The following is a 144,179-nucleotide window of genomic DNA, read 5'->3' as shown; positions in this document are numbered from 1 at the left end:
GCCTGATGCTGCTCTGTGGGAAGACTCTTAAGAAATGGACTCACTTTCACAGAAAAGTGAAAGGCGTTCGTTGTGGCACGGCTGGAGAACCACAGATGGAAAGCCCCGAGAGAACACATGTTGCTAGTTAGTGGTTTGAATCCATCCTTCCTGTAGTCAAATTCACTATTTAAATCTTTTCACCTGTGAGAGCTGAAATTTCTCTTTCACCCAAAAACACTTTCCCTTTTCTCACTTCAACCACCCACTCCAAATACTGTGTATTTCTCTGTAGCTGCTTGTACTACATGAAGAACTTTATTAGAAGCTCCTTTCCCAAATTACAAAGTTGATCCTTTCCACGTTTGGGGAAGGGGAAGAGAACTTATACACAAAAGTTCACATTACCCTCATGGGGCAATCTCTGTAGCCCCCCTTCACTTTTTCATGGAAAGAGAAACTGCTCTAAAGATTAATTCAGTTCAGCCCAGCTTCAGAGGGACTTTAAAGAGAGGCACCTTCCTGTTACAGAAGTCAGGACTTTGGGAATCTTCCTCTCAAAGTTTGAACTGACATTAGGACCTTCACCACATACTCTTTAGGTGGTACAGGATACAATCATTATAAACTAGTTCCCACCTGAGGATTATGAAAGAAAGACAGCTACAGTGCCGAAAATCCCAGCAGTTTGCATAGCAAAGTGCCTGTGTTCCTTGAGGTTATCTCCTCTACACCTGGTGACCCAGGGAATTAAAGACCAAAGCCTCTTCCTCTGCATCTTTCCGGTGATACTTACATCACAAAATATTCATCTGTATCATCCAACACAACAAAAATGCTCTGAACACCTTAGGCATTGCCAGTACCACTAAATAAGTATTAGCAGCATATCAGAACCAATGCTCCATGTCACAAAATGCAAGTCCATGCGAACTACTCATGATCTTACTGTTAATCAAATACTTAGGTATTTGGTTAGGAAAGAGTATAGTCTCCCGCTGTAGCCTGGCTTGAGCAGTTGCTATGCAGATATGCACACTCTTTTATCAACAGCTTACCCTGACCTTTCAGCTCACACAAATTCCCAACTGTTTAGTAACAAAGCACTACTTTGTTTTCCTGTGATTTGAAGTGCCATTTGGGACATCTTATAATTGGAAAAAAGGGGACACAAAAGCCATCTGCCCAGTGTCGAGCAAGCCTATAGCTGACTCAGAGCTTGAACTCACACCACCCGCAGAGCCACTCTTCTCTCCTGCTTTCACTGGCTGAACTGGAAAGTCTACTTCTCTGCAACATTCACCCGCCTTGTGAAGTGCTAACATTTCTTTCTTAATTTCTTCTGCCAGGAAGTCTACACCATCACAGACAGCATACATGTGATAACTTTTAAGAGGCTGAGTTCTCAATCTCAGAACAAAATCTGGTTTGCTTACAAAAACTTCTTTCCCATACCATCATGCTGGACTAGAGGTAATTCTCTTCCTCTTGATTCATCTCTTTACCAAACTTATCCTTGTTATTTTATCTAACTTCCAAAATACATCACTACTTCAATCACAGAGACAAAAAGGCAGTCAAGGGGTAAAAGTGTAGTGTCTGAACTATTGTCAAAGCACTATAGGTCCCTTTGTAACACAAAGCAAACACAAAGCACCTTTATCATCTTATTAGACGGATAGCTTAGATCAGTTTGACAAAACGCCAACAACATTAAAGCTCGGTGTCAGGAAAGTATCATAAGCACAGTCTTTTAAAACAATTTCTTTAGTTGTCTATATTTATATTGATATCTCTATATCTATTTGGCAACATCTGCACCATGGAAAGATTGCTCCCTTACTTGTAATACCTTATTGAATTCTTGTATCGGGATCATGAGAAAAATCCAGCTCTGTGTTGGTTCCTGATCTCCTGAACCCCTCAGATAGGGCTGGCCCGAAAATGACATTCCCTTTTCCTGGGAAAATTATCGACTAGTTGGATGGAAAAGCGTAAGCATAGTTCAGTACACAAAAAGATAAAGACTGTAGTTACTGTGAGGCAGAGACAATTCAGAAAAACACAATTCCAGCTGCTGAGCTGCATACGCACCGGGCAGGCTGTTTTACCTGCAAATAAGCTGCAGCTTTCTGCATAGAGGTAGGCAGGGAGCCGGCCAGCCGCAGCACCCGGCAGAGCCCGCCAGACACCAAGCCAGCTGCCCCAGAGAGCTCTGCCAGCCTCCCCGGCACCCGCACTGCAAACGGCGCCCAGCAGCTGAGGGATCGGCGAGGCGAGAGCCGGGATCACAGCAGTGAGCCAGGGTGGCTGCGAAGGGGCCGCGGTGCCAGGCCCCAGCTCAGCGCAGGGGCACCCCCACTGGTACCGGGGCAGCTCTAGCACGCCCAGGGCACGCCAGCTCAGCTCTGAAGAGTAAGTGCCTTTGAGCAGGAAAAAAGGAAATAACAAATGAAAAAAAAAAAAAAACCCAAACCTCACACATCTGTTATCTGTCCTGGGTTTGGGGGATTTTTTTGTTTTGTTTTTTTTTTATGTTTTTGCCTTTGGGGATCAAGTTCTTCAGGCCCACCATGAGGGAGACAGCTGCCTGTCGAGGTGTTGCTCTTAGAAAGGTTTTATCCACCTGAGATTAAGGAAGGAGAGAGAAAAGGAAAAATCTTTGTCTCTGCTGCAGCCCAGTGACACTTCACCAGCCCTCAGTGTGGGAATTTATTTTTATTTTTTTAAGCAGCCCTTGAGGAGGGCTCTCATTAACAAGCATATGCTCTGGCTGGCTGGAATCATCAACCACAAAAACCACCGGGCATGCACACAGAGAGCCAGTGTCTTTTGTTAGCGTTTTTGGCAATGTGGCGACTGTTGACAGACTGCATACACCATTGTTGCAGCTTCGCTTTTGAGCAACTCCTGTTGCGTCACAAGATATCTGGATGGGAAAAAAAATCGAAACAAACAACCAACAACAACAATCAAGCAGTTCCTCAGAAACAGAAAACTTGGCAAAAGGAACAGTTGTCATCCACCGGTTTCTGTCGCTGCATTTACCATGTTGCCGGTGGACCTACCAGCTTTGGGAAAAGATGGCAGATGTTCCACGTGTCAGATGCCTTCTCTGCTAAGAACCAGTTTTTGCTTTAAAAACAGCATGCCTCCAGGTCACGTGCTTGCAGTGCAACAAAGCTTGGCACTATGCCTTGAGCACACCGTGGCCACGTGGGATCCCGGGCACAGACATATGCTCCTATCTGTACACATTTTGGAAGCCTTTGGGGTAGGGCTAATAGGGAAAAAAAGGGAAAGATTTTTATTTTATTTCAGTCCCTAGGCAATGCTGCTCCACTCAGCAAGGAGACCACCGAGGTTAGGCACCTAGCCAGGAGCCAAGCAGGCATTTGCATGAAGCGGGAAACAAAATCTGATCCCTGCTTGTAAAGGCCTGGCTTCACAGCCCAGCCCTCCTACATATCACTCACTACATATTTTATGAGGCATACTATAATCTTAGTCATTGCACACCCAGATGCCGGGATGGAATACAGCACTTGGTTTGCAGACAAATAAGCCTACGACATCCCTATTGCCTGGAAATTCCACGCAAGCAGTCAGTGTAAGTGCAGCGGAGTAGAGCACCAAACACAGGTCAGCTTTTGCAAAGGGATGAGTGAGAAAATACATGGCTTAAGAAAGTCATCCTGCAATGATCGCCTCTGCTTGTTTGAACGGCACAACTGCTGTAGACTGAATACAAACTGAGTCCAGATGCCACCACTGTGTTTAGGCTTTGTACTTTTTAGGGAGGAAAGATTTGTTTTCCGTCCACTGACACACACACACGCGCACGCACAAACTCACACGGACAGGGGACATGTTGACGCCAGTGTTGCTGTTTATCACCAAGACAACACATAACTTGCTCTGCCCTCTGGAGACACTTCTCTGAGTGGGTTGACAGAATGCCAGAAACTTAGTTAATTTTATTAGAGTTTTCAGGGTAATAGATACTATGCTTCCTCTGGCAAAAGTGAACAAAAATTGATGCTTTGTTTCTAGGTGAAGGCCAGGGTGGGTTCTGGAGAGTTATGACTTTATCCTTCCACTGGTCACAAATTCTTCCCTGCTCTCTGTGTGGGTCACAGTCAGAGACAGGATTTTAAGCTGGGAGAGCATTTGGACCCTCACAGCATAGCAGCTGTTGCCTCAAATGAACCATTTTCCCATTACTGGACGGATTTCTGATAGGTCAAAGCTAGAGGACTGCACATAACACCTGCAAAATGGGGACTTTAAGTGACACTAATATTTACAGAATATTGCGCCTCCCTAGCAACAACAACAACAAAAAGAGAGAGCGAGAGAGAGAAAAACACCCAACAACCCATTACCAACAAAGAGCGAGAGTTGCCAGAGTTGTGCGTGCGCCTCAGAAATGTTACATTCAGCAAAGCCCAAATTTCATTGGGACCAGAAGCCAGGGTCCCTTTGCCCTTGGGGCTGGAGCGGCTGTGCGGTGGGAGTCGCTCGTGCCCCAGCCTGCTCCATTGCGACGGGAGCAGCCGTTCCGAGTAAGGAGCAGGGTCTGAACATTTTATCTCAGCACGTACTAACGGTTCAGTTAACCCCGGAGGGTGTTTCCCCTTTACAGAAGGCGTGAACCAAACCATCAAAGGGATCAGAGGAAAAAAGGTTTGATGTGCCTTAAGAAAACCATTATGATTCACTTAGCACTGCCTTGCACAAGAGGAAGCAAGGCTCAGGGACACTCAAGCCGCTGTGACAGTCAGCAGCTGCATAAGACAAGGATGGCATGCAGGTCTCAAAGTTGGTGTACCGAGACAGACTACCAGGTACAGTGAAAAAAACAAATGAAAAAATCCCACAGGTTTAGAATAAAGCAGAGGTGACAGTCTTCCTGGAAAGCAGACTAAGAGCTGAACCATAAGGATGCCACAGGCAGCTCCTCTTCAATAGCAGTGGCAAAATGAACATGTGCACATTAGAGGCCTGAAAAGGAAGGAGCATCACTCATGGAGGCTTACGTCTGTGGGTACAATTTCGTTGCTTAGGCTTAGAAGCGTGTGTATTTGATTCAGCAAAACTTGCGCGAGATACCGCACGGCATACTTAATCCTGCATAAACCAACTTTAAAGTTTTTTGCTGTTGGATTTCATGGTTTCCCAGCCACGTCTAAATGAAAGAACCATTCCTCCGGTTAGCAATAATCTGACCAGTTACATCTCTGAAGGATTGTAGGTGGCATTACTGTGACTATGTTGTACTTCAAAAGTACGTACTTCTCTCCCCTAATGGAGAGGACAGGGCAGACATTCAGTGCTTGTTTTATACAGCTAACAGGGCCACAGAGAAATTCATTTACATTCCCAAATATTTCATTATAGAAGTAAATGAGCTGGCTGAAGTATGTGACAGAAGATGGGGTGTGGGTGTGCTTCCCATGCATGTGCAGACAGAGCAGAGTCCCCTCCTCACCAAGCCAGCACGACACACAGCACCAGACCCTCCCACACCACCAGTCCTGCTCTCAACCACAATTAGACTTGACACTCCTATTTTGGCCAGATCGCCCCAGTCATACCCCTCGCCCAGGCAACTGGCCTTCCTCTCAGCAGGTTATACTTTAATTCTTAGTGCCTGGTGCCAGGTACAAAAATTTCCACCTTGCGCAGGACCACTCCAAATCCTCTATGATGGGAGCAGACGGAAGAAATGCGTCAGGCTACCCCGCCAGAGAGGGGGATCTCCCAGATTACAGCTGACCCATAGGAGCAACCAGACTGCAAGGATCTATATTTTCCAGAGAAGACAGCCTCTGGGAGTAGCTGTCCCACCAGCCTCCCTCATGCCCAAGTGCTCCCCTTCCCATCTCGTCTGTTCACATCCCTTCCTCTCCTCCATCCATCCCACCCTGGTGTATCCTCCTACTCCCATCGCAGCACCAAGCCCCACTCCTCCTCCTCTCCACTGTAGCTTGCAGAGAAGACCAGAAACTGATCAAGTCTTCTGCTTCATTCAGAAGACAACAAGTGACAGGTCATGCAGTACGTACCATGCTAACACAAGTTGCGCAGCATGACTGGCATCTTAAGACCCCTCTATTTAAGTAGAGGGCCCTGGACCACTCTGGGCAGTGTCTCCGCTTCTGGCCACAGGCAGATTTTAAGGAGCAGATTAGCCACCCCACACACCAGCCAACCCACTGCCATGTGGCAGGGACAATCAGCCATTTCCCCACCAATATCCCCCCAAAAGATGCTTCTAGGCATCCTTAAGGAGATACATGTATGCCGCCCTAATGGCAGCAGGTTCTCTTCTTTCTTGCAGTAGTGATGAAAAAGAACCAAAAAGTTAAGGTGAATGGCTGAGATAATTTTGGATACGTGGTTTAAGTGCAAGCCAAAGCTCATTTAGCTTTATGAAGATGAAGACTACAGCCAAAGGTCTAGTTATTTTTGGTGCAATCTGTGTTTTACTAGGACATTATCATGCCAAGAGATTTTCTTGTTGACTTCTCTTACTACTATCCAGAATTACATCAGCTGTAACAAACTGGCAAGAAGTATGCCTGCTTCAAGGCAGTGCTGTATGAAAATGCTGTGAGCAGCAGTGACAGGTATTAGACTAGACAAGGTACTAGACACAGGGGAGGAGGATAATTCAAAGCACAGCACAAGGTAGGACAGAACAGCAGTCACTGCAATACGCTATATAGGTATGTGTATACACACACACACACACACACACACATAAAATAAATAAAAGAGGCTGAGAAAGAGATACAGCATCAGAGTTGCATGCTCTGAACTGTGCCAGAGTCCAGTGAAGAGAGATGAAATGCAACAAAACACTACTCCACTGAATCACTCAGAGGGCTGGAGAGATGGGGGAGGAAGCTCAGCAGCAGCAAAGCTAGAAAGGCAAACATACAGCTAGGGGATAAGTCAAGTCCATGACAACAGTTTGCTCACCACAAGGCTTTGCCAAGCACCACTCTGGCTCCCTGTGCTCCAGCATTAGCAGGTATCGCCCCGGCGCACTCGGCCTCTGCCCTGCCCAGCTAGCGAGGCAGGTGAGGCTGCATCTTCGCTTGTACCAGGAGGAAAGCAGAGATGTCCGGAACAAAGTACACTTTAAACGCCTCCCAGCACTCACTGCTGTTCCCTAGGAAAGCCCAGAAGCCTGCTGGCAAATACAATCGTCAACACGTTTGCAGAAAAAGGATGAATTCCCACTGCTGAGTGTCTGAGATCCTGAATGCTCAGGCTGCCACCCAATTCAGAGTTTTCCAAAAGAAGAGGAAAAAGTTACCTAAGAGAGAAACCCACAGCTAATCAATCAGCCTGCAAGCCTTGTCGCTTAAGGAATTGGACTGACAAAAGTAGCAAAGACTCAACTTCATTCTCCTTCCTTTCTCACAGTGAAGCTGAATTTTTGTTCCCATTTCTCCTTGCACATTCCAGTCAATAGGCCTCAGTCACATATGCATAATTCTTGCCAAGTATCTCTTATTGTCAGGTTTTTAAAGAGAGCTTTTCTGTCTAGGACTATAACAGTACTGACTGCTGCCTCTAGATTTGCAAGTGAACAATCTTCTACAGTTTTTGCTACTCCAGTTGCACAAGGAGAGGACTTGAGCAGTTGCTCAAGGGATTTGAAAGCCAACATGAGCACACTCTATTTCTTCTATACCTCCGTCTTCTCTCGCTCTGGGGTAAGAGCTCTAGCTATGTAACACCTGGAGGCAGGATGCAAAGAGGATGGGGCCAGACTCTTTTCAGTGGTGCCCAGCAACAGGACAAGAGGCAATGGGCACAAACTGAAACATAGAAAGCTCTGCCTGAACATGAGGAAAAACACCTTTACTGTGAGAGTAATGGAGCACTGGCACAGGCTGCCCAGAGAGATGGTGGAGTCTCCATCTTTGGAGATATTCAAAAACCATCTGGACAGGGTCCTGGGCAACATGCTCTAGGTGACTCTGTTTGAGCAGAGGGGTTGGATTAGATGATTTCCAGAGGTCGCTTCCAACCTCAACCATTCTGTGAGCAAGAACAGCCCATTACCGCAAACAAACTGTAAACAAGAGAAATCAGTCACAACTAGAAACACTGCTCACATGCTGGAGAGCTTCAGTCTACGGCCAAACCCAGAATGGCAGTTAAAATACACAGATCTTGAGTGCTCTCTACCCTAATGTAAACAGCCTTTGTGTTTCTACTCAGACTGAAAAGTGAATAAGGTTTAGCAAAACAAAGTCACAGAAGATGACAAGCAAGGCAAGCTTGTGACAACAGCCATGGCAAGCATGGCAAGCAGGGCAAAATATTGTTGGTCTGTACTTCCCTTCCCCCCCAAAATAACTCACTCTCCCCCTCAGAATGACAAATTAAGTGGGGTTTACACTTTCCCACTGCAGCAAGCCAGATTAAGACTGTTTTGTTGTTCATCTGAGAGAAAAAAGGGGAAGGAGGGCAAAAACTCCATTTCTTTGATAACACCAGATAAAAGTATCATTACTAGTGCTTACAGTGCTGCATAGTAGTCAGTGATATGTGACTCACTTTTCTGGAGTAGTCTGCCAGCAGGATCACAAGCCATTCTGACTATGAACACAGGAGGAGGAAAAAAGACAACTAGAAGACGAACATCGCAAGGTCACCACATGTTAACATAGCACAGAAGGAGTGCTTCACAGGCACTCAGGTAGTTACACAGGATCCTTGTCCAGTCTAAACAGGAGTGCCTAGCTGAATCCAAGTTTATATTCCAAATACAGCAGGATTTTTGGAGATTAAACTATAGAGTTTCTCCCTTCTTCCATCCATTCACCTGCATGTGGTGAAAATAGTCCTGCTCTGACTTTGAAAAGCATTTGATTCACAGTGTTTGAATTAGCCACACATGTGGTCAACTGTGTTTTGTGACAAACCTAAGACAACTTCTAAAGCTGATTTCTCTATTCTGCATCAGAGACCATATTTTGCTTCTGTTGGGAGCCTTTTAGCAGATATGGAGGATACACTATGGGGGTAGGGGGAGAGTTATACAATGTAAAAGCAGCATCAAAAAGCCACTAATCTGTTGGGTATCTCCCAGCACTGGACTGAGCAGGCCCAGAGATTGAAAAACCAACAAGGCATTAGGCAATGGTCATTACTGCATGAATCAGCTTAAAGATTTTGTAGCAGCTTGATGGCCTTTCTTGACACTACTTGTGTTCCACAGAAAATTACAGTCAGGTTTTGGTAGAACATTTAGCAAATTGTGTAACTATGATAACAGCAATCTCTTTTAGTTGACTCAACCCACGCTAAGTTCAACAGAGCTACATTGAAGAAACATGGAGGAAAAAAAAGTCATCTCACCCTATTATAATTTATTATCTTCACAGGAAAAAAAAAACCCACTGAATAAAACAGTATCACACTTTTGCCAGCTTTTCATTCTATTTCACACTTAATTACACTCAGTGTAGTGCAGTGGAACACCAAACAATCACAGTTGCTCATTTTGTCCACATGACCCATTAGCAACCTTGAAAAAACCTGCATCTGGTTTAACCTAGCGAGTGCTCACCATAGAAGAGCCTATTTTGTCTTAAACACTGAAAATGGAATTGAATAATAACTATGTGGCCATGCCCTCCAGCCGTAACACCTTTGTTCCAAACCATTAGAAGACATATGTCTATGACTCCTGTATTTTCAGACACTGAGCAGTTTTGGAAGAAAGTATTAGTAAGCCAAATCTGCTACCTCTTTCTGCAAGATAAGAGAACAGCATTGAAGTGAGATAAGGATGGAACAGAAAATGCTGACGGGATGTCTATCTAGACGCAAAGCTTTTGGTTCTCGTGATTTTTTGCTTAACCACAATGCCAGTACACTTCTTCAAAGACCAACGCCAAACAAAACCCAATGTAGTGTCATAGGATTTTAAAGGATGTGTACTGAAAAAGGCTATTCAAGTCACTGAAGACACTGAAGAATTACCTCAGCATTATATACATTATATTACCTCAGTGCATTATATACAAATTATGATCTATATTTATACGTACACACATGCAACCTTAATGTGCAAACACTTCTTAAAACAGACAAAAGGATATGTCAGAAGGACTAAAGTAGTAAGAGGGACTACCCAGAAACCAGTAGTTTAGAGAAGACAATTGAACAGGCTCCACCTAATATTACTCTATTTCTGGCCTGTGTAAGTGCTGAAATGTGCAATTATGAAACTATGCTCAATGAAACCTCAGTGAAGTGATGGTCATGCTAGCAAATGCACTAAGAAAACTAAGTTCATTATGAAATAACATAGCAGAGTGTACCAGGCACCTACACCCAAGCCGACAGTCAGCTCAGTAAGATGTGAGCCAGAGCGCTCTCGGGGAGGATTAGAAAGTTTTCTACCACAGCTAGCTGAAAACACAAGGGCTAAACATTGCTTGTACTCATCCATCAAAAGCAGAAAGCTAGTGAGACAGGAGGGCTTGACTGCAAGGCAAGTAAAAGAGCTTTTTTGACAATGCAGAATCTGGAAAGGCGTATTTGGAAACGGCAAGTAGTAGCTTGTGTTCAGATATACAGAACTCAGCTTACGTGAGCATCAGTTAAACTAATTGTAAAAAGGGACTTTGTTTTTTGAAAATTACTTTCTTTTCTTAATGGGAAGAACCAATGCAAAGAAGTTGCAAGTGCATATTTGATCTGAGGAGGCAACAGCTCTTTCCAAAGCACTAGCAAAACCTTTTTCTAAACATCTTCAAGTGGCATAATCATGCAAAGAAATGCTTCTTAGCAGGGACATATGTTTTATACAACAAGAGGTAGATATTCCATGGTTAGGAAGGACTGCAATACCAGGGCACTGCACTATCACAGGCAGCTAAGGTTTGGGGGGCGGAAGGGGGTAATTAAAAAAAAAGGCAGCACAAATACCATCAAACACAACACACTTAGTGTTTTTTTCTATCATGCACATCTTCCTCCTGCATTGAAAAAACACACCATACCACTAAAAAGCTGCAGACAGGCCTTCACAAGATAAGTTACTACATTTGAGATCTACTTCATGTTTTCATGAGTCCTCTACCTCTGCATGTAGCACCTCAAGCTTTCTGATCCTCAGCAAAACTTTCGTCCCCTGGGCAGCGTAAGGCTTGGGGTGTATCAAGGAAGAGATGAAAGGTGAAATATCGAATGTTCCTGAGCTTTTACTCTTGGTAGAGCGGTAGCTAGCAAGTCTTGCGTCAGCTGAGCATGCTGCAGCGAGTGGCGTCAGTAATTCCCTCTATTCCTCAGCTAGTCAAGAGAGGCAGCCCTAGATGCCTGAGTCATTGCTTCACACATCCTGCCTTGCTTCAGCACTTCCTCATTCAAAGCAGGGGCTCGTCGGAGAAGCACCTTTGACTCTCAGCAGTCGCATGCAGGATATCAAGAGAAGTTCCTCACAGGTAAGTAAAAAAGATCATGTTTTCTGTCCTGTACCAGAAAGTGCTAAAACTGCAGGATTCGGATGTGACCATTTGGCTTAGCTCTTTCCCAGTTCCTTCAGAAGCTGTCAGTGTGGGGGGAGGAAAAAAGCAAACAAGACAACATTTTTTTTCCTTGTTGTAAGTGGCAGACTGCTGGAGAGGAAAAATGCAGACATGCAAGGCTCCTAATTACAGCACTTCTGCTCTGCAGGTCCACTCCACTCCCTCGAGCTGATTGTCAGAAGGGGTTCCACTTGTGCGTGCGAACAGTTTGCAGAGGGAAAGCAGGTCTAAGCCTACTGGTTCACCTAACACCCCAAAAGGCATCTCAGGCTAAATTTACTCACAGTTACTTACTTACAGTTTTGCCTTCATTTCTGCTCTTTGTTTTCTACTGTTCTTTTGTCATTAAACTGATATAGAGGCAGAAACACTGAAGTGTGAATTTCAGTTTAGCGAAGTTCAGAGAATGAATACCCAGTTGAAAACAAATACTTGCACATACCTCCTCAAAACGTGAGCTGAGTAAGGGGAAAGACTCGGACAACACATTCAGCACAGCAGTCCCACCAGAAATGAAACCCCACTGAACTTCTCAGGTTCTGAGTAGTCACTGTTTACCAACTGACAGCTCACAGTAGCACCTAGAAACCTCCATACAAGGCACACAAGTGAGTCCCATTACACTGAGCAACACACGCACAGATCAGTGCCACTGAAAACATGCAGTCTCAGTTTGCAACTGGTGGGGAAATCAAGCGCAAGAACAAAAGGACAAGAAAGAGGGCAAGCAACTGTCAGGCCAGGAGGATTTGCTCAAGTCATTAGTCACTCTGGTTTCTGTCCTAAGTGTTTATTAGTGTAGAAAAATAAGGTAACAACAATTTATGGATACTGAGGCAAAGGTAGGTCTCACAAGTAGAACTTCTTGCCTTTCAGTTTCAAAGGAGATTTTATAGTAATCGAAAATATTTCCACCAAAAACAAATCCCACATGTACATACCAGTCATACATACATCAGGGCATTTAAAACAAGTTTTCCCATTTAAAATAGCTTACTGAGTCAATTTTGTCCTAAATGGGGGGGTTCTTGATACCTCATCTCTTCAGAAGAAACTGTACTCAGAGTAATACAGGGAGAGAGAAAGGCAGAAGAGAAATACAGTCCAAAAATACAACACAAGATGCTGCCAAGCACAGTTTCTCACATGTTCATGTGTACTTGGCTACTTAAAAGGCACCTCATGCTAGACAATTTTGCCTCTTTTTTTGGGGGGTGGGTGGGGACTAAAACTGAGTCTTGAGCACACAGTGAAACCACACAACTATAGATTTCAATCTTCATGAAATCAGAAATATTGCTATTCTTTTGAATTTACCTTTATAATACAAGCACAACTAATGTGAAAGCAGAGTTCATTGCAGATTTTTCCTTCTACAGAAACTAATTATTTCTAGAAAGGCAGGTTGCTGGCAGTAGGAATTTTTCACCTCTAAGCTCTCTTCCCATAATGCAGACCAGGCCACTAAAATATTTACAAAGATGAGTGATATAAGAAAAAGAAGTCCCCAGTATGCTGGCTCCAGTTATAAAGAACCTAAAATAAGATTGCATGAATGTATAATACCTTCAAGAAACAGATCTTTTGGCAGAACAATGTCACCTGTTTTTGACAATTTCCCTGCAGAGAAGTTGCAGAGAAGCAGCTCCAGAAAAATGAGAGACCATTTTACTTGAAGAGAAAACTACGGATTATTAAAAACAAAACAAAAAAAACCCCACAGTGTAGTCAGTTCTTTAGGGGGTTGCTGGCTGTTTCTTGTTTTGTTTTAAAACCCGAGAGCACAAGCTGTAAGAACTAAGCTGCCCAGATGTTAGTACTTCAGCTGCCCGTGGTACCTTCTAGTCCCTTTCACCTTATTGCTGTAGAGGATGTCTATGTCTTATGGCTATTCCATTGCCCTGAATTCATCTTAATTAGAATAATGTGTTTTTATTTGCTCTCCCACTAATTCCCGTTCCCCTGCAACAGGTTTTCTCTTTTAACTCCTGTCTACTCTCTGCTCCCCACCTCATTTGATTTCCAAACCCTCACTTGCTTGAGGCAACCAGGAAGCAGAATAAGCTTTTTACTTTCTCCAGTTCACCATGATTGTAATGATGTCCACTACTTAAGGTCCGTCAAAATCCAAGCTCAGATTTTTCACTGAAGAAGAGTTAGAAAAAACTCCCCTAAATGTCAGCAGTTCAAAAAAGAAAAAAGAAGAAGAAGAAGAAGAAGAATCATCCCAGGCCCATTAGTACTTAACGATCCTTTGAAGGTGTGGCTGCTGGTTTCCATCTTGCACACAGCCAATTACATTCTTCTGAAGCGTTTTACAAACCTTCCTTCCAGGCCGCACGAGGAGCCTACGGAGCCACCTCGCCCCCACGGGAGTTAAGCACTCCTGCGCGTACGCAGTCCAATTCAGGCAGCTGGATGCCGCACGCACACATCAACGGATAGAGCTTTGTTTCAACAGGTAAGAGAATTGGGGGAAAAGAGGTGGGGGGGGAAGGGAGAAAAATCCTCTGAACAATGAGGCACTTTGCTTCTGTGATGCACAGACGAACAATGAATACCTACGCAGCGAAACATCGCACTGAACATCAATAGTTTCGGAGGCATGCAGGGACCAGAGGCGCAGACATGCTCGCAGTCAGATTTTTCAGCATGATCTGAGCCTCAGAGATTTCATTCATTCATTAGACTTCACATCTGCCTTTAAAAACATGAGCAGCTCGGCCCCTTAGGGCGCACCTTCACCGCACGGCAGGGTGTGGAGGCGTGGAGGTGCCTGTGCTAACAGGGCCTGGAAGAAACGCCGCTCCTGAATGAGTTCACTGTGCTGACAGAGAAGTTATTAATTTGCAGCTGCGTGCCATGCTACCGAGGCTCTGCTGCTCCTGGGCCTGCGCTGGGAACCTGGCTCGGCACAGGGCCCCGTGGGCGTCCTCGGCTGCTGAGCCCCGGTCCAAGACATCTGCGCTACAACACGTTGCGTAACAGAGGCATATGTGCAGTCATACTGGCTTGGGTTTTTAATTGGGTTTATGGGCAATTTTTTTTTTTTTTTTTAGTTTTCCTCCCTGCTCATATAGTTATATTTGTTCAGTATTTATAGCTGCGTTCAGTATCACTAAAAGGAATGCCCGTTTTGTGACTATAGCTAATGCTAGATTTGGTTATTCTCTCAGCTTCCTTTCACTTTATCTTCTCTGCATTTTCTTCTTCATAAACTCTCCTGATTCCAATGACCATGTAGACTTTTCTGCCAGTTCTTCCTCACACTAGTTGCTAAAGTCATCTGTAATTAAAACATTAACAGACATACGCACACACACGTACTAGGACAGAGTCTTCAAGTTGGTGCCCTAAAGACTGAAGAAAGGAAGGGGGTTTGTACCCCTCAGTTTCAGGATGCCTGCTGAGTCAGGGAGGAGGGAGAAAAGAAGACACCACAAAACGGAGCAACTGTAATCTATTGTTGAAGGACTATAATATATATTTATGTCTCAAACTGCTAAAGCCTCAGCGCGCCTGTTATCCTCTAGGAGTGCAAGCACTGCTCAGAACAACTCTGCTTCACCCCAACGCAGACAGTTTAAAAACCTAGCAATATGTAGCTAGCCAGGGGACTCCAAATGAGACCAATTCTGGGCATGGGAGACTTGCTTTTGGCTTTGTGCATTTTACATTATGCAACTTCTTATAAGGAATATTAACTTCATTAACCACATTAACTTCAGAGAAGATTTCCTAACATCCCAGAGCCAACTACCTTAAAGCCATAGGGGTTTTTTCCAATTTCTGTTGGTGGTGGTTGTTGGGGTTTTTTTTGTCTGTGGGTTACCACTTTTTGTTTTTGCTTTCAAAGCAACCACAGAAAAAAAAATTCCGCACACACACCAGAAGAACTCATCCAACCACAGCTTTTCTAGTTAGAAGATAATGGCACCTTTGGCAACAAATATTACTTCAGCTCAGCCACTGTTGCAGAATGTCCATCTCTGGCAGGTTTGGTGGGGAAGGTCTCAATCCCATGAAGTCAGCTTTCTGCCTTCTTAAGCTTTGTGCGTAAATTCCAGCATAGGTTGCCCATATATGATGGGCTTTACTGCATCGTCTTGACCCTTTACTCTTGGTGAAACAGCAGAGTGAAACCACCTGCACTTTGCACCGAGAAACTTGTTCTGTTAGGAGATAGGACAATGCGTAAGATTTCAACAGCAGTAAAACGCCGTTTGTACAAATCTACAAGGTATTAAAAGCAAGTAAGCTGCTAACAGCAAAATTTATGACTACAGGATCCATACAGCAATATACTCCCTGAAAGCAGAATTGATTAACACAGCCCATCTACTGAGCAGCAGACATTAATGCAGCATCGCATTAACAGTGCTCAATATCATTCTGAAAGAGAGCACCTGTGGTGGATGAGACCACAGGACTTAGTGTCATTTGCAAGGCTTCATTTCAAGTATTTTGTTTTGACCACTGCAGTTTACCAGTTCCACTCCAAATTCACTTTTGCATTGTCAATAAAGAGTACAGGTCACTGGCACAATTCAACTTTTGCTTGGTGTAGTTCAAGAATACAACTTTAACGATTGGGGGGGAGGGGAAGGGATTTGAGAAAGCAGGCAAAATATTCAAATTAAACCTAGAGGATACTAGTTTTGCATTTTTAAATTATTTCTACAACTTGGTTTTGCATGCAGGTATTTTCCCCCCATGCCTCCTGTGCATATATTAAGTTTCAGGGGGGGTTGTATTATTTTATTTCACTTTCAATTTCCCTGCAAGGCAGCTGGAAAGACTCAACACAGTGAGGTAAGGGACTCAGCTACTTGCTTGATTTTTCCTCAGTTTATGAATTAAGTTGTTTAGTTGTAGAGTCCAAATCTATTTCTCAACTAAGTACAGTTAAAGGAGGAATACAATTTCTTCACCTTTGGCTTCCCAGAGTCATTTCCCAACATCTGAGTCTCCCACATCATACAGTGCCATGTGCTTAATTTCTGAACAAACCCTTTTTTGTAAAGGCAAACTAGCTTTTAGCTCCTTTCTCAGCAGCCTTGCCAGAACGAGGTCAGTCGTCACCACAGTTACAGTGTTTTTTGAGCTACAGCCAACAGATTCTTGGTATAACATCTTAGAAGAGAGGGTTATTTTATTATTACTTCAAGAACAATACAAACATCCAGAACTCTCTACACTTCTCTTGCTGAAACAGCCCAATTCACATGTGTTTTGTTCTTTAAAAAGAGCAAGTTCTTTCAAGTTCTACAGGGAGTTGCTGCATTTTGTGCTATGCATCCTTGGGTGTATGTAAACTGACTGCAGTTTACATCTGCAGAACCAGCTTGTTTCAACTGTCCAGCTTTGAAGGAGCTGGAATTGTCTTTTTATTTCCCATTACAACAGATAAACAACATACAAACAACATGGACATGAACCCAAACCACACTTACTATCTCGAAAACCTCTATTTCATGCACATACCCGCTAAGGGCTGTGCCATGGTTAACTCACTCCTACGTGCTCATTGCCCCCTCACTCACGCTCATGCTTCCATCTACTCAGGCCACAAGTGAAGTTTTCCTTGCAGCTGGCACAATCACAATTAGTGGAGCTGCAGCCAGCTGTCTGGGGCAGCTCTGAGTTTGGCACTGGCTAGCCACATGTGCACTAACTGCTGCCTACCCCAAGTTCTGCGCTGCCAGGAAACACACATGCTACTGATGCTGTGCTGCATCTCCTGTATGTTGCCAGTCCTCTGCTGGGAATAAAACAAGACCAAGTCACTTTGATGCTAACAAGTCTCCCTGAAAAGGTACCTCTGCAAGACGGTCTGGGAAATAGCTGTGCCAAGCCAAGGAAGAGGCCAATATTTCACCTGTGATTAAAACTTATGCAAGTCCCCATACTACAACACTCATACTACTACCTACTCTCCCATTTCTTTCCTCCTTCCGTAGAGAGGAAGCAGAGGAGAGTGGTTTTGTTTGCACTAAAACATTGTTGTCCCAGTGGTAAGTATACTCTGGGGAACCCAACTCCACAAAAAGCTCTTAGGCCCGCAGTCAGAGTCTACTAAGGCCAAGGATGGAGGCAGTGTCTTGCTGAGCACAGACTGACTTTACTCCACCTGGATCTGGCTTCCCCGCAGTCTGGATGAAGCCTCAATATTCTCAAACCAAAAGCAAAACAGTCTAATTGAACAATTGACAGAGTTATTTAGCAGGTGTGGCCAAAAGACTCTTGAAGCTCTTCATGGGAAACAGACTTCTGTCCTCAAAGGTGACCCTTCACTCAGCTTCCACACAATTCTGAGTACCTTAGTACAGCTGGAAGTTTCATGGCAGTCATGGTGTGAAACCACCATGCTAATTTACGTACATCTTCTGAATACTGCTTTTGCAGCTGTAGTTGAACATCTTGATTTAGATATAACACAACATGCAAAAGCTGGCATAAGTCTGTGTGACCTTGCTGGCTTGAAAGGATTGGCAGCATATCTTTACCTCACCCCAAATATAGATTTGTTCCATGCTCCAGAAGAAGGAAGAGACTGAGTTAAGATGGGATAGCCTTGATTAAAATGCAGTTCTGCTGTCTTGGTTCCCATTTTCTCTTACTTCTCTTCCGTGTTGAGAGAGGCCTAAGTCAGTTTCTACCCAGAAATCCCTTGTGTCAAAAGTCATCCCCAGTGGGCATAAAAGCGCTCTTTTGGCTCCAACCCTCCTTGCATTTTCAGCCTGTGTTATAGGAGATTTTGGCAGAGGGAAGCAGCTGTAAGAAATAGGGCACAGCTGGGGTAATGCAACTCACGGCTGATACCACCAACAACTCGCTAGCAGCAGAGTGCAGATCAGAGACACACCCCTTGACTCACCCTTTTTAGACCAGGGAAAACGTTCCATCTCAGGTAGATCCAGAGTCTGGGTGGCTGCAAGGCTTTGCAAAGCTAACTCTCAGACATTTTGCCTGGCCTAACCTATAGCTCAGGAACAGGGTTACTTCAGGTCCTAAAAGCTCTGGCTCCCACTTTAGAGCTGCTCTAAACAGTTCACTGCCCTCCTCCAGCTGCCACCTTGACTTCTTCTCCCAGATGACTGTTTACAGCTTGAATGAAGGATTATGAAAGACCAATATGTAGTGCTATTAGTTCAGTCTAAGTAAACAGTCACAGAAGTGGTGAGGTCAGCTTTGAGGTCATCAAAATCTGGGTCACTGTAAGATATGTAAATAATGAGGCTCTTCAAATCCCATTTGGAAGTAGGACAGAGGCATGAGGGCTTTGAACCGCAGACTTCAGATTGGCACGTTAACGTCTAGAGAAGATTTCTATGAGTATTCAGTGGAAGTGCTTCAAAAATAGCTCATTTGAAGTTTACAGGATTTAATTGCTTCCTATGAATTATTCCCCCCCCCCCCATACTTCATTGTGTTAAACTCATTAACTGACAACTGTTAAACAAAGTGCAAGGTAAAGCACAGGGCACAATAACAATTGCACTTAATAATTGCTAGTTAAACCTTTACAAACACATCAGCAAGGAGGAAAGAGTTTGTTCCATAACATAATCCCACAGACAATAGACATCTGTGTTTACAAGAAGGGCAGCCATAGCTTTTAACACATTTTAGAAGTGCGCTAAAAATCTGAACAATGTATTTCATTTGCTAGCAACATAATCTGTCCCCAAGACGAATGGCAGCAGCAAGTGAACCCAGTCCAATGCCATAGCTAATCAATCAGCACTTTGTACTTTCATATCATCTGAGGATGTCACATCCCTGCTTCTGTGAAAGTGAGGGTTGCAGTAGGTTGCACAGTAAGTCCCTTTAAATACTTCCGCCTCTCCTCACCTGCTTGCTCAGCTGAAATAACAAGATGCAGTTTGGGTAAGCAGAAGGTAATGTCTCCATTCCTATCACTAAAGACTGGTCAACTTAAGTTCTTGTTGCACGTGTCAACTCTTTCTGTTAGCAAGCAAATCAAAGTGGGAGAAGGATCCCATCCTTCCAAATAAGTATTTCTGTAAAATTTTGACTTTGAGTTCAGCCACCTACATTTGTCCCCAAGTTTTCTCTTTCATGACCACAAATGCTCAGAACCTAAGTTTTGGCTCCATCCAAAAGGTTTTCACAGAGTGTGTCTGGCAGGAGAGAACGTGGATTGCAGCAGTCAAGCTGTGGGAAACAGGGATGGCTTAGGGAACCCAACATCTCTTGCTAGGAGCAGTATGAATACTTACTTAGCTATCGCATCTGTCAAGACTAAAACTGAGAGGTATTTCACAATGAACAAAAATTCTCCTGGCTACAGCTTTGTTAGCCTTTCCCTAGAAGTATGCACTTCCCTAAATCTGATGACAAAACAAAAAACCATTTGTTCACTCCAGCAGTAACGGCTGTACTTTGAATAGCATTGTCTTTTAGGAAGATTTGACCATATCACAAAAGAAATCTTAAGTACTTCCAGATGTGGAAGACTGGACAGCCTTTCAATCCTATCAAAGTACCCACAGCATGCTACATGGTACCAAAGACACTAGTGAAATATGGTCCTGCCTCTGTAATCCATCCTCAGCACTTGTATGAACACTACTTCAAAGGATTTGGCTCATGATTTTAAATGAAATTTCTGCAAGGACTGAATAAGGAAACTTATTTTTTTTTTACAGGACTGTCAGGATTTTCTAGTAAGAGAAATCTGAAGACAAACTCAGAGCTCTCTCACATATGCACAAATATGTATAAAACATTCACCTCAAGACATCACTAAAGCAGAGAGTGCCAGAAGGGTCTGACAGTGCACAGCTTTTAAAAGTATTGCAACTAGGATTCCCCAAATTTTTTTTTAACTCATGGCTCTAGGATATATGGACAGAGAAAAGTTTGAGAAGACTGGGCCTGGAACTACAGAATTATAACTGGCCACTCAGTTTTGCGTGGACTCCCAAATTATATTGGTTGGTTAGCTGACATTCTTGGAGAAGATACCTGAGGATGCAGAGTCGTGAGGTGATATAACCAGAGGATATTTCCAGTCATGCACATCTTGTTTTTTGATATTGCTGCACACTATGGCACATCTTTGTGCCCTTTATATTCTAAGCTACATCATGTGCCCAGCTAGTAGTGTGCTGTCAGACAATACACCTCCTGAATATTGTTTCCAAAGTCACTGTCACAGACCTTACAATTACTGTAATGCTCCAACCTAGAGATTCCTAGATTTCCAAAGAAAAGTTATTATCGAAGTGATGCAAAGGATTCATCACTTTGTGCACGACTCCAGCCAAGAGTCTGAAGGGCACCAAAATAGATGTGCCACTGGAGGCTGCTACTACGCAGAACAACTGGCGACTTTGTTACATTGCTGGAGGCACTAAGCCTGCTGCTTTGACTGCCAGAGCTACTAGATCACTACCAGTGGAGCTACAGCCTGTTTAGCCATTACAAAACGAGCTACTGGCCCTGGATCACACAAGGGAAAAAACCCTGCTGTGAGAGCTGCCATCAGAAGGTACTTCACAGGGTGGTAGCCAAGGGAAGGGGAAGAGTTAAGTGTTCAAGGGAGATTAAGCGGGGGCTCCCCACAGACAAGGGCTGCTCCAGCCAGAGGACAGCTGAGACTTCTCAAGAACATAAGTAAAACCAAATGTTGCTGCTCCAGAAGGGAAATGGCTGAGTTACCCCTACCACAAGGCAGCAAGGGGGAAGAGGAAGGACTGGGAAGGGGTAAGACAAAGATTGCAGAGAAGCTGCCTCTTTCTTTCCTTATCCTCTCCCTGAAGAGTAGCTACCAACCCTTCCACCTTGACGGCTACTGCTTCCTAGGACTCCTGCTGCTCCTTGCAGACTAGTGCCCGCTTCCGCTGAAGGTGACTCTTCTGTTTGCAAAACTGGGGGCTCAATACAGAGTCCCATCGTGCAGGACTAAATCCTTGAAAGATTTGAGATGCTTTTGCTTTAGATCAATTCAGTAATTTCAAGATGTAGGACCATACCTATCATTCCTATCTACTGAGCCTGAAAATCTGACCGGATCACAAAGCTTGCTTTCTCCCATGGGAAGATGAGGCTTAGAGTCCAAGTTGTAGGTCAGTGCCATGCACTGCCAAAATTGCAAGCCGTGTTTGGGCTGTGCATTTCACACTCTCAACTTCCAGTTTGGGGCTGGTTGGAAATATACTGTAAAACTAAGTTTACCTAAATTTTTGCAGGGGGTTTCCTATAATCAAAGTGTAGAACTGCACAGAGGTCAGGCTGATCTTTCACAGCATGAAAGCTCGTGGTTTTGCACAAGATGCTCCTCTTTCTCAAGTCCCTACTCACCATCACGCTTAAAACAGCATAAACACATTAATGTTCTGTTCAGCATCTCTGACACTAAGAAGGGTTAAATTTGGTGAACTATTGATTATAAAAAGAGATGGCAGCAGCTACCCATTCACTGCTTTACTAACATAGGTTGAGCCTGGCTACCTAGCCAGCAAGCTGGTTTCATAGCAAAATTGTACAAAGTCAATCCAGTTGCTAAGGCGCTTTGTGCTGAGGGTCAGATCTAAAGTGTCCTCCACCACAACACCCAAGATGACCCTATTTTCCACTCTTAAGTGACCATCAGATACAACACAAGACATCTGGGTAGGATTCATCAACTTGACACCATCTAGTTGCTTTCAGATATTATATCTCTAGCTTGCTTTCAGCTGTAACCTTCTTTCAGATGACAAGTGTTATAGCATGTTTAACACCACAGAGCAATTGGTGAACGGGTTATATCACCACAACTAAAGTAAGCACCCTTTCAGGAAATGAGACAGTTTGCTAACAGAGCTCCACAGTCACTGAACTATATCACCTTAGAAGAGCAAACTAAAGACCATTTGAAAACCTCTCTGCCTCTTACAGCAACTTTTAGGACTTATATCCCCCACATAGTTCTTCTGAACTATAATCTATTTGTATATAGGGTTGTTGCCTTCTATTTATCAAGTTCAAAGACTGGCTTATCTTTACCTTTCTGTTTTTTCACAACCTAGAAAGTATTAGCCAGTCTTTTGATGATGCAATTAACAGGTTACAACCTGGTTTCTTAAGAGAAATGAGGCTTATGTGATCAAGCAAAGCACCTGTCCAGCTCCTCCCTCTTCTCCCCAACATCCTTCATAGCCATTAGACAGGTCTTTCAAATATTAAGTGAAAAAGCAGATGAGATTCCATTAGTACCTTCTTTGGGGCCAAAGGAAAACCAAAACATCCCCATCAAGTTAGCTCTTTTAAGAGTCCAGAGAATTTCTGTTGGAGAGAGATATTGCAAAAGCTTTAACAGCAGAATGAGACATCAGAGAATCCATATGAGAATTTGGTCTTCTGTCCCATGCACTTCTGTAGAGTTTTCCTCCAGCAGGTATAGGATAACAATTTGTCTTCTCTCACCACAGTCATTCTGTTTGGGAAGACAACATCCAATGCAAAGTATTTCCAACATGACTGCTAGTAATTCTCTGTTCTTAGGGTATGCTTTGCAATATAACCTATGCTGCCATTCTAGTAACATCCTTTAAACTTCCTCATCTCTCTGTCATAGTTGTCTCCTACCTTGTCTTTAAGATGAAGATGAGAGCTACAGCTCTTGCCCAAATAAGAAGTGCCCTGCTGGATTAGACAAGTCTAGCCCAGTGCTTCATCTCTGGCAGTAACAATAGGAAATGTTATTTAGGGATAGCATGGATATCGAATTACCCTTCCCTTGTACTCCCCCAGCATCCACAATTCATGTAATCCTGCACAAAGTAATTAGCACCTGTATGCATAAAACATTAAGAGCAAAGTCATAACAGGGGCATAAACACTGCCCAAAGGGAAAAAAAAATGCAAAAATGCAATTGTTAACTTAAAGGGCCAGAAGTGCGAGGGGTACGTAGGGTAAATGTGCCTGTACCTCAGAATCGTCCCCTATAGCTCCACCTCAGACCTTTCCTGGCACTGGGCTACCCCTATAGACTAGCCCAATCATCCCTCTAGCTTTCTCAGCAACACCTTATCTGCTCCTGGAGCACTTCGACCCACGGAACTGTCTTGACTCCATCAGCTCATCACATGGCTAAATCACACCACCATCTCTGGCACTTCAGTTACCCCATGCCACTGGGGAGAGGAGGAGCAGCAAGGTCAAGTCCAGCAGTTTAGTAGTTTCTCCAGAGTTTCATAGACACGGGACTCTGACTCCTGCTGGGCTATGCCTCTAATGGCTCCAAACTTGCCCAAAACAACATTACTGCTCCAAAGCAGACCATGAGCTCTTATTTCGAAAATGAAATTGGATCTGACAGAGAAGCTAGGCTCAAAACCTTAAGTTTGCTTTCTCACTGCCTCAGCTGTGATAGGGCTGTTAGTTACTGTTGAGAAGTACCTGAAATGTAACCCATTATTGGTTCAAAACATGTTAGTATAGCAGTCAGTAGCCAGATGTCCCAAGGAGCAGGATCCAAAAGAGAAAAAAGTGACCAACTGTGCCCTGTGAAAATCAGGACTTGTGAGGTTGCCAGTGCCATTCTGTAATGGGAAAATGAAGTCACAGAAGGATGTCACAGTAGGAAATGCGACAGCACAGGAAATTGTGGCTTCCATGTCGCCCCATTCCTCTGCTTTCTCCAGAGGAAGACATCCTCCTATTGCAAACTAGTCCACTGACTGTTCTCCCCCCACCCCCTGATATCCCCAAAAGCAGCTAGGACTGAGGATCATCATCTATTTTAGAAGAGCAGCACTCCAGCCAAGTACAGCCCCCACCTAAAATCATTCACAAGGACTTCTGTTCAAGTCCTACACGGGCTCCAACAGGAAAGTCAAGACAATGAACTAAAACAGAAAAATGAAAACAAACACACAATTCTTTCAAACACCACTTTCAGGTTTCCCACGTCCTCCTACAGAAGAAGGCAGGCAGTGGGTGAAAATTAGTTGTGCCCACACATGGGTGTAGTAACTGTACAGTACCCTGTTCTTTCTATGAAAGCGAAAGTGCGAGGATGCCACCTCTGTCTCATTCCATGTCTCCAAATAGAAACACACCTATAGGAAGCAAACATAAGTAGTCTGTCAGAGCGCTTTAAAAGAAGTTCCTCTCTGCTTCCAAAACCTGAGCTTGCTGCTTTGAGAAGAAGCTAGCACCTCCTTGTGTATTCATGATTACAGGTGGGGAAAAATGCAATGCTATTGCATTGGTAAAAGACAAAAGCACTTTTGCTGGTGGAAAGGAGACAATATCTGACCAGACTTATAATACTCAAGATATTGTTCAAGATATTTCCTTCACCTTCATCCTCACTGAAATAGCATACATCTATCTCATCTCTCAAGCTGGTTGTCCAGGTTTCTCTGCTTCACACATCTGGGCAAAATAACTTTGGCATCTCAACACAGTTCTCTACTGTGTGTCATATGTACATCCCATTAACTCATTGTGTGGCTGTTCTCCACTTGGAACAGTTATTTACACCTTAGTATAAAAAAAAAAAAAAAAAAAAAAAAAAAAAGCATTAAGTGCTGAGAGGCTATTTTCGGGGCCTATTTCTGTCCATTTCTGATGGACAGAAATAAACCGGACGTCCATATTCTTGTTCCTATAACAACCAAATAGATACATTCAGCTCCCTTACCAGCCCAACTAGGATTAAAAGACTGTGCAGGCTTCAGCTTTGTCTGTAAATATCTTTAAAAGGCAGGGGTTGAGTAGGAAGTTTGGGGTTTTTTTGAAACTTGTAACATTTGAACCAATGACAGAAATGAGGCTGACAGTTGCCAAGAGTCCTTGAACCACTAAGACCTAATATTTCTACTAGCGCAAAGTTTACACTCAGCAAGTGCTTTGTGCATTTCGAGGGGTAGCTATGAAGAAGGTTAACACAGGCCTCTGGAGAACAGAATGACGTTTCCCTTTCTTAGTTACTTGCATTTGTTGCACTTACTTGGGTTTTTTTTGCTCAAGAAGCACAGCCACCAGAACACAGAGGAATATCCAAGATACTTTGTTCAGGCACAGGCATACAGGATACATGCTATGAATTACTCATATGATCTCCAATAGAAAGTTGTTCTATAAACAGTTTCTCACTCCCCAAAAAGGAAGTTCTCATATAAACTGCAGCTGCAAGTCTGTTTGTGATCATTAAAAATAAAGAGAAAACACCTTTGCTTTTGCTTTAACAGAGCAATGCTCTGGGACAGGTCAGCTTAGGCAGAGAATAACTCCTTTGGGTTCAGTGGCTGTGACATCAATGAGCTTAATACCTTTGCTCAATCCCAGGGCTATAAAATGTTTATGACAAACAGTTGGTTACGAGCATGTCTAATAAGATGCATTTTATAGCTTAGGAAAAACCCAGGATGCAAGTCAGGTGGCTTATCTCGCTTAGATCCAGCCGTTGCCATAGAGGTCTGCCCTCCAGGTACGCACACCCTCCACATGGTGACCGACACAGAGCTCGGCCAGTTCATCCGCAAGTTAACAGTGGCCTTCACGTGCCCTGGGGAAAGAGCCAAGGCAAGTTACACCAACCTTAGTCAACCTGAGTTTCTTTTTTGCCTTTCACCCAGGCATTCCAGGCTTCCATTTTCAGACCCACTTTTCCCAGTACTTCCCTGTCCAGCCCTGCAAAGGCCACAGCATGGCTACTAGCCTCATTTACCTCTTCAGCTCACCAGTCCTGTTGAATATTCTTGATGAATACTCAACACTTTTCTAGAGGGCACTAATAATTACTCTCTAAACTTTGTCTGCCCCATAACTTTCTTCCTGCTCTCACCTGTCAAGAAGTACGGAGCCAACCAACTGTTACGAGTCAGGAAGAAAGTGTATTCTCTAACAATAGGCGTGATGAAGAAAAAAATAAACTGGTCTGATAAAGAAAAAAAATAAACTAAGTGATCATTGTATCTAAGCTGAATTGTGTATATGCATCACTAGCATCATCATCTCCTTTTGATGAGAGGGTTTTTTTTATTAAACAATATACAAATTAATACAAGATAAGAGAGGAAGGGATTACTCGTGACCTGCTATCTAAAAGAGAACCAGCAGGATTTAAAGCCCTCAAACCTGTTGCTGGCAACATTTGCCAGCACAAATAAGCATCTGAAGGCCAGGATTTTTCTTGCTTTCATAGTATGAAACTGGAAACCAATTTTGGAGAATGGAAATTCTCTGGAGTTAGTAAGTCACATTTCCTCCTAGATACGACATCAAACAAAAGTAATAAAGACATTTTATTGACTAGGCAATCAGCTGAAAGCAGTCTTTCAAGCCCAAAATAGTTTCCCTTCTGCTTCCTAGGAAAGTCCCCAAGAATTTCCCTTTCTCCCTCCCCCCTCGTTAGCAGGCTTCATCCATTATATGAATTTGAAAGTTCAAAAGGAGAGAGTTTTCCTCTTTTTTTCTTTGGACCGATGACATTTACTGTGGGGGGTTTTATAACCCTGGCTTGGTGTGAAAGATAGCTGCTGACTGAAAAAAAACAAAAAACAAAAAACAAAAAACCCACAACTTTTTAAATAGATAATGTATTGACTAAGAGACAGCTGACGTCATCACCACAAATACTTATGAAATTATTACACTAAATACTGACAGTTTTTTCAGAAAAGATGTTATTGTTGGCAGCTTTATGGTATAGATAGCACAATATCGTTCTTACTTTTGGTTCAGTTCTTTTCATGCGCACTCACATAAATCCAGAGTTGTTCAATTAATCACAGGGCCATTATGGAGACCTATTATAATGGCTTTTATGACAATATTTCACCCTTGCATGAATAGTACATTTATAGAGCAAAATGCATAGAACAAGGTAAAATTTTAGCAACAGTCAGGACATTCCATTCAGAGATGACAAGTTCTTTTTGTTGTTGCTTGTCTTCAAAAAACCCACAAAACCTCATTTGATGTGTATTAATCCTATGGAAAAGAAAATGAATTTTCAGGAGCGGAATACTCATGGATTCTGAATGAAATTCATGCATTGTTTTAGGCCAGATGAGGTGTTTTAAACTAACCCAAAATGTATTTTTCCATTTTGCTGAAGTCCCCTATAAATTAAGCTTCAGTTTAATTCAGTGCAAGTCTGCCACTCTCCCCTACCCCCAACCCCCACTTTTTCTCCCCTCCTCTTCCAGTATACTTTGTCCTAAGGCTGTGCACAGGTCATTTGTGAAGCTCTGAGAGCCTGCAGCTTGCACTGGGCAGGAACCGCTAGCACCTCAATTATTGTCAAATTATAACCCCTCTCCTTCAGCCAGGAAGAGCTTTATGGTCCCTCAGCTGCACTCTGTCAATACCCTGTATGCATGGGATGGAGAAAACAAAAAAAGGAATCTGTTTCACGGGCTTTAGGAGACTTATCAGCTGTGAGCAGCAGAGGACATTGAAGGCTGAGATAACCTAGATGCTCAGCCAGGAGCTGAGGTCAGGTGCGTGCCTGCTCCAGTGTGCACAAGGCAGCAGGCCCAGCTCGAGGAACAGGTGAAGCAGCATGCTCCAGCGTAAATCACCCACAGCCCGGCTAAGTTAGAGGTCTGGAGAAGTCAAGTAGCTGCTGCTCCAGCGACACCAGATCCTTGGTAGCAGGGGGCAGCACCCTGCTTCTCCCCTCCCTTTGCCAGCTGTAAGCCTGGCTCTGTCCCTTCCCTTGTCTCTGGCAGCAATCCTCTGCTCTGCCTGCTCTTCCAGGAAGCCTGGATGAGCTCTCCACATGCACAGCTGTGCACATATGGAGGAGTCCTGGCCCCTCTGAAGAGGCTTAGTAGAGAAGCACAAGTTCAAAGCCTTCCAAGACTTGTGAGCTAGATGCGAAAGGCAAGTTTAGCCGATCGTACTGACAGAGCCACGAGCTCTTTGCTGAAGTTTGATCTAGGTGGAGATTTTCTGGTGTGGTGTTTCTACAGGCAACAGATCGACAGCAGCATTAGAAGACCCAGTCTTTCAAAGAGAAGGAATCATTTCATGTGGGGAGCCTCTAATACAGAGTGTACAAAACCCCTTAAAACAAATAACTACTATAGCGGGAGGGAAAAGACTAGCTGCCCAAGAGGGAGGCATAAAGGACTAAGGAGAAATATCTATCAACCCCACCCACAGGGTGCAAGAACCTCCCACGTATTTCAGTCCATTTTGGTTATTTTTGCCTGTCTGTTTTATAAGAGGCTATATACAGGGCTTCGCATCCTTTGGCACACTGGCTAAAGAAAAAAAAGTTCAAATACTGGAGCGGGCCAGAGGAAGGCAATGAGATAACTTGATTCCACCCTTCTGTCCTACCCCTATACAGCCCACAAGTGTTTCTTCTCAACTTATGGCCAGCAAGAACTTGAACCCTCACACATACTCACAGGCAGTGAGAGGGCTGACCAAACTTGTCAAAGATTATGGCAATAACTAGGCACACATTACATGCCACTGAGAGAGGCTGAACTCTCAACTCCAAAGCAGTACTAGTAATCCAGTCTGCATCATATCTCTCTTCAAAACCAGGTCCCATTTTCACAGCTAGTTTCAGATCATTCAATTTGGAAATATTAGTATCAGTGTTGTATTAATCCAGCAAATACAGTTTTACTGACTTCAATAGTCCTATTCATCTCTACAGGACTCTTTACATAGTGAATCTAGGCATGGGCTTAGCTATTTGTTTTTTGAATAGTGTATTCCAGAATACGGTAATGCCACTGATTTTTAAGGGTCAGTTTGAGCACATGCCAGAGAAAGAAAACCCAGAGTGAAGAATTAAGGTCCTTATTTGCATGTTAACATTTTTCTCTGCAATACCTCTATCTTCAGAAGTTGTATAGAACAGTAAAACAAGATGTCAGTCAGATTGCTAGAACCAGATATTTGGACAGGAGTTACCTTCAAAGCCAGAGGGGAGGGAGAAATATATATATAATATATAATTTTTAATTCAACTGAAGGAACCCTCACCTCTTTACGTTAGCACTTGTGATCTAGTCGTTAAGGCTTTCTGAAAGAAAAAACCACCACACATATATACACCTTTTTCATGCAACTGCAGTCTCTTAAAAGACCAGCTCTTTATTCTTCTTAAAAATAAATTATTCAGCAAAAGAGAAAAAAGCATTTTGCTGGAACTGACAGATAAAGAGCAGCGGAAACTCTCAGAGGAACAAAAAGGAATAGAGAGAAAGAGGAACTTTCTTTGGGGCTGTCAGAAAGACATTGCAAAAAGGAACAATGACTTTTTGGTTTCCCTTCAGAAGTTTCATACAAGGGCATGAGACCACCCCACATCACCAGCTACAAGGAATAAGCCTCACCCGTAAGGTCAAGACGAGGCAGAGGATGGGATACAGCATACACTGCTTAGGTCATGCTCCCTGAGCTTCCACCCAGGCAGCAGCAAACCTTCAGAAACCCAGGAGGACAGAACACATTAGGGTTTAAGAGGGCAGATACTGCTCCCTAAGTCAAGAGTCTTTGCCCGCAGGAGGAGGGAGGGAGGAGGGAGTAAAAGGCATTGCCTTGCCATTTTGCTTTCTGAGGGTCAGTGGACAGTTTTGAAAACCTAATTGATAAACCTAGTACTAGAGTTATCTTACTTAGAGGACAAAGCATATTTTAGGAGAGCAGGATGCAAACCCACTACTGAAAGTTCCAGGACTGGTGGCAATGGAGCAGTGTGCCTATAACACAGACCCCACAGGCAGCAGTGGCATGAGATGCCTTAGGGATCTGTATACAGATATGCTTCCCCTAATCCCTGGATTGACCTTCACCCAAGGGGAGCAAGTAAATGACAGATGCCAGAATTCTTCAGACATGACAGTTATATGGATTTTATGGATATTGGTTCTCTGGGAATTCAGTCAGACCAAATATAACATGAAAGCACCGCATACCACAAGACTGGAGCATCATTTGATCACTGTTAAATTGTCCTCACTTGTGTACCAAGAACATGCTTCCTTCCTTCTGAAACTTGAAATGAGATGTGCCACATTTAGCTCTGGTCCCCCGAGCCACTCAAACCCTTCCCATTTTTCAAAGCCAGAAACAGGTTTAGTCTGAGAGCTATTAGAAAGGTTATTCTGAAATCAACAGTAAAATCTAGAAGTTGGAACAAGCAGGTAACTAGATTGTGCTAACCTATACACACTCCCTTTTTGGTCAGCTACATCCAAAGTTCTGCTATTTTTCCCCTCAAATCTTTGGGAAAGTGTTTGCGAGTTTGAATCCTGCATACTCAAGCCACATATAATTTTTAACTCCTGTTCCCACACCCATATTATTTCTGTGCATGTGGATAATTCTCCTTACCAAAACCATTTATTCAAAGCCAGGGGAAGGGGTGTGTGTATAAGGCCCTGATGCAGCACCTAGGACTCAGTTTGCAGTACAGCTTTCCCCTGGGAATGAATCATGTACCACCATTCATTTGCTCTGTATCCCTGCAATGGAATAACTTTTAAGAGCAGATACGCATTTGATAACAATCTTTTGGCCCCAGAGCCTGACCATGGCCCATGATAAGAAGTCAGTGGAGGCAGTGGGAAAAGGAGGTAGTGGGAAACTTCAGCGGCATGGGGAAAAACACAGGCAAGCACAGAGTCAGCACTCCACCCACCACCTCCGCAGCATGGGAGGTGTGGCTGGAGCACAGCAAGGGGAAAAGAAAGTAAGTGTGAACAGAGTCCACGATACCCCAGTGCGTAGCAGGCATGGACAAGGTGTGGGGGGGGTAGCTTTAAACAGCTACAGACTATGCTAAAAAACAAACAACAAAAACACAGACCAGCCTTCACTTGCCCTCCCAAGAGTGGCACATGCTGTCTTTGCCAACCTCTCCATCCACAGGGTCCACAGACACATCAAGTTTGTTATAGTGCACCTAAAAATCAATATCCCAACACAGGACTTGGCTGCTCTCACAGCACACTTTGTAGCCTGAAGCTCCAGACACTCCCCTTGGAAGCAAAGGGCACTTCTTCCAGCTGCCCGAAGCTGCGAGGGTGAATTACACAACACTTCAGCTGCATGAGTACTGCCTGCCGTCTCTCACAATCCTCAGAAAGCTACTTTCAGATTGGAATAATTAGGAGGGTTTACCTCCAAAGCTAAAACCCTAAAAGGGGAAAGCTATTATCATTTTGGACACCTGCCAGCATGTGCCTCACTGAAGTCTCTGAGGTATCTTTCCTTCAACTAATTATAGGATGGCTCTCTGAATGATGCCTCATTTTGTTTACAATTTTCTCTCAGATAAGATCAGATCAGAAGCAATCACCGAGTTTCGGTACAGACAATTGCATCATAAGAACTTTCTCCAACAAACCAAACTGTAATTTCCGCTTGCAAGCTCACTCATTAGCTTTCTACTACAAAGGGTAACAGGACTGGCTGATTATATGAGTAGAAAGCATTTAAAGAACAGAAACAACAGCAGACGGCCGTAAGGTGGATGAGGAATAGTAGGGCGGTATTTCTTTGCTCTAGGTGCTGCCAGGATTTCATCAACTCAGGGAGAAAGTCGCCCAACACACACCCTCCCACAAACATCAGTAACAGCAACCAGTTAGCATAATATCTGGTCTTGAAAGCCAGAAGTACACAAGGAGAGGGAAGAAATATGTCAGCATTTCAGTGACTAAGTCACGAAGTGACTAAGTCACGAAGTGCTGCCACGTGTGTAATGAGCAGTTTTCTTGGCAACTGTCTTCATTCATCTCTGATGAGCTTTTGGCCAAGCCTTTCAGGATTACTGGTGCCTGTTCCAGCCTGTATCACCGTTCATTCAGTGCCTTACCTATGTTATTCAGCCAGTACTGGAGGCTGGCAAAAAAAGTGGAAAGGCTCACAACCAAATCAGTCCCTTCAATACAACATCCAAATTGTTAAATCCACTTAGTCTGCAACAGCTTTTAAATTGGGGCATCGTACTGGATGAGCGCCACACAAAGATATCTCCACTGTGCTGAAAGGCTTCAGGCTGCAGCCCTTCCCTCCCCACCCTCGCCAGCACCTTACTTCAACCCGTTGTCCCATAACAGCCTCTCACGATCCCTCTCTAGACCTTCAGTTCCCAGGTCAGCTGTCCTTTCTGGTCTAGATCTCAAACTGATCATTCTTGGCACATCTGTATAATTTGTATACTGCAATGGCTACAAGCCATCGCTGGACTGGTTACGCAAAACATCTGGTTTTCCTGTATCAGAGCCTGACTGCTCAGTTACCAGAATTGCTGCCCCACCGTATGATCACAGGAGGGTCATGCTCCAGCTGCATGGTCACTGCTGGCCTCTGATATAAGAGTTGCCAGAAAGATCTAAGGCAGTAGAAAAAAGAAAAGCCACCAGCCCACAGCACAGGCCCCTGACTTGGGCAGAACTTTTCTACAGTTTTCCACCCATTTTCCCTTCCTGTGATCCCAGTGGTCCTAACCAGCTGAGCTGTTCACAGAGGAACATCCTCCATGCTTTAACTGTAGCAACACTATTTGCAGGGTCAATATGGCACCTGCAGACAATACCATTTTCTTAACCTCCCTTCAAGGGAGATAAGCCTTCACCAGGAGCATTTATGTCCTTCTCCCACCCCCCTAAAGGAACAAAACAATAGGAATTAATTTGCTTTGAGACAGAGAGCCCTGCTGCTTGACAGGCACTTGGAACATCTATTTATTTGCCTACTTGGTTGATTTCATTTTATGGCAAGGCTGAGCTAGCTCATTCACTAAATGGACTCACACCCATGATGCAAACACTAGATGACACGGATGTTGCCACAAAGTTCCGAGTTTCACAATTTAGTCATTAGTCATTTAGTACTTTAATTGCCTTGCATGCTGCCTTAGTCTATCTTAAATAGGTTAGTGTGTTAAGAGATATTACTTAGTATTTTAATTCTTCAGGGAATGATTCTTCACTGCAAAGTCTTACTCAGTTAACTGTTTTAGCCTCTGAAAAATGAGTCTAAACTCCTTTGTCAGAATAAAATGAATAGTAAATTGAATTTTAAATTTCAAAATAGACACATACACACACACACACAAAGATGCATTAGTTTCCTAAACTTCCTTCTCTTAAGAATGGAAAGATGTGAAGGAGCAAATAGAAACTATTCATTTTAAACTATCATCCGTATAGTGACTGAAACATCTTGCACCAGCTGAAGTGCAGAGACTGGAACAGGTCTCCAGTTTAGCAATCCTTGTGTAGGTTGGGTGTGAACATTTGCATTTCAAGCAGTGTCAGTTCAACCCAGAAAGAAATGTTATTTCAACTAAACAATAGATTGAGCTAAAGTAAGGGCCAGGTGCTCAAGCTAAAATAGTCTGAAACACACCTGCAGTTAAGTACTACTTCACAAAACAAGACCTTCCTTACTCCACCTTTATATACAGGCTTAAACTTCAATAGGGAACTAACAGAAACACGTGGATGGCAAAAGTGAGAAACATTCACATGCACTTTGGATGTCATTTGATATTGCAGGTCTGATCCCACTTCCCCCCTCCCTACCCCACAAGACTTTGGCACTGACATTTGTGAGAACCAGAAGCCCCAAAGGGACTCTGTGGGAGTAAACTAGCCAAAGCAAGACATGCAAACAACAGGCTCGGCTGGAGCAACAACCTTCAATCAGTTCTTAAGTCAGAATTAAAACTGTTAGAAAACGGACGGCCCTACAGGAGAAGGGCATTGCTTCTACAAGACCTGGCTTTTGACTCATTCCTGTCTGCTACTTTACATGGATCTGTTAGTTGGTCACATCTATCAGATTTTGAGTTCCTTCTGCATAGGGAGGTATCATAAAGACCAACTTTACCTACAGGAAGAAGAGACCGTGGCTACAGCAGCTCTGCAGAGCACTGCTGCAGAGCACTGGCAGCCAGGCCTGGAGCAGGACTTTGCCCAGCATAAGCGCAAGCTAGTGTGGAGCCACGGCCCCTCCAGCTTCACCTTGTTCTTGACTCAGTGCCAGGCCAGAGCACAGGACAAGAGGTTTTCTGACAGTATTTTTGTACAAAGCTGGGGGGGGGAAGGGGGAAAGGGTGTGTGTGCAGAAGGCTAAATTCTGTGAAGCACCATAGAGAACTAGTCAGGTAGATAAAACTGGCTGTCAGTACCTCAGTTTCATTTACTAAAGGAAGGCAAGAAGGAAACACATATGGGATAACCTCACTTAGCATAAATGCATACCCATGCCTGAAAAAGTAACTATTACAACTGGGAGGGAGATAACCACAGGAGAAGTCCATCAAAAACATGCAGGACACATTGGTTTTAATCCATATGACAGCTCAAACAGGTGAAGGTTTCATGGTACTTACATCACAGAACAAAATCTTTCCCTATGCAAGTTATGCCAGCCACTACGCATCATCTGTTTGCCCTTCTCAAAACCGAGCGAAGAACACCAATAGCCTTCCACAAGCTCTCAAAAATAAGTCACTCATGCTGAACAGAGTATTTTAAGGCTAAGCTAACCTCTGCTACAACAAGAGTAGAGGAACTGACCTCCCAAGGAGATGCCTCGAGCTTTCCAACACAGAAGACATCTATCATGTCACAGCCCAAGCTCAACCCTTTGCAGTGCAGCTCAGCCAGAGGGGCGTAGTGGGGAGGACATGCATCTAGGGCCAGGGCAGGGATCCTGGCGGACGCTTGCCTCCTGCTTGCTATAAGAAGCCAAAGAAGCCAGATAGTTTGTGCTAGGTATCGGGAAGGAGCTGATAAATGAGGTGTAACCAAGGCTTGGCCACAAAGGGAGAGAGGGAAGCACAGCAATTCAGCTCTTGTCACTGGATTTTAGAGCATGAGCACACAAGTACCAGCCCTCAGAGGCTGAGTGGGTTCCCCAGGGGGTTGCACTTGGGGCCTCACTTACTCTAGGAAACTTGGTTTCAGCTGAAGCAATAGGCAGCAGAATGGCACCATCAGCTTCTCCATGTCCTCCCACAGTTGGCCCGGGGGGAAGAGAAGATGCCCTTGGCTAAACCAACGTTCCACTGTCAGTACCCTCTCTGCAGCATGCTGGGGAGGAATGATCACTCACATACTTGTACTCCATAAGCTACAAGGTGCTGAGAGGAGGTGGGAACAGGACAGGGAAGGGGGGAAGCCCAAAATCTACATCTTTTTTCCTCACTCTGGTTGCTGTCTCCTTGAGAAAGAATCGGATTTAACAGCTTCCTCGGAGAGCTTACTAAAAAGATGTTTTAATCAGTATTTTCCTTACAGGCTTATTAGTTTTGACTGAATTTTGCTGGTGGATGTGCTGCTTGGATGGTATTTGGTAGAGTTGTAGGGATAGCATTTACAGGTCTTGACAAATATGGTTTTACTAGACACCCGTTAGGTTTCACCGTCTTTTTTGATCGCAGCTGGCTAAAAAGAATCCCCTACAAAGGTCTGAAAGCTCACAGCTGGTCACTGACTGCATGGCTTGTGACTCACATCCACCCTACATGTGAAAATAAATTCCTGGTATTGTATATAGTGAAAGAAGAAAAACTGTACCTCAGCAAACCGAGCACTAGGTACAGTAAACATCCTATTCCCTTCTAGAGAACTTCTTGTGGAGAGAGGGAAAAAAAAGTGCTTTTCACTCTTTTGTTTTTGTAGAGGCAAAAGTCACAGCTGAAGTGCCTGGTGAATTTAGTGACGTGGGACAATTCCTAGCAACTGGGAAGCCACAAAAATGAAAAGGTAAGCTAGTTTTTCTTCTATTGCAGAGCAGTTGGAGCTTGGGGGCAGAGGGAATTTGCTTTCATTACCAAAGAAAAATAATTTCAAGAGCAAACTATATATACAGTTAACTTCACCCACCTGAGAACAGAAGGAGGAATTATGGACCTGGTGTTTGTGACTGAAGCCTCATCCCCTTAGGACCATTGAGAAAGCTCAGATATAGAATAAAGACCAAAGACTAGAAGACGAAACAAGACAGGGGTTCTAATCCATGCAGATTTCTATCCAAATTTTCTTCACAGATGAGGAAGTTGTGAAAGAGGGCAAATTACGCCAGAGAAAAAGCCTTTGATCGCTGCTGTAGCATTCCAACAAAGCATTCAGCATTTCTCTATTTCTCTCACTTCATTAGGGAGACTGCTTTCTGGATGGTTGCCTGTTTACTGTTCACATCTCTACCCAGAGGTAAATATACCATAATACACATCTAGGAATTTGTGGAAATATTTACACATGAACACACAAACTGCAATTATGATAACGATCCAGTGAGAATCTCTGAGCTGAGCAAAACCAAGACATGCTTTGCTTTGAAGGCATTCCGTCACATCCCAAGACAAGGTACAGGTAATAGCTTTCTGGTAAACTATAATTGAAAGAGTGATTTCAAGGTTTAGGCATTTCAGGCCCACAGACCTCTACCTATAAAGTTTATCCTGCCCATGTCCTTAGAGTACCCCCCGCTTCCTCCATAATATTGCAGAATCAGATTCCAAGTCATCTTTATAGCCCCAACTGTCTTGCATCTTATTTTGTATTTAAATCTACGGGGTTGCTGGGCTCTCTGCAGGGGTGACCAGATAAGTGAAAGAACTGAAGCCCAACCACATGAGCAGCCTGAGCTGTGCAGCCTGCTCTTGCACATGCACTCTCCCTCTCTCTCACCCTGAATCTTTATACACGCACTACCAAGTTTTAGCAGAGCTGGCTTTCTGGCATTGTATATGTTCAATGTCATGATCTTTCATATGAAAAACATATGTTAGTATGTACTGCTAAGGGAGCCTTCTACAAGCTACAAATCCCTGTAATTTCTTTGTTTTAAGCTTAAATTCAGCAATACTGAGATCTCTGTCTGTGGTCAAGACTATTCCATTTGTTCAGGAGTGCTTTGCTTTCAGAAAGTGCTGCAGTAGCTCAGAAAGGTATACTTTGCGTTGAACTAGTCGCTCTCTATTTTCCGGAAGTATGATTGTCATTTTTGAAGAGAACTTTTGTACGACTCCATGGAGCAATGTGAAGAGTCTGTTGCCATTCAAGATGTACTCTTTCAGTGGAGCAGTACGCCTGGCAAGCACCCTGAGACATTTATGTAGTTACCCTTTGGCTTATTTTTCCCCTTAAAATAAGAAACCGCAAGTTCAGTGTTTCTGAGCGAGGAAGTGGGATTGCAGACAGCCCAATCCTTTACAGACACTTCTGCATATAGGTGAGACATGCTTGTAAGGAATCAAGAGGTTGCCTTGTCAGGATAACACATTTTAGCTCAAGCTCACAGATACTCAAAAACACAAGAGAATAAATCCCCCGTTGCCTTGTTTCTATCATTGGAGCATTTTTTTCCATGTATTCCATTACTCCTGGATCATTCTTTGCTTTTTTTGTCAGAACTGGAATAGCATTCTCATAGCCCACTCAACATGACAGACTCAACAGTTTCCACTTCCAGACCCTTCTCCTCAGGGCATAAACTCCAGATCTCCTACTAGCATCTCAGATTCCCCCAGTATAGGCAGTACATAATTAATACACAGATCTGGTTACCCTACAAGATATCATCAGTGGCCTAGAAGTCAGGCTTTATGAGCTTCCCTGCATCACCCTCTGCATGCTACCCAGCACACCAGTGAGTAATTTCCATGTAGCAACAGAAGGGAGTAAGTTCTTAACAGAAATCTGACCACAAGCATAGAAAAAGTCCAAAGGATACCCAGCTATTAGTTTTGTCAGACTGGGGGAAGGCAGATCTAGGGGCTGGCAGAGTGACCAAGGAGCTGCAAGTTACCCCAGATTGCAGTCCTATGGTAATTGCAGTCCCTGTTTTTTACATGCTTTGCTAATTAACTACCCCATCTCTTGCTGAAAAGCCAGGCTGCAGCACAGCTATCTCTGGCTTCTTGTAGGTACTTTTTTTCACCTGTTGAAGGTTCTGTACAGAAATTCAGTGTAACAATAGTGGAGCTTTCAGCAAACAATCATTTTTGGCAGCAACAATGGATCATAGCTTACAACAATACACTGAAGAAGAAGTGTTTATTCCGTGTAGAAATCCTAGTTTATCCCTATAAAAAGTTTAAATTTGCACACTCAGTGTCACCTTGATAATCACTTAAAAAACAGCACTTAAAAGCCAGCACTTAAAGAGCAATCTCTTTTTTAAAGTCTAACTTAACATTTGAGTCTTATGTCTGCAAGTGAAAGCCACATGCCAACACGTATTTTTTTCCAGCATAGAGATCTGCACAAGACCACATCCTACACACAGAGCTTGCAAGGCCAGACGAGCGCTACTCACCTCACTTCATGCACGCCAACAGCAGGCTGCTACCATCCCTGGTGCTCCCTGCATGAGTGCTTCAGTCTTCTGGCCAGGAAACTCCCCATTCCAATCCTTCAGGTGTGTCAAGGTCCTCAGTGAGAAACCTTGTGTAATACCACCTAGTCAGACTTCAGCATAGCCTGAGCCTTCTTCTCAGGGCTAGCTTTCATAAGGACATCTATTCAATCTGTATCCAGAAGCCTGCTCATGCCATCTACAAGAGACCTCACCTTCCTGTCAGCTCTATTAGATAAATCATTGCAGCCAGATTTTGGTCGCTTGTTCCTTGTCCCAACCAACTCCAACAGAGCTTTCTATTTTGCCCCTGGCTACCCTTGCTTTACCAGCTGTAAGCAGAATAGGGCAGGCTGCATTGGAGCCCTCAGGTGTTTATTTATTCCCTCAGAAGCAGTATGAGGTTCATTCATCATATTATGCAGGCAAAGAATAGTTATGCTGGGCCCAAATTATTGCACTGCTGTCCCCTAGAGCCAAAAAGAAGGTAGATGAGACTGATGCATCACAATTCCAAAACCAATATCAAATTTAAAAGTGAAGAGAATCAAGAGGTAGGATGAGCATTCTTTTTTCCTCTTTTGCTCTTCAAGTGTTTATTGCCTGTTTTTTGATAGAGCAACACATTTTGTGGATTTCAGGATTATCTTTTCTTCATCCATGTGCAACAGAGTATGTTGTGAGCATTCTCCATACTAACAGCCTCCTGTGGACACAAGTCTTCTCACTAGAAAGTTCTTCTGAAGGCTCACCTCTTCCTGGGTTTTCAAAACAGCTGCAGCCAGCTCAGAAACATTTGTCTCTGCCCCATACCTAGCTAACTATGGTCAGCAAAACCCAGGGTATGGTCCTGCCTCAGAGAGGCTCTGCTAAGGACAGCCTTGCTCAGCTCTCCAGACCCACACAGCTCAGGGACAGCTCTTGGGCTGCTGCCCTCCCTTCACTGTCTTTTCTCAGCTGTGGTGCCTCTTCCAGCTATGCTGGGTATAGCTAACGGCACTCACATGGGAAGAATTATTAGCAATCACTATTGCAGGGCTGAGGCACTTTCCTTAGTAAGTCTAAGAGTGTGTGTGCTCTGGCAGTCAGCTCACAGTACAATAGAGGCTAGAACTTCATTATAAATAAAATAAGAAGACAGTTATTTGGATACTGTTGTGATTCAAGCTCCTCCTGAGAGAGGTAAAACCTCATGAGTGACTGATGCAATCTTTAAGTGGTTGAGTTCTCAAGACAGTAAGGGTAGGGGGGGATCTCCTTTCACTGACAAATGGGAATTGCATTGGAGATGGGTAGATCTTCAGCTGAAGGTTTAAATCATTTGGCAAAAGGGGGATTGGGATTTTCAGCTGAAAATTTTGAAAACCTAAGGAAAGCATATGTTTGGTGAAAAGGTTCTAGTAGGAGACACTTCCTCAGCTCTGTGATTTAGTTCACTGAGTGATCATTTTTCTCCCACTTTTATCTCTGTCTGGCCATATACAATGTGAGAACAAATAAACCTAAAAACAGACACTAATAAATATGGCAACAGAGGCCTGAGCATGTAAGAAGCTGAGCCCTGGTTTCCTGGCTGACATCAGTGACCTCAAGAGTGAACTCAGACTCTTTTTGGTCTTTGGCACAGTGAATGGAGAGAGCTGCTGCATGTACAGACCTAAAGCATGGGAATGACCACACTGAGATCAAGTGCATTTATTTTTATATTTAGTCTGATTACTTACCTCTCACGCTTTACATAACATTGACAATGAAAACAGACTGAGTTATTCCACAGTGAATTTTGGCTTTTCTTCCTGGTGAAATCACAAGCTCATGCTGCTTTTGTTCTGCTCCCTGCTGGGGAGGAAAGTTTCCCATCCAAATAAATTCATCTGCATTTTAATTTTAATTTATAAAAATATTTTATGAAATGGATTTGGTCAAATCTTTAACTTAAATCCATATTCTGTGCTGAAAATACCTGGTTGTCTATGCTTTAAAAACTCTTGCTTTTATTCTCTAAATGAAGCATAGCTAGCTAGGCATAGAGACCTTCTCCCATGCCCCAGTCTTCCCCTGGAAAATGTTACAGCAAAATCTAGTAGGAGTTGTCCTACCTGGTCATAGCAGATCCCTCCATTTATGGAAGTTATAGTATATTTTCGACTGACTTGGAAGAATTTATGAAAATAATTAGCACCAAAGTTATTAAATGAACAGTGTACATTTTGCAATTTATTTGTTTTCTTGCCATACCTGCCTGCCTTCTTGTTCACCAGTATGCTACACTCACTAATACACAATGATTCTTGCATTTGTTGGAATCAGATGGTACCATCACCATCAAATGTTCCAGGCCACAGATACAAACTACGCCCTGAGGCCTTGGAAAAGTCATTTAGCCTTCCTGTGCTTCAGTTCTCCAACTTTAAAATGGGAATGACAGTGCTCCTTTTTGGGGTGCTGGAAGAATAACTGTATCAAATACTATGAGAGACCCAGAGACTACAGTTAGCAAGATCCTTGAGTGCATCCAAACAAACTTGCAGAAGATTACCCCGTTCTGTCAGACCATCTCCAAGATGTTGCAGAGGACGGGATGTTAGCATGTTATTTACACAACTGGAGCTATGATCTGACAGGAGAGCAATGAGAGTTGAGGGAGATTAAACTTTTCCAGGATTCTTCTCTTGACAATATAAAACCCTTTTCACACTTCCCCTTTTTTTAGCCAGACTTCCTACAAAACCAAAACTTGTTTAGTCATGTTGTCTGACAGTCTTGACTTCCCTGCATGCTTTTCTCCCCTTGCAAACTGACTACTTTCAATTGAATTTGACACCTGATCTCAAAGACTAAGATTCTCAGAAACTGGAGAAAAATCCCTAGCTGAGGAAACTCAAATCAGTGCCAGCACTGAAGAAGTGGATGCAGCTCGCATGCAGCAACATCTGCCCTGCTGCACAGCTGGCTGGGCAATCAGCACACATGGGCCTCAGGTCATGCCACAGCATGTGCTGCCTCCTCCATGGCTGGGAGCAGGAGGCTGGGAAGAGAGGCAATAAAGTTGTAAGGAAGCCAACTCATAGGAAACCTGGTGTCCTTAGCTCTGCTGCCCACTGAGCAAGTTGTCTGTTTTTTATTCCAGGTCAGCCAGACACAACGTGCCATGCATTTGTGGGAGAAACTGTCATTTTGCCTTGTACCATCACCTCTCCTGGAGAGCTAGATGTTTCCGATTCAAAGCTCTACTGGCAGATAGAGTCTACTATAGTGCATTTTTTTCACAATGGGGAAGATTCACTGAGGTACCAGGATATAAATTACCGTGGCAGAACCAGTCTTTTTTTGGATGAGGTGAAGCATGGCAACTTTTCTCTACAGCTCTCCAACATCCGATTAGAGGATGCAGCTGAATATACTTGCATCTATAAACAGGCTAGGACTCTCTCCAACAAAACACAGAAATCTAAAATTAAACTCAATGTATCAGGTAAGACTTCTTTTTAGTTCAGAGGGAGGGAGTTGAGGGGAGCATTTCTTGCTGGCACAACCCAAATGCAGCCATTGACTGGAGTGAGTCCAAAATTTAAAGTGAATCTCCACTCAGTTTCCCTCTGTTCATTGCTTTTGTTGGAATAAGATGGGAGAAGGAAAAAAGTAGGCATCTTTGTCAAGCTTCAGCACTGCATATCCACAGAAGCAGCAGGACTGCTGAAGGCAACCCCCGGCGCCTTCCCCCTCCCTTTACAGGGTTCATTGCTGGGTAATGAGGTCTCCTAGCTTTTTCAGCATTTGTTTATTTATGTTTCTGTATTTTCCTGCATCCACATTGTCCCCAGAGGAATGGGAGAGTTTCTTTCACTGTTTGGACTTGGATCTGTGAATCAAAATTGGCTTCAACTCTGGCAACTGGATCCAAAGTCCAGGCCATACACCCTTTCAGATCAAAGACAGACAGGTGCTAATTACCCTTTCACTTGTAGCTGGAAGATCTAGATCTGGTGGCAAGGCTGGACTCCTGCAACGAGAAAATTATTTTTCTCCCCTAATAAAATGAATGATACAGTAAGACGTGCTTGAATAACGCCAAATACGAAGCTTACATGTTCGAGTTACCTAGAAGCATAGCCAGTAGAATGAGGGGTTGTTCAGTTTGACCAACTGACCAGCTGAAAAAGCAAATTAAAAGGGGGGATATAGGTCAAAACAAAATATGAGTTTTTAAGATTTTGTTTTGCTTGAGCAAATTAGCTGGAAACTTTCATTTTGGTCAACCACACACACTTCATTCAGCTTAAAGAAATGTTTTATTTTGTTTTCAAGTAATTCAAACCCTTTAGAAGTCTTTTTTAAAATGCACATCATCCTTTAGAGAAAAATGTTTTTGAAATGTCAAGTGAAATACTTTTTTTCAGAAAATTTAAAAGTGAAATGTTTTGCAGTTTTCAAAGTGAAAAAAATCATTTTGAAAATGCAGAAGCAAAATGTTTTCATCATCTCATTTTTGGGAGAAGTAAAGTGTCCTTTGCTCTGATTTAATTTTGTGATCACATTTAAACTTTCAATTTGTTTGACAAATGTATTCTTCCTCAGAAAGAAAACCCTAACCCTTAGATCAATTACTGGTACCCTTTTCCTGTTCTAAGCTTAAACAAATCACTTTGAGTCCAAGAGACTTTTGGTACTTGTTCTTTCTTACTGATTCTAGCAAAACACAAACTTAAGCACAGCTATCCAAGATAGGAAAAGGATATCTTCACCACTAACACAGACCTAGAACACGGTGAGAATTAGTGAAATGCCAGTGATCCCTAAGCCATAAAGCTATTTACCATTATAATCACCATAAAAGTCAATAAAAAGCAAATAATGTGGAAGCCATTCAGTTCCTAGAGTTATGAAAAGGCCTTTGTAAATTAGGTTGGTATGAACGAACTACCAGATTTGAGTTATCCTCTTGCAGAAAAATTGAAGTGGATCTCATCCAAAGGCAATTCAGAAGTATAATGTAGATGCTGAAGTCCAAATTTAGTCAGAACACAGAACTACATTAGGGTCATTTGTAAACACTTCTTGAGTGAATATAATACGTAAGGGCTGCCCAGCGCTGACACGTCATCCTCAGGAAATTCTCCCATAAAATTCCTGCTTGTACCACAAATTATTCATATTACCTCCACAAAATCTTAAATTGCTATTATCAAACCTGTAACATTTTGTTATATAAAAATCAATGGCTGTAATTTTTATTTTACTTAGTGTAGATAGAAGGATATAATACTGCAGTTAATGTAGCAAGTTTGGCCACAACAAGATATTAGAGCCACATCAAGATATGATGCAGCAATGAACTCAAACAGAAACCAAGGAAGAGAAACATTGCAATGTTTCATCTCATTATCACATAGAAGATTTCAGGTCTATACTGCATGAACAATAAACAACTTCAAAAATTACCAGAAATATCCTCTTTGGACCTAGGATAGCTCCTTTCAGTGGCTTAGAGGTCTTCAAACAATATGAGGTTAAATTTCAGATGGTATCTTCTGCCTTAACAGCACTAAGTTATAACATTACAAAAGCCAAAAAAAAAACCCAACCCAAAACAAACAAAAAAGTAGAGCTAGAATATCTCTAGCTGTTACCTTCCACAGGAAATATGAAACTATCAAACTTTTCAATGCATTAACAATGGAGGTTTCTCAAAAACAGGGTGAGTGTAAAATGTCTGTATTTAAAGGAGATATTTGTATATTTAATTGAGTTGAAAAACTCTCTGACAACTTTTTCTCTACAGGAACTATTTCTTATCATGAAAAGATTTTTTTTTGGAAAAAAAAAAGATTGGGAAAAGGGGGAGCATTTGAATTTTGCTATAAGAGAACAAACTGAATTACACACTTGCAAGCACCTGAAGGTTTCTGGGTTTGGGGGCCTTGGAGATGGATGAAATAAGAGAAACTTGACTTTTGCAACATAATTCTTTTCATAAAAAGAAAAAAAAGTTTCCTATTGTCAACATTATTTTAAGAAAAACATAGCCTCAGCTCCCAATTTTTGTATTTCCAGCAATTTCTTTAGAAAGAGAGAGGAAGTGAATCTGTTTTGTATTAATCTTTAGTCTGGGAGGCACATGGAACTTTGGACGTTAAAGGACCTGCTGAGAACAGAGAGACTATGTGCACAAATAACTCCCACACTTTGCCTTCACTATAAACAGATCAGTAGGTAGGTCATATTTTACATAAAACAGAAAAAGTCTTGTTTGGTTTCACTTCAGTTTCTGCTTGTTTGTCTGCTAGGCTGACTTTTTTCATTAACTATATTAAAAAGCCTAATTTTCCTGTTACTTTGGGTTTCTTGGAAGACTCTTGGGTTAATAGAAATGTGTTCTAAGTTAGTTTTGAGGTAAAAATGATAGCCTATTGGCCTGGAAGAGCTCTCAAGAAGAGAGGAGACTTGTTATAATTTTACATTCACCTCAGAGTGTTCCTGAGGACTACCAGATAATAACTGGTTCCTTACATATCATTACATCATACTCCTCCTAGAAAGCGGGGAGGAAGAACCCATACTAGCAACAAGTTAACTGTAGTGACACATTGAAAGGCATTACCTGAAAGGGCTGAGATACTACAGCAATAGGAACAGCCCAAGAAGTGGCACAGAATTACAAGAATATACAACCTCCTCTCCCCAGAGAAGGCATTTGACCTGAACAGTGATGGGAGAAGCGTCTCTGCTGCTTAAGTCAGGGGTTCAAAATCTTTTTTCATCTGCATACATCCTCAGCACTGGTTGCAGATAGCATGGAAAGGGCAAAGTTTTTGCTCTGTGTCAGGCTATGCAGTGGCTTCTGTACCAGCAGTGGTGTAAGTACTACCATCTGAGAGCCTGTGGCCTAGTTATTTCAATACTTACCACCATTATTTAAGGACACTTACTAGAAATGCCTGCCTCAAGCCCTGACTAGTCGGAATGATGACGTACAGTACACTCTTCTAGCTGTTGTCCTATCAGGACTTTGAACAAAAATTCCTAAGTCACCCCAGAAATGAACACTGTATTTATTGTTGCTGAGTATTTGTGCCTCTTCCGTGAAGGAAAAAAAAGTATTTCTCACCGTCCCTTAAGGCTTGCTTTTTCTGGATGGTACGTGCACACACACAAAGCAGAATTTTGCAAAAGAGTCAAAATCCACATGATGTTTAAAACAATTTTCCCTCAATGCACTCATGTAAAATATACCAATAAAATGCCAAACAAATTTCAAATGCACTTCTTGTCAAGCTACTAGCTACATGAAAGCTTTTTCTTTTTTAATTTTTCAGATCACAGTCAGGCTTCCCCAAGAAGTCCTGGTGATGCACAGGGACTAGATATACTTGCTCTCTCTTTTCATCTCCTGGTAACACTGGTGGTTTGGCATTTGTGACTGGGAAAGCTAAACTTTGGTTTGGGAAGTCCTCCTCATCAGAGGATCTTGCTGTACAGAAGAGCTCTGTAAGGATAAGACTGCTCTGGAGCCACATAACATAGGCACCAATATTTGAAAACACCTAGCAGTAGGTGTTTATGTTCTGTATTTTGGTGCACAAAAGAAACCAAAGGCAGTAAAACTCAGAGGTGGCAAGCCTGTTTTTTCATTTGTTTCTTGAAGCCCAATTTTAGTGCTGTCAGTGTGAGCATTTTAGTATTTGATGGTTTTGCTTTGATGACAGCTTCAGTTTAGATAAAGACCTACAAAGCCACAGCATGATGTTATAACTCACCCTAGGGAGATCTTCTGCTTAAGATCCCATCGGCAGTCCTTCAAGCAAATTGAAAGGAGAAGGAGTAATTACCCTCTGCGTCAGATAAAAACTGGAAGTAGGAAGAGGCTCTCTTTGTGAAACATAAGGATGGAAACCTTGTGAAATTTGAGCCTGAGGAACTTCAGCTTCTATTTTTACTCTTAAACATCATGGCTATCAGTAGTGATTTTTTTTTCCAAAAGAAATGAACTATTCAGCAGAAGGGTAAAGCTGACAGATGAAGATGATGGAGGTTAGAAAACTTCAGTGCAGAGGAAGAAGGTGCTGTGTTATTACAAAACCCACTTCTAGTAAGTCAAAGGCTTTAGAAGGCTGAATTTAGTATTTTCTCGCCATGAAAGGTGGAGAAGTAAATGCCATCATCAGGCAAAGGCTGTATTCTTAAGCTAGAACTGCGTGATAAAAGATTGATATTGTGACACTGTTTCTTGTTTAAAAATGACACCTTCAGATGAGAAAAGGAATTAAAAATTGGTCAAGGAATGATAACTGTTATCCATGCAGATAAAATGTTCAGTGCAAGTAGTGTAAGATGTCTAGCTTAGTAAAGCTAAGGTTGAAAGGATCCTGTCTACCAGCAATATCAAGAAAAGCACAGAAGCTTTGTGTCAGGCCAGAGCTGTTGCAACTGCGCTACTACAGAACTGAGAAGTGTCTGGAGAACTGCTCACCTGGGTCGGTGTGAAGAGTGGCGATTGCAATGCAGTCATTTTGCATGCACCCTCAAGCAGAGGAAAGTGACTCATAAGGATGCATATAGAGTCATTTTGATTTGAAACAGTTCCACCCTCTTTCCAGAGGACAAGGGTTGTTTTTGCAAGGAAAGGACCTGAACAAAACAGTGCTTAAAATAGTATCCATTGAGGTAAAGACTGTTAACTTTGACTTTCATTGGCAAATGGCCCTTTCCCCACAGTGGGGAAAATGGACAAAATGACACACACAGTGTGCAATGCTGCAGCACTGATGCTCATGGGCACTCAGGCTGCCCTTGCTACAGAGCAGCTTAGTGCAGCAACTGGGGACCAATTTAACAGACAGATTTGAGTATTAAAGCACATACATACTGTGATTGTCTCCTTTGTCCCACCCTCCAAACATTGTTTGTCTCAGATTATATATATTTTTCAAAACAGAAGAGTTAATTAAAAATAAAGCCTTAAATTCTGAAAAAAAACTGTTAAGAGCAATCACTTGGTATGCCACCTAAGAGTTCTTTATTTGTATTCCAATTGTTCCTAGAGTTTGATAGGCTCTTTGTGCAATCAAAAAATTCAGACGTAGGATCTGTACAGGTCTGTCTGCCCCAACCCTGAAAGTCTGAGCTGCCCACTTTCATCTCAAGAACAATATGACTCCTCATATCTCCTTATAATGACTTTAAGGCCATCCACTTTCCAAAATGTGCTGAGGCATGTAAACAAAGCAAGCACCTCTGATCACAGGTGCAAGCTGTGTCACTACACATGCGCAAAAGTTTCTTGGGTAAGAAAATGAATACCTACTTAAATACCTTTATGGGGGCATGCAGGGCTGGAACACAGCCTCACTGCTGTGGAGAGGGACAGCCACAAAAGGTCATGTTAGTCACACGCACAAGAGCAGGCACTGCGTTGGCTGGGGCTTATGAGGAAGGGCCAGTTCCCTCAGTCCTCAGCCTCTCCCACCCCTAGAAATGATTCTTCCTGCCTTTGCAAACTGATGTGAATCACAGTAAGCATATGAGCAGATGGAGACGAGAGGGTAACAGGCGGAGGAAAACAGACCGGGTGACCTCTAGATTTTCCTTAGAACATTCATTTTTTATGACTCAGATTTGCAACAGCATTTGGGATGTTTATATGTCCCCGTTCATTATATTTTCACAAGTTGTAGTTAATGTCATTCCCAGTGATAACATACAACCACCATTCATCCTTCCTGTGAGACTGCAGGGGAAGGTTTGAATGACTTGTACTTTCTTTGCCTGGCTGATGACCCGCTAAGCGAATGTCTCAAAGTACACTTAATGTGCAGAACGTGAGCAGCACACGCTTCTTGTGGTCTCCAGAGTTTCAACATGATCTAGGGTTAGCTTTAAAAACTAAGGAGCACCAAAACAATTCACACATTTAAGAAGGCAGACTCTCTATTTCTCTCGCTTGTAGTTCTTTGGTGGCCTGCGCCTACAGATTTCATACGGCAAGAGCACAGGCTGATCATCTGCCACATTATGGAAATTCTTAAGAGATCCTTGTTCATTACTCTTGAAAAAGGATGGCAGCAAAAGCAAGTTTGTTTTTTTCATGCTTGACAGTGACGCTAGTAAGACAGAAGCAAAATGGTGTTTGTTTGCTCATCTTGTATTTGTCTAATTTTACAGCAAGGCCAGTTTTACTGGTTAATGGTTTTCATTGAACTCCTTTCAGCTCTACATGCTTTGGGAGAAGTGGCCCAGATAGACGTGCATGCAATAAGCTTTGGTGCAGAATTGGCACCATTATTTCAGCTAAGGCTGAAGTCAGTCATTCACGTAGCATGCCACTCAGCAATTTAATCAAGAAAACTGAAAAATATTGAAAATACGCATGGAAGATGATTATTTTTCAAACAAGCAGCAGGAAATTATGTTACTATGGGTAATGCAATCCTTGTTGCAACTTCTGTTTCAACTTTTGAAATTGTCCAAGTTTAGTCCCTTTTCTTCCCCTATCTCTCTGTCTATTGCCTGAGAGATTCTGACTACCACTGAAATCATCTTGGAAAAGATGGCCAAATACTAGTTCCTTCATATTTCTGAGGGCTAAAGCTGACTCATATAACAAATAAGCTCTCTCTCAGCCATCGCAAGCCATGGAAGAGAAGAAGAAAGACAGTCTAAGCCAAAGACTCAAGCCTTGGAATGCAGCTCTCAATTATTTGCAGGTGAAAGATTATTTAAACTGCCATTCTTAAAGAATAAAAATTAAAAATTACATACACACACACACACACATATATACACACACAAACACATACACAGGTAAATTGCTAGCTTGCAGACACATAAATCCTAGAAGAAACCATTCATTTTCTTCCAGGAGTATTAGTTGGCCTGGTAAAAGTCTCTGTCTACAAAGCTTGTATTGAGGTCATCTCAACTATGAAGCACTACTGTCAAAAAAGAAAAAAAAAAAAAAGCATTGTATACTTTTATGGCTGTATACTACATATTTCCTCATTTTTCAGTGATAATTATATCACAGGAAGGTTTTATAGCTTCATATAAGTCTGCTTTATACTGTCCTTTCATGGGGATAAAAAGGACTTCAGAGTGTTGAAGAAATGAGTCTTTGCAAGACAGCTGAACAAACGCATTAAGATGGCAATGAACTTCTATTTATTTTTGCTAAACCAGTGGGAAGCAATACCTCCTTGATTTTCCTCTGTGTGTCCACAATGCCAACACAAAAATGTCATATATAAAACAACAGCTGGAATACTGTGTCTAAACAGTAAGTGAAAACCTGCACAAACATTGTTCACAAAGTGCCCCCTGCCGGCAATTTTTTCATTAAAAAGATCATCTCTTCTAGCCACAAACCACAAGGAAAACACTAAAAGTGCATCACAATCCCTACTCTCATTTCTGCTTTTACAGGAAAAAAAGGACCCTTATTTAATTTTCGATGAAACAAGTCATTGCAACATTCTGCAGAGAACCATTTCGTAAAACAGTTCTTGCCCGTATCATCAGTGAGGGCAAAATGGATCAGGCAGAAACACAATTGATAAGAGCTAACAACTCCTCCCTGCCAAAATTAACCCCATCACATCACTAAAAAACCAACGGAAGCAGGAGAAGCAGTTATTACCACTCCATTTCAGTAAGATAAAGCTCTTAAATGCTTTCTGCACATCAAAAATGATAGGATCCAAAAGACAAATATAACATGCCTCCTCATGGAGGCTCAAAGAATATACATATTCTTTCACTTCTTATTTCTGATGGCATTTAACAAAACACATTAATCATACACTTCTGTCCACTTGGTTGAAACTAACAAACCCCTTAGCAACTCCAAACAGCCATAGAAAAGGAAGGGAAAAACCAAGCTTGGCAGAAAAATATTTCTATTAATCTCCACACACACATGGAATTTCCCTTCAAATTTACACCGGCTGAAAGCCAAGATGATGGTCTTAGACCTTCCACCAAAGTTAGATGATCTTCTATTAATATAAAACCTTAAAAAAAATCTGTGTATGAAGGTTTGTGTTCAGAATATCACTGTGAAAGTAGAACATCTCACAAATAAAAAAAAATGAAAGGTTAATTCTGGTGCATCAGAATTCTTTCTCCTTTAAAAAGCATTATCTCTTGATGACAAAAAAAAGAAGGGTAGAAAGATGCTCTAAAATGTGATTATTACTGAAAATAATACTTTGTCTATGGTTTCCCCACTACACAGCAGTCTGTCCTGTCCCCAACAAATGCCTATGCTCCCAACATTGACATTCTTCGGGTGGCTCATTTTTTGTATGAACCACCTTGAAAAGTTTCAGGCACTGAGCAGGAGCTGGTTCCTTAGGTACTCCAGTTACAACCCACAATCCTACCCTCAAAAGACTACCATTTTAGAGCAAAGTATGCTCTCGTATGATTTAGATGTTAACTCTTGTTATTTAGCTCTCATGACAAACTAGGTGAGCTTTTTAACTTGTATACTTGATCCTAAGCATAAGACAGTGCGATATTCCAACTTGTAAGTCACCAGGACAGGGATCATCATGACCAACGTTGCATCTGCTGAGAAAGGGACTCATTGGACTGTTAGTGGCCTCCATTATTTGGGTATCCAGATTCAAGAATCTCAGAGGACTGTAAAAAGAGGCAACATCTGGATGATCTTCCTGCCAACTTGCAACAACTGGTCATGGCATGATAGTAGCAACTTTTTTAAAAAAATCTTTTCTTTTTCTCAGGACACCTTAATCTAAACAAGAAAAAAGGAAAACCTTAAGCCACCACAGCGGCCCTTACTAGGAACTGCAGACATGAGAAACCCTGCCTTACACACACAGCCTTGCAGCAGTGAGGCGAGCCAATGGAAAGACTGAACTCTCAGCACCTGTGGGGCAGGGACAGAAAGGGGTACACGAGTTCGGCTCAGTTTAGATCACTCTTGTAGTATATAAAGTTACTGTTAACACTGGCACCAGCTGTTCTTCTGCTCCAGGGATTTCAATTCCATCTCTGTTTGTGGAAACTCCTGATGTTACCATGTTTCTTTTAAAAGTCCTGCAGATGTAGGAAAGATATGCATTTAAAAATGTCATTACATTTTATGCACACAACACTGAAGTTTCTCTGCTTGATTCAAACAAGACCTGAATATTTTCTATGGTATTCAGACTTCTCCCACACCCTGTCGGGACTCCATATATAAAACTGGTACCACAAATATCCATTATTGTACAAATAAATCCCATAAAACAAAGTCTTCATTTGCACTTACTTAGACACTGACAGTGCTTTATTTCTTACTATTTATTTCTTGCTATTTATTACCCACTTGACACTGAAAATTTCCAATCAAATTTGATAGACACACACACATAACACTGTTCCAGAGTATGTCCAACATCTGTTTTATGAACCATGTCTGCCACCATTACTTTTTTTACGTGTAGGATTTGTTCATAACAACACTCGAGTTCGTGATCTGCACAAGACAGGATGCTAGCCAGGATCTCTATGAAGTCCTCAAAGGAAACAGTGTCCACCCTTGACTTTAACTTCAGATCTTCCAAATCCCAACAGGTAATTTTTTTAGTGATAAAAATAAATCATTTGCTAAGAGGCTCCACAAGCAAACACATTTCTTCCATGAACACAGACTGAGCAAGCTGAGAATTCCCACCATTCATATTTAAGTTTCATTCCTCCTCTCTGCTCCCCCTAATAAAAACATTCCAAACACCTAGTGAGCCTCCAGCTACAGACAGCATTTACAGTATTTCAGGCCAATCTGAGGCTTGTATGTTTAATTTTTGAAACATGCAACTGTCCCTTAAAAATATGGGCTCCCTTTAGCATCTGCCATGTAACAAGAACTTAAATATAGCACTTTGTATAATAATTAGAGAGTAGTTCAGTGGCCACATCCAAAGTAGTTTAGCTTTATTATCAGCGTGATGAGAAAATAACCATAATATTTTTAATGCATCTGTATTTCACATAGTAACCAAAGTACGAGAGCATATATTGGCAAGAAGAAAACGAAATTCTCCCAGTCCATATTATAACCTTCCAAGGAATGCCTGAACAACAGAAGATTTGAGATTCTTGAAAACTGTCTTTATGCATAGGGTTTGAACTGTGGTGGTTTAGGCAACTCAGGGTAAGATATTTGGCTTATGACACCAGCTGCTGAAAAGATGTACAAGGAGTACCAATTTAATTATTTTTAATTTCAGAAATGTTGCTTGCAGCTGAATAGAAAGGTAACAAATAGCTTGGAGGAGGAAGGAAACTCAGCTGTATCCTATACAGGAAAAATTCTTCAAAGATGGTGAGAACTGAAAAGCAGCAGGAAAAAAAAAAGATGAACTGTAAAGAGAAAGAGTCCTAAAAAACTGCTAGAATATACCAACCAGCATGAGTTATCAGAGGCAGTTATCAAACAAAAATGAAGCAACAAGGATGAGATAAAGGCAGAAATTAATTTATTTATACATCATTTTTCCAGACATTCAATATTTCTTTGGAGAAAGCTCTATGACCCTAAAGTGAGGAAAGTGAGTATAACTTGAGATTTGTTTTTTGTCCACTGCTAATCATGCAACTACTTTAAAAAGGACATTATCCTAAAAACTGTGCGTCACATCAGTGGATTATTTTCTCTTTCATGACAAGACCATTTTTAGCTATAATGGGCCAATGGATTTTTCAAAGTGCTAGTATTGTGATAGATAAGATGCATCCCGCTGATGATATTCAGAATGGCTCCTCTGGGGAAAGGGGTTCTTTAAAACAGAAAAATAGAACACGGATGTTTTAAATAATGTTGAGGTAACATTAGGATGTGGAAGATGTCTGTTCCCTTGGCTATACCACAGTTGATTCTGGCTTTTAGTTCACAGATATGGGCCCAATTGCCTAAACCATAAACCACGCACTATTGCCTCTGTATTCCCATTCTTAGCCCACTAGATATACTGCCACTCCATCTGCTATGCCCCTACAACACATCTGCCCCCATCTTTGGAAAGGCCTTTAGTCTTTTTTTGCCCTCATGGAAATGATTTGACATTGGTGCCAGGTGATCACCAGTTTCTGAACACATCCACGCAGCTCTCTCCATTTGAAAAAGCTCAAGGAAATGCTCTGTGTCTCAGGCCAGACTGCTCATACTCTTGTGAGCCATTCTGCAGGCCTCTCCCTTGGAAAGCATTTGGAAATCCCCACAGCTGGGAATCAATCAGTTTCGTATCAGCACTTATTAGAGCGTGAACAGCAAAAGCAGGTGAAAATGCTTCCATTGGTCCATTTTTTTGGATACTATACCCTAAATTTAAACTTTTCTATAATCTTACTTTTAGAAATAGCCACTTTACTTGCCAGTTAACTTTAGCACATTCTTCACCATGGCCCCAATGCCATCAAAGATATTATGTAATTCTGTTTCACACATGAATGCTGGGGTAGTTACCACCTTGTTCTTTGTATCCACGTGAGCTTCGTAGACGGGAGTTAAGGAAAACACAGCCTATGCCTCACTTCCAGATGCTATCTGCAAAATAAACTGTCACTGACAAAACCTTACAACTCTACTACCCCTTAAATAAGCACCTCCAAATATATTACTGTCCAGCTGTAAAGACAACTGCAGCCTATAATCTGAAATATTAGAAGTTATTTTGCCAGAAATACAAACACTGCAAGAGCAATCTGTGGGAATAACATCATTCAGAAACACAAGGAAACTTGGGAAACTTACTGCCTGTAAGCAAATGCCTCTGGGGACTGTTTGATCATAGCTTTAGCCTTCAGGAAAAGAAAAACAAATCTCGAAGAAAACTAACCACTTGTGACTCATGCCAATCATATGTGCAAATTCACCCAGCATTTCCAGCCTGCCTATATTACCAGGCGTCCAAGGGAGTTCTACCAAAACAGTAGAGCACTACTTTAACTATGCAGCTGTGTAAGGGAAACAACGTTACCTCATCATGCACCATATCACATGCTATATACACTATACATTCCCACTAAACACTAAGTAGAAAAGCACAGATCCTATATGTATTTACTACTGCAATAACACACTACTAAACTGTCTCTCAACATGGAAGTTAACAGGAAAGGATATAGTTACTTCTTTGACACAGTGCTTTCCTCCCAGTTCTTTAATGGCTCCTGCAGTTCCAGCATAAGGCCACTTGCCACCTTCCTCTTCTTCATGCCCCACAGTTACTTCAGCACCAGGGAGAACCTTTGCTGCCAGCACTGGTGAAATGCAGCAAAGACTGCAAGAAAAGGAATTATAAGAGATTTCATGATGGCACTCTTTCAAAACTTAGTCATAACTGAAAGGACTCAAATATGCATGTGTGACAAATCTGAAAGACATCAAAAGGCAACTTCTGCTCAACATGTTCTTAGCTTCTTCTTTCACAAACATCTACACACACACACATCTTGAAAAACACATTAAAAAATAAGCTAAAGGTGATACAAAACTTAATGTATCTTTTCTAGCTCCAACACTAACAGCTGTACATTTCCACATAACATACTTTTGTCTCCACACTCACACTATCACACTCTACAACTAACATACGTACCCAATAGGTTTGCCTGCTTTGTGGAAGTCTTTCAAGACACGTTCAACTTCTCTATTCACCTTGCAATCTTTCCCATCAACAGCAAAGGTAGATCTGCCACAAGAAGAAACTTTATACATACTCAGTATAAACGTAAAAAAAGACATGCCTACCAGCCCCGCAATTGGCTCTCAGGGATCATCGCAAATGCTGCAGCTTCTAAGAGGTGGCTGGAAAATGCTGTAGGAGACCAACACTACTTAAGCCAAAGTGACTTTCTTCTAATGCTCTGGTATGTCAGAAAGCTCCTTACTTAAGATAAACAGCTAGAAATAAGCATTATCAAATCAGCTTTCTAAGATTACTGAAAAGCAGAACAGCAATTTTATGAGGGAACAAAAATACATAAATAGAAAAGGAAAGGCTTTTCAAAGCCAACAAAATGACGGGTCAGTAACAAGATAATCAGAAGGTTAACACATGATTTCCACTTGGCTAACACATGGGTTTTTTGAGCCAGTCATTGTTTTACTGTTATTAAAGCAAGACAGGACTTTTTGGTAGCCAGGCACTTTGGACATGAAGAAACAGAAGGAAAATATAGGAACATCCAAAACTTATGAAGTTTTACCTTTCCTCAGCAAGACCCAAAAAACACTACAACACCAGGATAGGGGGAAAATTACTTTTTATGCATTATCTAAACTCCAGAACTCTGACCAACGTTATTGGGAAAATATAAAATGCAACAGTTGCCGATAAGAAACAGAACTGGAAACCATTATGAACGGCACTGAACACTTAATTCCAACACTTTGAAAGGAGCTTAGGTAGGGTTACATATGTACTAGAGAAGACCATTCACTGCTTGCTGTTTTTATTGTGTGAGTCATAAAGGAGTCTAATATTTACTTGCACTCACAAGTTTTTAGCAGCTCCAAATCCACCAGGAAATATCACAGCATCATGGTCTGTTGTTGTAAGTTTAGCCAGGCTTGTGATTTTACCTCGAGCAATCCTTGCAGATTCCACTAACACATTCCTTGAAGAACCAGAAATTAAACAATGAGACAAATGAAGCATTTGTGCACAACGGAGCAAAAAAAATGATTTGGCAGAGAAGATTTGGCAATGGAACAAGCAAGCCTGCTTGTTGATGAACAATGGCATCAAATAACTGAAGCTCTAGCTGCTTCTAAAATACTACTACTTCTAAAACACTACTATTGGAAAACCTTAGGATATAGTAATAGCATATAGTAACCTCCAGAAAATGCCTTAAAGCTTTTCTCTTCAACAAAATGCCAGCCTGCATAAAGCTATTAAAATCAGTCAGTAAGTGCTAGAAGTTCAGGTACAGGATGCTGTGTCTGAAGATCGTCTAGCTTGTATCAAACCAAGACCCAGGAGTCACAGAACAGATTAAGCACAGCTCTTACCTCGACTCAGCTTCAGCTGGCTGCCCTTTACTGTGATCAATGACATGCATCTGAGGAACATCTGGAGCATACATCTGAACCTCAGCTCCCCCACGACTAAGGTGTACCAGTATGCTACAAAACCAGAGATAAAATGTGCTGAGAACCTTAGAAGAGAGGCTTTATCTGGCCTCTAAGTCTTGCTAGAAATATTCCACCAAATTTTGAAAGAGGAAAAAAACACCACTCCTACCAAAGCATACTGAGCATGTAGCAGCAAAATCACTCTATATAACACCAGAGTTCACAACAACAAAAACAACAACAACAGTCAATCTGGAGGTAGGGACAGACAAGCTAGTGACAACAACTTTTTTCATTCAGTGCTCTTATACAGGGAACAATAAAAATTTTCTTTCCAATTGCAAGACCTCAGGCTTACAGAAGAGTCCCACAATTAGCATAGCTAGGTAAATATTTAACCTGGATCTAGGTCAAATATTTTTTAGAAATGAATACTAAGAACTGAACTGAATTAATAATTCAGCTTGAATGTTAACAATTCTGGCATTCGATTTAGGCCCAGGAATGAAAGCTCAAGGTGATTAAGTCTCTATTTATCTCACTTGAGCTTGTTTCTAGAAAACTGAATTGCTGTTCCTGAAGGAAAAACTCTAACTTATTGTTCTGGCATTACATAGGAAGTGCATACGGTCTTTGGACAGTCACTCTGTATTGCAAGGAAGCAGCCAGATTTCTCATTATGCTGTAAGAAAACTGTGAAGCTTCATGGGCCACTAAAGAAAAACTATCACAAATCTTTCAGGGCAATTTTGATGGCCCATAGGAAGCGGAATTGAATTCAGAGCATTCTAATGCAAAGCAGGTATTTTTGGAGGTTACAGTTACATAAAGCAACTTACGCTGAAGCCTCATGAATTTCTGTGCCATCATAGACACCACAACCAGACAAGACCTGCAGTAAGAAAATCAAGAAATTATTTCAGCTGATACACAAATTCCTAGATAATCCTTCACCAACCCTGTGAGATTAAAAGAAAAAAAATTCCACAGCCTTAGGAACAAGGTCTTTATCACATCAGTAAATATCAAGCTATTAGCCCTGGTGTTGCTGTTTGACATACTGCACAACCAGTATACTCTATTTATAGTTACCTGTCACACACAGGTCTCAGATATTTGTTCCTCAGATTTGATAAATTGACAAGATAGCCTTAGGTGCACTTTTATTATGCATGCAGTGGGTTATTTTGAGTATCATACGTCTATTTATGAGATGTCCTTATCCTTGCAAAATACCTTCTCATCTGGATGCACAACAAAGGGAAGTGGAATAAAAATGCACTTGGAGCTTGCATTTATGAGATGCTGTTTTATCTGCTGCTGACTTTCTGTCTGAGGCTCCACATCAGAGATCAATAGCTAGATCATATTTCATAATCCAGGTATGCTATATTAGCCATACTTTTCCTTATTACCACGGTAATAATGCTTTCAAATTTTCAACATCAGTTTGCTTATATAAACAGGAGCATAAAACACACAAAGCAATCAGCTATCCTTGTATGTGTGGAGGGAGTCTTCCATAAAGTAGTAGAAAAGAGATAAAAAATAGAAAAAAAACAGAAAAAAGTGCTTGTAAGAACAAAACTAAACCAAAAAATCCAAAGAATTTCTTCTTTGTTCCTGAAATGATATGTAAAAGCTTGTGGTGCTTAAAAAAAAACAAAAAACAAAAAAACAAAAACCCAACTCCCATTGAAGAGTCTCCTTTTATTAACATTACTCTCTCTCCTCTAGGGTCTGTCTGTTTTTAGAAGCTTAACAAGTTTTTAATTGCAGGCACATACAGACACAACTGAAACTGTCTCATTTAGAAATGTGGGACTGCAAGGGGCTTTCAGACCACAACATCCAGTCCTCAGTTATCGCTGGCCTGACATCCTGTAGTCACCTTTACCAAATGAGTAAGATCTAATTTAAAGCTAGTTCTTTTGTCCCTGCTAATCCTACCTAGAATCTTACTGCTCTGATATTCAGGAACCTCCTCCTACTCTCCAACCTAAACTTAGCCATTTAATTACTCATGAATATGGCCAGTTCATACTCATTTGTTCTTGTGTACTCATTGTCCTTTAGATTAAATTGCCACTCACTTTTACTAATGGACTTCTAGAGGGAAACTACAGCTTGTCTCAACCTCCCTTTCACTAGGTTAAACAAACTCCTTGCTCTTTTAATCTTCCTTCCATACCACAGACGTCCACCTCCTCACCCACACAGCTTTTTTCATTTTTCTTTCTGTAACACAAGCAACTTGTAATCTACGAGAGGTCTCACCACTGCCTTCAAAAGTGACATTATTTTCTTTCTCTTGGACATGCACTGCCTAGAATTATGCTGGTCTACCCTGCTATCACACCACTTCGGTGGCAAACAGCTATCTTATTACTGATGAATGAACCCAGCTCTCTCTCCTCCTCCTCATTTCCAAATTTTAAGTGCCCATTTCACAGAAAAAGCTAATCCCTAACTGCATGACCTTGCCTTGAGTGATTAACCTTTGTCGTGTTCAGCAGTCCTCACAGTTCCCTGTCTACCGTATTTCAATCCTTTTGCAAACTTACGTCATCTTCCAGCCTTACATCACCGGTACCTTTCAATGCAACAATCTTGCTTTTTTGTCCTAAGATTTTGTTTTGTTTCCAAAACATGTTCTCAAGGCTGGCATGATACAGAGATTCAACTGATAGGACTAGCTCCTCGAGCGCTTTTCCAGTCCTTTGTAAATACATTTGTTCTTCTCTTCCATCATAAATGCACTCGCTCTTCTCCAATCAGGAAGTCATTCTTAGCAGATTTGTTTCCAGTCTTTGCTAGAGAAATTTGTACAACCTGAAGAAAATCAAGAGTGGAGAATATCCGGGCCTCAGTTCTGAGCAGTTTTAGATGCGGAGGCCTTGCGTGTGCCTTGGGTAAGGTGATTGCCATGCTTGCATTCCCATTCCCATTTTCTGCCTTCTTGGGTTATCGTTTTGAAATTATTGATCAAATTCAGTCAGCAACACTTCCATACGAACTGCTGCCCTTGCTTGAAATACTATTTCCAAACAGATGTTCCTATGAGAACTTTTTTCCCCATCTGCTATCACAGTTACACAACTCTTCTAATTCATCAATGCTCAAATGGAAAACCTTAACCCGGAGCTGCCTTTATTTCATTTTTCACCTAATTTAGACTAAATAAACTTGCCAGCAGCTCTTCTGCTGGTAGATACCTGCTACAAGCAGGAACCTCCTGGCCCAGAGCAGCGAGGCGGCAGCCAGCTCTGCCCTGCTCCCCACTTCTGTAAACAAAAAATAAAATAAAATAAAATAAAATAAAATATTCTTTTCTTAGAGCTGCCGCGCGGCCCGCCTCCCCAGGCCCTCCTGCCGGCTCGGCGCGGCGGCCGTTACTCACCACAGCGACGCGGGCGGGGCGGCGGCGCGCGGCCGAGCCGTGCAGGGCGGCCAGGCCTCGGGGCGCTGCCCGCCGCAGCGCGGCGCACAGGGCCGGCCCGCGGGCCGCCAGCATCGCGCCGGGCACGGGCAGCGCGGAGGGGGAGCGCGGCGGGCCGAGGGCGGCTGCGGGAAGCGCGGCGGGTGGCGGGAGGCCGCTGCGCCCTTGGCCGCGGCGGCGCCCCCGGAGGCGGGGAGGGGCAGCGCCGCCGCCGCCCGAGGCGGGAGCCCGCGGGGCCCGGCCCCTCCGCCGCCGTACGCTTGCTGCGGCCTCTCCGTTAAAAATACACCAGCCCGGTGGCGCCGCGGTGGTTTCGGCGGTAGAGGGGCAGCCGGGGCGGGGGGAGCGCAGCCAGCGACGCGGACGGGCAGCGAGGGGCCACGCTAAAAATGCGACTAAAGAACCAGCGTGCAAGGCGGGCCTTGCTTGCTCTCTTTCATGAGAGCCTGGAAAGAAAGCGTGTATTGTTTTCAAAAGAAAAAAAGAAAAAGGAATTAGGAAAAAAAATACCACCTCCTACCATGGTCTTCCCGGTTGCACCTTTTCAGAAGGATATAAGAAAGCTCAAACAGTACCAAATTTTAACACTGCTGCCCCCCCCCCCCCATTTCTTTTCCTAGCAAGCTAAAATCAGTTTTTAAAAAGCTTTAGTTTAGTTGGTGTGGTTTTCTTTATTAAAGAAACCAAACTACATATAAGATATTCCTGATGAAATAGATGTAGGCATCTGTATATGACTGAATCTAATTAAATCACGATGCAAGTTTCCAGCTATAGCCTGAACTGCAATAGAAAGGTAGCAAAATGGTGCTGTTTAAAGGCCCAACCCCATTGCACTTGACTCATCCTTTCAGATTCACAAACTGCACAGACATGCACAAGGATCAGACCAAACTTTGGACCTACCAGACTTAAAACCTAATATTCAGTTTTCATTATTCCCTGCATTAATATGCAAGAGCACATTGGAAAATTGTATTGGCTTTCACATGCATCATAAAATTTGTCTCAATAACCTAAGAGCTTGTTATAGCTTAAGCAAAACAACCAACAGGAGCAGAACACATCCTTATCTCTACTTAAGAGCTGATAACACACTGCTCCTCGCCCAGGGCTCTTGCACAGCGTGAAACTTACTTGTGAAATTACCATCTTCAGAAATGTTTTCAACATGAAGAGTGAAATAATCCAAAAGCATGTCTCTATTTGGATTTTCTCCATATGCTGTGTTTTGTAATACCGTGAACTCAAGAGATAAATACAAATGTAGGGATTAAGTTAGGCTACTTCATAAAGAGCACAACTCCTATTTTGTGTACAAAGCTATCGCGATGATGGTCACAGAACAATAATAACCTGTCTGCTATGGGCCACAAAGTTAGGGAGATGAATCCTGTCTTAAAAGAAAACAGGTAAACACATGTATATGAAAACAGTAAGATGCATTACAAAGTAACAATTGTGTTAGTAACTCAGGTAACATGATCATGCTTTGCATGCCAAATTATGCATTTCAGTTTTAGAAGCATCCCAAGATGGATTTTCTCTTCTTTCTGTGCTATTTTTTCCCTTCTAGTCACGCTTCCCTTCTCTCTCTTCTGCTTTCTACAATGGCAGGGGAGGAGGCAGAGGGGTGGAGAATGATAAGCAACTCCAAGTCCTAACCCAACACCACAGAGCATTTTCCACAGGCATCTCTCTCCTGCCCTACTCCTCCTTCACCCCTTTTGTCTCTGACACCCTGAAATACAGGCACGACCACGAAAATTACTGGAGACAGGGGGATGCCAACAGCTGAAGACATTTTTAAACACTTTACCATAAGCAAAAAAAGCTATGTTGTATTTAAGTAGCAAGTGCGTATTTACACACTGAAATCCTACAAACTGACTGCATGTGTCTGCTGCATGTTTTGGACATGTTTTTCTTCCCTGCAGCAGTTTTCAATAATCCCATCTCCCCTCTCTTCCAAGAGTTGGGAAAAAAAAAATCACTGCTGGCTCAGTGTTAATATTTGCAACATCTTCATGAACAAAGCCCTTTCAACATGTGGCTTGGAAACATCCCAAGCGTATTTTTTTTTGTACTCAAGACCTCAATGTCAGTATTACCCAATTCCCATACCAATTCAAAAAACCGAAGAAATCAGAACTTTCAGATTTTGTTATTTTAATGAACAACATTTAAAAAACAAAAAAGAGCTTTCTTGAGGGAAAGAAACATTTGTAACACATTCCCTCTCTTACAGTTTAAGTTACATTATTGAGTTGACAATTTATAAACATAAATCTTTACCACAGTATCTCAGACTATTAATTAAATCTCTGGAAAAGTTTTATAGCAAAGTAACTTTGCTCCCATACTCATTGGTACAGGCATGTTATTCATCGTCATTACTGGAACATCATCAGATTTCACGGATTGCAAAAAGTATACTATAGATAGCACTTGGTCCATCCTGAATTTAACAGCAGGGACAGTGTTACATGCACGTTCCAGAAATTAGTTAAAGAGTGAAATTATGCCTCTATAAGGGCCACTCAGTCTCAGTGAATACCACTGCAAAAAATTGTTTTCTCTTAGATTTTCTTCCTCTCATGAAGAATAACTAGGAACTAAAATTGTCCTTATGAACGTCTTGCATAATATAATCACTGTCAGAATCCACATCTTCATCCGCCGATGTGTCTGCCAGACGCTTCATGCCCCGCTGTTGCGAAATGGCTAATGCATATTTAATATTGTAGATATTCCATTCACAGCTGTAAAAAAAAATAAGAAATAAGATTCCATTTTTCTCCCCAAATAATTCTTTTCTCAAAAAAAAAGAAAGAATAATTTTATTTTTCTCCTAAAATAAAGGCACCTCTTGAAAGAGGCCATCTTCAAACCTCTAATACTACAACCCTGCCAGCCCCCAAATTACTCCACACTTCAGTAAAGGATTATGGTTTAAATCTCCTAAACATGACAATACATACAGTTTGGAAACATCTTCAAAATGACGTTGGATGCTTTTCTGAAGAAACTGGATCACAGGCAGCAGCCTTTCTGACCTTGAATGGAAAAAAATGTGCAATTTAAAGTGTAATTTATAGTTACATATGGAACCCTAGATCTTTTCTATATTCTCAAAATGGTAAAAAGCATACATGTTAACTTCTAACTATGAACATATTTTAAAATAATACCGAAAAAAGCTATTCACTTTCAATTGTACTACCACTTATTACATGCAGTATGGAGCAGTACGTATATCCAGGATATCCAGAATCTCAGCAAATTTTTAACTAAAACCTCCAAGCTGACAGACATTTCAAAATGCTTGTCAGCATTTTGACTTCCACAAGAGCTCACCTTGTTTTTAGTTTCTGTCCATGTAACATGAGCAATTTATGAGCCCAAATAAGATAGAACTCTAAGTGACAAGATGTCTCAAAGGCAGAGGCCAGGAACTCCAGTACCTTCTCCACATACAAATCTGGGAGTGAAGAGCAGATGATATCAACTGTGAAAAAAGAGGAAAAAAATGCATGGACATTAGTGTTGAATTACTTACTATTTGGAACAACATGAAATAGAGCATAGGAAAGTATATTGGGAAGGAGAATAAACCATGATCTTGGGAACTGCTTGAAGCGTAATATTTTACATTAGGACACAGTACCACAGCCCCTCAGAAAGCAAGTCTTTCGTATTTGAGCCTTCCAATCACTACTGTATTTAAAAGGAAGAGTTTAACAACTCTCCTCTCCTCCAAGATCTGCAATAACATTTTTTCCTCCTATCAAAACACTCTCCCCCACCATCTCCCCTTCAGAACTTTCACTTCCACCTTTTCCTTCTCTTTTGACATAGCCAGACTTTACCGAAGTTGTGCTGCTTCTGACTTCATAGGAATTCTGTATTTAGTGGAACAAGTTAGGTGTATTAAGCAGAAGCAACAAAGGATGCTGGAAAAGATATCAAAGTTGCCTGCCCACAGAAGGAGTATCTGAATGCTGCTAACAATTTGGCAGTGCAAAGAAGTATGACTTTATAACCATTCCAAATATTTTCACACATAAGTATGACGACTTCATTATCCATGATCCTCTCTACAAATAATCAACACATTCTCTGCAGCCACCTCAACTATTCTATCTAATGTTCAACAATAAAAAACATTCTTCATCTCTAAGAGAAAGAGTTACACATTCATTCTGCTACTGTTGATCACTAAGCCTGAAATTTCAATATCTCATCCTCTGCTCCTGGGGGTTTTGCCAGACAGAGGAAGACACTATTGTGCCAGTGCATATATGCAAAAGGTGATTTACCTTCACATGGGTAATTATCAGGCTTGCTACCTAGGGAATAAGATAAGAAAACCTACAAAGCTTAGAATACCTCCAATTTCAGACTAGAGCACATTTTGACCAAAAGGAATTTTGTACTTGTTACGCATAAAACACTGGAAAGAAACAATCACTTTTCTCTGAGGTAACAACAGTGAGGTAAAGCTAAGAAAATATTAACAGTTCCATCATAATAATATTACATCATGAAGTTATAATGTTAAACAACAAAATACACACAAAGTTTTTGTAAGATTTTATCTACTATATACAGTTAATGAATGTGTACATTTATTAGCAAAAAGAAAGGATGCCAAAAAACAGCTTCAGTAAATGTTCTCCAAAGCCATGTGACATCTTACCTATTCTTTTTATTTCCGTCATGCTAGGGCTGCAATTGTGAAAGCATCTGTCTTCTGTGAGAAAGTGCTTTAACACTTTACGACATAGACTTTCAACTAATAATTTCTTTGGTTTGTGTGAAAACAACCCTGTATCATGACTATATTTGCAACTGTTTACTGGGATGAATTTAACAAACACAAGACCAAAAGGAATAAAATAATCAGAACTTCAAAAAGCCGACACTTGCACATTTTTTCCAAATTCCAGCAGTCCAAAGCAAGGCTAACTTAGAGCAGCTGGCTCAGAGCTTTATCCAGCTGAGCGCTGCACATCTGCAAGGACAGGGACTCCACTACCTCTCCTTGGGCAACCTATTGCAGTGTTTGACTACCCCCAGCATGTAAGTTTTTTAATAGCTAATTAAAATTTCCCATGTTGCAACTCATGTCTGTTGCCTCCTGTCCTATCACTGCATACCTCCAAGAAGAGTCTGGCTCCACCTTCTTTATAATTTCCAATTAGGCACTTGAAGAGAGTAAAAATATTCACCCTTGGCCTTCTCTTCTTAAGACTGAATAAACCAGTTCTCTCAGTCTCTCTTCGTCTGTCATGCACTCTGGACCTCTAACCAGTTCTGAGGTCCTCCACTGTATGCTCCAGCATATCAATGTCTTTCTTGTACTGGGGAGCCCAAAACTGGACACTGTTACTGATGAGGTCTCACAAGTGCTGAATAGAGGAAGCTAACCATTTCCCTCAAACTACTGACTACATCCATGACTGTACCTCCCAGCAGGTGCTTGGCCTTCTTCACCACACAGGCACACTGCTGACTCACATTAAGCTTGCCATGCAGCTAATACCAATACCGTTCTGAAAACTTTACCTGAATATCTGGACCTGATCAAACTCCATGTTCAAAAGTGACTGGATAATCTAAAATAGTGAAATCAAACCAAAGACAGTGCAAGACTTCTGTTAGTTTGGTCAGCTACCGGTATGAGCTACAAAAGTAAGGAGTACATTGCATGAACTATGTATATACAGTTAAAACAGTGAATTCTGAAACCCATCCTATCTAAAGAGTGCAAAACAGGTTTAGCCACTTTCATCTGGCTTGATTCCAAGGGAGCTTTATCCTTGTTATTGCTATCCTTGGGATTAAAAAAAAGGGTAGGCCACACAGAAGTTGAACAGTTTGTGCATGTAGTAGATTGATAACACTGTCCCTTTCTTCTTAGTCTTCAGCTATATCATAATAAATAAAAAGCCTTGAGTCCTTAAATATTACTGTTTTACTTAAAAAAAAAAAAAAAAAAAAAAAAAAAAAAAAAAAAGCACAAAACCTCTGCCCTTTAGGCTTCAATTTATTTGGCTTACGCATCTCTGCTTACAATTGGTTCAGTCAAACTTCATGGAAGATATACTTACCCTCATTACTAGGTATAGTCTCTATGACCTCCTGAATTAATTTCTTTTCATTCAGCTTGAAGGCCATGATGATGGCCATAGTGTATTCCTTTTGATGCAGTATTTTGTGTATATTGCTGGGTGTGACATCAACATCTAGCTCAAAAGGATCAAAAATTAGCCCAGAGTCCAGCGAATAGATAAGAAGACCTTCCGTGGTGGTGGCTGCCCAGCTTCGTCCTAGAAGACAAATAACGATACTTCAGAACACAGCTGTCTTTTCTAGGGTGGAAGCACAAGAGTAATGATAAACAGATGACACTTCACTGCTTGCACAACATGTGAAAGACAGAAAACCATACATTAGTGATGGGCCTGTCAGTAATGATAAAATGCTTGTGAAAAATACCAGCTGAAACTAACATGCACTTAAATTTTCTAATTATCCACCGCGCAGGGAACCAGACTACTAACCTAGCAGCACTCCATAACACCTGGAGAAGTCATTATTACTCCTTCATTGCTCTATTCTTTTGTTGTATGTGGAAGAAAAAATTCCTACATTCATTGTCAATACTCACCTGTAGGAGAGAACTGCAGGCAAGTCACTCTTATTTCTGGTTTAAAGTGCCGAGAACTCATGTCACCTGCAAGAGAAGTTTAGAAGTGAATTTATATATCCACCAAATGTTCACAGTTTAACTATCAACTCTAACTGTGCTATTATCATAATGCTGAAAAATAACGGAGAATATGCCAAAACCTGGTGCAGTTAAAGACACGGACAAGGACAGTCCTTGTCCAAGAGATCTTACAGTTAAAATAAACTAAATGAAGTGATGGGACTGAAATTTGCTCACTGTCATAGGAGAGATCAAAGACAAAGCAAGGAACTGGAAAACACATTCAGGTCTCCTGGGTCCCAGATTCAGTAGGCCACAGTACCTTCTGTTTTCTATTGCTGTTTCTACACAAGAGGATCTATCCATACATGCACTTAGCACTTTTGAAACAGATCACTGTGCCAACAGAACACTCAGTAATCATAACTAGAAAACTGAACCGGACAATTCAAACCCTTCATATCTGATACCCAACTCTAGGTCTGATTCACATAAAGCTAGGAACAAGAAAGCAAAGCCCAAAGTCATCTACTTACCATAAACAGACTTACCTCTCTTTACTCCAGGAAGAGGAATAGCTACACCGTCTTCATCTCCAGCACCTTCATCAATCAGAGCCATGCTGCCAAATTCAGTCATTTTTCTTCGATCTAGGTACTCCTAGAAAGACATTCCATTCACTACACTGAATCTCCTTTCAAATATCTGGATTAACTGAAAATTCTCCAAGATGGTCAGTAGTTATCTAGTGATTATTTCTTATGTGATTAACTCTTACGGCCTCAGAATAACGCAAGTCAGTTCAGACTGTGGCTTCACATTATTATATTGTTGTTCTGGCTAACAGACGCACTGCTTCCTCAGATGTGGTCCTACTCTTTCCTCCCTTCAGCCTCCATAACTGCATTGTGCTAACAGAACCACTGTGTAGCCAAACAGCTACACAAATGAGGTTTAGGACTTTTTTTTTTTTTTTTTTTTTTTTTTTTTAAATCCTCCAACTCTACTTTAGGATTCTTTTTTAGCTGGCTCACTTCCATTATCTGCTACCCTTTTAGGCTGTATGTTGAACTATGCTAGCACAACAGAGGGCAGCACTGGAAGGAAGGCTGCTCCATGCATCACTGCTGTCAAAGAAATGTATTTGGAACCACAACCAAATACAGCCCAAAATGAACACCAGAGCACTAGGGTAATAATTATTCTTCAAGGTAAGGAGATAGAAAAAAGTCTAATAAGACTTCTTAACATCTGATGCTTTTCATTATTCACTTCACTTTTAAAGAAACTTCATAGTTTTGCATTTGGTGATATTCAAAGACTCACTGAATTTGTAAAGGTCAGTGATGCTCTCCTGCACCCACTCTAAAATCCTGTTTCTTTGCTAACACAACCAACTGACACCCAGGGAAAGCTAGCTTAGTGTAAAATATCAGCCATTTCAATTTTCACGTTATATCATTAATTTTAAGTCAACTGCTAGAGTTCTGCAAATTCAAGACAAGCACATTGCGATCTGGCAGACTTTGGTTAATTGAATTTTAGGAGCTGATTTCATTTTCTGAGAAATACTTTTCCCTTACAGCTGTTTTGCCCAATACCAAGAAAATGAACCTGTGCTTAACAAATTATTCACAAATTCCACTTAAACAAGATGTTATACTGAAATACAAGTCAGGGGAGCGGGAGGACACAAAACTGGCCCACATGGTCACATACCTCCATTGCATCTAAAGAAAAGTTGCACGAGATTTCAAATTTTTTCATAAGAATCTGTTCTTTGACATTATATATACAGACAAATTTTGACAATCCGCCTGCCAGAATAGACTGACCATCTGCCGAGTAACACAGAGTAGTAAAAGATCTAGGGGAAAAAAAAATACAATTAATTTCAATGCCACCTCTGAGCTCAAAACACACATGAGTACAGTGTAAAGATATGGGAGAATAATCAGTCTACAGAAAAAAAAATGGAGCTCTTCATTCATGTAATATGTACTTAATACACAAAATAGTTTTACCATGACCAAGTACTTCTGGTTCTTTACTATGAATCACAAACACTTTAGAACTTCAAAAAGCTTTTCTGAAGTACTCCCACACTTCTGATTACAAGTGGCAGCTTAGTGAATAAGCTCTCCACTATACCATATACAAAATTAAGGATGGTCAGAAGAGCTAGAAAAATGTCATGGCATGTTTTAAAGAAGACAGATGAGCTCATCGCTAAAAGTTACATGTTTTTCAAGTCACTGTTTCCTTCTTTTCATTTTGTTTTGAAGGGTAGCAGTATGGAAGAAAAAGAGGGATCTGGGGAAAGGAGAGGAATGAAATGCAAGATTTCCACATCACAGGCATGCGACCGCTCATAATAGCTTGCCTTTTAAAATTGCTTCACATTCATATAAACAGATAATAAAACACAGCACATTTACACTTCTAGAAAATAATCACTTTCTACATGCTAGTAGTTACATGCTAATAGTTACATAACAAGATATCCACCTAAAGCCCTATCACTTTTAGTGAATGTACAACTTGATATGAGAAACTTCATAGTATGCAAGCAACACAAGCTTTTAACTGATGAAAAATAACAGATGCTCAGAATAATGCTGATCAGTGGGTAAACACAGCAAAGGACAAAAAGGATCCGTTCAGGCATCAAGTCAGGCATTTTTTTTTTTTAAACCCAACATCAGAATCAAAATATTCAATCAGCAGATGCACTTTGAAATCCTCATGTAAAAAACAAAAGGAAAGAAACAACTCAAAAGCATAAGCAAGTGTGGCATCCTCTTTTCACTGCTATCTACTAGTTTACTTACTTTCCCTTGGCTGATTGTTTGGCTGTTATTCTATCAAGCTCCTTTCTCCCCATCTGGAGGTCATGTCTTCCCTCAATTGAGCCAGTTTGCACTGCATTTTCATGATCCCAAAATGTTATCTGTCCATTCAAAGAAGCAACTGCAAGCTCTTTGCCATCAGGACGGAAAGCAACAACAAGAACTGCAGAGAATTTAATTGATGATTAAAAATGCAGTCAGATCTTTTTCTAAGGAAAATACCCTACATTTTTGTAGCATCTCTATCTCAACTACCAGTAAAATCTTTAGATTAATAAGTGCAACTCCACTTTTTCACTTGGTCAAACACAATATTTAGCTGTTACAAAATCAGAGCTGGCAATAAATAGCAAGGATTTTTGTGCTAGTAGCTGAGTACTATAAAAAAAATCTCAACTTTTGGTTTATTAAGAAAAAGTATGACCAACAGGATATGTCAAATACAGACATTCTCAAAATATTTTTCATAGTATTTTTATATATTCAACATCGGATGAAATAAAAGTTACCATCTGAGTTCAATGTTAGAGTCTCCTTGGTTCTCCAACTGTCTAACATATCCCATAACTTGACAGTCTTATCCCAAGAGCCACTAGCTAGAACACACTTCATTGGGTTAAAGGACAAACTGCTGATGGGGCCCTCATGACCTGATAATACCTAATAAAGAAGAAAAGATAACACAGAATTAGGTAAAAGAAACTGAAATTCATATACTCTGTATTGAACAAAAGCTAAATACAGCAATGAAACCTTGCTTAACTTGTCTACCTTCACACACGCAGAATGATATATACCAGTGATTCTCAACTTTTTATTTTCAGAACCCTAAAAAAATTTCGCCGGACGTGCTACCACTGCAAAGGCATCTATAACCAACCACTCTTACGCATCCACACAAGCACAGATGAGAAAGACTGCCATCAGATCTTAAGTAACTGAAGCCAAGTAATTGTCTTTTCCTCTTACAAAAGACTATAGAGACTAAGACTTAGGAATACTGCATCTCTTTTTTCTTATCAGAATAACCAGAGGAATTGTTAAGAAGCAAGTCATTGCTCTGGGAGTTGAGGATGTCCTGCAGCTGAGAACATTCAAGAAAGAATACTAATAAAAATTGTGAATAAAAGTAAAACAGATCTTTTTTTTTTCAAGCACTGAGCTCTTAGTCCTCTCAAAGTCAGTCACATGAAGGAACTAAACCCAACACTGGAGATCCACTCAAGCGTATGAGCGTACGCTGAGATACTATTAAAGATCTGCATTCGACAGCTACTCTGATTTAAATACAGATCACTTGTGTTCATTTACTTTGCAATTACATGAACAATAATGCTTAAGAGCTGACAATGGCAAATGAGTTTGATTTGCTCAGAAGTACTGCGTCCCACAATTATTAAATCTACTCTGAAGAAAATATATTTCAGGCTAGCAGCAAGACAGTATATAACTTCAATTTTTTTCATAATAATTTTCTTCCCTTCCATCATAAAAACCTGTTCAAAAGCAAGCATTCTGCTACTTTGCTCAAGCAAGACTGTCCACAGCCTCTATTGATCTTAGGACTGCACCGAAAATTTCATTACCTGAAGAAAATACAGAGAAAAGAATATCTCTCAACAACTATGGGAGTAGACTCTCTTTCTTGTACCATGAGACAGCACAGCAATACTTGTGTTCATTCATCAGCTAGAAAGAGCTTGATAGCTTCCACACAATAAATCAAAAAAAGATGTGAATAAAGTGATTTAGCTCCAGTTCTTAAACAGAAATACAACACAACATTTAATGTTGTATTAAAACCCTCCAACTAATCCTAAAGGTACTTTGTATCTTCATGATTCTATGTTAACTTCAGGCACTCTAAGAATGGTAGGTCCTTACGTCCAACAGCCTCCCACTCTGCATTGACCAGATGAATATTTCAAAGGAATCCTGGGAACCAGCTGAGACAATCTCACCACTGGAGTCCACAGCTAAACAAGAGAACTGAGTTGGTCGTGGAGAAGTAAAGGTGCGGAAATTGCGGTATCTGTTGTAAATGTGAAAATATATTAAAAAAGCATTTTAGGCAGGTCTAAACAGATATTTTAATAATGTATTAAAAAAATCAAGTATTTTATTTTACTTGTAGAGTCTTTTAAATCAACTACATGAATTTAAAATGAGATACATGTTTTAATTAACACAAAATAGAAAAAGGCACATCTACAGAAAAAAGTCCTTTACATGAAATGAGATGCAACTCCTCACTGAGTCCAAGACTAGAAAAAGTATCAACTCCGCAGAAATAACAGCCAAAAATATTCAAACACACAAGCTTTCTTCTATTACATAGTATATGTTCATTCCTTAGATAATACGGGGTTTACACATCCAGTTCTGCACACACAGGTATTATAATATCTCAACCACTAAAACGAACTATGATGAACATTCAATTAGACAGGTGCCTTTGCCAATTTGAGTTGCAGAGCCAGAGAATGGAATTGCCAGTTTCTCTGAAAAAAAATTCTTCCAGAATTCTGTTCACAAGAATTAGCTGCAGTGATAGGATTCCTAATTACTACAGTAAAGCAGGACTCACATTCATGCAACTTGATCTTGAAACCAGAAATCAGCAGTTCGCTGTATTTTGGGGGATGAGAGCAAAAAACTAAATGATACACAAAAGCTTTTAATAAAAGAGTTACCTGTGTAGATCAAAGGCCCGCACTGTTCCATCTAGGGAAGCACTCAAAATGACATAACCACTGGAAGTAAAAGTTACAGCAGTTATGCTACTGGTATGTTCTGTAAAAGTGACAAAGCAAAAGCTGCTGGAAGTGTTCCACACTTTCACCTGCAAGAGAGACAAGAAAAGCCTTCTTAGAATCTGCATCCGAAATTCAGGAAGTAAGTATGGATAAGGCAGGAGAGAAGAGTAAAGAAAAATTAGCCTTAAAACTCCACAATAGGTTTTTTGTTCTAAAATTCAAAAGCCAGTTTTTCTGTATTGCTCTGAAACGGGACTGTCAATTCAGTCAGCAGGAATTTTGTGCAAGCAAGGCAAAAAGCCACAATTTAACATTAAACCCCCAAAGACACATACACATCATGAAAATCAAACTGGAGACAGTAAAAAAATTTTTTGAAATAAAGTTGATTTTCATGGAAAATTATAGTACTATAGCACTTGGTGGGCATCTCAGGCTCCCAAACTTTGGATTGTCCATGGCTAAGATGCTTAAAGTCAAAATCAAGTGGGAAGCCTTTCGAAAAGTTCAAATGGAAATACTGTTTCAATCTTTTTCAAAAAAAAAAAGTTCAGAGCTTAGCTATCTGCAGTTTCAGAATTCTGGGTTTTGGACAATTTTAAATCTGAATGGCAAAAACTATGAAACACTGGCTCTTTTTTCCTTCCCATCAAAGCTGGATGTCAGAAGACACCATTCATTTGTTATATTTATATTCCAAGAGATCCCAGTATTGCTCTATAATAAATCTTCTTTCAGAATAAAAACAGTAGCTGTATGCCTAACCTACCATTTCAAGACAAGTCATCCCTGAGAAGCTAATTTTTCTGTTAAACAGCAAGCTTCTGCAATAGTACGTAACAGAAAAAAAATGTTTAGAAATTGCACTTTATAAAGAACTTAGTAAGAATTTCACACTAAAACCAACTACTAAAAGGGCTGAATTTGAGTCACTGAACTTCATGCATCCTGATATCTCACAGAACTACCAGAAACATGTAAATAAACATAGACGAATTAAGATTTCTCTGTATTTACGGTGACTGAATCTGCAATCATTAAAAATTATCTGCTAGAAAGCATAAGTGATGCAGTCTGCAGAGGATACCAGTAATAAGTCAAAATACATATGCTGTAGAGAGAAAAATCAAAAAAAGTTAAGATCAGTGAGAACAAAATTAATAAAAACTCATATCAGTTACCATAACAGAGCTCTCTATATAGAATGGAAAGTTTTAAAAACATGGAAAATAGCTTGAATTAAGTTTGTATTTCAATAATACTGTCTCACTTACTTTCCCATCATCCCCTCCCGTTACTATGTACTGTCCATCTGGAGAATATGCTAATGAGACCATGCTGTTGAAATGGCCCTGCTGCTTCAACACATAAGATTCACTTTGCCATTCCCATACCAGGAGCTGACCCAGACCTGTAAACACAAAAGACAAATTAAACAAAATTATGAATCCAGTGATGGAACCCTGCAAATACAGGCCACAAAACACATACTTGCATGCAACACTAAAAAAAGGTTGAGGTAGATGGGTTGCACTATGCAACCTAATCAAACCTAATAAAAATCATTTTATTTTAAAGTTCAAGTTAAAATTTTCCTCAACAACCAGGAGTTGTCACTTGGCTTAACATCCTCATTTCTACAACAGCAGTGCTATTAACTGGCTTTGCTAGCAAACAGACACATACTGATAAACAGCCAAACCCAGAAGTGTCAAAAATAAAGAGCTTGATTTTCACATTATTTTATTTTTAATTTATTTAATGCAAACCGAAACTGTGTTTCAAAGATAGTAACAGAAGAGTAACATAAAGCCTGTTTTGATTTTTAAGACAATGTAACTGATCTGACTCTCAGCTGACCTTACTAACTGGTCACTGCACTGAATACCCAAGATAACCCTCTGGCTTTCTCAAGCTCAAGGGCTATAAAAGAGATGGTAGATTCTTCCTTTTTAGCTTTTTTTTTTTTTTTAATATATAAGCTAAAAGAGAAACAAGACTGCATATAAAAGCACAGTCTTGGTTGCTATGCAAACCATTATGGACTGGGCTGGAATAGAAATGCTAACTCTGCAAAATGCCAACTTCATAAAATGCCGTATACAAGAAGTGGCAACAACAGAAGAGAAACTGTGCACAGAATGAAAGCGTATTATACGCTATGCTAAAGTCATACTCAAAGGATATGGACTTTATTCAATTCTGCTGGAGATTTCATATATGATTTCAGAGTAATCATTTCCTTCTTCTTTTACTCCTTATCAACAAAGTATTCCCCTGAATCACATGACTTCTGTGAGGGAAAATTCATTAAGGATACTTTGCTGTATTCAGATACTACAGAGATGAGACTATAAGGTATTAACAAAACGTTAACATTTGGAGTCAAGAAGGGCAAGAGAAATTCGGGCTTCCATACCACCAACACTTCTATTTTTTTCCATGAATACAGACCAACCAATCTACAAACCTGAACATCCAAAGGCAATCCAGTCCCCAGTACAGTTGATAGAAATAGAAGCTATCCGTTGATCTGAAATACTGGAATTAAAAGAATCACTCAATAAATAAACTTGCATTTTCAAATCCCGCGTAATAAGTTTTCGGATTTGAGAAACGAGAGTTGATTTCTTCTGTTCAAGCGAGATCTTTGATTACTTTACTGACTTTCTATATCTCTGTGAACTTAAAAGTAGCAAACAAGTTCTAACCCTTTTCATACTCAAGGACATCAAATAAGTGATACTGTCCTGTCTGGATAGAAGAAAACATATCTAAGTCTCAAATAAAGAAATACTTGCCAGGACAGACTAAAACTCCTCATATTCAAGAAAAATCTATTTTTTCATAATGGGAAATTATGGATTCTTTAGTTAGCTTCATACAGGGATGGAAAAACCATGTCACTTTTCAACTTGGAGGCAATTTGCAGGTAACTTCACATATAAACACATTTTTTCACTATTGTTTTCACTTGCTATACAGAAACTGACAGCAAAGGGATGTGTCCAAAGCTTTAAAGAAATCAATGGCCAACAAATAATCAGGAGTTCCTATTCAGTTCTCATTTTTCTGTAAGAAGCTATGGAATGCAGCTGTATGACATTTATTACGTAAGTCTATCAACAATTACTGCTTTTCTTGAATCAGAACATCTCTGCATTTCTAGAAATGCAATTATAATACTAAATAGATGTTAAGGATTTTTGTACTCTGATATCCATCCTTCACTGCTAAACATGATGTGTTCTCACCTTACCCCACATTCCCAAAAAAACAACCAAACAAAAACACTTCACCTCAAGGAGTGGATCACATTGAAATCCGGAAGCTCATGGAGGTGGAAGATTCCAGAGGCAAAACCTGTGACTAAAAGGTGTGTTTTTTTGTGATAAGCTGCAGATGTCAGGTTATTAAAATCACCCTCTTTATTGAAAAAATACCTGCGCATCAAAATAATAGAAAGAAAGAAGCATTTCAACATAAGGTAAATATTTTGAAAGTATCCTACAATAAAGCTAAGAAGTAGTAATTCTGGAAATTGCTGAACATATGTATTTTACATTGCTAGGGAAAAGTTAATTCTTTTCTCTTCCCTTCCCTGAAGGCTTACAACTGCTACAGTAATCAGAAGTGACACCTGATGACTTGCAATGAAAGACACTTAAGGTGCCTCAGAGGAATTACATTGTGGATTTCCTTTTTGCCATCTAATACCAGCAACTGTGGCTCTAAAATTCAGTGGTTATCCCTGTATATTTAAGTTCTCTTGCAGATTAAGTAATTGAAGTACTAGAGTCATATACTGTATGCCTGGTGGTAGAAGTTTTCCTCAGTTTCTTTGTATTTGTAGCTTTTAGCAGAATTAAACAGATAAGCATGACATGATGGTCAAATAGAAAAGCATGTGAGCATTGCTCAGCTGTTGTACATCCCAAATTCCTTTACTCTCTGGAAAGGATGTTCACAAAGGCTCATTCCAACCTGGGTAGGAGTAGGGTACTTTCTTTAGGCTTCCTTTCCAGTCAACAGAGAGACACAGAACAAAAGCCTAACGTCAGAGGCTCCCAACAGCCCCCTGAAAGCATCCCATCTCCCCCTTACTCCACTGACTAAAGGGACAACGAAGATTAGCCTTCTTCAAGCAAAGCTAAACGTTGCGACTACCTTAACAGTTCAGTTATTCTCTATAAGACGTGTCCTTTGAGTGAACAGATAGGGAGGTCCTTCAGAAAGACACCTTTAGGTTAGGATACCAACAGGCTGACTATGTATCTTTAACAAATGCGGCTGTCACCTCTTGAAGTTAACCAATCTCTTTGTGCAAGAACTCAGCCTCCAGGCAATATTGAGTTGTTATTCTGAAGTTGAAGGTTATTGCCCTTCAAATACTCAAGGTAAGACAAACAGGTGCTTCTACTGAAGCCATTTATAATGAGATTTATAGTGAATTACTAAAACCTGGGCAATGTTTTATTTCACTTCAAGAGAGTGACAGAGAGTGAAAAAAAGGCCAATATAATAAATCCCCATAATAATTTTGTCTTTGGAAAAATGAAAATCACTTACTTTGCGACACGAGAATATTTAACCTTATCTCTAGCCTCTTGTTCATTTGGATTGGCTTTTCCACGAATTTCTTCACCCAGAGGTTCTTCAATAAATTCTTCATCTTCATCATTTGTTTTATTCTTTTCCTTAGTTTCATCTTTAGGGAGCATTGGCTTCAGACCATCCAGCTCTGTATCACACTGCCACACACAGAGCGCCCCATCCTGGCTAATTGTGTACAGCTAGAATATAAACACACATATCTACTATGATCATGCAATATCTATACGTCACAATCTGCTGCCCTGCTATAAAGAATATACAATTGTAGAAGGGGTAGCCAGTCTGCATGCCATCATTAGGATGGTATTTCACTTAGTCCTCTAACATCCCAGAGGCTTTGATTTGGAAAACTAACTCATTTGTCCTGGATTTACTCTTCTCTGCCTTCAGAGAATTTCTGGAAAGACAGAAGGCAATTTGGTAACCAGCTTCTGAGTTACAGCTAAATATATATATATATTTTTTTTTTATTTAAAATGATAACTTACTCTCCTCTCCCTTTAACATTTACTTCTTCAAATAGTCAAGTAAAAGTTGGCATTGAAACTAAATTTGTAGAGTCCTGATCAAAGCAGATGAGTCGAAAGCGATATTACCTACATTTTTTCCTAATTTCCGTGATATTAGCAGAATAGTAACCTGAAACTGAGCATCCTTATCTACAGAAGAAAGACACAGCTACAACTATTTTAACAGAAAATTTTAAGAACATAGCATAGTTATGTACATACATCTAGACTGTTCTCTTCAAAAAAACATGCTACTATTGTATCCTTATGCCCTCCAAGCGAGTAATAGATCAAATTTGCCCATCGCTCTGCTCCAAACACCCATGTTGACATGTCCTTGCTCCCCACAGCAAAACATCTACAAAAGAAAAGGCGATTGGATTAGAGCACTGGTTTGCAAGACTTTTCACTGAGCAGAGAACATTCTGAATGTGAAGACACCAGTCACTACTTGGACAGTAAATTCACATACAACAGAGTTCTAAACTAAAGTTGGCAACTCTAGCAGAGATATATGAGATTAAATACATTCAGAGAGACAACCATGTCCACACACTGAAGATATGTTCCTTTATAGATAACTGGGGATTTTCAAGGAAGAATGTATTATTTTTATATTTCCTAGTGTGTCTAATAATATTTTTTAATTCAAGAGACAATGAAAAATGGAAATGTCAAAATGAGTTTTTACTGCTAGTAAAATACCTTAGAACAAAGAAAACAGACTATAATATCACACATACAACAACATTCATAACAGGAAATGGTAGGTAGCACTTTAGTTTAACAACTCACTTGGAATCATCAGTCCAGTCAATACATGTTGTTTCATCATAGGGACCGTAATAAGTTTTGTCCAGAACAAATGCATTAAATTCTCTTTTTCTCCCAGGAGCATGGTACATAAGAGCAATGTTGTCTTTTGTAATCACAAATTTCCTGTCATATGGGGGAAAAAAAAATAGAATTGCACACAAAGCTGTTAAAACAAACAACTGTTCAGTACGCACTGCAATAAAATGAAACAAAGCAATATTAAAAAGGCTTTTGTGTTACTTAAGTGACAAACATGGCTTTCTTTAGAATTAAAAACCCCAAATTATTTGCAGGTAGATATTATCCCTCAATTTCATGAATACAGATACAGTTTATGTATTACACTGAGAAAGAAAACTAAATAAAATGAATTAGGTCGAATAACAAAACATTTATATACTAATTCATATAACAAAAGGAAACGTTTAAGCATCTAAAATAAGATGTGCTGTTTCGACTTGTCTTAATCTCCATATATTGGCCACTTTCACACACATAAAGCATCTGCATCCCTATTACCCAAATCCTCTAATCTGGCCCTATTACCAATATAACTCCCTAACAACAGAGAACTTTTGACTTCCAATGTTGAAGCAAAAACTGATCTGTGGTTTCACAATCAGCCTAAGTCAATCAGGCTGAGGGCTGGTGCCAAAAGGGGCACTCTGCACTTTTTCCTCTCACAGTTCTGTCACGTCTAACATTTACAATGCTACACTTTAGTCCAGTGACCATACACCCACAATACAAGGCACACGACAAGGACTCAGTTCAGAGAAGGATGCCCTTTCAGTAGCGGAGTGACCTCAAACTACCCAAGTCAGCAGTGAAACTGCACTGCGGTGAGTGCCTTCACAAAGCTCTGCAGCACTGACTGTTCCAAAGCGGGCTCTTATATCTTCCCCACAACACGGGAGAACGGTTCGGAGACATGGCAAAGCTTCTAAGAGTCCCTCTGTAGAGAGCACCTGTAAAAGGCAACTTTCCAACCAGGGTCTGGTTCCCAAGCTTCGCTTCTCCTCTTCTCTTTCTCTCTCAGTTTTACAAAAATATTGGCCCTGGCCCAGCTTGAAATCTCCCGTATATGAATTAACAAGTATCATTCCCTAATTAGTCAGAGTCTTTTGATTAATTACAACTAGCTTATGAGGTAACGTCTGTTGGTTTATTCTAAAACACACGCATGCCACTTACTTGCCATCAGGGGAAAAGCAGACACTATGCACCGGCTTATGAAAATGGAAGTTATGTATCACAGATTTACCAATTAAACTGACAAGCAAGGCAGCTCCCTCTGTAAGGGCAGAAAAGAAACGATCACGGAAATTATTCAGTTCCCAAAAAAGCAGAACCCTAGCAAGTTTATCTTTTTATTTTGTTAAGAAAAAGTACCCTCTCAGAAACTTTTCAAGACAGCATGCTTAATAATACTGGGAAGAGAAATATAATCAGAATTATGAATTAGAGTTTAAAAAGCCAAGTTCTGTAAGTAAAGATACCCTTCTCAGAGAGTCTAACAATTTTTAAAGCAGGGCATTTTTTAATTTGTGTTGAGGTTGAGTGCCTAGACCTAGCAATACAGACTTTCCTCCTCAGTGTTTTTTTTTTCTTTGCTTGTTAGAAAGCAAATAGCTGCTTTATGCAAATACCTTCATCGATTAGTATGGCAAGACTTCCATCTGGAGAGAGCCCCACACACACAATATTGTGCCGTGTAGCCAATGGGAGTGTTTCACACTTATTACTGCAAGAAAGAGATAAATAAAAAATAAATAAATAAATTGGGTACAAGGATGTAGAAGCAACAGTTGTCTTCTTCAGTATCAATGAAGTACAGTTTGATTTCTACCTTAGGGCCATTGAATCAACTTAGATGTATGGCCCCCAAGACCATATCAAAGTATTCAACTGTCACAGCCCTGTAAACACCAAGCATGCAAGAGAGAGACTCCCAACCAGAATTCCAGCAGAACAAGTATCAGTCACAACGCTAGCCAATACGAAAAGGCAGATAACACACCTAGGCTTTCCCATTTATGAGACGTAGTACAAGCTAGAAGAATACAAGGAAACGATACCACCAAATGAAACACAACCCATTTTTCCCTCGTGTTTCCAAAATGTTGTTTCACACACTTGCATTATTTTTCCCACAGATCTAGGCATAGAAAAATCAGGACCCTGCAATACCTCTTGACAAGCGAGCTCCATACAGACTTTAACACTAACCCTGAAAGCTTTCAGGGCCCTTTGGGAAGGCAAACAGTCCCTGAAAGCGCCAGCCCTTCCCAGGTCCGCCTCCACGCCACACAGTACTGAGGCCCGGCCTTCCATTTAGCCCCATGGGACCCGACGGCGCAGGCAGCACCTCTGTCGCGCCCTGCACCGCCGGATGCCTTAGCGCCGCCCTGGGGCCGGACGGCAGCGCGGAGGCAAGAACCCGCGCGCTGCCGCGGGTGGAAGAGGGCAGGAGGCAGCCGTCGGGGCCGGCGCCGCGCAGGCCGGGGGGCGGGGAAGGGGCGGCCGTTGGGGCTCACTGACTTCTTCAGGTCGAAGAGGGAGATCCTGTTCCCGACGGGGCTGACAAGCGCGCTGCCATCGCGGGTGAAGCTGAGGTTCCCGCGGCGGTACACGGTGCCCAGCAGGCCGGAGAACTGTGCAGGGGAGGAGGGGGAAAAAAAGAGGGGAACGGTTAAAGGCAGGGGAAAGGGGGCAGAGATGCCCGCAGCCCCAGGCGCGTGGCCCTCACCCGGTAGGCGAACTTCATGGCCGCCGCTCCTGCCGCCGCCGCTGACCCACATGGGCAGCGTGCACACCCGCCCCGCCCCTTCCGCCGGCTGCTACGGCAGCCGGGCGGGCGGCTGTGGGGGCAGCGCGCATGCGCAGGCACCGGCCGGGGCAGGGCGGCACCACCCGCCCTGAGGGCGCGGGGCCGCTGTGCTGGGGGCGGGGTTGTACTTATAAAGCACTTTTTGGCTAAAACAGGACAAAACGTAATCACCTCTTCAACCAACAGAGAAAAGGAGGTGAAAGGACAGCAGAGAAGTTGGGTTTCTTTTTAAAACATGTATATTTAGAACTGTAACGCTTACAATTTCATTAAACAACCTTAATACAATGTGTGTCGTCTAACAGTATATTACAGAACAATGTGAAAAATGATTTAATAGTAAACCATGAAAATGGAATTAATTATAGTACCTGCAGTGTCAAAGTCACTAACTTGTTACCTTTTCCAGTCAAAGAATCACAGCAGTCATTCACACTAAATGATGCTTTGGGTTTCATCCAGGATAAAATACTATGATTTCCACAGAGAAAGGGTATTCCTTCACAGAAAGAAGATGCGTAACAATAACATTTTCAACTAGCGGGTCTACTTTAGATATCTATTTAGATTTTTTAAATATTTAGATGAATGCAGGGTTCTTGTTTTCAATTTGCCATTCTTTTCTGGAAAAATTTTTTTTTCTTCCCTTTATAATTTAGCAGAACCTGAGTTTAGGAAAAAAAAATTACTGAAAACCTGTCTAATGAGCAGCTCCCCACTTCTTCATATGTTTATCTTTACTGACAGATAGTTTTCCTCTGTGGAGTGTCCTGACAATGCAACATTATAGAACTGCAAGTAGAAAAGGTCATTCTCACATTAAATGCACAATTCTCAATTTCGGAAGCAGGACATCAGAAGTTGTAATTTTTCCAGTCACAGGTAAATCTGCAACATTCACAAAAATTACACTTTTTTTTAAACATTTTTATATTTACATTTCAGATATTAATAACAAAATTAAGTTACACATTTTAACTTTGTCTCACAATTATGCTACATCTGCAAGCTTCCCTATATAAAACCAACCTCTTTCTTCCATCATGAATGCAGAAGTTTGGCCTCTAATCAGTAATAATTACGCTAAGCCTTTGTGATGAAAGGTTGACTGTTTAAGTGTCACATCACACTGAAATTTTTGCCCCAATTTACGAATTGCAACAGACAGCTGAGACACTTAAATGCTAATAAAGGAAACTCATCTGGGAACTCTGGAAGCCAAATAATCTATCATTAAATTCTAACAGTATCTTTCTTTGGTAAAAACTAAGCAAGAGGATAAGCCATCTGAAAAAACACCTCCCCTCACCCCCCAAAAAAACTCCACACAATGTATGAGATGTGTCTACTCAGTGAAGGGGAAAGCCTCAAAATAATTACAGAATTTTGTTCAGCTGGGTTGTTTATAGCAATCGTTCTTTCATGCATTTAAGTATGCAAGAGACGGAAGTTAAATACAAGATTTCAATGACAAGAATTTATGATGCTAAAAGAAAAAAAATGTTCTATTACATCAGTGAACAAGTTATTATATACTTCATTGTATTTCTCATACATGGGCAGAAAAAACAGTAAATTATTACTTAAAAATCCAAGATGTCAGATAATTATATCATCTGGCTGACTAAATTCTAAAATATATAGAAAGCATGAAAACAGAAAGCAGGCAGCTGCTAAACAAGAAGAAAAGAGGTTCAAATATTTGGATTTTTTGTTGCCCTATGCTGAGTTGTAGCAAGAATCTATTGAACTGCAGAAATTCTTGTTATTCCTTTAAGGCTCAGAATAGAATTTTTCCAAAGATTTCCAAAGAGAGGCCACAAATCTCCTGGATACACCGGTTCATGCTGACTTCCTCCCTTCCTCTTAACCCTCCCCCCCCATCTTTATCTGTGAATTCCAGAGAAATACCTATATATATATATATATATACAAAAATACAGAGCTTTTGAGAGCTGGAAAAGGTTTAAAACACTACACATATTTACAAGCTGTGACTTTCACACCATAAAAACACACATTTATTTTATCCTTGATTTTTGGTGCAACTTATACAGACAATACATCAGTTAATTTGTAACTTTATTTAAATAGTCAACCATATGTACATTAAAATTTACAACTGAAAAATAATCAGTTGGTATGGTATGACTGCAGTTTGCTGGACCAGAAGAGATTTAATTCTAGGACCTTAATCCTTCTCCCATATCTAGACTGGAAGCAGTGAAGTAAACTTCATTTTAAATGGCATTGCTTACTTTTGAAAACTCTGGAATCAAGGGTTTAAAAAAAAAAAAAAAAGAAAAGAAAAGAAAAGAAAAGAAAAGCTCTGCAGTCCATAACAAGTAAACACTAATTAGGGCAGGAGAAATTGGAAAAAAACAACTTTGGTTAAAAAAACAAGCTAGCACATAATAAAATGCATCTGATATGATGTTCATTTGCTCATTTAAGTCACTAGGGAAAAAACATGGTCCCATGAGCATTCACTACATTTACTTGCATGCCATGCCACTGGTTTAAGTTCAAGGGCCACAATCTTCAAAAGGTATGACAGAAATGAATGGCTTGGGACGTGGTATGGTTCTAAAGGGTCTCTTGGCACAAGTGTAATTCCTATATCCCAATGCACAGAAGACATTGAACAAGTCTTCAGAAAAAAAAAAAAAAATATATATATATATATCTTTGACATCTTCTAGATGCTATGGGATTCAGAATCACACCTTACTTTTCAGAAATTTTGAAGGCTACCCTGGTCCACAAAACCAGACAGTCGTGTGACTGGAAAGGCACACACAAGTCAATTATAGCCACGTTGCAAGGCTTACTGTATGTCAACCTGAAAAAATTTTTGTGAACAGAAATCAGGCTTTTTAAAAACAGCAAAACTGAAGGCTGCTCAAGTTACATAAAGGACCAACTGCAGCAAGCATCTTTACCAGCAGGATGTGACTGAAGGGAAAAAACCCAATAGCTTACACAAAACATACTAAAGTGGCAATATAAACTAGCTGACACAAGCTTCACTGTACATTTGAATTGATACAATTGTCTGGTGCTTCCATGGCCAGTGAGTGTTAAGTGCCATAGGTCTGGTTAGAGTTAGAATGTTACAACAAAGACTAATCAGGTCATGACCCTTTAAAGTGCTTTCATATCCAGTTTCTAAAGGATTTTGTTTTCTTTGCTTTTATACCAAGCTGTCATGTAATATTGACTTCCAGAACATGGTCGTCCTTGCTGGGAACGACAAGTATTTGCATACTGGTGCTGCAGTTGAACACCTGACCAGATGAAAAGGATTGTAGACGGGGCATTGGCAAACCTTTGTGTTCCCCACTAGCTGCAGAATGCAAGCTACTTCTGCTCCTTATGCTGCTGCTGTCAGCTTGATCGTCCACATTCTTGTCCACAGATAAGTTATCATTCTCAATCCAGCTATCTGTTTAAAACAAAAACCCACAAATTCATTCTTTGAAGTGATTAAATGACTTAAAACTATTTCAGAGCTCAGACACACAGTCAACTTACCATATGTTAACAGTTAGTCATGATTTCAGCTGAATTAACAGTTTGTGCACACTTCTGACCAGCAGCAGAAACCAATATAATTCACACTGTTACATCCAAGGAAAATTTAAATAGCATTACCTCACATTTGTCACAGGCTAGGGGAGTGCACACTGGCAGTTACCAGAGCTCAGCTAACAAATGGAAAGTTGCTTGCATGAGTAAGTTCTCACTACAGCTCTAGAGCTACTCAACAATATCAATGAAGACTCTAGGTGGCTGTAGTAATTTAAACTCTTGATCTAATCTGGTTTACATGCCAAAAGTTTTCACAGCAGCTCTTCTATTTCCTACTTAATTCTTCCAACAACTGGGAAAATGTTTCAAATTTAATGAAGAAAGAGTAGATGCACAATTTACAAACAATGAAACCTCAGAATTGAGGGTTATCAAGCGAATTTTTCGCTTGGTTATGAATTCAGTGATACTATGCAATAATCTTTAAGATTATTGCATAGTTAATCCTTTAAAAAGATATATAAGAAAGCAATGAGTTTATTATTCCCTCTCATAGAGTAAGGCTACAACCTGAATTAGATATCTCTGTTAGTGCAGCTTTTTGTAAGTTTCAAATCAGAATTGTGAAACGAAATTAACAAAAAACCTGAAGTACTTAGTTAATACACTTCTTCGCCTTGCTTTCCTCTTTACACAAGGACACAGAAGAAGCAGAATCATTTCCATAAGTAGCCATGTAGTCAAGCATCAAGTTACCAGCATCAAGTTGCATTGAGTGAGCAGAATGATGAGGGAGGTATTTAAATAATCTGACATCAGGAAAGGGTAGATATCCAGCAAAGAGCGGCATCACTTCCATGTGGACTTTGTGAGTTGCTCGAGCTGCTACAGGCATGGATATCACTCCAGAACTTTTTCCACAGACTGCCCAGTTACTGCTGTTGTCAACAACTGCAAGAAGAGAGAGAAAATACTGTAAGAATCTTTTTTGAAAATGGAGAACCCTCAGTAGAGTTTTAGAACATTCTTTAATCAATATCTTCACAATATCTAGAAGCCCGCAGACTTTTATATAGCTGTGCGAAGGTAAGAAGCCAGCCGTACCCAAAAGGGATCAACATACTTCGGCCTCAAGGAAGTATGTGTCCAGTCCAAACAGTATTTGTATTCCATTTTAGGATAGATTAGCTAGGAAAAAATATACATATGTATGTATATATACACATATATGTTCTCAGACTAGTGAAATGAAAACTGCTTTACTGAGCAGCCAAATACACAATACAAGACAATAGCCCTGGAAAGTCTGGCAGATGTCATTATCAAGACAAAAAAATGAAGAATCTTGTCAACATGCTTAAGAGTTATATCAAGAAAAACATTCTTACCTTCATACATCAGTTTTGTTGTACAATATCCATCTGACTCTGTTAATGCTTCGTCTTTGTCAACTTCTAAGAGGTCCGCAAGTCGGGTGATGGACACCTCTAAAGAGCAGAGTGAGCCTGTTTTACAATACTCTGCCCCCAACGGGGGAAAAATTTCAGTTTTCACATTATACAATGTCTGTCAGGAAGAAAACAGTGCTGTTATCAAGAAAAAAGGGGTGTTTTATTTGTGTTTAAAGAAAACTCAACAATTGATACAGTACAAAGTGCAAGTTTAACATCCACATCCTATTACATCTTTTTAACACAAGGTTCAATTGTAAGTAATGTTCACTTCATTACATTACTCAGTATGAGCAAATAAGCAAACCAAATCTGATTCAAACAATTGTTTCTGATACCAGCAGTAAATACACAATTTCTCCCTCCATTTCTGTGCTTTAACTCTTCAGCCCTTCAGTGCTTCTAAATGGATACCAGTCTTTTTATTATTTAAACAAGCTTTAATTACTTTCTCAACTCCTCACTTTCCATTCACACTGCTCAAATTCTGGGTAATACAGGAGAAGAAAACTACTTCACTCTTACCATCATCGTCCCCAGAATGAAGGTGCTTGCACTATCAAAGAACTAATTCTTAGTTACTACAAAACTAAATTTCTACAAAAATTATTTGTTTATATTATTTATTTATTAAATTAATTATTAAACATTCTAATACTAAACGTTCCCCTAAAAATATCCAGAAAGATACTGATACAAGTGCCAACAATTGCTAGTGGCATGGGAATGGGTAATCAAATACCTAAAATTTTGCTGAGTGCCAATTTGTAATAAGCATTAAGAAAAGGACAGAAGGAAATATGACAGACTTCATGTTGCTAATTTTTACCCAAGCATCAAAAAGGACAACACAAGACTGATTTTAGAGATGAGATTAAACAATGTTAAGAGAATTCTTTTAATAGGACGTTTTATCTAGCCTGTAAGCTTCCTAGCTGATCAAAGGAACAAAGAGTTTTTCCATAAAGGGAGAGAAGAAACATTTCAGATAATGGCCTAAAAAATCCTAAATATTTCATTAGAAGAGCTCATCTCAAGCACTACTAAAACAATTCAAATGCTTTCAACAACAAAGATTCTGGAAAACAGCCATTGGCTTTGGGAGATGGCTGTCTCAAGCCAGTGGGGCAGGAAGCAGCTCAGTAGTCTAAGCAGAGCCTCAATAGCACACAAGCCTAGGAAGAGGAAAACACAAAAGAACTAACAACCAATGCTAAAAACCACAACAAGATCAAAGAAACTCACTTTTTTTTTTTTTTTATTTTAGTGGTAAGTATATGATTGCACCTCCCCTCCATTTTTGTAGTTCAAACTAGCTTTCCAACAATCCTATATAGGTATCAACCTCATTACATAAACAGAAATTTTAAACATATTTTTGACTTCTCCCTTTCACATATGTTAACCAAATGGCGTTTCCTAAAATTTGGATATACTAAAGAATACTTACAAAAAAATTTTCCATTTGGAATTCATAAGTGAACGGCTTCAGGGAAAGGGACTGTTCTTCAGAGGTAGCTGGACAAAAGCTGACTGAAAACAGGCACTGCAAGGACAAGGGAAGCTCTTTTGTCCACTTCAATTCCCATACAAAGAATATTGACTGCTTACTGTATATGACCTGCAAGAGAATAGTTCATAGTATCAGCTCTTTCCCTCCTCTCTGAGGGAAAAAAAGTAGAAATACATGTTCACATGTGTATGTCTGTTCTGGCATTACTAAAGTTTATAAAACAAAACAAATCTTTTCAGTATAAAATAAATTATCAGTGAAAACATGCAACCAAAACCATTAGCTGCTAGTGAAATCTTTCAATTAGATTTGTACTGTCCAAGACTTAAAAATGGTGAGACATTTTACTATCAGAATCAATGTTTCAAGAGAATACATTTCACATTCAAGAACTGGGAAAATCTTTTATTCAAAAGTCAAAGGTAAGAGAATGCTGAAGTATGTTTACATATCATTTTCTTAGTCACCAAGAAAGACCAACTTCATACCATGTTTAGACCAAGGTTCAAAGAAACTGATGGAATGGCCGTGCTACTGGAAATCTGACTCAGGTTAAGTGACGAAACAATTTCCTGAACTTTCTTTGAGCCTGGTCTAAACATGGTATGAAATGAAATATATTCTTTCAAAACACTAAGTGGAATGTGGTTCTTTGCAAAAGGCAAAGGAGGAGTTTGGAAACTTACTAATCATTTGTGCAGGTTTTAGAATTTGATCTGAGATCTGTAGATGTACATGCTTCCCAAAACATCTTTAAGAATAAAAGTTACTCTCTCAAAGGACTGCAAAAATCTGACAAAATATCAATCAGCTGTACTTATTGCAAAACATATACGTAGAGGTGCTAATAATTTCACTAACAAGAAATTTCATATCTAGCTCTCCTATCAGTGAGCTCATATAGCAAGAGAGTCTTTACCTGTTGAGATTCAGGGTTCAGAGGTACCAGCTGCAAATCTGTACAATTAGCAGAATTTTTTAGGCTGTCATCTGAAAGCTGGAAACAGAGTTCTGACAAATTCTGTACACAGACTTGAACATATTTCCTGAAAAACAAGATACACAGTTTGTTGAATTACCTAGCAAATTTGAACAATTACACTTAAAAGAGTGCATGTCCATAGCATTCTTCCCAAAGTGCACAACTTGAGCAGAAACAGAATGGCAGGTCGTTTCTTTTTTTTTTTTTTTTTCCTCCTCAATAACTATATTTAGGAGTGTGCAGAAATAAGGCTGTAAAACATTGTCGCATATTAAATAAAACCAAATAACTACACAGAAATAGTTTAGCCTGGTTTATCTTGTGGTCTTATTTCCAAAATGCCTGAAACCACACATTTGTTTTATTGCTAGGAAAGTGCAGCAGAGGAAATAAACAAGCTTCCAGTGGGAAGCTGCAAGACAACAAAACCCCAACTTAAAAAAAAGAGACAGGCTGACTAGAAATATTACTTATGAAATTCCACCTCCATAGTTTGCAAGAGGAAAGAAATTATAAATACTTAATGAGTACATTACCGTTTGCCAGCTGACAGTAAGGAATGCTTGGCATTAAAAGGTATGCAGAATGTTAATGCGATAATAGTGGAGTAAATTGACCAAGGACAATCAATGGTTACCTAAAGGAAGAAAGGAACACAGCTCTTAGTCATTGGCATAATAGTTTTCTTTTCTCCTCATTTCAAAACCAAAGATTTCTCAGTAAGTGTCTAGATCTAATGCATCCAGAGTGGGTGTGGGGGCAGGGAGTCAAAAACAAATCTGACAGAGCAGTAGTCTTCTTTTCTTGTGAGCTAGTATGAAATCTAGAAGAAACTTTTCTGTGGAAACTGACCATACCTAGTCCTGAAGACCACAAATGTCAAAAATAGACAGGAAGGGGAATACAGGAAAGAAAAGGCAGAAGGCAGTGACAATACCGATAGTATCTTAATGCTAAAACTGGATAAAATGTAAGCATAAAATAAATACCTATTAAGACCTATTACTGAAATATCTTTATAATACATACATATACATGCACACACACCTACTATACTTATATAATAAACTATATTAAATACAAGCTTAACATATTTATTTATATATATTAAACAAATATATGTTTCAGCTTTAAGCAGCATGCTTAACCAAAGAATTTCACCTTAACTGAATGGTGCCGCTGCTTCCAACTCTAAAGCATGCACACTAAGTGACATATTTTTGTAAGCAGAAAAAGACTGTGTGTTTCAGTAATTTTTCAGGTCTAGTAATGCCAGCCTATAGCTGTACATCTTCACCCCATTCTTCACACACAAGTATATAGGGCAGGGCGCTTGAATCAATTTTAGCAAGGCATAACCCTGTGAAAGGTGATGATTTCAAGTTCATTTTGCTGTTAACTGAATAGCATCTTTACATTGCTCATTTTATTCACCCTCCATAGCAAAAATTAAGAGGAAAACTTACCTCCAACTATGGAATGTGGCAGCTTGAAACCCTATACTGTACTGCTCAAATACAGTGTACAGATGCTCTATAAGTGGAAGAAACATCCTTCCCAAGAGTCAGAAGGGAGGATCTCCTTCATGGCACTTTTAAAGACACCATTCCAACTTTCAAAAAGACAGGAGCATCCTTCATCCTAAACAAACTGTGAACACTGCAACGCCAAAATTCTTAAGAGGGCTAACCAGTGGAACAGTTGGCCATATACTAAGCATAGTGTATATTTTTGCTCATATATTCTTTACATTTATAAACATTTGGTATGATTTTTTGCATTTATAAACTTTAAGAGAAAAATCACTTCTACGCAACCAGTTTCCTCCATCACCACAATTTATATTTTGTTGAGTGTATGCATTGTGATCAAATCAATCTCAATGTCAGAAGTCACCTTACTTTTTGGTCAACAGTAGCCATGCGGTTGTCCGGTTTCTGCTTGTCTTTGTTCTTCCTGTGAGTTTCTTTATTTACAGTATTTTCTCTCTCCACTGCAGATTCTGGGGTTGACGGCAAATACATGACTTCTAGTTCAAACTCAATCACATGATATGCAGGAGTCACTGGCAAATTGATGCTTGTGATCTTTTCAGAAGACTGAATCCTTAATGATGATTCTGAGATCTTTTCTATAGTTGTGTAGAATGGGGAAAAAATGGTTTAAAACTGTTCATCATTTCCCAATTTTCATTTTAATCTGTAATTAAGTAAAAAAATTAGCCTGAAGAGCTAAAAACAATAGAAAATAGGTGATACCATAAGCATCTACTGGCAAGACCTCCATGCTTGCAAAACCAGCAACCAGAAACCACATTACATAACTCCACATTAATCTCCTTCAATGAGCTATAATCTTCACATCTTCAATATCACTGCTGTTCGCAATTTCCCACTGGCAATGCTCTATCCATCTCAAGGACTGCAGGAAGGTAACCAACACATTCAGTGTAGCAGTCCCTTCCAATATTCAAGAAGGCTCCAAAGGAGACAATCTGATACCAAGCCTCAAAGTAGATAAAGAGCTACTTTAGTCTATCATCTGACACACATTGCAGTTTTTACATCATCTCGTAGCTTCTTAGTCTTGCAATTTCTTTTCACTTCAAAAGAACTTACTACTTCCTGAAAACACACACACATCAGTATTTTTGATTAGCAATCATTATCTTTAAAAGACTATACAGCGGTGTCCTGTATGTAGTATACTTTAATCTCAAAGTCTATTAACACTACTCTCTCCATTTATGTAAAAACTACTGTACACTTCAGCAACTGAGAAGACAACACAGTACCCAAGCCCAGAAAAAACACACTAGGATGTCATCTGTTTAAAATGAAACTCTGTCTTAAGAAAATACTTTATTTACATGGAGCACTAAGTAAAAAATGACCTAGAATACTTTACAGTAGTCTAGTTAAAACACAGCCTGCACAGGAACAGAAGATCATCATAATTCACTCGGAAATCACAAAAGATGCACACCTCAACAGTTACTTCCTCTCCATACTTACTGGCCTTCACCCATGAAAGTGAAAACTGTCCAGCTGTTTGCTGAAAGTTCATGCTACTGCTTTACTGAGGGTGAAAGTTTAAGACCTTTTCTTGCACTGAAGTGCTGACTTGCAAGTCCCTAAATAGCTTCAGTTAATAAGGGCTACTGAAAGAGACAGTAGCAATGTTCTTCGCACTAATAACTACAGCTTTACTTCAGGGTTACTGAAATTTTGGATTGCTAATGAGTATTAATTTTCACTCCATTGCTTACCCCTTGTGTTGGAATAGATGACTGCCTTGCTCTCTGGATGGTACAGAATAGGCATGGCATCAGCATTACTGAGCTGCAAAGTATCTCCACTCTTCATGGTGTAATGGCCTGTAATTACTGTGAATTTCACTTTCTGTGGAATGCCAGCCAAAAGACTATCTGAAGGAAAAAAGCAAAATTGTTAAGTGTATTCCAATAGTCCTTATTAGATGGTTACAATATGCTGCCAATGCTTGCTAGCAAGCATTTACAAATAAATATTCCCAGGCAATTTCTCATTACATTAGGGTAACTTAAAAGTTTGGGGTTTTGATGTTATGCAACATGTTAAGCCAGCCAAGAGCGAATTTCAGTCACTTCACTTGAAACAACCCGTTTCTGCATGATGTATGTGCACGAGGTTTAGATTGGCTGGCTCTCATACTGTGCACGGCACAGTACCTTCTGTGCTGTCTCCAGCAGCACAGAACTCAGTAAAAGATATTGCCAAGCTTTTTAAGTTTTCTGCAGGTTGTGGACAGCTTTGTATTTCTGCACCTATGATATCAGTCATACCCACAGGCTGTATTTACATAATCAAGACTATTAGAATGCCAATATGTACACAGATTCTCAAGTATCTGAATCACAACCATCAATTTTACAGGGGTAGCTAATTTGATCAGCCACCCTCTCCCCAGTATGCCTGTCCTTCCTTTGCTGTACATTGCAATGCCTGTAGCTGGAATGGTTCTACAAAATGCGTATCAGCTCCTCAACTACCTCAATTTATAACTTGAAAATAAAATAACCATTAACTTCCGCTTATACGCTGTAACAAATGCTACCACATGTAGTGCTCAACTGTCCACAACAGATGCACTCAGCATTGATTTTAAAATTTTAGGTTATCACCTCTAGAAGAGGAGCTCATTTCTCATTACTTCTTTCTAAGTACCAAAGACACTGCAGTGGCACAAAACTAACCAATAAGAAGTCAAGTCAATTATGAATTTAAATATTCACTTCTCCTAACCCGTGTAGGAGGTCAATTCATGCCTGATATTTAAGTGACACTACATCTTCAAATTTGAGCTAAACTCTGAAATTAGTTGTTGAATACTATCATTGACATAGCATACTTGATTGATAATTTGAAAAATAAGAGTTTATTTTAAACTTCTAGCTCAAAATAAAGAGCAAGACAAAACAATTCTGAATAAAATTCAAGACAAAAACATTTTATCTACTCCTGTGAGAAAAGACGGATCATCAATACAACTGCAGTGTAACAACGGTACGTACCAGTCATTGGTTCCACTTTTAGCTGGGGCTCCTGAGAATACACATCATACTGTACAATCGGGTAAATATGAAGAAGGACAAACTGTACTTTTCCCAGTGAAGTGCACAGTTGCCTGAGCGTGTATGTCCCAGGTTCTTTGGCCTTGGGAAAAAACATTTGAAAGGATTTTTCAATTTAGCAAATACTTTTAGAACAAACCCTCTACTAAAAGACAAGCAAGTTTCTCAGTTCATTTCTATTAGATACTTTGTTTTAATTAATAAAAACAAACAATCATTCTGGGAATAAATGACAAGATTTTCCAGCAAGGATTACCTTTTCCCTCCATTAAGATATAAGCTCTAGAGTGCTGGCTGATTCAAGAACAAGTACCACGTTAACTCATACATACCAATAATCACAGTAACTAATACTACCTTGACAAATTGCTGTTCTTTCGGTGTTTTCCTCCAAGTGCCACACACATTAAAATATAGTTATATTTATTAGTTACTGAAATGATATTTAGCAAGCAGCAGCAAAGTGCTTATTTGGCTGACATTCATAAAATACTATAACATTTGTTTAAGGCACAGCCTTCAGCTCATGATAAGCCTATTGATTTCATACGCTTCTCTCCCGGCCCCAATGCAAATGATTTCAAAAAGTACTACACATTTTACTTCAAGCTCTTTCCTTACTCTTAATAGTGGTATTTAGATTTTTCTTATAAAACGGTATTATAAAAAGCAAAACTGTAGCATTATCATCTGCTAGTGTATTTATTCTTGATTCTATTTGCTCTTAGCTATTACTGCTAGGGAATGGGCAGTACTTTCTTTTTCCATATGCCACTTGATAAAGTGTCACTAGTAGCATGTAAATGTTGATGCTGGGCAGAACTAAATCCAAAGAATAGGATTAAAGGGTAGGGAGAAGAGCTGGAATGACATAACATTCAAACTTCACTTACATACAGTTATTTACAAGCAAATGCAACTGAAATTCAGCATTATGTATTTTGAAATTATAGTCACTATGTTTCATCCCTTGAATGACTTTTAAATGGAAAAGCACCAGTGAAGTCTTACATACATACATACATCATCTAAACATCGACATGCAATGGGAATACTAGTCTGGAGAACTTAAATAATACTTTATCATCTGTTGTAAAGCTTGAACACACACAACGATTTGGATTAAATTTGGAAGATCACTATCACCATAAATAATGCTAACCATCAGCCTAAGTTCTACAGAAAGAATCAAATTCCCTGTGTATCTTAGGAGCACAGTCATTCCTTTCTGTGCAAGCAGTGCAATTAAGCACTACTCCAACAAAATTTAGAAAAAAATTCTATTCTCTGGACAGCTATGTAATCCAGAAGTGACACAGTAAGGTTCACTTGAGATCTAATTCTATAGATACATCTATTTATTTTACAAAAAGCTACATCTGCAGCCACCAGATCGCTAACATCTCTCAAAGGATTTAATGGGATTTGGAGAATTAGAAACCTGGAAAAAAATGAGGCCAGTAGATAGTCTGAATGACATGACTGCCAACTCACATTGTGTCAAGAAGGGCTTGAACTGAACCTCCTTGAGATACCTGCTATGCACACAGGCTCCACAGTGTGAGCCTGCAGCTCTAAGAAGCACATCTCTAGTGCTTTCTGCCCCACTGCTGGAGGAACAGAAAGGCAGAGCATGTCAACCTGCAGAAACTGCACATAGCTTCAGACTAAAAGTTCTGCAGCAAGACGGAAAGTAACAATTAAAAAGGAGAAAGTTAAAATCTCTGAAATGGAACACCTAAAATGTGCAAAGGCGGCTGAAAGAAACCTCCTGGCCAGCACTGCTAAGCTATCAATTTTTGGTCAAAAACAGACGTGTACATTCTCATTTCAAAATCAGTTTCATAAAAAGGAGCGAAGCTAACAAAGCAATTAGAAAATGCCAAAGCTAGCAGGCACAACTTATATGACCAAAAAATACATTTTTCTTTCTTGGCAGAATCCATACCCCTTTCAACATACAGGATGGATAACGCTCAGAAAATGAAGCGGCTATGGTACAGCTGTCACATTCCTCATTCGCTACCTCATCTCTTGTTAATCCTTCAGATGCAACACCGAGTCCCTCAGAATTTTCTCACTTCAAGTTCTCTACACTGAGGTTCATTACTGTAGCACTGAACTCTAGTAGATATCCCCCTACAAAGGGTTATAAAGGAGGAAGACAGATGTTAACACCCCCCCCCCCAAAAAAAAAGCACAAAGAGAATGAAGAGAGAACTAAGGCCAAAATCTCCTACTGCTAAAATTCCAAACAGATGCTGAAGTCTCACTTCCAAAAATGCGTGGCATTTCGGTTCCCGGAACTAAACCATCAGCTACATGCCTTTCTCCATTTCATTAATAATAGATCAGCAAAGCACAAGGCCACACAACTAAGTGATAAAAATCAGGACTGGTACTCAGGGTCTGCTAGATTTCCAGTTACTATGCAATCTTTCCTTATGTTCACGCTACATTACTACTAGAATTGCTGACCAGTACTGTCCTCACACATTTCAGCAACTATTGGGAGTCCTTAGTTTGCTGGGGAGGAGAAGCAGAGAGAAAAGAAAAAAACAAAAACAAACACTACTTCAAAAGATTAAGCTGAACCAGAAAGCACATGTAAGTGGGCACTTGCAGGAGTTTCATAACACTACATGGCAAAAGCAGGTCTCTAATTCCATTTTCCAAGAGTGGCATTTATATGTTTACTCTGTTTTCACAAGTATTTGCCTCCATTATTCATCTTCATCTTCCATAATGAACGGAAATGCAAGAACACAAAGACTCGCTGCTACAGAAAAGCTGAGATTTGCATGAACAATCAACTAGATTCATGTACTCGAAGTTCAGTTCAATTCTGTCAACTTTCTTGCATGTGGCTTTACTATAGCTGCTCAACAAAATATATTCTACCATTCTCTACAGTGAAAAAGCATGCTACCAAATTTAATTACATATTCACTTAAAGGCTAGAAAATACATTCCCAAAAATCTTGAACATTATTCTGAAAAAAGTATCTTGATGAGCAGTACAATATGTTGTTTGTTTGGCAGCAATGACCAAGTAGGTGTTTTAAAATAAGGTTTGGAAATCTGATTCTAATGACTGCAAATAGAACAGTTACCAATGCACAAACACAAATGCACCGCTTCAAGAGAAATTAAGATCTAGAACAAAGAGAAAGCCACAATGGGAACAGCATCAACAAAGCTGTAAGAGGAAGCAACAGATATCACTTGTCAGCACGATGCTCTTCTTCAGCAAGTGCTTTTAGTTATTCTCTTTCATGAGTGCTACACTGACTCAAATATAAGAACATACCTGAGTTTTGAAAATTATTTTATTGATCCCTGGTTCCAGAGTTAAGTCATTACATTTTAACATGTGAGCCCCATCTTCTAGAGTCACCCCTGTGGGCACATCCAGAGAAGTGCTGCTCTCCTGCCTTCGTAGTAGCATGTGCACATTTTTGCAAATAATTCCTGTTGTGTTCAAAGAGTTATCAGAGGGACTTCGTTCATACATTTCATATAACTCCAGCTCTGGCAAGTTGTTTCTCGACGAAGGAAAGCCTGCAATCTCATTTGGAAAGTTGATAACACCATTGGAGGTTTTGTGCTTAGTGAGCCACTCAGCTGTTTTTCTGTAACTATTTTTCTCAATGCTGAAGTGAACATAGATGGCAATCTGATCCACTTGGACCGGGATGGGCATTTGGCTCAGCAATGTCAGCTCGATAGACAACTTTCCACCCACATGGACAACAGCATTTGGAGGGTCAAAATGTAGAGTTCTCAACTGTGCAAAGGAGTGCATAGACAGTATAACCTTTTGACCTGGAAAGAAAAAAAAGAGATTTTATTCTTCTCTAATGCTTCTAAACATCAGCAAATCTATTTTTCTTAAAGTTTCAAAGTATTAACCCCTAAAATTAAATCAGATCAAAAACTTCCAAATCTTTTCACAATGAATCCTTTCACAACAAATCAACACTTCACTATTTTAAGTTTTATCTTGCATAGAAACATGACACACTCATGATGCTGAGAGTTTTTTGTGACAATTCAAGTTGCCTACTAGAATTTTTATTACTACTTAGGCTATTAAAAGGACTAACTGAAGAGACATCTATGTGGAAGTTTAACATTTCACTACTACTTAAAGTGTTACAGATGAACACAGCACCATAAAGTGACAAGCTTTCCACATAAACTAACAGCAAATACAAGTTTATGAAACGAATGATCAAACAGGTACCTTGAGCCATCATCCTTACCACACAAGCAGTTTTCGACAATACTGCTAGCAGTACCAAAAACAGTATAAGAAGCAAACCTAAAACATATTCCTTATATGTCCATTCATCACAAAAGCATTTACATAAAAAATAAGTAGTCTTCAGAGCTACAAAACATACTCAGTATGAATTTGAATTATGACCAATTTTTGAGGACAAAATATTGCTGAAGCAGAAGGAAGAATAAAGGGAAAAGGAGAGTTGTCAAAATAATAAGCTGCAGGAACAGATTTAACATCAGAAGAAGAAATGGTATGATCTCAGAGCTACCAGAGCAATGCAGGAACAAAGGTAAGTTAGGAACTGAAAAAAAGCAGATAAATTTTGAGCCACCCAAGCAGAGAAACAGATAGGGGAGGGAGAACAAAGGCTTTCTAGCATTCAGAATGAAACTGTTAATTATCCTTTCATCTTCCATTTTTATCAAATAAATATTCACAAATATTTCAAACATTTTATGAATGTTCTGGAGATGACAGAAAAATAACCATTGTTGGTTCAGAAGTTGCACATAAAGTAGTGAATCCAATCAGAAAAAAATCTTTCAATCTACCTGCAGATCAGATTACAGCAACTTAAACTTTACATATTAAAGAGCCAGACTGACCTTGACTCTCTGCTTGCTGATCGGCAAAATCCAGAATTTCTTGGCAGAAGCGTTTGCGTTCATCTTCTGTTAAGTGATCATCACTGGCTAAAAGGCTGCTCGTTTGAAGATAACTAACAAAGTTAAGGAAACACGAGGTAGAAATATACAATGTTTCAGAAATTTGACTGAAAATGAGAGTTCAAGCACTGATTTTCTAATCTGTGATACAAGACCTGCTTTTATCATCATCGGAATTTTCCATTAGGAAAGAAACAATGGAAGATTTACTATCATTTGAGAATACTGCAAAATCTTTACTTTTCAGCAGATCTAAAACAGATCTTTTTAACCCAATCTTTTTTATATCTAAAGATTACCAAGCATCAAAAATTCATTATTTGACAGATACACGCAACATGTAAGTTAAAGCCCCAATGTGTTGCATTAGACTACCCAATATTTAAGTAACTTTAGTATTTGATTACATTCTAATTTACTGGTTTGCTCTATCAGTTTGCTGAGAATCTGCCAGCTGTTACAGTACCATTTGCCATAACTAAGTGATAAGGCATTCTTTATACTCTTGAGTGCTGGGGATATAAATGCTCTTTTAAATATTTAGTTAAGACTACAATACTACAGGCTCAGCATTTTAAAAAACATATGTACTGAAGCAGAAAAATTCAAGAGTGTTTAGAATTCTTAGTGTAAGAATTTTTAAAGGAGCCAAACATTTAAAATGCTTAAGTCTAGTGCTTAAAAACAACGCCCCCCACACACTCAACTGATTTTCAGTTACAGTAAGATCTCTAGTACTGTCACTTACAGACTAAAATGTGAGCTTTCAAGCAAAGAAAAACCTACTTTTTCTAGCTAGAACGACCACTAAAAAAGCTGAATCCTTCCTTGCAACTTGCACAAGAACTGTCCTGCAGAAAGCATTCTGTTAAGCTGACCATCCCAGGCTGAAACACCTGGACAAATTTCACTTAAAGCTATAGCATCAAAGCAGTACTTTTTCCCCCTAAATGTCAAGAAATATCAAAATTAGCCAGTTTTGCCATAACATGCAATATCCTGCACTCAACATACAGTTCAGATTAGAACTACATTACTTAAGTCAGCTACTAAATTTAGGCAACAACATATTAGGCTAAAACGAAAAGCAGAACTGAAGTTGCACCTGTTTCTGATGCCACAATAAATACAACGAAGTACCCAAGGCCAGTCAGTAGACAGTCCTCTTTTTTGGCAAAAGCACAGCAACACAGACAGATTTAATATTAAAAAAATACACTTTAGTGGATAGAGTTTGTGTGTGAAAATAACGCAGAGAATAAAGTGAAGAATTTGAAGTCTGCCAAACTTCAGGATTGGGCAAAATCATTCTCTCGAACTACCACGTGTCAGTGTGCATTTATACAGCATTTATACATAAGATTTCATTTGCACATGGAAAACTGAGCAAAGAGCTTTTATACAACTCAAATATAAACTCGTCCACACAAAGCAGAGATCAAAGCCAGAAATAAATAATAATAAAAAACCCACAAGATTTTCATCTTCCAAGCCTGTGTTTTAACTTTTGGAAACATTACCGTTATGAATCCCGAAAGAGTCCTTGCCAGGTCAGATACAGGAAAAAGGCAGCAGCAGTTATAGAAAGAAAGCTCAGAAGTTAAGCTCCTTGATATAGGCAAAAAATAAAATGCCACATTTACCAAAAGGGGAAAAAAATTGAAAAAGATCACTACAAACTTTTGTAATAACTAAATGCAAACAGAAACAAATAAAAAACTATCTTCTGAGGTAATGAAGAACTTCACACTATCCACATCGCACCTGCTCTCTAGAGCATAGGCCTATTTAAAATTGGAGAGCACCTACCACCTGTAAAAGGGCTGAAGTGAACGTGTTTAAAAACCAAAACCCCACCCTGAAACAACAACTACAAAAAACACAACCAAACAACTCTCTCCAGATGAACAGCAACAAAAAAAACTAGAAGTAATTAGCTGTCTTATGTTTGGCAGCCTCTACTCTTTAATAAAAATTAAATATATATCAGAAAAGAAGCAGAACTATCATTTCCTCCAGCCTTGATTTTTCCGGCTCTGTCTTTTAGAGGATACTTTTCCATTTGCCCAAGCTGTTTCTGACATTCTGCCAATTGTTTTCTCGTATGTGTGACAAGTAATGCCCAGCCCTCAGCAAGGTAAGTTTTCAGTGCTCCTTGAAGATAGACCTCTGCTTTCTGTGGACCTTTCTTCCTCCTTTAAAAAGAAAGGAATAAGTACAGAGTGATATAAGAACCTTTATGGCCATGAAAACCTTCTACATATTTTTTTTTAAAAAAGTGATGAAAGAGTAAAACTGCATAAGAATGCAGAACAAAATCCAGTGAACCATTATGCTACTCATTTTGCTGGTAACAGATCAACAACTTGGCCAATCTTTACATGATTCACTTAAGTAGAACAGCAATTAGTCTAAATATCCCATGTCAGTGAAAGACTTGATATACAGATCTACCATAAATTACAGCAACTGAGGTGAGTCTACCTCACACAAGTGTATTTTCATGATACGGCCATCTCAAACACTTCTGACAGTTAACTACGCTTACTCAACAATCTTAAAGCAGGAAAATGCTTTAATAAAAGCATCATTTTATCACTGTATGATTGTTCCATGATAGTCTTTAAACTTAATCTTATCCTCTCAGCCAAAAATTTAAGTTAATTTAGGAGGATCCATTGTAGCTAGAAGATCAGACTGGCTTAGTGAACCTACAGGAGAAGCATGTCCCAACCTAGGAGGACCCCAAAACACTCACTACCCTCAAGTTCTTTTAAATAAAAAACAAAGCCAATGTAGCAGGATCCTTCAACTGAATTTAACAGTAAAGTTAAACACAGAAAATATCTTTGGAAATGAGCAATATAAAAAAACCCCACTAACTTTTACAGTGGGGGAAACGCAAAAAAAATTTTGCAATCATAGCCTCAAAAAAACCTATACATACATATACACACACACACACATATGTGTATATATAAAACCTCAGATATGCTAAAAAAGCCAGAAATCACATTAGACAGCACCTTACAATAAATGCTAAGCTATCCCTCCCACTCTCCCCTCATTGCCCTTTTCTTCCCAGTAGAAGAAAGGATTAAACTGAAGAACACAGGAGCACTAAATTATGAGGTGAGAATTACAGTTTGATATAAAAAGATTGCTGGTATTCTAATTTTCTGGTACAAAACAGCCTGAAGCTTAGGGTAAGTTTTCACAAAAATACTGTTAAGAATTCCTTTTAAAATATAGTTTATTTTCCTCACAGTTTACAGACAAACTTTTCAGAACTAATGCATTTAAGACATTTGAAAGATTCGCTTACATATAAAACTCTGCCAAGTCCTTTCCAACAAGCTTAGCTGAGCGAATTCTTCCAATATTTGTGTACATTTCAATGGTGGCATGGGACAGATCCTGTTTAAAAGAGAAGAAACAACTGTAAGCTAGCTACATATTTTTAGTAGCTACACAGTATTTCACACAGAAACCCACAACCAGTAGCTAAGTTATTGCAACCAAATGACCAGAATGAGTCACTTCTTAAATTTCATCTCTGCTCAAACACACACTTTTGAAAAGTTTGCAACAAGTCAGCTTTGCTTTTTATATAGTTGGTCATCATCCCATAAGTATATTATAAATAGTAAAAGAAAAAGCCTGTTAAAAATGTCATGAGGCAACTCAAACCCACAAAAATAAATCAGATGTGGTTTCAAATAAGTATTTGTACTTGAATCCTCCTGACTATTTCTCAATGACTGCATCCCATTACTCTACCATTACACGATAGCATAGTGCATCAGTTCAGGACACACTGCAGTATCATATCTAGCATGTTGTTAGAGAGTTTGTCCTAGAGACTAACAATTAATGCATTAAGAAAAGTTAACTACATACAAAACAAGGTACATGATTCTTTCAGTAAGGCTGCATGTAATATTACTCTCAAACATAGGCAAGTTTCTTCTTTAAGTAAAAGCAATATGTCAACATAAAATTAAATGCTAAATACCAAGTTATAGTCAGACTAAATATTTTTCTCAAACATTTATCGAATTTTCCTTGAAGTTATGCAATTTGAGTTGAAGTTTCACTGCCATCTTTATGCTTACTTTCTCATGCAGCCACTATCTACATGCTATCTTCCCTAACTTGCCCTAAGCTTATAATAAATAGCAGCTACAAATCTCTTTTCCAAAGTTAGCAGTTTCAGATGCCAGTTACATATACATGAATAACCACATACCTCTAAAATTAAGGCACAAGCCACCACACTTGCAGATGATTTGACAGTCTTACAAAAGTTACTGAAGTTGTTGCACAACACTAGCTACTGAATGAAGACAAAGCTTTTCCTGCTAATAAAAGCTCAAAACTTCTTGATTTCAACATTTGTTAAGAGCAACACTTTACCATGCAGACTCATCAAAATTTTAAATGCTAACAGATATCTTAGTTGCATCTGGAAATTTCTTTAGTTCTATGTTTTCCTTCACTGAATACACAGATAAAATGTGTACAAGTTTTATATATTTATGTAGCAACTAGGTAGGAAACAGTCCTTTATAGTGTATCTGGTCTTTACTTCACAGCAGAAATCTGAATTTCTGCTGCATAAGAGTGCAGTCAGAAGCAGGAACATAAATGGGAATACCATCAGTAGCAAACTCTATAGATCTCACTTAAAATTCCTTAAGTTTTGGAAGAGATCTGCAGGTGCAAGTTTGAACTGAACGTGTAAGAGCAGCTAGCAATTCCAAAATCTTAGTTTTGGTCTACCCATCCAACCAGTTTCATCAAGAAATAAAGTGTAACAGTGAAATCTGATATTCTCAGACCAAATCTTCTGAGAATTTTTCTCTTAATACTTTGTAAATATAAGTACCACCTAATTTTCACATTTAAAAATTTTTCAATTTTCCTCCATCTTTTCACTAGGAAACTTTAAGGCCAGTAGTGCAATTACATGAAGTTTCAGACAAAAAAATTTTTTGTCTATACATACATATATACACACACACGTATATGTGTATTTATAAAAAACCCTCTTATGACAGTCAGATTAAAAAACAAAAAACAAACAACCCCTCCCACATCTTTTATAAAGATAACCAGATCATTACAGTGCCTCCACAGTAAGGGAACTGCCAGGAAATAACATATGTATTAACGTGCAATGAGATTTTTAATCTTTCAACAACCCATGGCAGCTCCAACCCAAATATCCACAGGTGTCTCACAGTTCAGATAAGAAATTCAACCATAGAACCTAAGTCATGTAACACTTATTACAAAATGAAAGTCTAAAAACTGTTTGAAAGGATGCTGGATTGACACATCAATATACTTCTGGGGAAAATGTAAACAACTATGAATTTGGGATGGCAAAATATGGTTGCCAAAACATCATCTTTTTTAATAGCTGAGTATACATACTTGCAGATAACCTCCAGCCCCGTAATAGTAAATAAAGTAAATCCAAAAATGTCAAACTTGAGGCCCAATATATGGTTCCAGTCTCAGAACAAATCAAACTTGGTTCAGACATTAAGCAAGCAATAACTTTGGATATCAAAATACAGATGTATACTTTTAATATTAACTTTTTAGGTTTGGAAAATTTGGCCCTAATCAATCTATAAGGTAAATATCCCCAAAACTGTACTTACTAAGTAGTGTTTTTCAAAAGCTTCTACAGACGATAAGGCCTCTTTAAGTTTCTTGTAAGGGCTCTGTGAAGTATTGGCTTTAGGAAAAAAGGAGAACAAGAGGTGTCACAAATACATTCCTATCGTAACCCGCCTCCCTTTTCACTTTAGTGGATTTAGTGGGAGAATACAACCTAAAACTAATCTTATGTGGGAAATGTCACCAACACTTAAAGACAGATCATGAGTTTCTTTCCCACATTCTAAAGTAAGATGAAAGGCTATTTCACTTTTTTTGGTGTGCACGTGAGATATATTTAGCATAGCAGGCTAAAGGCAAGCAGGAGTGTAGCAACTATACAAACTTCTCCCCATAGCATTTCACAACATTCACTACATCACCAATTCAACCTACCAACACACGCAATTGTATTAAAATACTTTACCACATTTGGCAAGGGTTATATTCTCACAACGCGCTACAACTGGATTCATAAAACAGTACTGCAGAAGCTTACTATGCTTTAAAGACATTCTACTACATTAAACAGTGCATTTCAATGGAAAACGGTTAGCAAGACCAGATTTTTTTCTGGAGGAATTTGCTCAGTTTAAAAATCCTTATCATCCCAAATATGTGCCAATATTTCTAAAAGAAAAAAGCCTGCATTTTAAACAAATATACAATGAATTTTAATTCAGGGCTATTATATTTATGTATTGTTCTACCTGCAATAGCACATTAAATGTCAGCCTGTAAGCTAATACTTCAAAGACACTAATTGTTCTACCATATTGAACAACTGAAAGTTTCTCCCCTTCAGAAATAGTTTTGAGTGACACAAAAGCCCAGAACCAGTAAATAAACTGGACAGCTCAGCCACTCAAGTAATATCACTTTGTAGTTCCAGTTGCAGGTTATCTATTTGCATCAGATCAAGAATCCTCCAATTCCTTTCCAAATAGTTTTAGTTCTAATACTTTCAGACAAGCATTAAAAACATACTATTGAAAAACAGGACTATTCAAGACTATTTACCTCAGTGCTGGCAAATGTAGCATTACTGGAAAAACATATACTTACAACAGTAGAGAGAGACACTGATAACTTCTCCAAGTACTGGACACTCATTGTCTCTTTTATGAGTTTGGGAGGATTTTTAAGTTTCCAAGTACCCCCACATATATAAAACCATCCACAGAGCTCTATTGTCCCCACTGATGTATTTATATGCCAGACACTTAAGACAATGTCAGTTATTAGAAAGAATGCATACATTCCTGACAGTACCTGTTTCAGGGCGTTCTGCTCCCAACCCTGCTAACAGATCAACAGTTCTGTTAAGATCTTCTGAATTGGGTCCCTTCTCTGATGCAAGTCCACACAGATAGCCTAGAGATTTTAGCTAAAATAGAAACCAGACGCTTGTTTTTGATAGGCTATGAAATCAATATAAAACTCCTTTTTTCCTGCCATACCATTCCTACTATGCAAGATGCTTCCGTGGGAAATACTGCTGCCATATTTTACTGTTTATATAAAATGAGTATTGGAAGTTGCTTCGTGCGAAGAGGGTGGAGAACCTTTCAAAATTTACTGTGGTTCTCACTTAAGAAGTAGAAATTAATTTTAAGAATTAAATTGCACATAATGCAAGTTATGGACATGCATATATACACACACACACCCCTTCATGCAGACCATTAAATCAGAATAAATCCTTCTGTTGCTCCATATAAATATTACATAGAGAAAGCCTGAGATATTTGGCAGTTACTGCTAAAGAAATTTCTAGAAACTGTATCTGTATTTCAGTACACGGGTTTGAAAGCCATATAATCAGGATATGCAAACAGCCACCAGTATACTTGACAAGCTTGCAAATTCACCTGAAAGATCGTATTCCAAATGAAAACCTTCTTGAAAAACAGATGATCAGTGCAGCTAGTGTTAAAGCTGTGTAATACACACAGCTACCATAAAACTCTTTCTGGACAACAGCTGGTATGCTTTACCCAGAAGTATAAATATACTCAGTTTTAATGCAGATCAGTTCTGTTGGTCATTTGGTAACCTATTTGGCATAATTCAGTTACCAAGGTGAAACTTTTCTTTTTAAATAAAAGGTCTCAGTTTGCCACACTACTCTACATTATATAAAATGTGTGTGGCCATTATTTGTTTTATTCCTTTTTTTTTTTTTTAATTCCACTTCATCTTATCACTATTTTCTAAATGTATTTCATTCACTCTGTTCCATCTTTCTCCTACCCATTATCTTACAATTTTTCCCTTTACCCTTTGTTCCTCTTCTCCATAGCTCTTCTAACACATTCCCAACCTAAGTGCACAGCTTCTTCAGAAAGACACAAGCAGCATGTGAAGAATCTGATGCACCCATTGCCACTTTAAACATTTTACTTGCTTCTTTTATTCTGATCTTTAGGGCAGTGGAAGTCCCTCCCTCCCTACTCCCCCTTTCTTTAAAGGATGACTCTTTCTATGCTTTTGTAATATTTAAGTAAAGGATTTCCAATGCTCAGTTGAGGATTCTTAAGCTCACTGAAATACAAACAAATTATGATTAAGATATTTGGAAATATTCTACAGGATATGCAAACAAGAGGATGAGCTGATACTAGCTTTCTTCATATAAATCTACCAAGACCAAAATACACTATTTCAGTAGTTTCTGGACCTTCCTGTCATCTATTTTTCAACAGCTGGAAGTAATAGTAGCTTTATACACTAAATCTCTTACAGAAACAGAATAAGTGAAACTTGAAAATGTGTTTATACAATTTGGGAAGGGGCTTAATCAAACTGAAAACAGCACTTTACAGTATTCAGTAAGGACTTTTCCACAGGTTATACTAAGGGGCAGTAAGTGAGAAATTGCAAGTCATTACTTTGCTTCTTCCACAAGCCAGCAAGGCTAACATCTTCAGTAAAGTTAGATGCCTATTACTGCCATAATAATATACTGAAGAAATAATGAACTATGTAAACAAATTGCTGTTGTCTCCAATGTTTTGGAATAAAAAAGATTCAGAATGGCAAATGCATTCAGATTTGGTTGGCTTCTCCTGTTATAACTGAAACAGATGCTCCTTCTCTCAGTTCACATAGACTATGAGAGTTTGGAACTATCTCTGATTTTAATTAGCACATCTTTATCAAACTGGGCAGGAGCAGAGGGGAGATGCACAGTTTAATGATATGAAACATTTCTTCCCATCCATCACTCCTCTAAAGAGCTAAGCATACTCTAGTAATTCCCAGGCCTCATCTGCCTCTGGAGAAATGGAATATAAACCTGGACATCTCACCTAAACTAGAGCGAATATAATATACAGAAACATGTATTAAAGTTTCACAAAAAAGTGCAAAATCTGTTCCACAGAAACAAGTGGTCTACTTCAAAATTATAATGCTACAACTTCAACATAGCATTTGCTCACCTTCTCAGTAGCATAGCTCCATAAACCAACTGTGTGGGAAACATTTGCATCTACTTGAGCCCTATCACAGCAGCCTTCTATTCTTTGTAAGACTTCCAAACAACTCAAAAATACCCAACAATCCAATGCTCCAGGAGGAACAGAGACCTGAAGATGAATGGATAACATTAACTGGGAAATAAACATTAGTCAGATCAGAAAATACTTCAGTTAAATACTTTTCTTAATACAACATAACAGTCTCTTAGACCAGATTATGCTAAGATTACACAAAAACAGGCCAACTGTTCACTCCTTCCTGAATAATATATATGAATTAGTTCATAAAGCAAGGTGGCTAAGCAACTAAACAGTGATCATACTAATTAGATTTCATACACTTACCAGGATGAAAGAGAAGGAAGAGAGAACTAATAGATACTAGTACTGAGAAAGTTTCTAAAAAGTTAGAAAATAATCCTAAGGAAAGCAAAGTTAGAAAAAGAATCTATAGATATAATACTTTTGTAAGGATACATCTGACCTAACTAATACAAAAATCAAAAGTATGCTATGAAGCAGATTAAAAAAAAAAGGGGCGGGGTCTAAGATTATAAACGTCCTTTACAACAATGAGCTTGTCAATAAAAGGATAGGACATCTGTCATGGATAACTAACTAAAGAATGGAGATAAAGACCAAGAAGGGATTATTAAATGGGACATGATAGGAGAAGGGAGGAGAGTTTAACACCAGAATACTCCAAGAAACATGATAAAGATCAGTATAACTAAAGATCTGGAACACAATCAGACTAATGGTTTCTCAAAATTTTGTTCATAGACAATGCAAAAAAAATTGGGGGAGGGGAAGACTATGAAAGTCTTGAAACTCATATACACATACATACATATATATAAACTATTACGTAGGGGAATTTCAAGACCATTTTAGAATACATGGAGGTGCCATTTAAAAAGGCAACAAATCTGAAGTAGATCTTCTGTTTTTAAATGCAGCACACTAACACATGGCACATGGAACTTACTACACCGTATCTTAGGCAGACAAAAGTTAGCAGTTACTATTATAATGGCACAGATAATACTAACAGAAAACCATAAACCCAGAGGATTAAGGACATGCATGAGTCAAAACAGAAATATTCTGATGGACATTCTGTTGTTCTTAAAGATGCATTTCAATTAATATCTATCTGTGGTCATACACAGGAGAGGATTAGAATACAACATCCTTTAGAAAGCCTGCTTAGAAGATTAAAAAACAGCAGCAGAAACTGAAGCGTTAAAAAAAATCTCAGGGGCATGCAACATGACAAAAAGCTCCAAGTGCAGTCAGTTTTTTCTGTCTATTCCTTTTATTCTGATAGGATGACACAGCCAGAGACACGCAAAACACTGAGGAGCATTAGTTGGCACCAAAAGGAATCATCAATTATGAACCACAAAAGGTGGTCAAAACAGTGACCAACTGACCTGACAGTAAGAAGCACTACTTTAGATACTGTTTATAGTTCTGAACTGCATTTTGTTACTACTAATCTCAATGTCAAGATATTAATCACCCTGTCCTAATTTTCTTCAATATAACATTGTACCTAGATTTAAATTACTGGAAGTTCAAGAGATCAGCAATAAATTCAGGAAAGATGCAGACAAATTACCTACCAACCTCAGAATAAGAAGTTAACTTTCCAGGTGAAAACTAGAATACTCTAAGTACAGGTTTGTTTTTCAGATGGGATGAGATGTCTCTAAATTACTTTCCAAAGGCATCTTCATGATAAAACATTCAGTTTTAGCCCTGTTACAATCTGAAACATCTGTTATTACAGCATCATTTTGAAAACTCACAGCCATGCTTAGTGTGATCTGGTCAGCAATACCTAAACTTAACAAAATCTTCTTAGGTCATATTGGGATAAAATCACAAATAATGGAAAATATTGCACTGACTCACTTCTAATAGCTTGAGTTCTTGCACACAGTTGTGAAGGAGCTCCAGTGCTCGCTGGGAAACCTCCCAGGGTCTCTGCAGGAAGATTAATAATGTGCACTGGCGAGAAAATAGGTAACTACGCAAGTCCAGTAGAGTAGCTTCTTGATTCTGAATTAGCTCTCTCTTCTCCATATCAATTGGTTTTCGGAGAATTAATCCATTCCAGCTCCTCACTGGCTGGCAAAAAAAAGTCAGCCAATTTGCACCATCTAAGTAAACAGAGTTAACATCCGAGAATCAATCACTGCTTTAAATCAAAGCCTGTTTCTCTCCCCCCAGAGGCTGGAAGCTGGATTATTCTTTCTTAAGTCACTTATCTATATGATAAGCTTAGTGACTTGACAACAAAAAAAACCAACTTCCATAACAAACTGGAAACCTGAATTTCAGACCATTCAAACCTCAAGTACACTTTGTCTTAATTGCACATTTGTTCTTAGTATAGTGGCCACTACTTTATAGCACACTTTTCAGAAATTAAGCCTTCCTGAAGCTCAAAACAAACAAGCTTTATCTACTTCAGTATTTCTTACTCAGCTTTCATTAACAGATGTGCCCTCACTTTCAGGCATGGCCTCAGGTTCAATCAGGACAAGTATTTCACTGCAATTATTCCAGCACTAGAATTTTAGCATAGTCATAACAAGTACCTTACTCAAGTTGTTATATAACAATACACGCTTTAGTTCAGTAAAACAGTTTCTAATTATTTGATACTTCTTGCACAGTAATTTTTCTTAAAGTTAAATAAAAAAACCTTCTGTAGTGCAGATAAGCACATATTTGGTAATCACTATGAAACTGAATGAAACTTTCATGTAATTTAAAGAAAACCCAGATCTACAGGAAGCTTTTTATTTAATAACTTAGCAGTGAGCTGCGAGAACAGCAACTGTGTCCCAGCCAAATCTATGCTTAGGCAGTTACAGGTTCAGGGTTCCATTTGTAACAATCACCAAGAACAAAATGCAAGTTTTCTTTAAAAATTACTTTTAAGCCTCAGAGATGGAAAACAAAACTTCAAGGAGAATATAACTGATGTACACGTGAGTCTCTAGACAGCACAAGACAAGAGCCTGAGGTAGCACAAACTCCCAGAGCATCTCAGCTGTAAGTTACCATCTTTCTACTCCCACACACACAGTACCCAAAGCACTGGGTTGTTTTAGAAGTATAGTGTAGAAGCTAATACAGTTAACATTTATTTCTCAGTTTAGGACACTTACCACCAGCCCCAAAGTTGACAACATACTGAGAAAACAAGGCATCCAGTTCATCATACTGTACTAGCGCGTCCTCAAATTGCTGCAGCATCTCAAAGACGAAGGCCAGTTCTTCCTTTTGACAAACAAGTAATACAAACAGCATGTTAAATACTAGTCATATTTTTTATTAAAATCTGCCTCCATCCACACAGAAATCTAGGAAGTACTTTTTCCTTCCCCCCCACCCTGCTTCCAGTGCTCACACATATAGGGTAATTTGCCATTGTAACTGATGCATCATTTCTTCCTAACACAAAAAGGTTCACAAAGAAAGCTATGGTCATATTCCTAAATCCAGGAATTTCTGCTAGGTATCCAGATCCTGAATCACTACGAGATACTGTTGATAAATCTATGAAAAGTTTGAGTTTCAAAAAAAATTGCTGAAGACTCATCCTCCATAATAGTTATAACTTGTTCCTTCTGATTACACTGTGAGGGCAGCAGTTACAGCATCAACAAAGGTTCAATTAAGCACAGAGAAGGAAGCCAAAGCTGCTGGTGGAAAAAGTTTCAGGGATGTGGATATATCACATGCAAGAGGCAGTGCATGAAGTCAAAGGAGACATGAAGACAATACAGAACCAGGGAGGAGAAATGAACTGTACAGGCACCAGACAAATCCAAAGGAATCAAGATTTTCGGTTCCATTGTTCAAGAATATCTTGTTTTTCTCTACATCGGCTAAAACAAGACACATTTAGAAGCACAAAAACCTGAAATTCATGGACAGTCTCTACACAGGATTACTTCAAAATACACTTTTCTCTGAAAACAATCTCTAGGCATACTGATATTAATCTAAGCAAAGAAAGCATAGTAATATTCACATTAGATAGCAATAACAGGCTTGAGTGCCTCTGCACAGTCACAACAGTAGAACATTCATCCAACATTCAAAACTAAAACACTTGTTTATAAACACAGTGTTTGCTACAGTCTAGGTTCATAAAACTTCGACAAGTCTGAAGATTCTGTACTGAGTTACAACGTAACACAAACCTCCTACAAGAAAGATCTGAAAAATACTGCTTTCATACCAGTCCATCTCCCCCTCCTCCCAATCCCACACCCCAAGAATAAACAGAATATCAAAAAAACCCACACAAAGACAGCAGACAAAAAATGCCATTATTCAAACTAAGACTCAAGCGCTCTGTTCTTCAAGACGACCCATACCTGGACCATGAAATACTCGCAGAAGCTCCAGCCTGGCTCAGTCCTTTTCTCTCTCAAAGTTCTCATGTCATCTTCAAACTTGCCTAAGTTTTTGGTAAAAGACATGAGAAGCAATGTCCTGAGTTTGGTCAGGAAGGCATTCCAAGATTCCTGAGAACGGGAAGAGTCTTTCAAAGGGTCAGAAAGTACCACACACCTGTAAAGAGGTTGATTAAAATTATTTTGGGCAGGGGGGTATAAGACATAACATTTATATATATAAATACACCTCTGAATACTGTGCACACCTGACAGTATTCACAGCAGACAACTTGGATTTTCAATCAACACTGAAAAAACAAGCAAACAAAAAACCCCCAACACATACACCCCTCCCCCCAAGGTCAGCGACTTTTCCTTCTCCATAAACATCAGCCTTAACATACTCAGGTGGGAAGAAGCTTTAAGTGTTTTCCACCAAACGGTTATTATAAATGTTTACTTTTTTTAAAAGCAAATAATGGCTACACTATTTCAATTACTTAAACACAGGTAAAGCTGTAGCTATGCAAGCAAAAAAATATCTGCTTAGAAATGCAATTAGCAGAACAGTAATTACAGTTACTCCTGGCAAGGATTATGCTAGATGAAAATCAAGATCCATTAGACCGCATATAGTCAACCTTTCATATGTCATTTAAAATTATTCTCCAAAGTATATTCTTGCAAGATGCCAACTTATTTTACACATCCTATATGCTAGAACTCCTACTGCTTTTTTGAAATAAGCACTTAACAGACCACATCAATTCACAAATAAAAGTCTTAGAATATTTTCATTCCTTAGCTTTCCTACCCATCCCTTCCCTTCCCCCCGCCCAAAAAAAAAAGAATGAATGAATATCTCTAAAGACACGAAAATCCCTCATCCAGGCAGAACTCCATTTCAAGTTAGAAAAATCATCTTATCTTACTGCAAAATGTTTAAGCAGAGCAAATCAGTCAGAAATCAAAGCAAATTGAACAAGCGTTGTTCAAACTATTTGCCAAAATAATACTGTAATATACCAACACTGTCTAGATACAAAGAAAGTGCTGACAATGTACAGCACGTTCTAACAAGATGACTTGCCAGTCACTGTCAGCTTACACTAAGGTATGAGTGGTTTCATCTACCCTTTTAACTTCAAATGCTTATCCTGTCACTCATTCTCATGGGGAAAATCTTCCATTTAAAGTTAATTTTTGAAATAAAAAAGAGAAAAACATAAGATAGAATACATTCTGTGCAGTGTTTTGAAAGAAGGAAAAAAGTATGTATTAGAGTTGGTTTCAGATGAAGATTTGTGTATTCTGTTGGCTTCTAACAGAAGCAGGAATGGTTTCTTATGTTCATTATTATTTTCCTTAAAATAAAAATAGCTGAAGAAACTGAATTTGAGGCAATTATTAAATCAGCTTTGTGCTATAGAGTAAGCGGTAGAAAGCACGGTGCTAAAAAATAAGCCCTTATTGGCTTAATATTCCCCTCCCACCTCATTCCAACTACCTGTAATTCTGGTAATATTTTTTTTTTTACAAGCACCTATACGAACAAGTTCTAAAAACGGATTGTTACTATGCTTTTTGCCTTAACTCTGTCTCTTAACCAGAAGGAAGTTTCAGTATACCTGAAAGGTTTTTGAAGCACATTCAAAGCAATCACTACTCCGAGAGCAACTGAAAATAAGAATTTCCCTTTATTGCTTTGTGTCCATCTTCTCCAAAGCATGGGCTTAATGGTACCACCAGTTTGAATGCTGCAATGGAAGGTCCTTAAATGACCTAGGATCCTGTTATACAGGGAACTGAATTTTTAAATCAGCAAGCTAGTCAAAGGTTAAAATGTTTGCAAGTAAAAGAATCCTTACCTGTCACTTTGTTTGTTACAGAAGTCGTTTCTTATTTTATCTACTATAGAGGTTCGGGGAAGGATATTTGTTTTGTTCTTTTTCTTGGCATCACTCTCAACTACTACAATTAGCCAGTCCACTGAGCTGTGAGCTTTGAGAACATTCTGCCACTTTGTGATGTCATCCTTGACTGTAGCTTTGTACACTTCCGTGTCCTGGGATAAGAAGCAGTGAATCATCAAAACAAACAGATACTCTCAACAATTTCAAAAGGTAAATTTTGTTCCAACAGAAGAAAAACAGAAGAGCATCAAATGAAATCAGTTAAAATGAGAAATTAAATGAGTGCAAATATGGTAAGGTTATAGCCTTTCAGTTTCTTAGTATTTTGGTTAATAGCATATGTATGTTAGAATTTGGTATATTATAATTCTTTAGATTACTGAAATTAAGATTTTTGAACTCTTAAATTCCTTTACTCTATACATTCTTAATCTTTACGACATAACCCACTTTGAAATTAGAAAGCTTAACCATTCTGTTCTCACATTGTAACAGAACTGTGACATTTGGCTCTTCTAACACTGCTGGAATCTTAAACTGCTTAAAGTTATTATGATCAAAAAAACCCACACAAGTCTTTCTTATTGCTTGACACATTTTTGGCCTCTTTTTTTTTTTTAATAGTTCAATTCAGAAAATTCTTAAGGCTGTTCTCGATAGCTTTGATTGGTCACACAGAGATACCACCTTTGTTCTTTAATTGTGTAACTAATACATAACAGAAGACAACCACCAAGCAGTAAACTGCAGGTAGACAGGATTAAGACAAGGATTAAGACATTCCGAATCTTGCCCAGTTTAGATTGCTGACCTGTACTAATACTAGATACATATAGAGGACAAATTAAAAAAAAAAATATATATATATATAAAATATTATATATAAATAAATATAATATTATATATATAAATTATATATATATATTATATAATATATATATATATAAATAAAAATATAAAAATCTATTATATATAATATATATATATTTAGGTTTAACCTGGTCAGTAGATCATAACTGAAATGATCTGGTCACATTTTCATACTATGAAGCATGTATGCTGCGCTACTGCAGTAACACTGTTAGATCTTGGTTTTTTTGTGCCAAAGCACTGAAGATTGGTTATTCAAAAGCAAGTCCTTTCAGTGTCAAGCACCATTACAAACAAATATCACTTACGGTAAGAAGTACTAAAGTAGAGAAGATTTCCAATATACTAAGTATGCAATGCTTACACAACATGGACTTGATTGTTCAAATAAGCATTAAAAGCAAATGGAAAATACCATAGAGGGCAAGTAGAAAGCCAAAACAATTTCATTTTTAAATCCAAGTACTCCATTTTTCATGATGTTTTCCTAATACTTACACAACATTCTGTCCAATAAATATGAAGAAAGGGAAAGGTCAAAAGAGCCTTATTCCCCTCTTTGGGTAGTAGCTCCTCTTTAAATTGAACAAAGTTAGATTCTAGATGAATCATCTTCGGAGCACGGCCATAAGACCTGAAGAATTTTAAAAGCCAAGTTAGTGAAGGAGACATTTATGTAGCAGAATGCAAGAATAAAAATGAATTTTGGTGAAGAATAAACTGAAATATTCTGGCATTGGAAACTCAGCAACTATGCTTACTGCCACATGATTTGTATAAAGTTAACTAAAATGAGATACTACTTGAAATATAGTAGAGTCTTTTTTAGCAAGAGCAGGACCTAGAAGCTTTCAGCTTTCATTAAAAGAATGTTCTACATCTCTAGGTCCTCCAAAAGAAGAAAAATTCCAAAAGAGAAAAAACTCCCAAAACAGTTTTTCCACCAGAAAAAGAGTGCCACACTGAACCTTTTGCAGGAAATTATATCTATTTAAATTCCCATCTATATTCCCATAAAAAAACAGCCTGCTACTTTCAGAACATGATTGCCTGAAGCACAACAAGCCATATACCAAAAGAAACAAATAAAACCTCAACTTTGCTTCAAGTGAAGCTCAGCATAGCTGAAATGTGGAAATTATTGTCCTCAAGTGCAGCACATTTGATTACCATGACTAACTAAGGTCTTCTTTCCTCAACTGAGTTGCCCTATTCAACTCAATTTATGGTAAGAACTTCTTAGGGCACCACAAATACATACTTTTCCAAATCTAGTAACACGCACCTCCTCCATTCCATGGGTTCTCTTGGAAGCTGCTGAGAAAGTGTAGGATAGAGGGAAGTAAATAAATTCTGATCTCCAGCACCTAAGAGTTAAAGACATTCATTAATTATACTATATACAAATTACATATAATATTAATAAATTAAACTATAGTTTGCTTTAATAAACAAGATATTTTGTACACTACATGGAAACCAAAGTCTAGCGCTGGCTTTTTTTTTTTTTTTTTTTTAAGTTACATGCTTACAACCCCATACAACACTTTAACAAGATACATAATAAATATATTGTTTTATAATTCCTATCACAATTTTTCACACTACTACATAATCCATATACCAATGAGAAAACTGCACCCTTAAGAAGACAGAATATCACCCATATAACTAGTCCAATGCTAAAAAAAACAAACAAAAAAAAACCAAAAAAAAAAAACTTTTCAGCCAGAGTCATTAGCTAAACAGTACATTTAAAGACCTCAAGATTTTAGCCTTTAAAAAAACAGAAGGATGGTTAGACGGTGGTTCACATCTTTCTGTAGTTGTGCCTACCATGAGAAAATTAGCAAAATTCTGTGCCTTACTGGGTTCAACTACTCCTTTCCTTCTACTATTTTGGGACTGCTGTAAATACCAAGCGGCTCCCTGCCTACTGCAGGCCTGTGCTTGCTGCCTTCAGAAAGCTCAGGTCCAGTAACATTATGCAGGTCCCCTTGAGCTGGCCCTGCACAGATGCAGCAACAGATCTGGCTAGGCTTTAATCCCTTGGGCTTTGTGCCATGCTTGAGCTCTGAGACTGCTCACAGGTTGTGAGCAACTGCATTAAATCTGTACACCACTGGAGTAACTAAGTATAAAAAAAACAGAATATGTATTATCAGCAACCTACCAATATCAACCCTTAAAGTCTGTCCTTCTCTTTAGGATGCAGAAAGAACATGAGACACACAGAGGTTCAAAATAAGTCTTCCAACTTCTGATGGATATCAGTATCTTTGAGCAAAGAGGTGGCAGACTCAGGAACAAGGTGCTTTGTCACACGTATCTGAAAGCAAGCTGACTAGTTCAACACATCAACCAATGTATAACCCCCAAATAGCCTTTCACGATCCTTAACAGGGGAAGAGATGGCATTTGTCTACTGGCAAACAGATACATCTAAATGAGAAAGGAGTAAGGTCAGAAACATGTTTTCCACTGCACTTGAGCACAGAACTAAAGTCTGCTGGGTCATGTGCCCTTCTAAAGCTGGGGCAATGATCTGGCCCATACTAGTTTAGCGGTATCACTTACTATTAAATCTCTTATTTGCATGTTGCCCTGAAGTTATCACAGCTATTGCTCTCTTCCCCATACCTCCTCCTCCTTGCTGCCTTTTTCATCTTTGGCTGACTGCATTCCCCTCTACCTCAGACCACAAATTAATAAAAACCCTTTATTTCCTCTTACAGAGGCTGCACTCTCTCCACTCCCCCTTCTTCTCCTTCACAGGATCTCTTGAGCTGAAGAATTACATTTTCCAGTTAAGATTTTAAACTGGCATACAAGCAACTCTGCTATTTCCTGGTATTTTGCCTTCTACTTCCTTCTGTAGTCATTCTCTATTATATAGCTCAACCTGAACAGAGAGATGCTCTTATCTTTCCGTGAAACAGGGCACTAGGGCTGGAGATGTACCTGACATCCCTTCTTCTCCCTCCTATCACACAATCACATATCCTGGCACAGAGGCAGGAACTACTTGTGCAGTAGTTTAGGAAAGCTTATTTGTTTTGGAAATCCCTTCTCTAGTCCACTCACCTTTTCCCAATCTTCTTACATACACTGTTTTGATTACTAGCCATTAGCACAATTATCACTGCATAATAAGTTTAAAAAAAATCAACCGTGTCTGTTTAAAAGCTACAATAAACAAAGCCAGATTTTAACATCTGCACACAAAAGCTATTATTCAGTGATACAGTTTCCTAGAATAGCTAAAAAGAACTCTACTGTTAGTGCTTTAGCATTAAGTCTCCAGAAAGGTACAGAACAAACATTTTATTCTTGACTCTTCACCTGTATCCTACTCCAAAGTAAGTGTAACATACCAAATCTTAAATTTAAGACTATAAACAAGTGTCTAAAATAAATAGTGAAACAAACATTAATTATATTGTTAATGTCATCTCATACCAGGTTACAAAAGCTCAGTGAGCTAGGCCATGGAGAACAGTCTATTGATTTGCAACTCATTACTGCCCACAAAGTGAAATACAGATCAGTGGTTTAGCAACAGCAGGCTGACCACATCAAATGATAATCCACAAAGCTTGGAACCTGAACTAAAGAAACAGTTACATATTTTTACTTCTGGAGCACAAGGAAGTACTCTTTCTATACTGCCCCTAAAAATTCAACTGGTGCCACAAAAAGAAAGGGTTTCAGAACTCAACACTCTCAATGAAAAGGATCGATCCTGAATACACAGGAACCACTAAACAATGTTGTTTAAGCATCCTGTTATTACAGACAACCATATCATATTATCAGCTTAAGAAAAATTAAATCAGTTTTATAACCACTTATTCCCCCTCCTATATTGGCTTTGATGGCATATAAAATGCACAAAATAACCTGTCTTATGATCAAGGCAAGACTGTCCTCAAGAACTAGAAGAAAGCAGAGAATGGACCTACAAGCCAAAATACATCAGATATCTTTGAACACAGAACAAATACTTCTACAAAATATTACGAGCACCCAAAGGATTATAACATTTCAAGTTCTGCTCAACTGAACCCTGTATCTACCGTAATCAGCAAATTTGAGCCAACTCACCTCAAAAAACATTAAAAATGAAGTCATCACTACAAAAATTAGCACAGATTTGACACAGGACAAATACCAACAAGACTAGTTAGTAATGTGAAAATGTAAAAGTTTTCCTTGCATGTAACTGAATTTTGGAGGGAATGTTCTGAAAACATAACTAATCCTGGAATTCAAACTTACAGTAAATCCAAAAGCCTGCAGAAAACTTAAAATCGCTTCAAAGGTTTTTGTTGTTTTGTCTGTTTGTTTTTAAGAAAGAACAATGTGGCAGGATGCCTAAGAACCATTTCATCACAGCAAGTTCACTTCAGTGAATGGGTCTCAACACTCAGCCCTCACTTTAAGAATTTTCAGGAATGGGAGAAAGTCACTCTTAGCCAAAGGATAAAGGAAGATCAGATATTGTTGAGAAGAAGGGAAGATGTGTACAAATAAGAAGAGTAATTTTGGAATCCTTTCATGACTAAAACTGAGAGGCCTACTAGGAAAGGGTTTTCTTACTTTAGAATGGCCAGAATAAAACACAAGACCTGAATTTCCCAATAGAGATGATAACTAGGGGGTAACATCAAGGAGTCATCCTTTATCATTTAAAACACAATTAGAAGGGCACATCTTTGGTTTTACCATATTAAGTTTGACTAATATAAATCTTTTACAAATAAAATAATACCAGATATAACTAGTGTAATATTTCTGCTATTTCATCATTACACATTTATATATATTTTAAAGTAATTTATAGTTTTTCTAATTTGTAGTATATCTTTTTAGTTTTTCTTTGATTTTTTTAATTTGATTTTTTATTTTTTGGTTACAATAAAAAAATCTGACAATCCATAGCCTCTAGATTACAGATCACCATCTCAGCTTTTGTAGCATGTACATCTCAATCCATTCACTCCCCATCTGGATATCAATGCACACACAAGAAAAGGAAGCACAGAATTATCCCATACTTGGGAGTTGCATCACTTATAGAGTTACTGCAAGTGAAGTGAAGCATTCATCTGTAATTTAAACTAAGTAAATAACAGAAAGCGATAACACTCAGTTGATAAACACTTTTGGAGAAAGGGAAGAAGGGAGAGAGCATACAGGATTCCTTTCTTTCCACCCTACTAAGGTTCAGAAAGCATGCCCTTCTCCACGTATCAAAGTACTTCAGAAACATAAATCAAGACAAATAGGTATCTGTCCAGAAAACAAACACGAATGAAGCACAGTGGAACCTTCAAGGGTTTTACCATAAGCCTCTTTAAACCATTGAGTCAGACAGCATAGTTTAAAAACACTTATATGGCCTTCAAACACTTGACATCAAATTGACATCCAAAATGTTAAGATGGCCAGGTCAGGCAGAAAGGAAACACCACTTACCCACATCAGTCCTGACTGTGAACCTGGCTGGAAAACTTCATTACATAAATTCAGTAAAGAATGTCTGAATCTATTGCCTGGGGCAGACTGCAGCTCTGTAGAGCAGCTCATAACCATAAATCTATCCCATGGAAAAACTTAAAAAATGATGTTAAGCTGAAAAGTGAAATGGGCAACTAATGCCCACTTAATTAGTACCAAAGTACCCATGGTTTAGGTTATAGCACAATGCAAAGGTGAGTGAACACCTTAGTCAATACTGCTGCAGACCAGGTAGGTGAAGGGCAAACTGCCCATTAAAACCACATGCTACCAGCCCCAGCTTTTCCTTTTTTCTGTTCTTCCCCTTTTATCTTTCTCCCTGATGTTCTGGCAGATGAACCCAAAGCAGCCATCCTCCCTCCTCTCCACCCCAGTCCAGTACACCTGTTCTGCTGGAAATCTGTATGGGAATGATGTGAGAACCCGAACGACAGTCTTGCCAGGATTCTCAAGAAGATCAAGCATTCACTTTGTGATAGCTGTCTGATAAAAAGCACAACAAAATATGGGCACTTTTTAGTTTGATACATGCCTAAAACCCACCAAAATCCTAAAGAAGCCATTATTTTTTCTAACCCTCCACCAATTTTACACATGTATAGGCTTTGTCACTACAGTAGCTGAATATTCCACAATTTAATATCTTCCTCTGGAGGAAATTATCCCAACCCACTAACCATACAGGCACTGTAAGAAGAACAGAGTCCTGATGTCAGATGACTAAGGCAGGCAAATACTTTACTTAGATAACAAAAACAAATCCCGTGGACTCAGATAAAAGGCTCCAAACAGCTCTAAACAAGCTCAGTCCAAGACTATACTTTGGCATAGGCTTACTTTGATTTTATTCCCAAATATCACTCAAGGCTACCTTTTCTGATGCCACTTATTCTTCCATTGGTAAAAAGTTCTGCTATGAATGCTTTTTTAAATTCACTAGCTTATTATAAGTAGATTCACCTCAGGTTTTGGAAGGGATTTTTTTTTAGGTTCTTCCCCCCTCCCCCTCCACCCTGGTTCATTTTCAAAAAAGGTCTAAAAACTGAAACAGAAAGCAGCTAGATTGCTATATAAAGTCTTACTTGATTTGCTAGGAGCCTGCAGAAGAAAAATCTTTAGTAAAGCTTTAAATCCTTAGTTACTGCTGCATCAAAATCAAGGGTTAATGCTAACAACACATTTCTTCTTCTTATGATGTATGTAATCAGATATATACCTACAAACTACTATTGAATCAACTAGACAATGCAAGTGACCCACACGGCAGACATGAGTCCTGTCTGAGAACAGGGAAAATACACATACATATGATATAGGGTTGGGGGGAGGGAGGGTGTTTTTTGTTTTTTTGTTGAAGGTCTTACTAGCTGCAAACCATTCAAACCACTTGGGCTACCTGTCACTTGTCTGGTACATCTTTTATTACTCTGTCTACACACAACATATAAGCAGATACTACAAACTGACATGGAAATTTTAAGAACTAAATGAAAATAATTGCAAAAGAATAACTTAGTAGGGAAGCGCTGAAGAACCTATTACATTACTTCATTTAGCAGGATCATGCAAGTCTTCAACCTGCTCTTTGTATGGATAAAGATAGCACTAATAACTTAAAATGCAAGCCAACCAGGTAAGGACACACTATCTTATCCAAACCTTTTGCTGATATTTATTTGCAAGAAACATCCATTCATACAATTTCAGAAAGCCTCTGAAACAGTAAGTTTCAAATATGATTCATGAGAAAGAAGCAACACTGTTTAAATTTTCAAGGGAAGTCATCCGCGTTGTTTAAAAGATGTCAGCTCAACATTTCAGAAAAACTACCCAAGTTCATGCCATCTGATGCAATTGCTCAACTTGCCTCTGCAACAAAAAAGTACTATTAATGATGCTAAAAAAATAGTATTTCTATAGCAATAGGAAAACAAACTCACTCAAATTGCTTAGTAAACAAACAAGTTCTAGCAGCAATGAAGATAAACTGCTACCAACTTGAAAGGAGAGTTTGAGAGTTTGAAAGGTAACGTGCCAGAGTAGACAACCACAGCTGAACAGTGAGGCTCCCCACTGGGTTTACACTGTAGTAAAGACCGACAGTATAAAAATTCAAACTAATTTGGAAAGGAGTCATCATGGCATTTAGACCTAACTGATGAGAATGATTTAATACCACACAGGGTATTGGCATTCTGAGAAAAGGGAGGAAAGATAAAGGAACTGCATCTTTCTGTGTATATATTACTTTTTCACATTTACAAAATACAGTATGCCCAAAGACAATTTCTCTGCATGTTTTTGGTTAGGCAGTTTATCTAAACTCTTTATTAAAACTACTTTTTTGCCAATAATACTGACACCACAAATATAAGGCTAATACATCTACCTACAAAGCCCTAGCCCAAAATTATTTCATTACAGTACCTATATGGGAAGAATGCAGTGACAAAAACTGCATTCACAATTGAAATCAAATATACAAGCTGTATGGAGGCTGCCATTTTTATTTCTATAGTCCCAAGCCAGTACATATGGGGGAAACTTAAGAAAGACTGCATTGATGGAGTTACTACACCAGTGCTGTCTTTTACAAACACATACAGACAGCCTGCCATTCTTAAACAGCAGGAAAAATATTTTTGCTGTACTTCAGTACAGAACACTGAGTCTACAGAATACTGGTCCTGGTCTTTAGAGTCTATAGTAGCATATTATAGGTGGAAAGAACAGATGGACAAAGATTGCCTTTACAAAGAAAGAAAAATAAAAACTCTCTATATAACTTTTAGTTGTCAGCTGCAAAGTTTATTTTCAGCTTTCATACTTTTTAGAGTTTCTGAGCAATCATCGCATCTTGCAAGGATTTTTACCTTTAAGTTAGTATTTGCTCCTAAACATTTTTTTTATAAAATACTAAGTGTGTATATATATGTATATATGTATGTATACATATATACATTATATATATATAATTTTTTGAGGTAAAAAAGCTCCAAGGTAAATTGCAAGTACATTACTAATCTGACAAGTTTGAGAAGATTTCTGTCCTTCATCTTGCTATCCAGATGCTAAGAATAGGTATCTACATTATCCTACCTATACTGCCCTTGAAATTTTAACATCACAAAGCAGATTTGAATTCCTTCTTAAATTGTTTTGCAGGTTTACTCTGACAGTTGTTGCCTTTTGTCCAGCAGAGTGCCATAGTTTTGTTAAGGAGAAAATTCCACAACTGTGAAATAGCAGGCGTCCAGATACGGTAGCCTTATAAAAATCCACATCAGAATGGAAGGGAATTATAGAAACACTATTCAAACTCTCTAATTCTGAACAGGAGCAACAGAATGCATTAGCACCTTGAAAGTCATACCCTCCTCCTACTCCTAAGGACGAGGAGATTAGAAACTCAAGTTCAAAGTGTTGAACACACCAGTGGACCAAGACCTACTTACCTATTCCGAAAAAGATACTTGTTCTAATCCAAATACATCTCCATCTTAAACACAAAGTACATCTGTGAAAGTCCATAAAGGAAGTTCACTTGAAAACATACTCAAGTATGTATAGACCAGCATAAACTTCATAACAGAATTATCAACATTAAGGAACAAATAACGCTGAATTTAGGACCTTACCAACATAGCAAATAATTACTTCTACAATACAAACTAACTCACAGTTTTGAATGCATAACTTTCTTTACTGTCTTTGTCCTAAATAGAAGCACTGTTTTCAGAGTATTCTCAAATTTGTTTCAAATTCATGAGTTACAACGTACAACAAAAGCATTTCTTTACAGAACATCACTCAGATACGCATGATGTTGAAAACAAGTTTCGTTCAAAAAAAATAAACCGTCTCTCAACAGTTTTCAATTACTAAGAATAACTAAAAGTTAAGAGGAGTATATCATGATAGAAATTTTTACTTAACATAAGCAAATCTAAAATTGGTAGTAAAAGGAAATACTTATAGTTTGAGGTAGAGCCTCACTTGACCTTCACTCTTCTTTCATATAGTCAAAAACTGGTCTCTTCCTGCAACTCTGGTTCTCCGCTCACGTACACCTGCTAGGTGGGACAGTTATCCCAGACTGCTTGAAACCAGGACAACAAAACAAAAGCCAAACTGTATTTGTCAAGCAACTTTAATACTGTGGTTTTGAATGCATTTTCCAAGAAACCAATATTGAACCAACAATTCTCCTCCTAGAAGACCAAGCTTCAACTGTTCATAAATCACCTGCTGTATAATTGTCAGAAAAGCTTTCCCTCAGATAAAAGTCATAATTTTGTGAAATGCATTTCTTTGAAATTCCATAGCCTCTAAATACTCCTCTTCTCTGGATGAAGGAGAAGGAGTTAAAGCAAAATGCACTGCCACTATTAAAAGCAGAGTTTTTAGTTGGGTGGAAGGAGAAGCAGCAAGTCACCATTACTACATTCAACAAAGAAGTCATCTCTTTTGCTCAGTAAACTTTATCTTATCAACTCAGATGTCTCAGTCCAATCCCCATCAGTAAGGGTACTACTGTCATGCTTGTTCATACTCCCAGAAATGACTTCCTAAGTCCAACAGTGAGGCATGCAAATGACACAATGTTCACCTCATACCCCATTTGTAGATATGTGCTTTCATGCTATATGGCAATGATTCCAAAACCTTTTGTAACCACAAAATACACTCACCATATGAAATTAATAATTTTTAACATCAGATAATCGGGCTTTAGTAAAACCTGAGGAAATTCAATGTTTGGAATTTTGAATATTTCCTGGCACTAAGAGGCCAGAGTCCTTTACTGCAGTTACCAACAAGAAAAGCAAGCCTGAGCTAAAATTACATGCACTTTGACAGACTGAAAGTTAATTTTACAGATTCAAATCATACCAGCTATAGTAAAGACTGACACCACACCACACCCCAAACACACATACTCCAGTTCTAAATAGAAGGTAAAAACAGCAAATCTAAAAACCATTCCACTATAGTCAGAACACTAGCACAGCACTTACAAGGGAGGCAACAACATTTTTCAGATGTTTCCAATATGTACATTTTCAAAGTTTAACCTGAAGGGAAATGGATTTCAACAGCATCTTGAAGTAGGACAAAGGATTCAATACATCTTGATAAAACAAGTAGTTTTTTCTAAACTAAATTCTAAATTCCGAAAACCCAAAGGACGAAAATGCTTGCTGGGATTGGGGCCGCTTATAAACAAACTTCTGTGGCTAGGCACCAGTATGCTTGAGCTGTTCACGTGTCTCTTTTAAGGGAACTTTGTGTGCAAACCTCTATACCTGTAAGAGCATAGGAACTCACACTTTACATCAGGACCAACATCCACATGCTCCAGCAGGCTGTCTCTGACACCTGTAAGAACTAATTCATCACTGGAACCGTGCAATACTGGTTGTTAAATAAACGGTCTCATTTTCAGAGATGAAACTAAAACCTAGTAATTAAAGATTAAGTTATAATGCCACTGGGGAACTGTCAGCAGGAATCCCTCCTCCCCAGAAAGCATGTCATCTTTCTGAGGATACACCTCTTACCCAGAGCGAACCTACACAAAACTCAGTGGCAAGAAGTCTGGGGTTTAAGTTTTATTGTGGTATCTAAATCTCTAAGCACCCGTAAGCAAAACAGTAATTTCTGTTACTATAACCCTGAAGCATACAGAAACAAACTGAAATTTTGTCTACGGCCATAAAAAGAAAGACTAGTTAAAAAAGAGGGAGGGGGGAGGGGCAAAAGCATCAGACCACCGCTGAGAATTGACATTTTCTCCAGACACAGCACTGGCCACAAAAACGACGCACAGCCGCGGATCTCCGCCGAAGCGCCCTTTTAGACAGGGCCGCTGCCCCGCTCCAGCCGCCCCTCCGCTATTCCAGCCGCTCCCCGCGGAACCGCCGCACTCCGGCGCCCCGCCGCCCCAGGGACGCCGTCGCCTCCCCGCGCCGCGCGCTCCCCGCCCCCCACAACGCTCCCGCCGCATGTTGCTGCCCCAGCGCGAGCCGTTAACGGCAGCCGCGAGGAAGGGCGGGGGGCAGGCACTCACAGGTGACGATGGGCTTGTTCTCCATGGTGTAGATCACCGGCGTCTTCTCCCCGCCCTCCTCCCCGGCGGCCGCCGCCGCGGCGGGGTCCATGGGCGGGCGGGGTCCTCAGCCCCAGCTCCTCCGCCCGCTGGGCGCCATGGAAACGACGGCGCTGCTCCCCCGCCCCCCCCCAGCGCGCGCGCGCACACACCCGCGCGCGCGCACACACCCGCGCACACACACCGCCGTTCCCCCCGCCTCTTCCCTGCAGCGCCGCTCCGGGAAAGAAGGCGCGCAAGCCCATCCGCTTCCTGGATCACCCGCGGAGCATTACCGCTTCCGGGGAGCGCCGCGGGGGCGGGGCCGCGCCTTAAAGGAGCGGGGCGGCGGCGGCGCTCGGCCGACAGAAAAGGGGAGGAAGGGGGAAGCGCTGGGGAGGGGAGACGCTAAGAACGGGGGGGGGGGGAGGGGAAGGGAAGGGGAGGGGAGGGGAGGGGGGAGGGGAGGGGAGGGGAGGGGAGGGGAGGGGAGGGGAGGGGAGGGGAGGGGAGGGGGGGGAAGGGGAGGGAAGGGGAGGGAGGGGAGGGGAGGGGAAGGGAAGGGAAGGAGAGGGGGGAGAGAAGGAGGGGGGGAGGGGAGGGGAGGGGGAGGGGGAGGGGGAGGGGAGGGGAGGGGTAGCGTAGCGTGGGGTAGCGTAGCGTGGGGTAGCGTAGCGTGGGGTAGCGTCGCGTGCGCCTGCGCAGAGCGGCGCGGGCGTGTCCCAGCGCGGCCGTTGTGGGCCGTTAGCGGCCGTTAGCGCTGGTCGTTCGGGGGCTGCCGTGCGGAGGGGCTGGCTCTCGCCAGAACTGCTTGCGGGCGCCGTGGGGCTGGGGAGGGCGGTTAGCACCCGGGGGGAGCGGCCTGCTGCCGCAGCGTACTCTGAAACGGTCTTGGGAAAGAGCCGCGCAGCTGCCTGCGCGTCCGGGCTCGCTGCGATTCTGCCTAAAGGCTGTGAATCTCATTAAATCTGCTATGTTAGAGGAGAGGGAGGGAGACCGACCTAACGAGCTTTGTCACGGTGGGGCTGTCTGTGTGCGAGAGGGAGAAGAGGCAGGGTCAGATGTTCTAGGCCTGGGAGAAATCGGATTTTGTGTGACAGGTGTGTTACCCGTTTCCCGAGGGGATTTAAGCCTCAGATCACACCACCTTCAAATAATTCCTTACGGCAGCATAGAAAACTACTGTTTTTTGCTTTCAGTGTTGACAGGAAAAAGAACGTATCCACAGAAGTGTGTAGCACACATCCTGTCATATTTCAGAGCCCGAACCATGGTTGTTGGCACCTATAGCTCAGCTAGTTACATGGGAGTAAGCGTATTAGGGATCATATTCTCTGTTGGCCTCACATACCTTAAGCAGTCTCCTTGTAGGTCACCTTGAAGATGCATTTTGCATGTCATAGTGAATCAGGCAACAGATGGCTGGCTTTGTAATTCACTAGTTGCATTCTTGGCACATGGAAGCCATGAAGAAAGGCAGAGGGGGATGTGTATGGAATTAAGGTCAGAGAGAAGAGTACAGGGAACAGAAAAGAAAGTACAATGTCTGGGCAGGTGAATGAGTGGAGGGATATATGGAAAATGAGATGGAAGTGTATAACTGGTTCATGCAAAGGAGACACAACCAAAAGTTTATTTCAATTCTAGAGCAATGCAATACCAGAATATGGATGAATACTGCCCTAAAATTTTAAAGATACACACTGTAGGTTATTAAATGTATAGAAATAATAGACTATTACACTTACATTGGGTCTGATTACTATATATTAGACTTCACAACTCATAAAATTGACTGTATTTTACTGTAGTCTGAGTCCTTTTATTTTTAATGAAGCCTACTGTTTATCTTGGGAATGTGCAATTTCTTCAGAGGCAAAAATGCCAAACTTACTGGATTCAGTACATTATTTAAGATACAGAAGAGCATGCTCAAACTATTTTACCACAAAGGGTAAAAATGAAAAACACTGCATTCACTTATAAAAGCAAATGTACTCTAAGGCAGGACTATAAACATCTATATATAAATCATAATTGTATGTTTATTACACAGTGACATTGTGCCAAGGTTGTTTGAGTGTACAAGTATTTCCAGAAATCCATTTGTTAAGAATTCTTTTTTCAGTGCTACATTAACTCTTTATTTCCTGGGCTTGTAATATTTGTTTTGGAAATAACTACAGCATCCCTGTGGTGTGTTTCAGTTTTATCCAGTCTTATCTCTGTCTTTAATATATTGTTTTGGTCTGGAGATTAATTACTGTTTCAGATGCTTTAAATATTTTCATTAGCATTTGCCCAGAACTACTCTCCCTCCTTAGTTATAACAAGAACTATTTCTAAAGCACAGGCAAATACAAAATTAGCTAAAAGCCCTTAACTTTAAATCTTACATAGACGTTTACATAAAACATTAGACTTGATCTTCATTTTCAGGTGAGAAGCTAGGCACTAATATTTTTTCATTACATTCATTAACCAAATCAGTTCTCCCTTTGGGTAGAATGAAACTGACTGTAGACAGCTATGTCTCTGTTGTTGTCCTTAGCTCCTTTGACAGATAATAGATAAAAGCTCTTCTAGGTCCTGTACCTTAGCTCTGCGGTAAACATTCACTGTAGAGTGAGAGGAGTCTCCAGTGCTGAAAGTGTCTGTTGTTCTGTGGTGACAAGAATGGCAAGGCAGCTGCCTGTGATAAACACATCTCTTTTTGGCAGATGAATCCCATCATATGGGTTTATACTTGCTAAGTTTCCACTTTCTTGAGAAGAAGCATAAAGTGGCAGTAGTTCAACAATTAAACAATTACTTTTTTTTTTTGCTATGAGTGTCAAGATGTATCAAGACACCAACAATTTCCTTGAAGAAAATCACAGCATTTGTATATAATTTTGCAGTATCAGTACTAAATGTGGCAAACATGATTTACTGAAACAGAGAAGAAAAAACGTTATATACATGTACAGAAAATGATAAATTCCTGCCAGTCAGCTCTAAAGTAACTCATTTCATGCTTACAGAACCTATTAAATAGACCATTGTGCACATTCCTAAACAATGCAGGTGCGAAGACAGGCAAAACCGAGTAAATAAGTATGAATCTGTTCCAACAGCCTCCTTAGCATAGTGTTTCTCCCTTGTTTTTCAAAGATTAGAACTAAATAGCTCTTTGGGAATAAAGTTTTAATGACCACAGAATTTCATATACATTAAATTTCCTCCTCTCTTTAGCTTTTGTAGTTACAGTATGGTGGTTTCCATTAAACAAAAAAATGGACTTAGCTTTGCTAGCTACTGTTTGATAGCAAGTGAAGCAAATGCTGCGCTTGTGAATTGTTCCCACATCTTCCCACTCTACTCCAGAAAAACAGGCAAAAGAGAGACAGAGAGACAATAAATTTTCACTGTGTTCTTAGGTGTTTAACTGGAAAACAATATTTGAAAATGAATTTGTTGACTGATCTCTAGTGAAAAAAATTCCTGTTTTATACCAAACTATATAGAGAATAATTAAAAGCATTTTGAAATAGGGACTTTGACAACATCATGCCTTTACCTTACATTTTGAAATGAAGGGAAGAGATTTTCCTTTTGGGAAAAAAGTGGGAGACAGTAAAAGGGATCCCCAGAATTGCAATTGAAATTTTACTTTTCCTTCTTCCTTTCTACCAACAGTGTCTGAAAAACCTATCTTTACTGGAAACCATACATGCTTTAAGTGAGCATTAATTTTGCACCCACAAAAACAGTCATGTTATAGATACTAGGCCACTGTGGTTGGCTACAGTTCTCTCCAATTTATTATTCTGATGTGTCTGGCAAAATAAAACTACATTCACACCTACCAAACATTCTTTGCTATGATCTCTAACAAAGCTATTAGCATGAGCACTTCATCATTACAGTTTGTTGGATCTCAGATGCCTGAAACTTTTTCCTAATCCTATTAACAGAGCAGAACTATACCTGCACTTTAAATGATGAAGCAGTAATGGAGGAGGAGCTGAATTGGGAGTAGTTTACAGCCAGCCAGAGCCTGTGCAAATGCTTCTCCTGATATCAGCATGACCATTTCCATTACAGCAATAGGCTCAATGCTGTGATGGATCTTGAGGTGCATTATAAGGGGGTAGATTCATCCAGGGGATATCTATATGACCGGATGAAAAGGCTGCATATATGTTACCAGATCAAGAAGAGATTTTTAGTCTCCAGGTCTGCATGCATCTCAGCTTCCTCCGAGTTTCACAGTGGTGCAGACCAAGGTGTGCACCAGCCCTTCCTTTTCTCCTCGCTCAGCAGTCTGATTTCTATCAAAGGCAGCAGGGGCCTGTGGGCTGAAGGGGGATACAGGAACAGGGCTCTGGGTGCATGAGAACACACCAGCAGGAAAACCAGCCTTGGAAAAAAATGAACTGAATAGGTATCTCCCGAAAACACGGCACACAAACTGACTTGTAACTTCTGAAAATGCAGACTGTACTCTTCATGCTAACTTTGTTTGACCACATTTCATTAACTCTCTCAACAGCTAATGATTATTCTTCCCACTTTTACTTTGTATATCTGATCTTGCAGGCAGGTCACTTTGCCCTGATTTTACAACTTCTCTCTTCATTAGGATTTATAAGGAGTCATACAGAATTTAAAAGCTTCTCCACCAAAAATCTGCATGCTGCATTTGATACTGTTCTGTGGTAATATTTGTTCTTATTGATGATTAAAAGATTTATATAGAGGCTTCTTAGGTTATATAGATATTTTAATGTCTAAATTTATTATTATCTGGGCAGCAGTAAGGTTTGAAAAAGAAAGTTCAGAAGGAATTTCTATAGAAAGGCTCTTTTTTCAGGATGAACATCAACTTCTGCCTATGGGAGAAGCTTAAAGAAACCTTTCCAATGAGCAGGTTAGAGGAGAAATCCTTGCTTGTAGGGGTTTCTCACTTTCTCTTCTGAGGGATTTGGCAGGAACAATTTGAAAGAAAAAGATACTGGATTTGAAGCACTTCCAATCAAATGCATTGTGGTTGGTGTTCTGATTCACTCCAGTGTGTTTGGGATTAAAAGGTCTACTTACAAATGGTAAATATATTTTATACAAGGAAACCTTACCCTGAAGGAAGAATTAATTAAGGAGTCCAATATAGAAGCAGATGTATAGTTTTATGTCTTTTCAATTTGCAGAAGCAAATCAAGATATTGATATCCAAAGGTGTAGTCTAGTGCTGCCGGCTTGTGGCTCATCAGTGTATAGCGCTCTTTCAAATAGACACAAACACTGTCAACAGACATTGTCTTTGTCTATATTTTCAGATAATTCCTGTTAATTGAAATACTGTAAAAATGAGATGCAGTATGTCTCATTAAACAAATGCAGTCATGCTTCTACACTTGACGTATGTGCATCTCTTTGTCTAGACTTTGAAATTTAAGGTTAGGATAACATTGAAACCAGAAGTTACAGATATATCCATTTGATACCTATTCAGTGATGGCTTTTCACATTATTCTACTGTAAGAGCAGAAAATATGGTGCCTTCCTTCTGTGATTCATGAATTTCTGTATGAAATGCTGGAGGCATTCTTAACTAACAAAACTAACAAAACTAGCCACTAAGAAAAAAGGTAGGAAAATCGTTAAGATTTTGACATTTGAGGGGAAATGCTTTTAGAATATTCTGAAGTGAATTCTTGTTTAGAGTGAACACTTTAAAAAACACCTCATCTTCTTAAATTAATATGTCAGTAAGCCAGGAATCATTTAACTAGAAACAATAACCAGAATTTTAGCTTTTTATTTCAAATTGTTAGAAGAAAAATGGTTGATTGAAATTTACCTAATAGCAACAAAACTAGTATGGGAAATCAGTTCTCCTGCCAGCTCTATCCAGAAGCATTTTGACTCCATTCACAGATGTCTGTGTTTCTGAAGCACAGTTTTGTAAACTGCCTGTGCATCACCAGAAAGTTATGGAGATATGGAGACAGGAGAGGAAGTGATAGTAACTGTTTGCTGGAGAGCTGTGTGTATCTTCATTTGGAGCCCTTAAATGCTTGCCAAGGCAAACTGTAGTTACGGGGTTGAACTGAAATGTGAGATACATGAAAGACCTTTGAGAAGGTTTAGGAAAAGTTACAGCCTGAAGAAGTACAGAGGGAAAAAAAAAGAAAAATCACCTAAGAAAGAAGATCTTCCGGAAAAATGGCTAGCAAGCCAGGGCAGAGCAATTGGAGCGTGGAGTGGGAGATGCTGCCTGGCCTGGAAGGGAGAAGCAGTAGCATGCTTCTTCTCTGACATGTGCATTATAATCCCCATCTTTTCAACCTCGGTCTTCTTCTTCTGGGACTCAAAGAAACCTGGATCTCCTTTCCTGGCAATGCTTCTCTTGCTAGCACTCCTTATAACAAACTGTCCTCTTCTCCCAGGCAGCTTGCTTTGAATAGCTCTCAAAAAATCCTACTCATCAGGGGAAGATGCCACAGGAGGGTAGCTTGTTTGAGTTGTCAAGGCAGGCTCACCTTGCAGGCAGGAAGAGAAGAGTGTTTGAATTGACAGGTAAATGTTGAGTATGTTACAAGTACATTTATCCTAGCTTGGTAAGGAAGAACAAATTCAAAGTACGTTCCGGATGGTAGTGATAGGTGTCCAATGGTGCAAACAACTGTGCCTCTGTCCCTTTATACCACATTAATAAAATAAAAGTAAGAAGAGGAAAAATAGACACGACCTCTTTTACTCTGAGCTAACACCAAAGATCAGAGAAATTCCACCTGGCCAGGTTTGCAGTTGAGCCATCATTATCCTTGCCTCCTTTTCTTCTCACCTAGCGGGTCATTTATGTCCGTTTCTTGAGTCAGTCAAACTTATTTAGAAACTAAGTAATAATGCTGTAGCAATCTTAGAGCCTTTTACAGCTCAGTTGAAAGCCAAACAACTTTTCAGTTAGCAAGCTTCTACCACTGGCAGAAACAAATTCAGTTCCCAGCACAAAGAGAAAGCCTTTAAACCCCAGGAATTTCTGTAGCTTTAGAATATTTTCAGGACATCAGTCTTGGACCTGAGCTGCAAATAAGAAGTACGCTTCAGCTACCAACAGATAACTGCTAGGGTTAATTAGGTGGTCTTGAATGGCAAGCTCCAAACCAGTAGCGTCCACCACTCCGGACAGCATTTTGTGGCTGCCGCTCTGAACCTGCCTTTACCTGCTCCATTAGCAGCTCCCTATTAAAATTATCTAGCCCTGCCAAGTGTGCAGTCATTGCTAGAGAGCCAGCTATTACAACATGAAAATCAAAAGCAGGTGTACTAGCCCAAGAGAGAGAAGGCTTGTATTAAAAGAGAGAAGGGTTGAGGAGTTTCATTTTCATTTATGCCAAGAGGATGAGTGGGAGAGAGTCCAGGGCAGAGTCCCTGAGCAGTCACATCCCAAAGTGGTTTATGACTTCCTCTTGGAGCTAAAAGCCTCAGAAGAAAATGGCTTATTTCTTGTTTATCTGGAAAGCTAGACTATTCTGAGAGATGGGTTTGAAACACGGAGAGAAGGAAATTTGAGTGCTGGCCATCCCTTGGAACAGGGAAGGGTGAGGCACTAGCCCAGGATGTTTCCTTGCTCAGCTCGTGTACAGGAGTTTTGGTATCACCACTAGTAAGGGATGGCTGCATTGCTGGATATGAAGAACCTGAAATGAAGGTTCAAAGAGACAGTGGTCTATTTAACCTGTGTTGCAGCCAGAGAACACCCAGATTACAAATCAAGAGTTAAATCACTGTTACTTAAATTGTGTTAACAGCTATACACTGTGGTCTGTGCACCTGTACTTCTTCAGCTAAGTACTGTACAGACAGGACAAGGACAAACCTTTCCTCCAGTATATATTCATGGCTATTCATTTTCACCTAACAAACTGTTATAAAAGTAGATGTGCTATCATCTCTAGAAGTTACTTCAGAAAAGGTAATAAAGAAGAGATTTGCAAAACAGACCTATACCAGCTAATTATATTTTTGCACAAACATAGTAAAACAGTAATTATGTTACTGCTGCTCTTCATTTATCCTCCTGCTTGGGCCTGGCTTCTGAAGAGTGAAGGTGAAGTTGCTGTGAGCTAGTCCATAAAATTTCTGATTTGATTTTCTAGGCAACAGCATTTCTGTTCATCCATCACACTGGTCTGAGGAAGAGCTCACAGGTCCCAAGTATAATTAAAAATTGATGGGAAGAAGGAAGGAGGGAATCTTAAATTGAGTTACACCATTATTTAAATACTCTTCTCCGAGCTCATCAAGGGAGAGCTCATTTTAAAATTAACATGTCAAAAGCCATTAGTTATTAAATGAAAATGCAATATTAATTAGAAATTAGCAAGCTTACCTTAGGCAGGTCCTCCCTGGGTCACAAGATGGAGGTAACGCTATAGTAACCAAGTCTGAAGAAGAGACCGAAAAAGCCATCGGAATCGGCCTGGAAGTAAATAATCAGGTAAGAACCCTTCACCTTAAAGTCCTAAATGTTTTTCTTGCTCTGGATCAATAAAACTGTGTTCTACAGTGACCTGACAGATATGATCAAATGCAGCATCCTTGGGTGAAGTTTGGGCAGAGAAAGGACAGTTTTTAAATGTGCACTGGAATCTAGTTTTGCAGATGTCAAATGTGCTTTTGTGTGGGAGTAGGCATGGAGTAAAATAAGGCCCTGAAGTGGTAAAAATAGAAACAGAGCATGGAGAGATGGTTATGTCCTTGGACTTAATTTTGAAAATACTGCAAACAAGCTTGTTGTTCTGATTTCAAGAGTATGTGTGGTCTCGCCTTTTTCTTTTAATTCTGTGATTTTGAATGTTTCCACCCAAACATTCCCTAGCAGGTAGAGGAGGGCAGTACCCTGCAGAACAGGTGCGAAATAGCTACTTTTTAGCTAAGGTATGCATTTCTAGTCTGGTAACTTGTCAGTGTCATAAGCCTGCAATGTATAGGAGCTATGCTACCCCTCGTGCTTTGCTCCCTTCTGTCCTGGAGATGGCAATGGCACTCAGACCCATACTTCTGGCTTTACCCCTATTAGTGTGGTAGCAACTTCCCAAAATTAGAAGAGACAAGGTATGAACACTCTCTCTCTCTCTCTCTCTCTCTCTCTCTCCCCAAGTCAGGTGGATTTTGGTTTAATCCCTTGCTGAATGAGAAGCATGAAGTTGGTTTTGTGTTGCAGCCCAGAGGCTGTATGTTTTTCAATACCCCAAACATTTGTAAGAGTGCGTTCCATTGGGAGGAGACTTTTTTCTTGCAACACCACCAAATGGTAAGATGCTCTGTTTACACCAGCCTTCACTTTCAAAGAAAAGGCCTGATACCTGAAATGCTGTGATGGCAGTACCCCTCAGAAAGGTACTAAATTGAAACTTGCTGCCTTTTAGTCTCAGCGCATAGGTGATTTTGCAGAGAAGAAAGAGGACTAAGCAAGGAGGGACACAAAAGTGCCATAGACTTTGAGATCATAAAGACAGGCAGCATGGGCTTTCAGTGCCACAGGTTTCTGTTTCAGTCTGACCCTATAGACATTGGTGCTTTTAGTAATAAAGTTACCAATACAGTTGTGAAACGAGAGATGATTGACTGGTGAGAAAGGATGTGGAGATCTGTAATTCATTTTTGCTGTGAACTTCCCTCTCCCTCCCCAGATATTAAGGCTGTAAATATATCTAAAGGATGATGCTACTTATATCCAGAGTCCTCTAGCAGCACTGCAAACGAGTGTGCACTACCTTTACCATCCTGTATTACAGTCTTTTTCAGCTGTGCTCTGTAGCTTGCTTAAGATGGAAGGACACCATGAACCTTGCCCTAAACACCAAACTGGAGCTGAGCTATGAGTAAGCTTAGAAAAAAACAAATGAGATAACTCATATATGAGAACAGGTTTCCTCTTGCAGGTGAAAAAGAGCTGTTCACCTTTCTGATAGGTGGTTTAGTAAATACATCCTTCTCTAGGGAAAGCTAGAGAGGTATATTTGGGTGTACCAACATGCTGGGTGCTGCTTCTGAATCCGTGCTGGGATCCCAATGGAGCCCAAGGGAAATAAACACTTGACTCCCATTAGAATGTAAAGGAAGTCATGTGCCTAATCCTATTAGTGCCTTTGAAATTCCCAGACCTAATATTAGCTCCAGAGGTTCCTTTGCTGAGAGAGCCCTCTGAGAGTAAGAAAAAAAAATACTGCTTCAGAGCGATTTGTTCTCCCTAACCGTATTATCGCATTGAAGTTAACGAGAATAATTTCTGTTCCATTATGTGCAGTACTTAATTTAGATAGGCCAACTGCCTTCTTGTACGGTTGCCAGCAAAAGACTGCATAGTCTCAGGAAATAGCACATTTGCAGGTTTTCCATCATGGGTGCTGCAGTTCTGGGGTTTTGTTTGTTTGTTTGTTTGCTCCAATGTGACATGGGACTTGCTGGTCTGAGCAAATGTCTCTCATCAAAAATACAGGGTTCCGCTACAGAGCGTATAATTGCATCTTGTCTGCACCTCATGGCTTCAGAATATTCAAAAGCTCTTTCACATAAGCATTTCTTAGCAGTTTGAGAAAGTCTTTTCATTCCCTTCATGGACAATTAACATTAAGTTCATCAGATAGGAAATATGGGATTCCCTAGGCAAACTTGTTTGCCATGCCCAGTTAGCGAGTTCCCGCTCTGAATCTACCTGCTGGCAGAAAAGCAAGCAATGCTTGCTTTCCCCCACCCTTCTGTACTGGCTAAGAAGCAGGTCATGCCATTATGACCCCAATAAATACTCCGTACTGAAAACCTTCAACTTATTTAAAAAAAGAGGAATAATATAGACCTTTAAAATACTCGAGATTGGGAATGAAGCTTTCTAAATGATGGGAACTGCATGATTATGCATATGGGAGGAGCAGAGTAGTAAAACAGGGAAAAGGACCTAACAAAGGCATAAGGATTGCTTAGCCTGCCCATTTAGCATTGACTGCATTCTCCTTATGCCTCATTTTTGTGCAATTCCTTTAAGGAACACTTTACAGCTGAAAGAAACCCTACTTGTGCGTGAAAGGAGTTAGCCTTGCTTGTTCAAACATTACACATAAAGAGGTTGTGTGAAGAGAGTATTAACCACAAGGGGAAGTTCTCTCTTCCCCTGGGAAGCCTCAGAAGAGCCGGCTCTGCTCCACGGCACGGTGGACTGCACTCCCGCAACCTGCAAACTTGCTTCGCTACATGGAGACTTGGGGCAGAAGAGGGTCACCATTAGGCCTGCAGTCCTCAGTCTACTGTCCTCTTTTGCCTGCAGAGATACTCTAGCCATACTGGCAATATGAGGCAATTTTCTAGCTGCTAATCTCTCAGGAGACAATTATGCATGCCTCCAATCACCACAGTGGACTGAACAGGATTTAGCTCAAATAAGCTCATCATCTTAAGTGGCATTATCTAAATGGAAATGCTTCATGGCCAAATGAGTAGCAGACACCATATTCTGCTCCATAAATCTTGCCTAGATTATAAAGCGGAGAGCATTGACCAGAAGGAAAAAGGCACAGCCTTGTCCTCTGTTCTGGAAACCACCATAAAAGGGCTTACACTTCCCCAGAGTGATGGAGGAAACATCAGTGCCAGTGAAGAGACTGAATCACCATCAAGAGGACCTCCCACTGATATCAGGTATTTACCAGAATTAATCCTACTTAAATATGCAGGTGAGATGAATCACTCTCTGGAGATGTCTGTTCCTAGCTGTGCACACACACGGGAGCAGGGCAGGGAAACAGGTTTTTTTTTCTAGATTTGTTTTATTCAGTCTCCTTTTTCTCCTTGAGCACCATGCTCTCTGCAGTTCTTCACTGGCAGAAGGCCTTCTCTAGGGATTCACGTTAGTTTTGCTTCTAGTAGCGAGTGGCCTCAGTGTAAGTTGCACTGCATCCTGCAGGTTTCCCACACCAACTTGAGACACACGGTCAGTGAGGCTTGGTGGATGTTTCTTCCATTAAACTTAAAAACATAGACTTGGTAATAATGGAAAGGGAAGATTCCTGCCAGTGAGAATGCAACATTTGAATCTGATGTTTTGACATCTAATGATACCAGGGCTTTTAAAATTTTATGGTGTAGAAAAAAATTCCTTTTTGAAAAATAGTGTTTTATATGACTTTGAAGGTAATTTATAGAAATTGGCTCCTATAGATACCTCACTTAACTGACAAGCTATTGTGAAATTAGGTTTCCCGTTTCAAAAAAAAAAAAAACAAAGCATTTCTTTAAGTATGTTTTTCTCCAGCTGGACCTTGAGGGCACAAAGGTTTTGGGGGGGGGAACACTAGTTTGGTACTTTTATACTTTGTGGGTGTACTATTCCAGATGTTGGCCCGCAACCCCTAAGTATCTGACTGGCCCAATATACATGGGATAGCAGAGTCTGGGAGTCTAATAGGACCTGCAGGAAGCTCACCACAGTGCTGAGTAATGCCCTAGTCAGGATGTGTACCACTGGGCCTGTGGGACTATTCACAGGCTAAGTTGAACAGGAAAGTGGCAGGATCAAGCCTTTAGTAAGCAGGAAAAAGAAAGGTTTATTAGTTTTGACGAATTAACCAAATTGCACATGGGAAGAGGAGTATCTGCATTTCCCACAGCACCACTCTCTTCACAGTCCATCCTCTTTTCTCCTTGTTCAGTGAAATCAGGTTGGAAGTGGGATTTTGAGTTCTTCATGGCACAGCCATGGCTTTTCATTAATTTTCATTATTACTGTCATTACTCAGCACTGAGTAATGCCGCACAGAAGTGTGATAGACACCTCCAGGAAACCAGCAGAGACATTTGCTCTGTGGAGAGTCTTGCATGATTTGCAATGCTGTTAAGCAATAACCAAAGAGGATGCCTAATCCAGAATACACTTCTGCAGGAAAGTCTATTTATGGATAATTTGGCATTTGGTTCGTAAAAGTGTGGGTAACATGCTAGGAACTGCAGGTTGCTTCCTTGACTAACCCTGTCCGAAGTTTGTAAACAGCTAGTTGAAAGCATAGGTGAATTTTACTTAAAATTTTCATTTTAAGCAGAGAGAAGACACCACAGGAGGAACTCAACTGAATATGTGCACAATCAGTGATGTATACACACAGGTATATCTATGCTGTAGAGGTCTACAATTAAATGATACAACTCGCAGTCCTAATGTCTACTATGTAATTTGGTCAGAGACAAATTAAAAGGTTGAAAACGGCAGTGTGTGGCACTTCCCTGCCTTTGATAAGTAGCTTTGAGCCGATGGGAATGAGAAAAGAAATAGCATTTTCCTGAAAATACTTGCAGAGTTTGTACTGCATTGCAGCCAAGGTGGGAGAAGATTTGTACATGTTCTTAGACCCTGTCTAGTTTCTCTCTTCCACTGATTTTCCTCATAAATGGAGCAATCACATGGCTGCTTGTTACTTCATTGGACAAGTAAATAAAGGAGATGTCATGAGGCAACTAGGGCACTGCTAAATTGAGCTTTTGCAAATGTTTCCCTACATCAGCAAGATGAAAAAGAAAGGCAGTTCAAATCACAAGTCATAGTGAAAAAAGAAAAACAACTTGTCACCAAAGTCAACTGTGCCCTTTACCGTTTTCTTTGTCGCCAGTCCCCTGGGAGCCTGCTCGCTGTATCCTAATTCTATCAGTTGTGTGTCTGTGTCTATGCAAAAGCACTTAACGCAGATGGCAAGGTGGCGTGGTTTTGGTAGTCTGCTTTCTAGCAAGCGCCTTAGGAAACAGCGTGCTTTGCCTTTGCAGAGAGTGTTCAAGCAAACTGACCGGGAATGCCTGCCCCAGCAACACCACCTCAAGGCAAACCAGGGGCTATCTTCATATAAAAAGCAAGCAAGGGCAAACCGTACTCAGACTAGATCCAGTGCAGGATACTGAAAAATAGGTGGCAACAGTCCAAAATTTTATCTCCTTTGTGACCATTTGATCTGTCTCTCGAGGTGCCAGTCAGCCAGCTAGAGCTGTCCTACCATGCCTGGGTTGTAGGGCTGGTCTGCATCCGCTGGCTTCCTGCAGGTGCCCAGCAAGGGGGTTCTGGTTACTGTTCAGGAGGGTTAGTATTTCTTGGCCAGTTTCTAGGGGAGGGCCAAGATGGAGACATATTCTCATAGGCTTATTCCTACTGAGGGTCTTACTCAGGGATAAAGGAAAGCTGCAAGGAGTGGCACATCTGGGGACACCACGGCAGCATAAGAAACAAGACCGAGCTGCCTGAGTTGGATCCAGACACGTACATGCAGTAGCTGCCTGTATAATCACCTTTATACGACTCATAACTCAGTACCTTGCCTTCCCAAGAGGCACTGTGCTGAGATGTGCCTCCCTTTTCATCATCTTGAAACATATTTACAGAATCAGATTCCATAGGAACAATGAAATAACCCAAAAATAGCATCTGTGATCCTCTGCTTTTGATATGGGAGAATGCAATTTAAAATCACGCGGAGCTAAAATCAGCCACCATAGGCATACTGCAAACCAGCTTCACAGTACTAAAACCCGCAGTATTCACTAGGTCCATAAAAGGATATTTGTTGCAGCTGTGTCGAGCGACCTTGCCAGGATTCTCCTCATTCTCTTTGCCTGTTTCGTACATGGCTCCACTTTGCACGCTACAGTGTTGTAAAAATATGTCAGTTCTTATGCACGGATTACTTCAGAGTTTCTTACAAAAATGTCAGGCTGTACGTATAAGAGGTGATCAAGTACCAGCCGTGGCTTATAACTAGGTACCCACAGAGAGAATGACCCTTGAAATGCATTTGTAATCCTTGTGCAAGACTGCACATGGCACAGAAAAAATATAATCTCATCACAAGGGCTTTTAAAGGTAAATCATTTGATCTGCAGAGTAGGTTTTCATGTAAAGTGCAAACGCCATACAAATTCCATTCAACTGATTGTTCTATCTGAGACTTCTTGTTCTATCTCAGACTGAGAAGTACTGCTATGGTACATTCTGCATTTATTATGTACACACACAGGTTATAATTTCTAGTTAAATGTCTTATATTTAGAAATGACCTTTAATTTTGAAAAAAGTGTCCTTGGAGCACACAAGAGGAGGTTTTCCAAATACTGAAATTTGAGTGCAGAATTTCATTACAGTTACTTTCCTTTACTACGTAAAGTGATACTTTTACGTGCAGGTTGTCACAAATAGCTTATCAGTGGAACTGCAAGCAGAGACCCCCACACACACTACTCACTCCCTTTATCCCAGGGCCTTGGAAAAAAAAAAAATCACTGAGCCATGGTTTTGACGTGTCCCTGATTGTAAGAAAGAAACCTACTGCGTACTCCTCACAGTGCTCTGAGGATTAGTTTGCTGTCAGGAAGTTACCTCATAACTCCAAAGTACCAATATCTCTGCAAATAAGATCTTTGTTTCCAATTTTTAATCTATTTTTGGAAGCTTTATCAGTGAGGAGAGACTTAATGTCACCTGTACCAGACCATTTGTTAGTGTATTAATGCCTTACAGGTAGGACCTTTTGAACCACTAATTCTATAGAAAGATTCAGCACTGAAACCATTTGATCACAAATATGTTATAGAGAGGTGGGGCAGGGATGGGAAACTGTACTTCTCAGCAGAAGTTGTTAAACATAACACGGACCTCTTTATCCTGTTCCTGGTCCCATATAAATTATTTGGGCTGTCTGCATATATATTGCAACACTCCCTTCATTTTACCTGGTCAAGATTATGCAGGGCTTGGAAACCAGACAATACTTAATTTTGAGATGAATTATGTGGGAAAAGTAATGTTTGCTAGCTTTAGAAGTGTCCAGACAGCCATAAGTGAAAAATGTTATAAAAATACTTTGCATCATTACCTTGCTATTCCCAGTTCTGCAAGTTTTAGGAAAAAAACATGACAAGATCTAGCGGTAAAGGATCCTTCATCCTTGTGCTTGGATTAAACAGAGCGTAACAAAACATAAAAAACAAACTGACGATAGAACCAAAATTAGATCCAGAAGAGAAAAAAAACCAAAAGACATGGCTGATACAATGCTGGGGTAAATTTGTTGCTGCTTACCTTGGACAGTAATCCTAAGGCACAGGGCACAAACAGAGGGCCTAGTGCAATCACTGAGCTATGACGTTACGTGAGTGGGAGTGACTTCAAATACACACCAAGGAAATGCATGGAAGAACAGCATGTGGCACAGGTGCAATTGGAGCCTACCAATGAAAAACACCTGAAGCAGGTAGTCCTTCTGCAGCTATGAGCAGTGAGGTAATAGTCAGCTGTGACCTAGGCTGAGCTTTCTATTTAGAGGTGAAGAGAGGAGAAAGATGGATAGTTCGATTCTGGAGGAATATTTTATTACTTAATACATGAGCAAGAAACAGACTGGGAAGTTCCCTCCGTTTCCCCATTTTCACAGGCAATCGCTGTCCTCCAGTGCTCAGGTCACTGAGCTGGGTCATGCAGCACATTCCTGGCACATCGTGGTCAAGGCCTGCACTGTCACCAGCCACCCTCCTCAGGCTCAGGCACTTAGCAAGTGCCAGAGCATTTTGACCACCTACAGCCACAAATCTCGACAAAGAGCATCCATGACCTCCCTTTCCCCATTGCCTTCCTGTTGAGGTGGTTTCATCACTAGCTAGCAAACGTCCAACCTGTCCCAAGCAGCAGTGGGAGCGCAGCAGCACCTCCAGACGCAGCAGGTTCACCCCTGTCCAGAGCAAACCTTTACCACAGCAGGAGTATAACGATACCAAGAAGGTTCATGGACATGAGGCCACAGGGTGGCAGAATCCAGAGAAGTATTTCTTTACACCACACTGCAGTTATTAAACTTGTACGTACCTGTAAAAAAAGCCTGTTGTACTTATGTTTTGTTCCACAGATGCACTGAGACTGTCAGCCCCTCAAGAGCAAATTTCAGTTTTAGAAGTACATAGAAAGTGCCTCCCCCTCTTACCCTCTCAGAAAAAGCCCTCTGCCCAACTTAACTGCCGTTAGGAGTCTGGCACACATGAAACACGAACTTCACTCAAAGTGTAGCAGCTTATTGTGTCTAGTGCTGAGGATACTGCAACCAAGTTGTTTTCTCTAAATATATTAAAGTAGTAGATGCTGTACTGGAAGAAAAAGGGTGAAATACATAAGAATCATGTTAATTTGGGAGGGCCAGACCCAGAAAGGGCCACCACCACATGCAACTTCCTATTGTGTTTCAATATAAAAAGAGGACACACATGAAGCTCCCATAACATAAAAGTCACTGTGATGTAGCTGGGATCACTAGAAAGGAACCACCCAACATCATCCCCTACTCCTCCACCTGAGTAGCAGATGTTTTCTTCCGTTTCCAAACCACCATATGCAGTGCTGTCCATCATGCATTGCAGTTGTGCTCTACTCCATCAACCTATCGTGGTGGGGTACCAGAACACCTGCAATGTCTTTTCTGTGGTGCATGGCAACAAAACACAAAGGGAGGAAGAGTTCTACCATCAGCTGGCTTTGCTTTTCATGTGTTGGCTTTTGCATGAGTGTGTTAAGGATATCATTTTAATGAGAGGAATTCTTTGTTAAGCTACACTGATAAAAACCTCAACCCTTTACCTCAACATCTTTAAGATAAAAAAATAATCCTGGAACTGAGGATTGAGGGTTCCAGATCAAAACCAT

At 39.9% G+C, this 144,179-nt stretch overlaps 4 protein-coding genes across 13 annotated transcripts; 1 reads left to right on the top strand and 3 right to left on the bottom strand.

Moving 5' to 3' along the window:
- The first annotated feature begins 11,317 nt into the window (after positions 1-11,317).
- On the top strand, positions 11,318-47,829 carry LOC112981965 (programmed cell death 1 ligand 1-like). Of its 6 annotated transcripts, none has more exons than XR_010385060.1 (7): positions 11,318-11,456; positions 13,875-14,001; positions 36,174-36,257; positions 36,652-36,704; positions 41,984-42,328; positions 44,908-45,066; positions 46,170-47,829. XR_010385060.1 is itself a non-coding variant. In XM_064497175.1 (7 exons), the coding sequence occupies exons 3-6, from the start codon at positions 36,250-36,252 to the stop codon at positions 45,052-45,054; spliced, it is 501 nt and encodes a 166-aa protein (XP_064353245.1). In that variant the 5' UTR covers positions 11,318-11,456; positions 13,875-14,001; positions 36,174-36,249; the 3' UTR covers positions 45,055-45,066; positions 46,170-47,829. The 6 variants fall into 6 exon arrangements, 5 of the variants coding, with proteins under 5 accessions (XP_064353245.1, XP_064353235.1, XP_064353253.1 ...); XM_064497175.1 differs by having other exon boundaries at positions 44,960-45,066; XM_064497165.1 differs by lacking the exon at positions 44,908-45,066 and adding an exon at positions 35,933-36,088.
- A 5,493-nt stretch (positions 47,830-53,322) lies between these two features.
- On the bottom strand, positions 53,323-60,674 carry GATD3 (glutamine amidotransferase class 1 domain containing 3). Its single transcript, XM_064497153.1, has 6 exons — positions 60,342-60,674; positions 57,781-57,833; positions 56,879-56,992; positions 56,362-56,481; positions 55,461-55,553; positions 53,323-55,142 (listed from the first exon to the last, which is right to left on the bottom strand). The coding sequence occupies exons 1-6, from the start codon at positions 60,453-60,455 to the stop codon at positions 54,926-54,928; spliced, it is 711 nt and encodes a 236-aa protein (XP_064353223.1). The 5' UTR covers positions 60,456-60,674; the 3' UTR covers positions 53,323-54,925.
- Positions 60,675-62,532: 1,858 nt separating this feature from the next.
- PWP2 (PWP2 small subunit processome component) lies at positions 62,533-81,490 on the bottom strand. Its single transcript, XM_026097974.2, has 21 exons — positions 81,389-81,490; positions 81,181-81,293; positions 80,289-80,383; positions 79,834-79,933; positions 78,619-78,762; positions 78,046-78,181; positions 77,270-77,493; positions 76,000-76,143; positions 75,171-75,241; positions 73,975-74,111; positions 72,638-72,786; positions 71,829-71,976; positions 70,454-70,604; positions 69,927-70,107; positions 68,815-68,962; positions 67,647-67,755; positions 67,054-67,119; positions 66,494-66,712; positions 63,738-63,888; positions 63,362-63,436; positions 62,533-63,142 (listed from the first exon to the last, which is right to left on the bottom strand). Exons 1-21 carry the CDS (start codon positions 81,404-81,406, stop codon positions 62,989-62,991), a joined length of 2,733 nt encoding a protein of 910 aa, XP_025953759.2. The 5' UTR covers positions 81,407-81,490; the 3' UTR covers positions 62,533-62,988.
- A 1,973-nt stretch (positions 81,491-83,463) lies between these two features.
- Positions 83,464-126,903, bottom strand: TRAPPC10 (trafficking protein particle complex subunit 10). Of its 5 annotated transcripts, none has more exons than XM_026097970.2 (23): positions 126,461-126,903; positions 116,156-116,237; positions 115,369-115,504; positions 113,956-114,152; positions 112,067-112,262; positions 110,849-110,960; positions 109,584-109,831; positions 107,625-107,771; positions 105,454-105,568; positions 104,184-104,260; positions 101,837-101,928; positions 100,566-100,706; positions 98,452-98,564; positions 96,869-97,383; positions 93,499-93,640; positions 92,215-92,373; positions 90,848-91,077; positions 89,483-89,583; positions 88,884-89,010; positions 87,902-88,072; positions 86,389-86,566; positions 85,757-85,951; positions 83,464-84,914 (listed from the first exon to the last, which is right to left on the bottom strand). In XM_026097970.2, the coding sequence occupies exons 1-23, from the start codon at positions 126,549-126,551 to the stop codon at positions 84,676-84,678; spliced, it is 3,804 nt and encodes a 1,267-aa protein (XP_025953755.1). In that variant the 5' UTR covers positions 126,552-126,903; the 3' UTR covers positions 83,464-84,675. The 5 variants fall into 5 exon arrangements, with proteins under 5 accessions (XP_025953755.1, XP_025953756.1, XP_064353179.1 ...); XM_026097971.2 differs by lacking the exon at positions 126,461-126,903 and adding an exon at positions 117,044-117,181; XM_064497109.1 differs by having other exon boundaries at positions 84,727-84,914; positions 85,656-85,951.
- Positions 126,904-144,179: the final 17,276 nt, after the last annotated feature.

Source organism: Dromaius novaehollandiae, chromosome 1, assembly GCF_036370855.1.
Source record: "Dromaius novaehollandiae isolate bDroNov1 chromosome 1, bDroNov1.hap1, whole genome shotgun sequence".
NCBI lineage: Eukaryota > Metazoa > Chordata > Aves > Casuariiformes > Dromaiidae > Dromaius > Dromaius novaehollandiae.
The sequence above is the reverse complement of the archived record's forward strand: the minus strand, read 5'-3'. Positions and strand labels throughout refer to the sequence as shown.

What these genes read in the sequence shown, in the direction of transcription:
- LOC112981965 (XM_026097993.2), top strand. An exon ending in GTTCACATCTCTACCCAGAG is followed by an intron (nt 36,705 to 41,983) that starts GTAAATATACCA and finishes TTTTTATTCCAG; the next exon opens with GTCAGCCAGACACAACGTGC. An exon ending in AATTAAACTCAATGTATCAG is followed by an intron (nt 42,329 to 46,169) that starts GTAAGACTTCTT and finishes TTAATTTTTCAG; the next exon opens with ATCACAGTCAGGCTTCCCCA.
- GATD3 (XM_064497153.1), bottom strand. Translation starts at nt 60,455, where the DNA reads ATGCTGGCGGCCCGCGGGCCGGCCCTGTGCGCCGCGCTGCGGCGGGCA. An exon ending in GCCCCGCCCGCGTCGCTGTG is followed by an intron (nt 57,834 to 60,341) that starts GTGAGTAACGGC and finishes TTCTTACTGCAG; the next exon opens with GTCTTGTCTGGTTGTGGTGT. An exon ending in GAAATTCATGAGGCTTCAGC is followed by an intron (nt 56,993 to 57,780) that starts GTAAGTTGCTTT and finishes CTGGTTTTGTAG; the next exon opens with CATACTGGTACACCTTAGTC.
- PWP2 (XM_026097974.2), bottom strand. An exon ending in TCTAACATTGAACTCAGATG is followed by an intron (nt 70,108 to 70,453) that starts GTAACTTTTATT and finishes AATTCTCTGCAG; the next exon opens with TTCTTGTTGTTGCTTTCCGT. An exon ending in TTTCTTTAGATGCAATGGAG is followed by an intron (nt 67,756 to 68,814) that starts GTATGTGACCAT and finishes ATGTCTTTCTAG; the next exon opens with GAGTACCTAGATCGAAGAAA.
- TRAPPC10 (XM_026097970.2), bottom strand. Translation starts at nt 126,551, where the DNA reads ATGGACCCCGCCGCGGCGGCGGCCGCCGGGGAGGAGGGCGGGGAGAAG. An exon ending in AAGAACTCAAGCTATTAGAA is followed by an intron (nt 107,772 to 109,583) that starts GTGAGTCAGTGC and finishes ATTCATCTTCAG; the next exon opens with GTCTCTGTTCCTCCTGGAGC. An exon ending in TCAGCAAGCAGAGAGTCAAG is followed by an intron (nt 97,384 to 98,451) that starts GTCAGTCTGGCT and finishes TTTTCTTTCCAG; the next exon opens with GTCAAAAGGTTATACTGTCT.